The sequence below is a fragment of the Calonectris borealis genome, chromosome 5, assembly GCF_964195595.1.
Source record: "Calonectris borealis chromosome 5, bCalBor7.hap1.2, whole genome shotgun sequence".
NCBI classification, from domain to species: Eukaryota; Metazoa; Chordata; class Aves; order Procellariiformes; family Procellariidae; genus Calonectris; species Calonectris borealis.
Genome location: NC_134316.1, coordinates 50,326,940 through 50,431,569, shown reverse-complemented (window position 1 = coordinate 50,431,569; position 104,630 = coordinate 50,326,940). Strand labels below are relative to the sequence as shown.

General features: G+C 40.8%; 4 protein-coding genes across 18 annotated transcripts; 2 read left to right on the top strand and 2 right to left on the bottom strand.

Moving 5' to 3' along the window:
- Window positions 1-6,045: 6,045 nt before the first annotated feature.
- On the bottom strand, window positions 6,046-28,664 carry TRAF6 (TNF receptor associated factor 6). 2 transcript variants are annotated; one of them, XM_075152365.1, is made up of 7 exons: window positions 28,560-28,664; window positions 20,423-20,749; window positions 14,742-14,892; window positions 13,981-14,139; window positions 13,013-13,084; window positions 11,562-11,639; window positions 6,046-10,718 (listed from the first exon to the last, which is right to left on the bottom strand). In XM_075152365.1, exons 2-7 carry the CDS (start codon window positions 20,716-20,718, stop codon window positions 9,837-9,839), a joined length of 1,638 nt encoding a protein of 545 aa, XP_075008466.1. In that variant the 5' UTR covers window positions 20,719-20,749; window positions 28,560-28,664; the 3' UTR covers window positions 6,046-9,836. The 2 variants fall into 2 exon arrangements, with proteins under 2 accessions (XP_075008466.1, XP_075008467.1); XM_075152366.1 differs by lacking the exon at window positions 28,560-28,664 and adding an exon at window positions 27,858-28,243.
- A 7,166-nt stretch (window positions 28,665-35,830) lies between these two features.
- RAG1 (recombination activating 1) lies at window positions 35,831-39,023 on the top strand. The gene has a single exon (XM_075152536.1). The coding sequence runs from the start codon at window positions 35,913-35,915 to the stop codon at window positions 39,021-39,023; it is 3,111 nt and encodes a 1,036-aa protein (XP_075008637.1). The 5' UTR covers window positions 35,831-35,912.
- Window positions 39,024-47,180: 8,157 nt separating this feature from the next.
- On the bottom strand, window positions 47,181-48,788 carry RAG2 (recombination activating 2). The gene has a single exon (XM_075152535.1). The coding sequence runs from the start codon at window positions 48,786-48,788 to the stop codon at window positions 47,181-47,183; it is 1,608 nt and encodes a 535-aa protein (XP_075008636.1).
- Window positions 48,789-49,093: 305 nt separating this feature from the next.
- On the top strand, window positions 49,094-101,201 carry IFTAP (intraflagellar transport associated protein). 14 transcript variants are annotated; one of them, XM_075152379.1, is made up of 11 exons: window positions 49,134-49,250; window positions 49,819-49,897; window positions 51,694-51,801; window positions 53,649-53,719; window positions 58,775-58,865; window positions 62,161-62,313; window positions 75,693-75,850; window positions 77,298-77,369; window positions 77,795-77,849; window positions 85,070-85,200; window positions 94,973-101,201. In XM_075152379.1, the coding sequence occupies exons 6-11, from the start codon at window positions 62,211-62,213 to the stop codon at window positions 95,135-95,137; spliced, it is 684 nt and encodes a 227-aa protein (XP_075008480.1). In that variant the 5' UTR covers window positions 49,134-49,250; window positions 49,819-49,897; window positions 51,694-51,801; window positions 53,649-53,719; window positions 58,775-58,865; window positions 62,161-62,210; the 3' UTR covers window positions 95,138-101,201. The 14 variants fall into 14 exon arrangements, with proteins under 14 accessions (XP_075008485.1, XP_075008487.1, XP_075008480.1 ...); XM_075152378.1 differs by lacking the exon at window positions 51,694-51,801; XM_075152382.1 differs by lacking the exons at window positions 49,819-49,897; window positions 51,694-51,801 and having other exon boundaries at window positions 94,973-95,183; window positions 95,558-96,004.
- Window positions 101,202-104,630: the final 3,429 nt, after the last annotated feature.

The following is a 104,630-nucleotide window of genomic DNA, read 5'->3' as shown; positions in this document are numbered from 1 at the left end:
TTCCTGCATCCGTGTTGCCCTTCTGACGGATCAAAAGTGTCAGGAATGAAGCCTGAGTTCGTGCCTTTTCTTTTCCAGACCAAAACGACACCGCTTGTTGAAAGAGGTGGGGAGAAAATGTGTGGTTTTATCTGTGGAAAGCCTCGATTCAGTAAAGAAGTTCTGCCAAGACAAAAAAAAATGTCCCTGCTGGGTGCCAGCTCGCAGGAGCAGCAGCGGGTGACGGAGGCTGGCAGGGGCACTGCGGGCGCAGCAGGCGTGGAGCAGCGCCGCGAGCTGGGGCAGATGGGTGGGAGGGCTCAGCTGAAAATCGAGATTTGTTATGATGGGCCCCAAGCAGCAAAAGGCTGGGACCAAAATAAAAAACCCCACGTATCAGACCTTACATGGAGTTTGAGCCCTAAATGAAAAGGAAAATCATCTTTGGGGGCTATTAAGAGAACTTTCAACAAATTAAGCAAGGATCAAACCCTCTCAATTTTGGAAATGACTTGCAAGAAAATGATTTCTTAAGACAGGGAATTAGGTGTCCTTAAATTAGGCTTGCATAAATAGTCCTCCAAAGAGACAGATGTTCAGTATGAATTACAGTGGTCACACAGCACTGAGGGCAGGACACTTGACTGGTAATGTGCTTTGGAAGACCTCAGCCATAAATTTGTTTGAAAATAATGCTTCTCTGTCCCCCAGCAAAAAAAAATATATAAAAAAAAAAAGCACTGCTGGTTCAGGCAGAAGCAGCTGGAGAGGTCTGCCGCGCTTTCTGCCTGAGTAACTGAATGAATGTATGGGAGTTTGTGCTTGTCGTCTTGGGGGTTACGTCCTGCCTGATCCTGGAGAAAATCGTCCATGAGCTGGGTGTCCTTGCACTATTACAAATAACTGTATGTGGCAGGCGAACCCTAGGAGCTTGCTACGCCAACGTGCAGGCCTTCTTGCTGAAAAGACCTCATTGCTCTGACTTTTTTGTTATCGTTTGTTGACTTTCAGGAGTTTAATTTTGTGACAGGAACCCTAGACCAAAACGGCTGTAAAGGCAGTACCCTGGCAAACGCTTTTTGTTGAAGGAGGGGCTGAGCGGGGCAGAGAGGTCGGGCATCCCCTGCCGTGGGTATCTCTGAAGTCTTCCATTCCCTGCGGTGGCCTCTTCGAAGGGCATCACCCCCACATCGTGTGGTGCCCTGGTCAACTATACTTTCAAGGAGCAATAAGCCTTGTCCAGTGATTACGATTAAATTAAGAGAGAGTTTAGGCGCAGGACCTTTAAATGCATTTTGATGCTCGCCAGCTCTGTTACTGCAACAATGCAGGTTACTGCAGCTGTTAGAAATGAATCGACAGGGCTTACCCTTGCTTTCACCCATTCTGATTTTGGTAAGGACATGGGAAGGTGTTGGGTGCACAATTGTGGCTGAAAACCTGGGGACAGTTGCACTGGACTGAGACTATCTTTATTAGAGTTTATGATCTTTATTATTGTTATCCTTATATATATTTATATATTTTGTATCTTTATATATGACATTAATATTATACATTATATTGGTATATACTTAAAACACTGTATCAATATTATTATATTACATTACAGTTAATAATTTTTAAATATGTCTTTAATTTTTATATATTTATATTATATACTTTTATTTTTATTTTTGAGTTTCTTATCTTTATTATTACTTTATTATCTTTACGGTCCCAGAGTGCTTGTGGGTCTGTCTCAAATATTTGCTCCAGAAGGCCTCGAAGGCAACATGGTCCAGCAGGGCCTCCACCAGCCTCAACTCTCTCATGTAGCTGGGTCCATTCCTGCAGGAATTCAACCTCACCGTTGCTGTCTGCTCTCCCCTGAAAGCTCTGGAGTACCTCAGAGATGCACAGGAAGAACACTTTCACAATGAGGGTGGTGAAACCCTGGCACAGGTTGCCCAGAGAGGTGGTAGATGCCCCAGCCCTGGAAACATCCAAGGTCAGGTTGGACGGGGCTCTGAGCAACCTGATCTAGCTGAAGATGTCCCTGCCCACGGCAGGGGCAGGGGTTGGACTAGATGACCTTTAAAGGTCCCTTCCAACCCAAACCATTCTACGATTCTGTGATCTGAGACTATTACAGCTGGACTGAGAATATGTGAGAGTCAGAAATAGGCAGAGGTTAAAATACGGCTCCTTTGCGTTCACACACGCTCCATTGCTGTCTGAAAGCATGTGCGAGGAACCAGGGAATCCGCCGTGGGCATTCATCTCTGTCCTGCTATTTAATTGTTTGGTCACGGTGTTCGGTGGTCTGGCCGTCCCTTTCCCAATGGTACTGACTTGCCGTTCCAGATCGTTGTGGTTTTACCCTTATGAAGTCTAAACCCCTTCCATTTCCAGGGGATCCAAACCCACACTCTGTACCTACTTTGTTTTTTTTTTTTTTAAAGTCCAGGTACCGTAGCCGAAGCAAAACAAAAAAAAAAGCAGATCACTGAGTTGAATTTTAAATATCGATTCACTTTCTGAATTTTAACTAGAAGGATGAAGACAGGCACTTGCCCATATAAAGGACTTTGGCATGAAGAAAGTCAAGTCTTAGCCCAAGGAGCTGTTTCCAGGGGTGAACCACGCTGGAGGCTCTTGCTTAGGTAAGTCTAAACTCTACACGGTGTGAAGTTTATCAACCCGGCTGTGATACTGGAACTAGGAAAACTTACGTGTGTCACTTTTCCTTGGCAGTACCTTGGTTCTTTAACAAATACCCTATTAGCAAAGCCCAAGTTCATACCTGGCTGAAACTACCACTTTAATAAAGGCAGCAACAGAAGCAAAGTTAAATCTTAGAGAGGTCCATGCATGAATGAATACCGAAATAGAAATAAAAATGCTAAGCTCAAGCATACAGTTGCGGGACTTGACAAGCCAAACTCATGGACTTCACCTGACGACTTCACCTGAGCAGTCAGCGAGAGTATCTGCTGCTGAAGACAGAAGGGAGAACCCACCAGTAACCCATACGGGTCTGCAGCAGAGGAGCCAGGACTCTGCAGAAAACAATCTTCTCTGCAGATTAGGTAAGATAAGGTAAGCTTTGTCTTGTGGCTTTTTTCTTGTTTCTTTTTTTTTTTTTTTCAGCATGTCGATTATCAGCTGAGTTTAATGGAATCGGGTTCTGTCTGGGCGCAGTAAGCAACTGAAAACTCACATTTTTGGACAGGGTTTTTAGCAAGCTATTGCTTCTGCTTTTAATAAGCTGAGAGAAAGCAGGAGTTTAATTTTTTTTCCAAAATTGTCAGTACCCAACTGCTAGAACACTGCTCTGTTTACGCCTTGGCTCCATCCATTGTCGGGTGGGGTAAGTCTCCTGCACAAAAGCCACCAGAAAACGTGTGTGTGGCCTATGAATTCATTTTGCTACAGGCTGGCGCCTGGCAGGTCTGGCTGAGCCAAACCCACTGGTACCTCAGTGAGAAGCTGTCAGCTGGGGTCGTCAGGAGTGGGTAGGGCAGGGCTTTCCCCCAGCTTCGGCGCTGGCGGCTGGCTCCACGGGGGCTCTGCGCCGGCCGGAGGAGCCACCGCAGCCGCGCGGAGAGCGGCGGGCTCCAGGAGGCAACGAAGAGCTGACTGGGGCGAAGGAGCGGGGTGAAATCACTGAACTCGGGAACCTTCGTGGGCTGCGTCGCCTGAGATCAGTCAGAGCACAAACCAAAAGGAAAAGGAGACTCATCGGTCCGGGCTGGGACTGCAGCTACTGGGGAAATTATTTTCCTGTTTCACAGTCTCCTCCTCTCACACAGTTTCAGAAATTTTCCTATTCCATCTGAGAGGAAAAAAACCCACCCAAACCCAGCCTTGCAGAGCTGCAAAACCCGAGCGCTTCTTTCAGGGGAACGAACCGGTTCAAAGAACGTGGTCGCCAACAGTGAAGCAGGGCCCCAGGTTTCGAGCAGCAAGATTATCTATGATGCTGTATCTCAGTCTTTATCTGCTCCTCCTCCATCATAACATAGCAAGGTAAATTCATTTTTACAATATCACATATTCTTTTTAATAGCCTTTTAGAGGGGAAGAGAAGCGGTGATAATAACAGTTCTGCTTGGAATATAATACAAGTGATGACTACTACTACAGCATCTCTTTCTGCTTCCTTGCAGGCAAGAGGAAATGAAAAAAGAGAGAACAGGAGAAACAAGGACAGTTCTCTCTGTGGGTTGTTTTTTTTAATTGTTGTTTGCTAACTGGAAAAGACTGCAGAAGTAGCACGAACTCTTCACACGTTCTGAGCCCTGGCAAGCTTAAAGTAACTGTTGCTACATGCATTTTTATTAAGGAGGTTAGGTTTAATTGAAAAAAATTAAAACGAGTAAAGGAAAAAGACATGAAGGCCACAGATCCTGAAATTTTGTATTCCAGGTCACTAAGAGTCTCAGATCCTGTAAGGGTGGTGGTGGCAGCAGGGTCCGCTCCGCCCAGCCTGGTCAAGTCACCCCTTCCAGGCGGAGCGGGCAGAGGCTCAGCGGTGGGAAAATGATGAGAGTGAGACACCGGTGACAGTGAAGTGTGTTTCCTTTGGTCATTTTTCCTGCTAGCGTAACAACTTCCTCCTCGAGTGGCACGAGTGTGGCTTTGTTGGGTGGGGGGGGTGGGGTGGGGGTTTTTTTTTTGAAGCCAAAATGTGCAACAGGCAGAATTCATCAGCCACCTTACTCATTTCATTCACCATTTGTGGCCCATTAACCTCCCATTCTATCGCCCGGTATTCATTGCACATGTTAATAGCATACTCAACCCTCATCGGGGCTAGTTCAGTAAGTTTTGTTGACTTCTGTAAACGCTGTCTTGGACGAGGCTAACCAGTCACGGCATCTAAATGAGACGCAGCACAGAAGAGCTGAAGTCTAGCGCTGTGTGCACTCACCTGGGTGTTTTCTCTTTCCAGATGGAACAGCCTTAGTGCTGGGCTAGTGCTTTTTGGCGATGAGGAAGGCAGCAGAGCAACTGGTTTTGCACTAGTAAGGATTTTAGCTAAAACAAACACATTCTTCCTGCGAAGTCGCTGCAATGAACTGGTATCTGTCCAATAAAATATTTAGTCAGAACATCCTCGCCCACATCTAGTTTAGCAGTACAAAGCCAGGTTTTTTCACAAACGTACAGGTACATGCGACATTTGTATTTACATGGGTGTGAACATACTTTTATATTGCTGGCATCTTGACTTTCCATTCACAGGTACAGCTGCATATGCCTATTTTTCCTGTTTAAAAAAAGGTCATTATTACTTCATCTCATCAAAAGAAGATTTTCATGCACTTAAAAATACGGAGCATTAAAAATGGATTAACACAACAGATACTGGTATCTGAGCATGCTTTCCTATCCATTACTCATGGAAGCTATTAGGACCAGCTTAGATGAAAGTCATAATTAACTTGACATTAACTGCACTGCATTAGATATTATGTCTAGTAAATACCACTCAGTTTCCTCAGAAGAATTTGAAGGTCTTGAACATTATAGACACCACAGGGCACGGAGTCCGAGATCAAGATTTCACTTCCTCCAGATGCTGTTAAAAAACAGATCCAGAATGCCTCTGTGGTTGAGATAAATTAGCAGATTGCCATGAAGCAAACACTTATTTCTCTTATTGACAGAGGAACTCCCTTTGGTTTCTGATCTGAGTATCTTGCAACAAAGCTTCAACCCATAGTTGTTTTCGTGACAAATGTAACAAGCAAGCAGGATGTGGCCAGAGAGGCGATAGCGTGCAGCATTTTTCAGAGCTGCACCTTAAATTGCAGGATGATCATGAGAACACTTAGTTTATTATCAATTACACTAGCGCTGTCTTCTAGTAATGAATGAAACTATCCCTACCCTTTATAAATGACAGAAGTTTTTATCTTGAATACATTCTTTGCCTTCTTGGTGCTATACGATATAGGGTTTTCCTCATTAAAACCCAGCCAACTCTGAAACCCACAAGACAGAAACTACCCCAGAGGTCCTGTACCAGTTAATCTTTTTGAGTAGCTCTCCGTATGAATGAAGATGCAACATACAGTGCACAGTTTAATTAGTTTATTTTTTAAAATCCTGTCAGAAATATAGCTGTGCATTAATTACAAAATATATTAAACAATCTCTCAATACTTCCAGGGGCACAGGTGTACTTTCATTCTGTTCAAATGCAAACCAACACAAACCTTTAACACTGACCCCAGAATAATCTTTTGCATCCATCATCAATATATTTGATGTGAAAGCATCTCTAAATAAGAACAGAAAGGCCACCCTGATTTTATTTCATTAGCAAGTTTAATCCCTTGATAGCAAACATGACCAGGCATATCATGAGACCACTCGAAAAACAAGTCTGTACATCTCACATTATCTGAGCTCCCACATATACATCACATACCAACATTTTTAGTAAAATAATTTTCCCTGCCCTGCAGGGGAAGACATTCAGAGGCAAAAAGAAAACACATTTGCAATATATTATAATTGGGAAATTTGTGCCATAGCAGCTTTGCAAATACACATACTAAGAGTGGCCGACTTAAAACACGTTCAAGACAACAGAAACGTGGAAGATAAGAGAAGCTAAGCCCCTTTCTAAACCACCTTGAGATCCAGTAATGCTGCAAAGCATCAAGAGTTACAGAACTAAAGACCATTCTGAAGAAATTACACAGGAAACTGGTTAAATCCCTGTATTTCTCCGTATTTGTTTTAGAGACAACTCTCGACACTGCATACCTTTCTGCTTCCATTTAAGTAGTTCTAGCAATTATACCTCCATCCACCATGATAAAACGATTTCTCAAAAGAAAAGATCAGATCTGGAGGAAGGGGAGAAGAAAAGAGGCTATTTCAGTGAAAATATATTCTCACATAGAAACTGAATCTCTTTGTGCTAACCTTAGAGAAGTTTGAATAAAAGGTAATCATGAAGACTCTACATGGAGATGGTAACAATGTAGACTCGTAAGTTCTTCCATTAGCTGAAGATGATGTTCTTAGTTGTAAGAGAAAGCTCTGGAACTGCAGTTAAAATGAAGAGTAGCTTGGAAGGTAGGGAAGAAGGAAGAAAATGGAACAAGTAGATGAATAAACATTTCATTAACATTTATAATTTTTGACGACAGAAAGATTTAACTGATACTTAGCAAATTAGCTCTGAAAGTCTCTCATGTAAAACTCTGGCATTACAGTAATTTGGCATCACTCAGAGTTCTACTTGGTAATATTAAAATACAAAACCAGTAGAATAGCAGCAGTGAATAAAGCATTCATATTACTGTGGCCAATACAGTATTATACATGCAGTAGCTTTCTATTCCCTATTGGTTTGTGCTATGGTACAATATTAACCTGAATCATTTAAACTCCTGAACCTGCCACCAAACTGAGCTTCCTCCCAAGGCAGAAGTATATCAGATCTAGCAGATAAGGCTCAAAGCAAAAATTCAGTTCATAATGCAAAGCTTCAAAAGGAAAGAAAGTATTAATGCACTTGGTGGGTCTTGGGTATAAACTATTAGAACACAGATTAAGGACATTTTTGTTAATAACACTAGGGTTGAGAAAGGAACTGCGGCAGGAACAAGCTCTTGAATTACAAGTGTTTCTTCTGCCCTCCCCCCCCCTCCCAAAAAAAAAAAAAAGAGAGGAGAATGGTAGTCTTTGAGCATCTTGAAAAAACATGGATAACTAACATAGCTTGAAGATGATCGGAGAACTAGTGTACAGTGCCTTCTGTACATACGGGGTCTGGGCACTGTCAGGTACATTAAAAGCTCTTGGTTAAGAATGGTTTAACTACGAGGAATGCTCTAACTGAAGACACTCCGAACCAATTCAGCTAATAGGATGAGGCTATTCAGTATAAAAACTCCTTAAGAGGTTTAAAAAGACAGTTTTAAAGTACGGATCTTTTCCTATTTTGAGTAATACATGCTCACCTGTCCTCTAACCACACAGAACACACTAAGTCAGTCAACGACTGACTGCATTAGCCAGGAAGTTCACGTTTCAGTAGTGACAACATTCCATCGAACACAATCCCTCCTCAACTAATAGGCTCTATCTGCAAAATAAATTTTACTCATCTGGATATGATGAACAAAGTGGTAGGTTGGCTCCTGGAACTTTTAATCTCATGCAGGCAGGCAGAGTATCCTCCCAAATCAATAACCTTGTATATATTAAGCATATGCACTTTCCCCACTGATGATCCCCATGGGATTGCTTTGATGAGGCCAAATCGTTGGAATACTCTTCAGTATCTTTGAAGTTGCACTGTCTCAAGTCTTTAGGTGGTTTCACTAGCTTGGAGAAAGAATATACATATGCTTATGTATGGCTTAGTTCTTCCTTCGGTATCAGACTGTGCACTTAAGTTGTGGGGTGAACAAAACTTTTTTCTTCCCTCCTTTTAAAGACAAGATTCAGAACTTTATCAGCACCATGATAAGTTAAATTTTTTAGCACCAGTGAACTTGAACTACTCAGCTTTGACTGGTCGAAACTAACATTTATATGGCATACAAACAATCAGAACAGAAAACAATAATACACACAACATTAGGAAGCTCATGTATTCCTGACATAGAGAATCTAGTGTTTGGTAAATGAGTAACTATGGAAGCCAGATTTTTTCCCCAAGAGCAAACAGGATTGCAATTTTTCCTCACGCTGTCTAAATAACAGGCTTTTCTTCCCCTCCAAAGCGTTGAGGGTGGCCCAGCTCCTACTGCCTAACGGGACAGGGAATACCCACGACAGCTGGATGTCGATATGGCCAGCTGTCCACCGAGAGCTCACAGGAGACGCCATAGCTCATACGTCACGCAGAACACCAAGAGATCACTCGAACAGATGCAGGTCACAAGTTCAGCTTTGGTACAAATTCAGGTTTCAACAACGGTACAACAAATCTGCATCACCCTTTCCTCATGTATCCACCGACTATCTGGAAAATGTCCAGCCCGAGGAGGAGACCCCACCAGCACAAAGGTATCTCATTCAAATGCTACGCTTTTCTCTCTCTGGTGATGGCGACTGACATTCTGGGCCCGGAGCACACACTTACAAAAAGCTTTATCAAAATAAAGAGAATTAGGGGGGCACTTTCAGACCACGTTACAAATATTTCTTTAGTGAACTCGGCTGAGAGTCATTTAGCCTTCTCCACAGCACTGCCACGTCTTTGAGAAATACCAGTATCAACTCTGCATTGACATGCAACTTCCTGAAGCTAACTCCACAGAAGGGAAGGGTCAAAGCATACCTCACCCCTAGGGACGTGAGCAAAGGCTTAACCTGACTTCAGATTTCAAGAGAAGCATAGCCAATTCAAAATTCTAGACGAGTCAATACAGAAACTGTCTCAACTTTCCCAACCTCTGTGAAAAACAAACAAGCAAACAAACAAACCCTCATCTTTATTAATTTAGCCATTTCCCTGCTACCGTATCTATTCAAAGGCACTGAGGCGAAAAGATTTACAGGTCTTTTCTGATATGACTTAAGTTTTACCAAACTGAGATGTACAGGTACTTCAATAGGATTTTCCTGTAGACAATTAAGTTTTGATTAACAACACTTCATTTAGCTTGCTACAGAAGTAGCTTATTACTTTAATAGAGAACAATACCAAATATTTGAACACATGACCTCATACAGAAAAAAAAGTATACGAGCAACAATAAAGTTCTATTCAGGTGAAGATCAACTCCGTTGGCAACTATGATCTTTTACAAACGCAGCCTATGTGGATGACGAAGCACGCTTGTAATCTGTGGTGGAAGAACATGACTAGTGGCTCCATTCCGCTGGTGAAGACTTACAGGCTACATAGCTCCATCAGTACTGCGAGCTTGAAATCCTTCTCTGCGGAGACTGTTTAAATCTAGACGCGTTAGAACTTCGCAGCGCACCAGAAGGGTATCATCCTTTACAAAGGTTCTTTGTTTCAGGGTTTGCAGGTGCATGAAAGTCACATAACCAAAACCTTTTGGGTTGCGGTGAATTGTTGGTCTCTGGAAGGCTAGTAACTCTGGCTTGGCTTCCATTACTTCTTCATGATTCTGCCTTTCAGGGCCCTCCGATTGATCCAAAATAGAAAGTCGTATAGTGCCTTGGAAAGGCCAAGGCAGATGGCTGTCATATTCTCCTTGCATAGTGTGGACAAACAGAGAGATAAAATTAGCACAACGCTGAGCATTTGGTAATTGGATATGCAGGCGCAAGCACAGCTTGTAGCCAGGCTTTCCAGTATAGAAGCCAGGACTGTGCATCACAACAGGTCTCTCTTCTTCCTGGGCTTTCTGAAGTCCACTGAAGTTCTCAATCTTCCAGATATAAATGCCGTTACATTGCTGTGCCTCCATTTCAGTAATCTTTCCCTCCAAATTTCGGATAGTACGTTTAAGTTCTGCCATGTGAGTGTTCTGAGTCTCCATTTTAGCAATGAGTTCTCTGATTTGGTGATCTTGCCTTACCAGACGACCTTCCAACTGCTGAATGGTTTCTTTAAAGTTTTCAACTTCGGGATTACACTCATACGCGGCATGTGACACGTGCGAGAAGAGGGCAGGCTCAAAGGGTAGGCCATTGATGAAGGGTACGGGATTTGCAGCAGTAACACTAGTATTTTGAAAACTCTGAGCCATCATTCTCATGTGAACCTGAGTGAACTCCTGCATATGTCGCGCCAGTTCGTTCCTTTGCATCTAGAATTTGAGAGATGTGGCATTAGGAACATATCAAACATTATTTGCAATCACATCTTAAATGTAGCTCTGAAGAAAATCAAACTACTAGCTGCTTCTCTTATGTGAGAAAAACTGGAACGTGAATCAAGGACAGGTGATGTGACAAAGTAGCACTTTACCAATGGAGGGCTCCAAATTTAAGATCACTGTTATGACAAATGAAAAAAGAAGTTCAAATGCTAGTAAGCAAATATTGTTCAACTCAAAATAGCGACACGGTAAAAAGTGCTAGTGATAAACATACATTTAGCATCTGTGTTCTAAATCAGCATTGTATTCCCCTCATCGATTTGCTAAAATGCTCCACAGTACCAAATACAAAGGTGTATGAAAACTGGTGGGGAAATGATGAAGGGAAAAGATCCATTTTTACAAAGAGGTATTAAACCACTAGAAACAAGAGTATCCAGATTAAATAATTTTAGAATTTAATCAAATTTAAAGCACTGTCAGGTTTTCTTCACTGAACTCAAAGAGCCATAACTGTATTTGGTCACAACTCTGGAAGAAATGTTAGAAGCTATTTTATTGACATGAAAGCTGAGAAAACACTCCTGGATTAATAAAAGCAAGTTCATCAAGCAAATCATTCACAGAGTTTTTAAATCTGAAAAGGACTTTTGAAAGGCAATGTATCAACGTGTAGTGTTTTAGAATTAAGAGATCTCAAAACAAAAAAACCCACAAATCACTGAGGATTTGGGCTGGTGAGTGGTCGCATTCACAGAAAAACACATTAAAAAAACCCCCAGCAAAACCATGCAGAAGGTCTGCAAGTCATGATTCTGGTAAAAGGCTTACCTTTTCAGGACACCCAAAGGCACTGTAAAAACATGGCACTGGGGCAGTAGGACAATCGTTGTCATAATGGTTAGGCATCTAAAACAAATCACATTTGAAACAAATTTTTCCATCAAGAGTATTCTTTTATAACATCCTAAAAGAATACAGCTGGATGGACTCTGAATAGGTACCGGAAGCCAGATCAGTTTATGCTTATATCATTTCTCATAGAAATATGGAAGTTTTGAACAGAAATGTTAGCTGATGATAAAAAATTCTACATCCTCCTTGTATGTACTTTAAGAGTTCATTGCCTTTGTTCTTACATTAGGCATCAGAAAGCATCCAGTTTTCTTGCTAAAACAAATGCCTTTTGTTTCTAGCCTATCCTCAAGCTAGATCACAGTCCATTTCCTTCCCTTCTGAAGCGCTACTTGCATATACTTGTCGTGTCTCTCTTCATTATCCTCTTCCTCAAAAAGCTCAAGTTACTTCAATTTTTCTTACGGTCCATGTTTTCCAGACCCAATTATCTCACTGCTCCGGATCCTCCCCATCCATCTCCACCTCAAAAGCTGGACAGCTTCAGCTGAGGCCTTACGAGCCCTGAACAGAGCAAAAGATAATTCTGGGTTTCACAGGCAAAATACCTCTTTATATAACCCAGTATGTTTGCCTTGTTTAAATATCATGATGAAGTAGAACACAAGCTTAATATAGGTCAGCCATTAATTCTAAACCATTACCTAATTTAGTATTCTCTGTTCCCTAGTTTTGCAGTTCATTATTCTGCCTAACGACAGATTTTTGCCTTTGTCATTACTGAACTCAATCCTGTTTTTCAGAGTATTTCTCCAATTTGACAAGATTATTATTTTAACCCAGGTCATTAACATAGTTGCTATCCCATTCAAACAGGGATAGGCTGCAAATTAAATAACATTTATCATTTTCCTGTCAATGAAGTAAGTTATTATTGAATAGGAGAAATAATAATGGCTATTATAATAGTAATGGACAAGCAGAATTCCAACCAGCATCTACAGTTTGGTAGTGAATTATTTATAGCTACTTTCCAAGAGTGGCTTTCCAATTACAAATACTCTCCGACTCTGCCCAAATCAAAGCCTTCTCTTCTAATGTCAGCCATAACCACTGGCAGCTGCTTGGTATTCTTTAACCTCTATTCAAGATCAAAAACAGGCAGCATGGCCCCTGTCAAGAAGCAGTACAGCTAAACAATGTGATTTGCAGCCAAAAATCCTACGGAGGTTTACCAGACTGCAATTTCAAGCCGCATTTAAGAGAGTATTACACTTGCACTGGATGCCACATTTTCAGAGAGAGACAGGTAGAGATTTATTAGCTAGAAGACAAGCTGTTTCTTCAAGTTTAATTTCAGATTAAAGAAGCAACGTAAATACAAAACATCTGACCCAGATTAAACACAGAGAAAGGTAGTCTCTTACCTGCTCTCTGATGAGCACTGTGTTGCAATATTCACAAAATACATTGGCGAGTGGGCAGGTTTGGTCATGAAGCTTAGTTATCAAGCAGAGAAAAAGAGAGGAAAGAAAGAATCAATGAAGTTACACAAATTAAAAGAGTCCTAATTATCTCTGATAAGACGTTAAATTTTTATTTACATTTCAAATTTTACATTTAGCTCTATCCAACTGTGAAACAAAGAATCCCCTTTCCCTGAATAATATAATTACTGATTTTTCCTGGACTCATACAAGAGATTCATAAAGTTGCAGGTATTTTATTTCCTAAAGCTCTTATGCTCCAAAGGAGTCTGAATTCATCCAGAAGTTTCTGAAATTCATGTTCAACCGTAGTGGAACTATATAAAAGGTTTTTTTGTATTGTTGGACTATATGAGGTATTTTCGTTCGACAATTCACAATATGATATCATAAAATTAATAGCCCTTGAGATAAAACACATCCATATACAGACAAAGAAATGGAAGCTCAAAAAGGAAAGGACTATCCTCAGTATCACCCAAGTAAAAAAATGCAGAGCCAGGAGAAGAATTCAGAAATGATCTTGGTCTTGTGTGTTAGCAGATATCCCCAAAAGATGCATCGCCTGACGCATCCTTTCTGCCAAGCATAAAAACTGAAAATGTAAATATTGCTTTGTGTGTCACCTTGGCAGTAGATACCGGCCTCTCTGATGGTAAGGCCAAAAATCAATGGTTCTTACACAAGTCTTTTCACACCACAGGCTTCCCAAGAAGTTTGTATTTAAGCACAATCCTCTCCCCAGCTTTCGCCTCTTCTAGACTAATCTCCTGAGTTTGTAGCTCCTCTCCTGTGCACCACAAAGAGCTCTTCTAGATCAAAACTTTTTTTTTTTTTTAACCTGATGCGCCATTTACAAGCAAACCCATGTGAATGAAGGTTGAAAAACGGAGACTCCTGCTAAGTACCTCTTTATCTTCATAGGCCATACATGTGGCACAGTTTGGACAACAGACTTGACGCCTCGGACACTCCTGTGTCATGTGCTCTTTCAGATGGTTCTTCTGGAAGGCTCCTTGGCACTGTGGGCATTCCACAGTGGAAAAATCACACTGCAACTGGTGGTCCTGAACAAGGACAGAAGAGGGATTTGATACTACAGCTACTATCGTCTCATCTGTTTTCAAGTTAAAGCACAGTACAAGAGGAACAAATTGCAATCTTTCCTTCATACAAGCAAATCCTTAGACACTTACGCTGACTTTACCAACGGCCTGTTATTGACCCGTTACTAAGATCAGGACTTCATGTATTCAGAGCTTTAAGAATGCTCTCAGGTAAAAATTCAGCTTTATGTTTATCCTTTTAACTTTATAAATTATTTTCCAAAACAATTATTTCAACGAATACATCTAGCTGCCTTGAGGGAATATTTAACTTTAGGGAACTTGTGTGAAGTACAGATAGAGCGGATCAAAACGCAAACACGAATGATCCTAAAGAAAAAGCTGCATTAGTACAATTTTCATGCACTATGATGTTCACTTGAGAATCCCCTAACTACAATGAAAGACTCATCAAAACCCAAATGCGTGTAGCTACAGTCTTGAATGAACAATGCATTGAATCAGCATAAACAGGTATCAGGTATGACCATCTATGTTAAGTTATTTTGAATTTTTACTTGTCCATGAAAACAAGGTTCCATATTTTCAAAATGAATTCTCACCTCTAAATGCCTCAGCTCCATCTTCATACTGCAGCCCTTGTTGGGACACTTAACCGTTAATGAAAGGATTTCCCGTTTAGCGAAGTTGTCAGGAAAAAGTTGATTTTCGAGCAGAATTTCGTTGTCTACTGGACATTTGTGACCTGCATCTCTACAACGCAGAAAAGAAAGGAAGAAGAGATTCCAAGTTTCCTTTGCCCTTCATTTAAAATATTTTTACACTAGCAAGATATTAGTGGCCAAATTATAACACATTAAGAAAGTCTTTGAAAACGATGGCATTTATGTGGCAATTACCAGAAAGGATGCAACGTACACCAGAGGAATTGACAATACGTTTCACTAGAGGTGGCATGACTGGGATCGCAGCATTTTTCTAATTCAGTAGTTTTTATTTGGACAAATGCCATGATAGATACTCTGGAAATAAACTTGAGGAGGATGTAAAGAAACTAAGAACTTACGGTCCCGTTTCTTTAAGTACTTCACATAGCTCAAACATCAAAGAATATTTCACATACTATTTCAAAACAATCTTTTAAAGATTCTTGGACCTTCTCTCCTTTCTTTCTCACTTTATAAACAGCCAAGGTGATCATGGTTTAGAGAAAAAGCAAAAACGTCTTTTTTTTTTTCCAGATTCACTTCATCTATTTGGCATTACTTTTCATACAGCCCATTTTGCTGTTTTTGTTGTACACCCATTTGATCGGTTGGTCATCCTTCGATTTGTTTATTTATACAGCAAAAAAGGGTGAAAAAACTCCAGACACAAAAATTACTAATAACTATGAAAATTACACTGGATTTGGAACTGGGTGTTGTATCTGAAGCCATTTTAACTGCAAAAAACTGGAAGTCAGTGCTAACTGGAGGAAGTTTGGAGTCTGATGGTAGAACACGGGTGCATGCAACTTGCACAAGAGAACTAACAGCCTGTTCCACTTTGTCAGATTCTGTCTACCTGCATTTAAACACAAAAATCATTAGAAATGGAGTAAAAAACGCATCACCTCCACCAAATTTTCCTTTAAAAAAATATCCAGTTTCAGCTCATTTCTGAAAGCAGTAGGTCAACATATCTATTCACAATTAAGTAATACAGTTAAAGAGGCATGAGGGATCAAAGCTTCTGAGCTGAAGTGCTAATGGAAACAGCAATAAAATGGAAAAATACATGGGGCGGAAAAATGTCAGAGCGCACTTGTGGTGCAAAGATCAAAGGCCAGATCATTGTCACTGCTTGCAAGCATGAGGGGAAGTAGAACCTAGTGGGCTGTGGAGACCAGGAGGGAATTGGTGTTCTTTGTTGGAAAAGGAAACAATTGCTCAGCAACTCCTTCATCAGCAACGCTGCTAGAGGAAGCGGGGGTAAAGCTGAGACTTCAGAAAGAGACAATGAACTTCCTTTCCTAGGTTTTGCTTGCAAGAGCTAGCTTGCCGCAAGCCTGATAGTCATACTCCTAAACAAGTGGAAAAAAGAAAATACCTAGCATGCCGTTTTGTTTCATAGCTCCCTGAGCTACGATCAGCGTGCCGATCTTTGTCACAACCCAGAAATGTTCCCTCACTTTGCAGGCAACCTACAGGAAATCGGTTTTCGCAGGTATAACTTGGTTACAAATACCCTGTTTAGTGAAGTATAATGATAGTTCAGTAGGCCTGCTGATAAGAGAGCAGCCTTATTTCTACACAGAAAAGCTAATCATGTAGAATAACAGCCAACAACAGATTAATTTTAAATAATGATTACCACATCCCCAGTTTAAATAACTAGCAGACAAAGGGTAAAATAAGAATGAATGGCAATTTTCCAGTTATTATAGTAAGGAAAGAGCAATAACTTATTGTAGTATATTAAACAGACTTCAAACACCATTTTCAAGTATTGGGATTGCGTTTAAAAGGCTGCTTAGATCCACTACAGGCAAAGATGTTGCTATACATTTCCTATCACAGAATTGAGTTTATGCACCTCAGTTCTAATTTACATTACAGTGGAGGCTTTCCTATGCTGGAATTATTTATCACATTGGGCTGTGCCACCCACAACAGTACTTGTGAAACAATAATAATCTGCTACAAAGTACAATGAATATTCCTATAATTTCCCTTGAAATTAAAATACAGGTATGAGAAGTAAAGCCAGAATAATTTTGCTTGAAGAAAAAGCCTGCTCCGTGATTTTAGCAACTGAGCAGTTTAGCCTAGAAGCTGAAACAGCTGGCATACGCTTCAACTGCAGCCATGCCGTCTGTTTAACGAACGCTAACACCCAAAGCTTTCTTTGCTGCCCCTTGTCAGCTCATAATTCTGCTCTTCCGACAGAGGTTCTGATATTTGGCGAGCCCTACTACAAGCCCTAAGTCAGCTTTGACCTAAGATACAGGAGAAGAAAGACTGGAGTGAAATTTAATCAGCTACTGCATCTGAACTTAGTTCTTCTAAAATTTCTCATCCAGTACTTTGTAGACAGTAACATTTGTAAACTATTATTTGTAGTTACTTAGGTAGATAAGCTTCTTCACTACCATGACTCATAGCACTTCAAAGCACTTCAGACAGCTTTATTTAAGACGATGCCAAGATTTTCTGGGAGGCAAACATTTACTGTGATCAAATCCATCTGGTCTAGTCATGTCCCTCACATTGTAAGATCTAAGACTCCAGCCTTTAAAAGCTTTTTAAAAAATCCTTCTAGTTGCAGCCACAACTTCTTCAACATGGACAGTTACAATTGTTTGTGTAAGTCACAAGAAGCAATTACTCAAAAACTGCTTGTCCATCCTTTATCATTTAAAATCCTTAACCTCTGTGTTCACTTGAGCTAGACAGTGGGGAAATGAGGAATAAACAGAAGCAATTTTTTCCTGACCAAATAAAGGCTGTGACAATCACTTAATGAAAAAAACAGTACTTAGAGAATGTAAAAAATCACTTTCCATTTTCATTTTAGTTCGTAGAAGCTTCTCAGCAACATCAATCAATACGGTACTGTAGACATTACATACTGCAAATCAATATTGTACTGTAGACACTACATACTCCAAATCAATAGCTTGATCCATGGATCCCAATTAAGCACACAATTCAGCCTTCAGAGAGTCAGAGGGGTCTGGCACTTCAAGTTGTCTGCTCTGCTTTCACAAGCATTCACTTAAACTGCACTCCAAAGACAGATTTCAGCGGGGAATGAGGGAAAACATTTATTATCACTGAAACACCTGAAATATCACAGTGATGAGCTACAGTCTCCAAGATGAAAAATGCTTTCCACCTGTGTATAGCATTCACTGAAACAGTCAACACTATCTATAGAAATGAAGTAAATAGGGAAAGGGTGTAAAAGAAGCAAAAGCTTCTGGGCATTGAAACTGTTTGCAGACCTAAAACTCTGAGCAGAGCAAATGCTCTGTTAATTGAAAAAGGAAGAGAAACCATTTCCCATGCCTGGGGTTTAAGAAGGAAGCTTCTCTACCTGCTACGAAATGTTGTGTTCTGCGCATGGGTTCACTGCAGTTCCTCACTCAGTCCTGTGGTAAATTCTAACCAATGACCGTAACTGCGCAGCTCGTCAGCAGAAGCAGAGGGATTAGAAAACAACATCACCTTAGCTGTTAAGGATCTGAAAGACTGGAAATGAGACACCCACTTTTGGTAATTTTAAGTTTAGTCATTTTCCCCTCAGTTTTCAACCTAGGAATTCCATTGTCTTTGAAATGATCGGTGAGTAGACATTTCTAAGCTCAGTATACTTAAGTAGTGACTAATTTACCTTCAGGATTTATAGACATCATATTCCCATGAGAAGGTTTAAAGATTTCTTTTCTTTCTTCCAGAAGTACTCAAGTTAGAGAAGAGTATAAAAACTGCTACTGTCAACAAATAGAGCAAGCTCAGAGAGAGCAAGTAAGGAATTCCAAAATTTAATGGCCTTTATTAGTATAAGCATCAATTAAACGCTTACAAGTATGCATGAAATTATGTACATTAACCTCTTGAAAGAATTTAGGTTGGAATGTGCAAAGCAAAGGCCAGAAAGTGAAGCCAACTGCTTGTGCCTAGGGAACTGGATTACAGTCAAAGCCGACAGGTTCAGGTTTGGGTTTTTTGCCTTCTTCCACGCACCCGGCTGACGCGAATACCATTGAGTGATGCAGCTGGGTAAGGCCTGACGTACTTTTCTTGCAGAAGTAGGAACATAGTGAACAAGGCAAGGGACTAAGGGAGCGGGATGATCTTATGGTATGGTTAGTGGAGAACCGAGTATCTCTCAGCTTCCTCTGCAGAATCCACAGGCGAGTCACTTCTCATGGGTGAACACTGGTGGTATTCTGCATATTCTGGATAATGAATTTGCATCCTTTTCTCAGAAATATTGATGAAACTAATGTTAACAAGAACTGTGCTGCAAACACACACAATAAATTTCTGCGCTTGCTAGAAAGGAAAATAGCCTGCTCTTTTGCTATCGTAACTAGGGAATGCAAAATTAAGCTTGTCTTCATACTCAGCTCCAACATTTCCCTCCTTGATCTAAAAGGGATGCCATAAAGAAATACAGTAGCATCAGATACAACAGCAGCAGAAGCTACAGAGAAGCCCACAAACCCCACAAAATACTGTATTCAGAAAACATTGCTGCTGGCATACTATTGAGCTACAAATGGTGGACCATGGAGAAAAAGAAATGGAATAGAACTATGGATAAATGGTATGGAAAACCAATCAAGAAAGCACTGTCCATTTTGCATGCTAAAAATAAATGCCTGGGAAAAACAACGTTGTACAGTAACATTGAAGACAGTTTGATGATCTTTACACAAAGGTGTGCAAAGGGTGGAAGGCTGGAAATCAACCAATTCTATACGCGGGTCATTAAATATTTAGATTCCTACCAAAGTACTGTGACATTTGAGCTGAGTGAGCAATTGATAAGAAAAAATCTGGCTTATGCTGAGAAGGAAAAACCCTACAGCATAATATCTAGCCTTCTATCAATGTGTTCCAATACTCACCGACACGTGTGGGACACTGATGACTGTATTCCAGGTTTGAGGGAAGTACACTCTATCAGTGTACCTTCTGCCCTTCCTTGCTCTTTCAGTCATTCATTTTTATGAACCCAGCCTGTTCTTGCCTTTGTATCTCATTCCCACTCCCCCTAGTTTCCTCTCTCAACGCTTTGTTCGAGACTATTCCCTCATTACATTCTCTCTTTCAGCTCAACAAGGAAGCAGCTGCTTTCAAGTGAAGAACTGAAAGCATGAATTGCCGTATCTGCACCAAGAAACCATGTTTTCTGTAGCTGCCTGTAGTCATCAAGAGAAACAATCATAGGGAAGAGACAGGTTTTATAATCCTGGGCTGAAAATGGAATTTATTTGGAGGATTTGGCTACTTTTTTTTTTGATTATTATTTAATGTTTACTCAATCAAATTTTTAGATTCATAACCCGGGTAAATTTGTATAAATGGCAAAATATCTAAAGCTCATACAACCTCCAAACTCATCACATTTTGCCCATACATCTTTAATGAATTATAAATTCCTAGAGTTCTACCAGCACTCGCTGGTAATGCACCTTAAGCAGTTCTATTCAGTTTACGTTGCCCTTAAACTGCTCTTCTCTGGTAAGTGAATTTCTTCTCAAAAGCAACTTCAATAAATTTTCCTTTACCTTATTGATTTGACAATGCAGCCTTTGCAGAAACGGTGTCCACATGGTGTCTGCACTGCTTCCCGAAGAGCCATCAAACAGATTGGACATTCATATTTACTTTCCAAGGGTGGATCAAACTCCACATCATATCCTTGTGTTTCCTCTGTGAAAGAACTTGGAGGGTTTCCAGTCCCGCTGCTGACGCTTACGCTGTCTTCTTTCGCTCCAGCGCTGCAGGCGCTGGCCATGGCTGCACAGCAGCCACTTTCCACGTCTCGGGCTCCACAACTGTTATCACTATATAGCAAGCTCATAGTAGCTAATCGAGTGCTACGCAGAAACGCTCTGCAAGATGACAAAAAGATGTGTTAATTTAAAATATTCCAAGACCTTCCTTTCCAGTGAAGAGCAAATTTTATTTCTGACCAGAAACACTGGAACAGTGGTGCAGATTTGGTTCTACTCTAAATCACTGGTTTTGTTTTGTCCCAGTTTCTGTTATCGATCTTTTTTACTTATCTTGTGATATATAGGAAAGAGCACTGCATCCTGTCAGCCTAGTTCAAACACAAACACATGTACCTTTCTGTAATCTCTTTCATCTGACTACCTAATCTCTGTAAAAAGAGGAATACTCTTTCTCCTCGCTATGTTTACTGAAAATGCCTCTTAACCCCTTCGGTATTATTTACTTCTAAAGCATTCAAATATAATTTGTATGAAAAATGCTGTACAAAACCAAGTTTTATTAGATGACAGTAGCTCAATTCCGTATTTTCCTTGCAGTGAATAGATGTTATTTAACATTTTCTGTATACAGCAATTCACAGTATAGGTTTCAAATCAGTTTAAGGTGCATGTCCACAAATAAAATGCAAGTCCAAGTACCCAAACCCAGCAGATGCTGCGCTGCAAATGAAATTCAAATATACAGCACCGCTGATAACATTTTAAAACTGCCACTAGGACTTTAAATTGAGTAAGAAGCTACACGTGAGATAAGGCTAATACTTCCACAGCTCAAAAGCTATCTACAAACTACCAGTACTCAAACAGAGTTCTTGCTCTCCTTTCCCTCTTCCAGTCTAGCTGGCAGGGAGGACAAGGATCATGACTGTAAGAACAGAAGATAAAAGTCGCATTTCCCTGAAGAGCAGTGAATGGCATAGTAAAGCCTGCTTTTAAATTACTGCTCACAAAGCAGGTTGAACTAAAAAAATAGGTATGAAATAAAAAAAATGCTGGTTATCCCCAAACAGATTGCCAATGTTTCTATATTGAATGAGGGAACTTTAAAGAAATTTCTAAACAACAAATATAAATTCTAAAAGTCCAAGAAATTTTCCTCTCTCTTGATTTTTTAATGGTTACAACCATTTTCTTAGAATCCTATTGTGGTTAGTTTTCTATAAATGACATTTCTTTGAAACACAGAGGTTATCACCAGGTGCAAGGCAGTCTGAGTAGGCTGAGGGTTACAGAGCCAGGCATGCAAAACAAGCCCACTAAGCCCAGATTTGATCTTCTTTTGCGCAGCAGTATAGGCAAAGGTCTCTTGCAATGTTCACCTACTGCATCCACTGTAATACCATTACATCATCTAAAGCATTTTATGGAAGGAAATCTAAGGATTAATCAAGAGCTGAACTGTAAGGATTGTTGATCTGCATCACTACTGCAGACTCTGAGGGCAGCGAGGGATGCAGAACGAAGAGGGTTACCTTGACCACAAGCTCACAAAACTGAACTTTTTCCTGCCTTTATCAGAATTTGAACATCACAAGTCTTTTTAACAAAATGTTCATGGATAGGAGGAGGACATACGGGTAGTTTTATTTGGGTACTTACTATATGATACCTGAAGATTACATCAACAGAAATACTAATCACACAAAGCCTCAGCTAGCATTTACTGGAAATACATTTTGAACACATGCAACATTACAGAAATGTGCTTTAGGCCACCTCCATGATAAACAATTAGCAATACTGCCCATGCTTACAGTGTATGAGCTATTTTTTTTTCCAGTTATCCAGACTAAAAACAAAAAAAAGGCCGATCTACCACACAAAACCAAACAGGCAAAGTTACCATATTTAGGTCCGTTACAGTTAGAATCAAAACAGAACTTTTACTCTGTTGTGTAAATATGTGACTTTCCATTTTCTTGAGGTATGCAGAGGTATGAGAAGTATCTGAAGAGTAGCGTTCTTGACATTTCCAAAATACCGTTAAGGTACAGAGTCTCAAAGCAGAGTTTGTCAGTGTAGAGTTGTGATGAACTGGTCAGCAATGCTCACTTCATGCAGAAATAACTCTACAGCAGAGCTGTCTGGAACTGCATCCAGGGAGCGATGTTTACTTCTACTCCTGTTCTCTGCCCCCATGTATTATCCCTATACATTATCTACCACAACAGACTTTATAATCAAGGCTCCTAAACACAACAGCAATACAAACTAAACACCAAGTAAATTCTCAGCTTCAGGCACAGTCCAACAATGATCAGTTTAATCCCATGGAACTGAGCGGCTCCCCCAGTGACTCAGAATGGAAGCAGAAGAATCAGTGCTTAGAAAGATGCTCTGTGACAGAAAGATTTTTTAGACTGCCATTTGTAGGTTTCTTTTCTCTGGAGGAAAAAACCCAACTTGTTTCCCTTGTTAAACTAACATAACTTTTATTTAACAGCCGCTGCAGAGGATGATTCGTCCACAGGCCATATTTCACGAAAAATCACAGGAACTAAGTTGGGCCAGTGGAGTGGGAATGTTGGTTTGCAGGGTATCAGAATCCACAGGCTAGCGTAGGGCTGAAAAATTCACATTATTCTAAGCCATAAGGGTATATTTAGTTGAGACTAAGACATCCCTTTAGCAATGTCACAAAGGAATTCAGGAAGTCGCAAGGAGGAAAATACAATAGCTTTACCCAAATTCAGCTGTCACTGAATTGCAAAGAAGCGTGCGACTCTTCCCTTGGGCCGTTCCTAGGGCAAAACCATACTATTTGAAATATTGTTCTTATAAGGAAGAAAACGGGACCTGACTCAGTACAATCTCGATAGTTGAACACTTTGTAGATTTAAGTGCTGTGCAAGTGGTGCTCTCTTTGCCTGTTCAGATCATTTCTACAGACATAGCAGGTATGTACATTCAGTTTACAGACACAAAAATCCTACAGCAGAGTCATTTTAACGAATGAGTCACTGCAACCATTCAACATCCCAGTATCACACAAAAATCCCCTTACTCAGTGATATACTCCACTCCCACATGGAGCTTTCTGTCCGCATATGACCAAGGAGCTCATAAAAAAAGAAGTGCAAGTATCATTGACTCCTCTTTTTAAATAGGGAAATTCAGGCACAAAGAGGCAACTTAAACAAGGTGATTAAAAGCCAGATTTTTAATTTTGTTCGTGTTTTATGTAAGATAGGATTCCTCCTCCTACTCTTATCCATTTCATCTTATCTGTGAGGAAAATCCTCCCTCCTCCACACGTATTTATAGGTGTGGGGCAAGGTTTCCAAATCAAAATCTGCACTGCTGTTACTCAGACCATTAACGGAGGCCTGATTAATCCACCACAGTTTAAAACAATTCCTCTACAAGTTGTAACTACTGTAGTAGGAATTAATTCCATTTCTTGTGGCACTTATTTTACCCTCCAAGAGTAGGGACATAGGTTCAATCTTCTTGAACAGAGCAGTGCTAGCGCAAAACCAATTAGACAAGAGTAGACTTTGAATGTTGGTGACAGGTCTTTCCCCTGATGAACGTGGAGCAGACAATTTGTGAGCCTGCTGTTGCAGCTTTGCATGTTCCTCCCCTGGGGAACTTAAAAAATTTTCAGGCTAGAAGAGGATGGATTTTAAAGCCCAAACCAGTATATATCCCCAAATTCACATCAAATTGCTACCCTTTCTTTTTGATTACGAAATAGATTACCAGTGAAGTAAAACCTTACAGACAGCCCCCAAAACCACATCAGTTTTTCTTCCTATTGATAATAGTTGTTATTCTTCCTCAGTGCTGAACAAAATTCAGTCAAATACAAGTACAACAATATACAAATATTAATTTATAATACCTTGTCCACACCACAGCCTTTAGAATTTATCCTTTTTTTTGTCGTTGGTAGTTTAATACATTAAACACTTTGGTAGCCTGCTTATGACCTTTTTTGTTTGGACAACATCCGGCCTTTAATTTCAGTTGTTCCTCAGTCTAAACTGGATCACTATGTGGTAATTCTTGGTTTTGCTAGTGTGAAATTTCTCAGGCAGAGAAAGCCTTAAAGCCATGTTTGGTAACGCACCTGAAATGTCCTCTTCTAGTGCTAGGAAGTCCTATCAGGCTTGCTGAGTAGATAGGTAATGGGTTTTAGCTTGCACACACAAGGTACCCAAAGTCCTTGGGCCAGCAAAGGTTGCTTTCTCTCTCCAAGGCAACAGCCGTACTGTTTGGCAACAGAAAGGAAGGTGCTTTCCAGGCCAAATGGTAATGGACAGGATTTGTTTGATCGTTATTTGTGCTGCAGAAATCTGGAACGCCCTAAGGATCAAACCTTCACACCCCAGAAAAGACATAGTGAAGACCATAGGGAGTCCACAGGATTAATTCAGAAACTTCTCTAAATCAAAAAGTATTACTGGTACCAGAAGATATCTTCAGATTGCCTGGAAAATTACGCTATAATTAGAGTAATAGGGAGGAAATAAAAGTAGGCATTGTATCCTACTTACACTGAAATAGGAAACGATACCTTTGCGCATTTGGCAAAGGTGAAGGAACACTGTACAGAGGGTGTATCAGTTACCACAAAATAAAAAATTTTGAATATTAATCAGTAAGTATTGAATAGAATTAATTTCCACATGCCCTTTCCTAGAAAATTCACACTGAGTAGCCATATAAATATGGAAATCAATACAGACGACTATTCCAAATCCCTTTTCTCACTTGAAGTTCACAAACATAATTAATCTGCGGGCAGCCCGGCCAGCACACAGCCAGCGGGGGAAATGCCTGCAACGCCGCACGGACAGAAAAACTGAGAACAGTTCTGTATGTATAGATTTCTGGGTCATGAGACTGACAGACCAGTGGAGTGACTTTGGATAATTTGTTTATGAAGCAATACTTGCAACACTTATTCCCAGGCATATTAATCAATGGTCTACTGACAACTGATAAGCATTTGTGTTTGCATTATGAGGTTTGTAATTACCATCACTGTGGCCTCATCCAGGCAAAACGTACAAAATGATGCAAGCTCCTTTTAATTAATACCTATAAACCACTTTCATTTCAAAGCTATCAAATGGCTAGACAAGCCAAAGCAATAGGAGATTCAGGCAGAACTCGTAACCGCAAAAAACAAATTCTGGTTTCTTGTAAAAGCCTGCAAGCACGTTGCAAACATTTTGTTGAGATATCAACTTTTTTTCCTAATAATAGTAACTGTTAAGACTTCCAAGTCTTTTGGATAACCACTATACTCATCATTTTAACATGTGAATCTAAAGACTTAAAATAAGAATTTCTGTTTGAGGTAAATACAATCGAACAACAACATTAAAGGTCATTAGACACTATCAAGAGCTCCTGCTGCTGGAGCAGAACGGCATTTGCGGGTTTCTGAAGCTTTCCAGGCGATTTCTCTTTGCTTGGAGAGAATGCTGTCAGGCTCTAATCACATATGCATTTTTATGTTTAAGTGTTACTGAGGAGACTAGATGGCAGCATATTCCCAGTTATGTTCATATTTTATCCTATTTAAGTACGTCAAAACAAACTGAATTTTGGTGAGCAGTGGAAGTGCACTACACTGTACTTAACACCAAAATATTCCATGGGTTTTTCCATAATCAAAAAGCCAACCCAACCCAAAATCCCCCAAACCTTTCTTCAATTTATTAACTTCTAGAGACATTTCACTGAGAATTGTTCAGATTAGCAAATACAAGGAAAGCGCCGTTAGTGAGAAAAGCAATACTATTTAATTCTTTACTTTGGCAGAGACTCTGCTTTCTTTAGCCTCTGCTCTCCCTTTGCACACTGAGAACACTTTGAGATACGCATTCTGCCTTTCTATATCCCTCAGTAGATCTGCAGAGAATTTAATATGCTGCCATAATGGGGACAAAGTAAACATCAGGACAGAAAGTACTTCAAAAAGAGGCAGGGAATAGTACTGCTATGAACAAATGCCATTTCTCCAAGGCACAGTCTCCATGCTAGATTTAATTACCACCTACCTCAACAAGCACTAAGCTCGTATCTGGCATTAGCAAAACGATTTGAGACCCTGGGAAATGAAACGGTGAATTAACCACTCATTCTGGAACAACTAAAACATTTCTCCTTTTCACTCTACCTTACGTTTACTTTTATTTTCTTTTTGACATGCTTTATACCCAGTATCTTTTATCGTCAGTTTTCACAGTCCGGATCTAAAACTTTTTTATATTTGTTTAGCTAATTTGTGCTACTGAGATACAAAAGTTACTCTTCTTGACATATTAAACTCAGGAAAGTTCAACAAGCGAAGAAAAAGCATGTTCACCTCAGACATTTTTTCATTCTGAAGTTCTATCGGCATAAGCATCTATTGTGTGCATCGTCTTTTTAAATATAACAGCACATTTTTTAAATAGAAAGCAGTATTGCAGTGATGCAATACTACAGAACTTAAAAACCCATTTATGTTTTGACGACTCCTCATTCGGAAGAGCCCGACTGAGCTCCACAAATCTTTAGCTGCTGGGAAAAGCTGAAGGTAACGTGGAACATGCAGAAGAATTACGCCCAGAGTGATACCTGCCATGAAAATAATCCAAGTGCTTTTATCAGCATACTTCTGTGACCTTTTTTCCTTCTGATGCTAGGGGGACTACTTTTATTGCCCTTTCATACTATGGAAAGACAAAGCAGTTTGCTTGCAAGTGTTAACACAGTTGGCGAACACAGGGTAAAATGCACCAGAGATGTTAAACAAGCGGTTAGTGAGCCAGTAGCTTTGCCTCCCCCTGCTCCTTTTCCTACCTCTCCCTCACGGAAAGCTTCAAATCAGTACGTTCTTAATCATTCTGTCAATGGCATTAAGGCACAACAAAATCCACATAGCTCACAGGTAGCTCTGCAGCATGCAGAACTTACCAGAGGCAAACACAGAGAAATACTTTGGGCTAGTTTTAACTACCGGGTATAAGGGATATAATTAGAACATTTTCCTCCCACCTACAGCTGAGATTTCCATTTAAGTACGAAAAGACTCAATGTGACCTAGCTAAAACAGATGAGATTGATGGAAAGTACTATTAAAGTCATAATTTATTACTTGTGTCAATAAATTTACCATAAATATTAAGTCCTGCCAGTCTCTATGAGACAACAGAGCTATCGGTTTTAGAAACAGTACCCTCTCTTGCAAATTATCCTTACAGACCTTTAACATGTTCCCGAAGAATTTATGGAGCGTCTCCATTTCACAGTTGGAAAAACAGAGCCCGCTTTTAAGGTGGGGTACTCGAGGCCGCAGGGGAGCCCACACCTCAGGCTGCGCCGGGGAGCGGCCCCTTGCCAGCGCCGCTGCCCGAGGCACACGGCGGGCAGCGCATCCCCCAGCTCGGCCAGCGGAGCTCCGCGCCCTGCCGCCGGCAGCCTGGGCTCACAGCTGCCGAGCCGGCCGCGCAAACCGCGGCCCGGTTTCGATTTCGGAGCACCCCAGGCCGGCGTGCCTCAGCCCGGGTCACCGCCCTCCTCCAACGCGGGCCCTCCTCACCGGCAATCCCCGCACCGACGCAGGCTCAGCCGAGACGCCGAGCCCTGCTCTCGGGGGAGAGGCCGTAGGGCTGCGCGCCGCGGCCCGCCCGGGCTCGGCGGGAGGGTGGCTCCGCCCGGCGGCGAGGACCGCGCTCCGCTCCCGAGCCGGCGGCCCCGGCCCGGGGGGGGAGAACGCTCCGCGCCGAGCGCCGCGCCACACGCCTGCGGCGGCCCGCGCCGGCGGAGCCCCGGCCGGCCGCTCGCTTGCCAGAGTCCGCCCAGCCGAGCCCGCCGCAGGCCGCGGGCAGGCCCCGGCGGGCCGGCCGCCGCCCGGCAGCGCCCCTCCCGCCCGCCCCCCGCGGCCCGCCCGCCCGTCCGTACTCACCGCCGACCAGCAGCCCCGCCGGCCGCTCCCCGCCGGGCGCCACTTCCGCCTTCTCCTCGGCAGGCAGCGGGGCGGCGGTCGCCCGGACCAAGCGGGGCGCACCGAGGCGCCACGTCCGCTGCAGCGCGCCCTGCCGCCGCGGAGGGGAACGGCGGCAGGGCAGGGGCCGGGCGGGCGGCCCCGGCGGTGGGGCCCGGCCCAGGCCCCGGAGCTGCGGAGCCGGGGGGGGGTTTGTCCCTGTCGGGAGCCGGCCTCCGTCCCTGTATACCCCGGCGCGGGCAGGCGGCTGCTGAAATCTGAGTGAAGCTGTCATCGTTTTTATTTCATAAAAACTAAATAAAACCGACACCAGTTTTTGTGTCAGCAATGCGTTCCACTGCCGTGCCGGTTTGCGCTCCGTGCTGCTGATGCTTTTCCGAATAACCGTCAGGGTCCACCCAGCTCCCTGGTGCGTGCTGCGAAAAATGAGGCCTTGAAAGCTGGTTGGGGGGGCGGTTTGCGAATTGGCTTGGGATTCGCAAAAAAGCCATTTCTCAATGTAAAATTCTTAATAGTTTTCTGTCTCAACCTCAGCTGACCCTGCAGGAACTAAAGCAAGGTGCCCTACCTCCGCGGGGCAGGCGCTGAGGTTAACCCTTCCCGGGGGCTTGCCACAACGGGCAGTTGTAAGGAAGTGAAAAATTGGGACAGCGCGACCGCAAAGACAGCTTCGTTTCCTTCAAAACGAACAAGGGGAATTTGGTTGTTTGCATCAGTGAGTTTTCTTGGCAAGAACCACCGACTAACATACTTAAATCCAACACACGCTTCTGTTCCCAGCGCTTGGGGGGATATAAGCTGGGGGGGTTGTGGGGCCACAGTTTTCCAGGGATTTTCAGTGTCTGTGGCCGTGCGCCACGCTCCCAGGGAGCGGGAAACCAGGGGCTGGTGCCATCGCTCAACTGCCTGTCTCCCTCCGAGAGCTGAGCTCCAGGCGCAGGCAGGGAGCTGCTTCCACAGCCAAGGCGCCTGCCAGACCCTAATGCACCACTCCAAGCGCTGCTTTCATCCAAAACATACGGACGTTTTTTTGTTAGGACCTGCCAGGAAGCTAAGAGTTAGAGGAGAGAGATAGCTGGGTCAGCAGATAGGGCTCCGAAGTACCACAATAAAGAAATAGTTATATTAAGAATAAATAAAAAAATTAAAACTTTGCGGAGCCTTTCCTGGACAACTGGCTGAATTTCAGAGCGATACTTTTTCTCCTGCCAAGTCAACAAACAGTATGTTACTTTCATCAGCTGTCAAATGAGGAAATTTATCATTACATTGCTTTGTAAAACAGATATCCTTAGATGGAGAGTTTTCTATGGCTGAAAAATACTATTTTTAGTAAACTGTAAGGTACCCAGAGCGCTGATGTCCAGCCTATTTTAATTGAGAATTCAAGGAACTTGCCGGGAGTTTTTATTCCAAGTGTAAACGAAATGCCTTTATTCAGAGCAGTTTCCAAATCTGTATGGTTTATGGGAAGCTTAGGCCCATAGTCATGTATTAACGCCCATGAAACAGAAACCAGTGCAAAAATGCTTTTCTCCACTCGGTGGTGCCAGTTGCACAGGGAAAAACATTTTCCAGCACTGGATCTGTGCAGCTCAAACTGTTGAGCGCTTATGCTCATAGGAACGTAACACACACCCAAAGCTGTTGCAATTCGAGACCAACTAAAACCTTTCGTTGCCTGCCGTATCCCTACAAGACAATATTTTTTCAAGGTGATTTCCTCGGTACTTTGGAAGTAAAGCACTCGACTAGGCTCACCCATGCTCATGTGGCTCCTTTGATAACCAAGCTGCTTGCCCGTACAGCGCTGTTTACACGGGAACTCCAGCTCCCAGGGGAACGGAGCAGGTAGCCAGCTACCTGGGTGAATTTTTGAATAATTACCCTAGAGGGAGAGATTTGCTAAACTACTTTTCAAAGAGCCCCAAATCCCTCACTACTAACAATGCATATTGTCAGGGAGCTGCGTCTGCCGTTTCAAGATAAGGAAGGAAACCAGTATGTGACTGCAGAGAGTGATTTTGATTGATATCTGGTATTGCAGCCCCATCTGATATGTTTTAGAAAAGGTCTCTCCAAAGGCGAGGGAGGGAATAGTAAAAATAGGCAGGTTGTTAGGAAGTCCAGGCAAAACAGGGACAGCGGAAGAGCTGGGCTCAGGACCTAGCCAGCTCATGTTCTCAGAGGTCTATAAACGCCTCAGCCATGACATCCTTGTCCCACACTGCCTTGGCCTGGAATATCCTCTACGATTTCTGTTCCACCTTATCCTGACGCTCCCATTCAGTTGTTTCTGATTGGGATTTATTTCAAGTTAGGGTTTTGCATAAGTCAGAATATGAGCAAGGATACCAGGGTTTGGCCCCAAACCTTGTTTACTTTCTCCATGCATTACATACGCCATGCATACTTTGTTTACTTTCTCGATACATTACTTTGGCATGAATCACTACACTTGGTTACTGAGGAACTGTTGGCCTCTCATGTGGCACACCGTCTCAGGACTAACCACTTCTCCAAGACATCATCCTACAAGAATGGCTTGGGGGAAGAGTGGCTGGAAAGTTGCCTGGCGGAAAAGGACCTGGGGGTGCTGGTTGACAGCCGGCTGAACATGAGCCGGCAGTGTGCCCAGGTGGCCAAGAAGGCCAATGGCATCCTGGCCTGTATCAGAACTGGTGTGGCCAGCAGGAGCAGGGAGGTGATCGTGCCCCTGTACTCGGCACTGGTGAGGCCGCACCTCGAATCCTGTGTTCAGTTTTGGGCCCCTCACTACAGGAAGGACATGGAGGTGCTGGAGCGTGTCCAGAGGAGGGCAACGAAGCTGGTGAAGGGCCTGGAGCACAAGTCTGATGGGGAGCGGCTGAGGGAACTGGGGGTGTTCAGTCTGGAGAAGAGGAGGCTGAGGGGAGACCTCATCGCGCTCTACAACTACCTGAAAGGAGGTTGTAGCGAGGTGGGGGTTGGTCTCTTCTGCCAAGTAACAAGCGATAGGACGAGAGGAAATGGTCTCAAGTTGCGCCAAGGGAGGTTTAGATTGGACATTAGGAGAAATTTCTTTACTGAAAGAGTGGTCAGGCCTTGGAACAGGCTGCCCAGGGAAGTGGTGGAGTCACCATCCCTGGAGGTATTTAAAAGATGTGTAGACGTAGCTTTTAGGGACATGGTTTAGTGGTGGACTTGGCAGTGTTAGGTTTATGGTTGGACTCAATGATCTTATGGGTTTTTTCCAACCTAACCGATTCTATGATTCTAAGAATTGGAAGCATTGTAAGATCAGAGTGGATAATAGAGAGGGAATCCTCTCACCTCTTTTATCTATGGCAAATGCCAAATATTACAGGTTTTGCTGATTTTCCCTCTGGCTGCCATCAGTGTTGTGTAAGATGCTGTCAGGCAGGAGCCGCATTAACTGGGAGATCCTGAGCTGCAGGTGAAGGCCCAGTGGCCTCCCTCGTAGCCGCCTTGTCCCTCGTAGCCAAATCCAAGTCGGATTTGAGTCCTGTAGGATCACAAAGTCTCCTGAGAAAGAGAAATGCTTGGATAGGTGTTTATGCAGTTATGCTGCGATTGCAGATTCCTGCTTCTGGAGTGTGAACTTATGTTCACATTTGGAAGGACCTGATGGATCGCTAGAATTTTTGCAGAGTTATGTGTGGAGACTGAAAACTTTCAGGGTGCTGTTGTGTGACAGAATTTGGTTTCTTTCCACTTTGAGTTAGTTTTTGAGACAGTTGCTGTGTGGAAACTAAGCATGGGTGTTTGACTGGGCTTCTTCAGAAAAGAGACTCCACTGCCCACTGTTTATGGCCACCTGTGGCCTATACCTGGTGTAGTATCCACCAGTTACTCAGTATGTATATAGCTAGCTTTTAGATTGTTGATTTGTCCTACCTGTCCAGGGCCTTCAAGACCCTGGATATACATCACCAAAGAGATAATATCCTTGAAAATTAAATACTGGTACCAGAAGAAAGGACATTTTGTGATCCCCATTGTCAATTCACCCAGACCCCAGAAGCATGGCTGCTGTTGACTTGTGGAAGCGGTCATTGGCCTTCAATGAAATAGCTTTGATGTGGGACAGTGGTGTGACCAGACACCAGGTTCTCCTCTCTGAGAGTTAGCAGTGAAGAAACCAGCTCTGAAACTATAAAGAAGAAAGGCAAATGCAAAACTTTATGTTAAAAACCAGTGCAGGTGCTCCTCAGAGGGAGTCTGCATACTCATCTCAGAGCCCAGGAGTCTCACACAAGAAGACCTTGTTTATATGAATTTTGTGGTTAAGCCTCATAAATTGCCAGGTGCCACCTGGATTTGAGAGTTCTGTGTTGTGTTTAGTTGAAGTAACCTGTGGTTAGCACCAGGGTGGTACTGGGAGCTCGGAGGGACAGGGATAAGTGAGATAAACAGCACCGCAGTGTCGTTAAAAACAGAGGGGACACAGAAAGAGAGCGAGCACGCAGGGGAGAGAGCAAGCAAGCTTGACATTTGGAGCAAACTGGGCAGACATAGCAGCAGCTCTACAAACTGACAGCGAGCTAAAGGTAGGCTGGCAGTACTAATGACAGCATCCCAGATGCTTGTCCGAGTGTTGGTTCCTTTTCCTGGTTTAACGTGCAAGTCGATTTTATTTTATATGTGCTTCTTCACCTCAGAAGTTGTTCGGTGAGACTACCTATAAAGCAAGGTCTTCCTTGATGTGAGTAAAAGTGTTACAATCTTGCTTGTCTTTGGAAATATATGAAATATTGTGATCTGGGAAGAAAAGGGATTTCTTTTCCCTTTTCAAGATAAAAAGAGGCGATACTGAACACAGCTATCAGAGTCGATTAAATAACCGTGGCTGGGGGTTCATGCCTGGGGCTCATTCCATAAGGATCTGAGTGAGGTAGGCAGGGAGAAGAAAGATTGTTCAGTGTGACCCCCAACAAGAATAACAGAACACAGGCAAATTTAGCATGAGTAGCAGGAAATATTCCTAGCCCTGGGAATATTTCTAGCTCTCCCAAGAGAGCTACTGAAATCTCCACTGCCTGGGAGCTAGGCAATTCAGAGTGTTTGATGAGTAGCCTGTTGGCAACAATTATTTACTGCAGAAGGCAAAGGTCGGGTGACCTGAGAGGGCTTCTTTGTCATTCATTCTTCCAGGGCATGTTCAATGAAAAAGAAAAAAAGAAAAGAATGCTTGAACTTTTCTTTAGCAGGGGCAAACCCTGTCTGATTCATTGGTGTTGGCGATTAATAGCAAGAGTTAGGTCACGGGTTTCGAGATGAGTATGGCACTATGGTGGCTCTTAGTCAAAGGGTTAGAAGAGTAGAGAAAGTATTAAATATTTTGCTCTAAATGTACTTGGTGCTGGCTGTTTCTTTACAATGACTTAGATACTGCCCTGAGGAGGCGTTGCTCATGGTTTAAGAGATTCCGAAGGTGCTGCTGGAGATGGTGAAATTACACAAAATTGCATAAGGTGTTATGTTGAAGAAAAGGCTCTGTGGACAGTATAGGGCAACTAGCTATTGAATTAGTCCGGACTATTCAGGGGCAAACAGGTTATTGCTCAGTGGATGGATTTTACCAAGTCTGCCACAGGATGCAGCCAAGAAAGTGAGACAGTAGTAATGCTCTGAATACATCTGGGCACAGCTGCACGTCACAGATCTATGAACAGCAGGATACAAGCACGCATGTTGCCAGGCTGGATCGGTGACGGACAGCAGGGGACGGCAGTGCAGACAGATATTTAGCAGTATAGGCAGCTGGATGGAGCAATGCAGGCAGATGGGGACAGCATTATGGGCAGCTTGTTCTCAGTGGGACGAAATGAAGAGAAGCTGGGAAGAAAACAAACCTAAATTTTGGTTGTCAAGGCCTAATGAATGATTTTGAAGTTAAACACAGCTCTAAAGGAAAGAGCTGAGCAGACTGATACATCATTCTGGATCTGGAAGACTCTGAAAGACTGTACTGAAATGATGCTTTATTGAAAGGTTATAAATGAAATAATCTCAGAAACACCCTGGGCATCATCACTTTAGACCACGACTTGGGTGTATTTCGTATGAAGGACACCTTCCAAATAGACACTGAACTGAGATTTCTAGCAAGTTATGTGAATTGCTAAGTGGTGATATAATCAGTTCAAGAAACCACAACCTCACCCACGTCATTTCTAGTTCTAGTATATAGTCTTAATGTATAGTTTTCCTCATTTTTATTACTCACACCAACCAGATCAGTAAAAACAAAATAAATCAGAAAACATAATTGAGTCTTCTCTATAGTGTTTGTTTACTTTGTGCACTTCTCATAGCCAGGTAATGAAAAATAGGTTAGTCACTTTTGTTGTTGTTTGAGGTGAAAGTCTTGTATTTATTTTTATACAATACCATATTTCCATGGCAACCACATTGATATTACTTTTGGCATCTCTATGAAAGCTAAAATTGGGGTCAAATTTGAACAGACATTTTCAGCTTTCCAGTACCAGTAATCCTTACAGAGAGAGTTCTCAGCAGGGTACTTAAACAGACGACTAACTTACAATGTATAAATATTCTCTCTAGAGCAAATCTGCAGCCAGTATATATTGCCATATCTCCTTTAGAGTCCAGGGAACTATAGCGCTTTGCATCAATAGAGGATACACTACTTCTGCTTTCATGGAGCTACTCGCATTCATTAAGCACATGCTAAAGTACCTTACAGAACTGGGGCCTGAATAAAGTCTGCACTGGATCGAGTAGTATGTGCTGCTCTGCTCATGTAGAATAGCACTTATTAGACACTTCAGGTCAGATCAAGGACTAACAAGTGGTGTGAGAGCAGTGGTCTTGCTGATTTAGATAATACAGCATGAGGCAGACAAAATTCTATCTTTCAGGCACCAATTGAGTTTAGTTTCGTATAAAAAAGTCACCACGCTTTCAAAATGTAATTCTGTTGTCTAGAGTAGCTTTACTTATGATAAGCTCAGTCAGGTATAAGAAGGAAGGGGCAGATTTGGATATTCATACTGGATGACTAATGGCTTCATGTAAGGTGCATCGGTGATCTAATAGATATGTGGATGTCTTAGGATCAAAGTCAAAACACATTGGGGTACTTATCTGAGATACTGAGTGGACAGCCATGTCTGAGCCTCTCAATTCAGTAGGTGTCTTGGATGAGTAACTGGCTTTTAAAGCGTTTCTCAGTTAAAGTGATTAGAACCGTGCTATTAAAAACCATGGCGTTATTAATTTTGGAAGATAAGCTAACTCACAGCTTCTTTCTGTTTCTCAGGTGATCTGGTTTCTGCCAGACTGCAGATGTCAGTGGCATCACAAATGGACCTCCCTGAAGAAATTCAGCATCCATATACAAAATTTTCTGAATGGAAATTCAAGCTGTTTAAAGTGAGATCATTTGAAAAAACACCTTCTGATGACAGCCAGCACATAAACAAAGATCAGACAGAAGAGGTCACTTCTTCAAACAAAGAAATCATACTGCATAAAGATGAAGCAGTGCCAAGAGGAGAAAAGACGGACTTAATGGGCAATAGGCAGGCACTTGAGAAAGATACCAACGACATGAAAACACAAGACAATAAAGCTCATCAGAACAATTTGAAGCAACTTTGCCGCATCTGTGGAGTTTCATTTAAAACTGACTGTTACAGGAAAACTCATCCAGTGCATGGGCCGGTGGATGATGAAACTCTGTGGCTGCTGAGAAAGAAAGAGAAAAAAGCAACCTCTTGGCCAGATCTTATTGCTAAGGTTTTTAAGATTGATGTGCGAGGGGATGTTGATACTATCCATCCTACTCGATTTTGTCACAACTGCTGGAGTATTATCCACAGAAAATTCAGTAATACTCCCTGTGAAGTATATTTTCCTAGGAACAGCACGATGGAGTGGCAACCCCACTCCCCAAACTGTGATGTGTGCCACACTACCAGTCGGGGAGTCAAGAGAAAAAGCCAGCCACCCAATGTACAGCATGGCAAACGTGTGAAGACCATTGCAGAACGTGCTCGAATAAACAGAGGTGTAAAGAACCAAGCACAGATAAAGAACAAAAATTTGATGAAAGAGGTTGTCAATTGCAAGAATATACATCTCAGCACCAAGCTGCTTGCAGTTGATTACCCAGTAGATTTCATTAAATCCATCTCTTGCCAGATCTGTGAGCATATTTTGGCAGATCCAGTGGAAACAACATGTAGACACTTGTTTTGCAGAACTTGCATCCTCAAATGTATCAAGGTTATGGGCAGCTATTGCCCGTCCTGCTGGTACCCTTGCTTCCCTACTGATCTGGTAACCCCAGTGAAATCCTTCCTGAACATCCTTGATAGCCTGGGTATCAGATGCCCTGTAAAGGAATGTGATGAAGAGATCTCGCATGGAAAATATGGCCAACACCTCTCCAGCCACAAGAATATGAAAGATAGAGAGCTCTACAGCCACATAAATAAAGGTGGCCGACCGAGGCAGCATCTCCTGTCTTTGACCAGGAGAGCTCAGAAACATCGTCTGAGAGAACTGAAACGTCAAGTCAAGGCTTTTGCTGAGAAAGAAGAGGGCGGTGACATAAAGGCTGTATGCATGACACTGTTCCTGCTAGCTTTAAGAGCAAAAAATGAACACAGACAAGCAGATGAATTGGAGGCTATAATGCAAGGCAGGGGATCTGGACTTCACCCTGCTGTCTGCCTGGCAATCCGAGTCAACACGTTTCTCAGCTGTAGCCAATATCATAAAATGTATAGAACAGTAAAAGCTGTCACTGGGAGGCAGATCTTCCAGCCTTTGCATGCTCTTCGCACTGCTGAGAAAGCCCTCCTACCAGGTTATCATCCATTCGAGTGGAAACCTCCTTTGAAAAACGTATCCACTAACACAGAAGTGGGAATTATAGATGGACTATCAGGATTGCCACTCTCAATTGATGACTACCCCATAGACACAATTGCAAAGAGATTTCGATATGATGCAGCCTTGGTTTGTGCCTTAAAGGACATGGAGGAGGAGATCTTGGAAGGCATGAAAGCAAAAAACCTGGATGACTATTTGAACGGTCCCTTCACTGTGGTAGTAAAAGAGTCCTGTGATGGAATGGGAGATGTCAGCGAGAAGCATGGAAGTGGACCTGCCGTCCCAGAGAAGGCTGTTCGCTTTTCTTTCACGGTCATGAACATTGCTATAGCACATGGGAATGAAAGCAAGAGGATCTTTGAAGAAGTAAAGCCCAATTCAGAGTTGTGTTGTAAGCCCTTGTGCCTTATGCTGGCTGATGAATCGGATCATGAAACTCTGACGGCAATCCTGAGCCCCCTCATAGCAGAAAGAGAGGCTATGAAAAACAGTGAACTGCTACTTGAAATGGGAGGCATCCTGAGAACATTCAAATTCATCTTTAGGGGTACAGGATATGATGAGAAACTCGTGCGGGAAGTGGAAGGGCTGGAGGCCTCAGGTTCCACTTACATTTGTACCCTGTGTGATGCAACTCGCCTGGAGGCGTCCCAGAATTTGGTCTTCCACTCCATAACCAGGAGCCATGCTGAAAATCTGGAGCGATATGAAATATGGAGGTCCAACCCATATCACGAATCTGTTGATGAGCTTCGTGACAGAGTGAAGGGTGTTTCAGCCAAACCTTTTATTGAGACCGTTCCCTCCATAGATGCGTTGCACTGTGACATTGGCAACGCAGCAGAATTCTACAGGATTTTCCAGTTGGAGATCGGTGAAGTTTACAAGAATCCCGATGTGTCTAAAGAGGAGAGGAAGAGGTGGCAGTTGACTCTTGACAAACACCTCAGGAAGAAGATGCACTTGAAGCCTATGATGAGGATGAGTGGAAATTTTGCTAGAAAACTCATGTCCAAAGAGACAGTAGAGGCAGTATGTGAATTAATAAAGTGTGAGGAAAGGCATGAAGCCCTAAAAGAACTAATGGACCTTTATCTGAAGATGAAGCCAGTGTGGCGATCTTCATGCCCTGCCAAGGAGTGTCCAGAATTGCTGTGCCAGTACAGCTACAATTCACAGCGTTTTGCTGAGCTCCTATCTACAAAGTTCAAGTACAGATATGAAGGCAAGATTACAAATTATTTCCACAAAACCCTTGCTCATGTTCCCGAAATCATTGAAAGAGATGGGTCCATTGGGGCCTGGGCAAGTGAAGGAAATGAGTCTGGAAACAAACTGTTTAGGAGGTTCCGAAAAATGAATGCCAGGCAGTCCAAATGCTATGAGATGGAGGATGTCTTGAAGCATCACTGGCTATATACCTCTAAGTACCTCCAGAAGTTCATGAATGCTCATAAAACATTAAAAAGCCAGGGCTTCACCATTGATCCAGAGGATAGTTTAGGTGACTCCTTGCCACCGGAGGTCTTGGAAAGCAATGATTCAGCGGAACTCTAAATGTAAACCGCATTTGGTGTTGGGTTTGTGATAGTGTCTTCCTGCAAGGAGGCAGCTTCTTTTTCAGGCCTGTAGAGGTACAGGGAAGTCTGAAACGATCACTTTTACGCTCCCTGTTAAAGGTGCTGAGTGGAGTTTAATAAACGCCACGTCTGTTGGGAGTTTCCAAGAGGCAATGCAGTGGTGCCTTTACCAGTTGTTACGTGAGATGAAAGCAGAAGCAAATTGCAAAGAAGGGTCTTCAGTTTATTTTGGTCTCAGATTGTTGTTTATAAGTCAGAAAGCCAAAGTAATCATGGTTTTATATAAAGTAGCATTTTGGAATGAATACGATTCTGGAGAGTTATGAGAGTTGCTGAAAAAGGGAGCATGGCTATTTGTTCTGTTTCCATTTTTAGAACTATTTTGCTATTTACTTTTTAAGAGGGTTTGATTATTTTATTGACAGTCCTTCGGCTTTTATAAGTAAAGATTTGTCAGTGAGACACTTGTGTAACTGTTTTGGGATAAAGTTCAGTTATTTTTATATAAAATACTGACTAAAGATGCAAACTTTGATCTCACAAACTTTAAAAAATATTATAATTTAACATTTATATTGTAGTACTGCTTAGGAGCAGATGGTGGTATCACCATGCTAATTTACTATATGAAGATATAGGAAAGGTAGCTGGAATTTTTTGAAGGTATTTTTATCGTAATCTGTTTACTCTAAAATGCAAACTCGTACTTGTGCTCCTCAATCAGGATTTACAGTGCCTCGTGGTTATCTCACTACACAAAGTACGTTCAAGCTCTGCTGTGTAGCCTGTCGCTTCATGAGCATTTTAGATTTCTATGTACCTTCAATATATAGTATAATTTGTATTAGTAGAGTTTTACTGGGTGAATTCCTGGCCTCACTGAAGTCACCGGTAAATTGTCATTAATACCAGCAGGCCCACAGTTTCACCAGGTGACTTTAGTCACAGCAGACCCGTTTCTCAGGAGATGGATGTTGCCTTGATCAGGTACACGCCAGTGTTCTGATCTTCTCTATTAGGGTATTTCACTATCCGCTGCTGATGTGCTCCAGCTGTATCTGATACTGAGCTTTTTCACACCTGGGATACACCACACTCACAGTCTCATTTTCCAAATCTGTAAAAGAGGAATGATATTTATTAACCTCAAAGACAGTTAGCATACACGATCCGTTAAAAAGCAATGAATTGTCTTGAAATGACTTAGTTGGCATTCCTCCGTACTATGTTAGATGAACCATTTTGTTGGTTCAAAAGTACCTGAGATGCCCCGAAATCATCTAGCCTTTCAGATTTGCACCTGTAGCTAGCGCATTACTGGTTTTGGAGTAGTATTTCTGAAACAAGATTAAATGCAGAAACAATCAAAGCGTGGATCTAAAAGAATCCGCTTTTTGCTTTTATTTTGATGTGGCAGAAGTTGGTTTGTGAGTGTGAGCGAACAACAAACCTAAAGAATGAATGGTCTGAGGTTTGTTGAGCAGTATCTTGTTCACGTTATCCACTGTATCTTTGAGGGTCTGGTATTTGGGGGTTGGACTAGATGATCTTTAAAGGTCCCTTCCAACCCAACCCATTCTATGATTCTATGATTTACCATTTAAGGACAATGAAAAAATAGAGTGAAGCGTTAATAATTAGTACAAATATTAGTGTTATACTGATTATGTCTTTCTTTTGATTTTATTAATTAAAATACTATTTTTTAAAGTATTCTGTCATTTAGGATTTTGTTTTAATATTAAATATAGTTTAACATTATGTCAAAATTTGCAGTTGGAAATAATGCCTCTTACTTAAAACATTTACTTTTCTAAGCAGTCGTAAGGACCACAGCATCTTTTGTATGGTGTACCACATACATCTACACTTACTGAGAGTTTCTAGATTAATCTAATTTCTAGATTAATTTATTTTTTTCGATTCTTTAAATAAAACAAGTATTTCCCATAGACCATAAATACCAGGTTTACATAAGTATCATTCTTTCCCAATAAATGCAGACAAGTTTTCCAGGAAGCATAAATATCAGGTATAAAGAGCATCCTTTAGCAGTAAATGCAGATATACTTTGCATTTTTGGTTGGCATATATTTCATTATGCAAATAGTTGCACGCTTTTCTTTTTTCTCTGTACGTATATTTGGGACAAGTGTATTACCTTATGTTTTATCCTTGACTCTGCTTGAATAACCTAGGGCCCAGTTTAACAATCTTGACTCACCTCATGGTGATTTTCACTCCATTTAAATGGTATATACAGTTTTTGCTGCCTTTTGCACAGGAGTGTATTTCACTCCCACGTAATCCGGACCCGTTCGTTGCAATACGTATGTGCCCCTGGAGTGACAGACCAGACTTTGTTCATTTTGCACATGTAATTTCAGTGACTCCGCTGACATTTTCAAACTCCAAATTCACTTTAACAAGCTGCTGATGTAACAGCAAGTGATTCGTCTCACTGCCGTCAAAAGGGTTGAGTAAGTTTTATCCATATATGTATGATTTCTCAAGACGAGGCTTATAGCCTGGGGTAACTCGTCAGGCTGAACAGAACCTGGATGAGGACAGAGGAATGCAGTGGCACGTGAAAGTATTCTTTTGTGAAATATTACGAAGCCATCAAGACACATTTCACATTCTACCAGCTCTGGGCAGGATAGCTGACACAGAGAACTACTACTATTTTTTTTTTCTTTTCGTTTCTTTAGACTCGAATCTAGTTTAATCTTCTTCTTCCCATTGTTGACATCTTCTGTAAATCAAGAGACTCTCTTGGAGAGTTTTGAACTCATTAGAACAAAGAGCACTGAAAGGGTAGGTACCTGCAAGTGAAGCTTTTGTAGAGAGGGATAACGGTGCTGCACGCACACACGCATCGGAAGGCAAACAAATTCTGACTGCGGACAGGTGTGTCATTTGGTTACGCCGTCTGTTGTTAAGCTTTTTGATTTTGAAGAGGCTTTAGAAAAATGGAGACACTTTTATTCATGGCACTCTTTCAAACCTTCACATTTTCTTTTTTACGTTAATACTTGGTACAAATCCTTCAGTAATTCATGGTAAATAATTTTCTTGTTCTGAAATTGTATTGACTGGAATTTTTATACAATCATGTTATGTATCTTGTTTTGTTTGGTTTTATCTAAGGGCTTTGTATTGTGAATTGCCATGTTATGAAACGATACGAACTATGTCAGAAGCCATGATCCTGGTCTCAACATATTTTTTTCCTCACAGGAATAATTCTATTGACTTTAAGCAAATCAGCTTTGACCTTTCGTCAGGTAGTTCAGAAACAACTTCTAGATATTTACAGCGTCCTAATTTCTGACTACACTGAGTTCTGTGCTTTGTCTCACTGCACGACTTCATAATTTTACTTTTTCTTACTGTATTACAGTTTCTTAATTCATGAAACCTGTTTAAAATAAAGGTCTTATAAATCTTTAAGTTTCCAGCTTTGTATTTCTTACCAGTTTTTCAACTGTGCACATAACTTCATGGTAACAGTCTTACTTTTCATTCAAATTGTGGATGCTTTTCATATTTAGGCTGTTCTTCTGTGATTCCAGCCCTGCTCTGGAAGTCACTAAATTAACACAAATGAAGATTACTCGGTGAGTCTCAGCAGTCCTTTCAGCACCTTTTCTCACAGGCAACTGTTTGACAGAAAACTAAACTAATTTAAAAACAGTTTTATTTAGTCTGTAAATGGCTTTTGCTTCATTTCCAAATACCATCCCAGTGTTTGTTTAAAATCAGCCTTGCACTGCTATGTCCATGCTAATATGTTAAGCCTCTTTACTGGCTTCTGTGCATCCTTTGCATCAAATTTTGGCTCCTCGTCATAGACCGAGCTGCAAAGATTAGTTCCAATCTACCTTTCAGTTCATGATTTGTAGCTTCCCTTTATTCCACTTCAGAAAATCTTTCTTTCTTCCCTGCAATGATATCTCACGGTCAAAAGACTTATGTAAACCAACTGGTTTGGATGGAATTAATGATGAGCAAATTAAGCTACCTGATTTCCTTGTGCAATCATGTAATTAGACATCTAATTGCTGGACTTTATATCACCAACTTAGTTCTTTCAGCTGACCTTGAATAAAAGATGTTGGATGGAAAAACCAGAACCCATATGAAACAAAAAAAACAAGCCTCAGAGAGTTTCCTGGTAAATTAGGATGATTTAACTCCTTTATTCCTAAATCTGTAATAACTGACTGAATTTTACTTTCCATGTATTCCTATTAGAATTGGGATCAGATGAAGAATAATGAGGCCTGTCACCGCTCTTCTTCAGAGTACCGTTTTAGGAGACTGAATACGGCATAATTTTCAAACAGCTGACCAGGTGCAGCTCCTAAGTGCGGGAGCCTTCTGCATCAAGCTTAATATTGTCCGTAATACAAAAAGACACGTTAGAAAGGATTTAATTAGCACCTTTGCTAGCAGCATCGGGAAAGAGGTCAAGATCTGTATTTTCAATGCCCAGCTCTTCCTCTGAAGATGGGCATTCTGAGCCAGTGGGAATACACAATAACTACCACCTGAAGGAGGTCCTGCACACCTGTGGCAGTGGCCAGTGTTCTGTTCTTCCTGTGTAAGTGTATGTATTAAGAAATCGGAAGGTTTATAAGGTTATTTTCTTGCTTTTTTTAAAGAAAAAATGGGTTTCGGTGTCACAATTTTCAAAGTTCAAGTAGAGACACCAAATGGAAGTTTGGTTTTCAGAGGCTGTTGCTCAAGCCCTTCCCAGAAGTTAAGTCTTGTTTGAAATGGGATAGGGTAGGAGATCAAAAATGGAGGGAGCTATAGCCACCAACCATGAAAAAAAAGAAGCACGCCAGTCCTTCTGTCTTTAATACATTGAGTCTAGCAGTAAATAACTTTACAAATTCCTTTCCAGTCTGAATTCAATCTTTTCCTTTTGCTTTGGGCTCCCAGTTGCATTATGTGCACTCCTTTCAACGGTCTGTTGGTGCAATGAGTCACTCTGAACTACGACACATGCTTTACTGCTACCACTAAAGTTTGTGCTGTGCCTTTCCTGTAGATTAATCAGGTACTTCAGGGCCCAAGCACCTTTCAATAGCAGTAAAATCCATATATTATTCTCGTAAAAGCTGATAATAACAACATAGTGTTACTAAAATGTGGCTGGGAACCATGATGCTGCTTGTTGTGGTTACAAAACACATAGGTCAGTTGGATGCAGATACAATAGAGATTTACTTCTGCACTCAAATCTACTTCATTTTATCTTCTAATTCTAACCTGCCTGAGGAAGAAACATCTTGTATTGATTAGCTGGTTTTGAAGACAGTCAATGCTCTAACAAGTACATGACTCAAAAGTGTCATCAGAATTATCAGGGAATTAAGTACTTTCTGCAGCTGGAGTGCTATGTCAAGTGTCTTCTCTACAGGCTGATGTTCGTAAATCTCTTCATGTGGAAGTCCTTTGGAATATTATATTTTACTTTGACTTCCTCTTGCTGCAGTGACTACAGTCTCTGAGCTGTGATTTAATGCTGCTTGTACTGCCCTTCACTGTGAGGCTGGGACATGGTTTGACCAAGCAATTTCTCCCTCCTACTCAAATAAACCATACATTTAAAAAAAGCACAGCTCAAACATACAATACACTAACATTATGGGCCTGATGAGGAATATCGTAAAGTCTGACTGTGAATTGCTTTTCTCATAGCCACAGCCTTAAAGTAAAGAACAACAATTCAGGCAAGAATTGGAAAGGGCCGCAATGTGTGTTTGTGCTTGCCACCTGCCGAGCGTACCTGTTCTCGGGAGCTAGGGAGCTCAGGGAGTCAGTTCTGGAAACTCCAGAGATGCTCCCAGCATACTGCAACCGCACCACCAGTGCCTGAGCCACCAGCCTTTAGCTCAGGCTGAGCGTCACTTCTGCTAGGCCAGTGTCGAGCTCTCCCTTCGGAAAATGTTTCCATCCTTTTCTTTGTCTGCACTAGCAGACAAATTGGTCACACAATGTGGGGTCTGAGGAATTTGAGATAATGACAGTAATTGGGAGAGGTAACAGGCAAAAACTCAGACTGGACATTCCCAGGGAGGTTCAATAATTATGGGGAGTCTTTTGTGGTTGTAAAATGGTGAAGGGACGAGGCGTGGAGTTTTGTTATGTGAGTATATTGTCCCCCTTTGTTGGTGGTGTGATGATGTGGCTTTAATTTTGGTATGGATTTTTTTTGGTTGATGTAAATAAAGTCTCTGAAAAGTGCATGATGAATGCGTATTTTAATGACAATTCAGCTGAGTAAGACCTGACTAACCTACAAAAGAGGATGTTGACTATTGAATTTCACCAGTTTGAAGGGACTTTACATGGGCGTGATATTCATTTATTCCTTGGAAAAACATATAGCACTGTATACTCTGAGCTTAGGTAAAGTAGCATGACAAAGGAAATGGGAAGCTGGCATTGAAATCCATGAGCTGATACCAGTATCAAACTGGTGAGAGGGGACTCAGGGTGATATACTTCCCATTTACAAGCTCTACCCAAACTATAACGGCCCGCAGCACGTGAAAAGGTTGGGAGCAGAAACTTTGTACGGCTGCCCTTTACTTTCCTCTGCTGTTGACTTCAGTTGGGCAGGTTTGAAGGGGAGGACTGTGCATACACGTCCGTGCTGACAGGAATACGGGGCTACACGTGCTGCTTTGTAAAGGAGCGGCCGCCCAGGGTCTGCACACAGCGACCGAATGGCTGACAGCTGCTCCTGTTTTTCTTTTTTATTCAGGGGTTCAGCGTGAGAGCTGGACTGTGAGTACTGAGCTGCTATTATTGGCTCGCAAACGTTGAGCTGATGGTATTGATTTTTTTGAAAAGATGTTTGGAGCAGTAGTAAAAATAAAAAATAAAGTCAAGAATGATGAGGCTTTACAAATAGCCAATAAAAGAATCCACAAAAAAGTTAGTAAACTCTTGGGCTATTCAACCTTGACAACGTCCTTTTCAGTCTGAATCCAATCTTCTCCTCGTGCTTTGAGCAGCCAGCTGCATTTGTTTCCACCCTCACAATGCTCCACTGGCTCAGTGAGTCACTCTGAGCTACTCTTGCACTTTTAAGCTTTCAGACTCTACACAGTCACCCTGGGAGAGCAGAGAAAGAAGTGTGTAGTGGAGGACCTGGAGTAAATGATAAAAGTCCTGTTCATCAGAAGGAACTTCTGAAGTCAATGGGAGCTCACAGCACGGGGCGGCTGTGAAGCTAGACCCCTTATCAGACTTCAGATGGACCTCCCAAGCACTCACGCCGTCCTTTCGTAGACTCTGGGATTTACAATGTTTGATTTACTCCAGTCATTTTTATTATAAACTTTATTAGCTTACTAGATTTTTAAAAATACAAACACAAAGCGGTTGTTGAGCGGAGTGGTTTAAAAAAGCAATTTGATTTTTACTATGGGATGATATTCCACAACTGTAGCCAAAACTGACATATAATCATTCAGTACCTCTCAAAATCCAAAATTAATTATCCAGAATTAAATGCTCCATATGTAAGCTTTCCATAATGGAAGTCCCTGAAGAAAACTGACCTTCAGTGTCTTGAGTATTTCATTATTTCTGACACAGGGGACTTAAGCCACCACTTTAGTTTAAAACCAGAATAAGTATTCTAATTTTATTTCATTACACCAACATTACATTGGAGTAATGCAGTTATAAATTAGGCCAAATATTTCTAGAACCACTCACTAAGATAAAAAAAATTAAAATGGGTAATATGATGTTCTTTCTGGACAGATGCTAACACCACTGAGTACATGGGATAATGTCTTATACTACCGGCAGTTCCATTAAACTCACTGGGGATAACCGGGGAGTAAGTTATAGCATAAAATACAGCACAAAGTTACCTGTGTGTTTGCACAGTGCCCTCTGTGATGGCGTTCCTATCTGGATATTACAAAAATACACGTAAGAGACAAAATAAATTCATGACCTTTGAAATGTAACTGAAATATTGAGACAATTGAAATAAATTAAACAAAAAGATCTCTTCGAGCTCCAATAACCCATTCTGCTTCAATCAAAGATTGAAGTGATTTCACTTCCTCCCAGGTGAATACAAACCAGCAGTGTAAATCTATTCAAACAATCTCCGAAGAAAGGACTTTTTCGTGGGCGTTGTTAACTTCATGGCTGACTTTTTGCGCAATGGTTTCATGGGTTGCTTTTTCAGGTGCACCACCTTTTTGGGAGTTTGTAGCCCTTTATTAAGGTCAACATGCTCATTGCAGAAGTACTTGACATTTGCTTCTGAGAGACGTAGGAGCATGCTCTCTGAGAGATCCATACATTGCGCGTGGACCCAGTGGCCAGCCCCGCTGGAACACAGGATCATTGCAGGCTTGTTGAGTTCTGTCGAATAGAAAGGGACCCAGGTGTTAATGTCAATATTGCAGCTGGCACAGCAGGTGATCCAGTAGCCGGTTTCTGATTCATCTTCTTCATCATCTTCATTGTAAGTGTCAGTATCATCAACATCAAAGCTATTGGCTTCAGCACTAAAACAAAACTCTTCCGAATCTTCAAATGGAGTGGAGTCTCCAGGGTCATCGGTCGATGTCTGACTGCAAATTTGTGCTGTCAGTTCTTCCTCCTTGTCCTCTTCTGCTCCTTTGCATCTCAAAATGTAGAAGTAGTTTGCATCGGAGATTAACTGTTTGTTGGCCCCTGGAATGCCCAGCAATACAGACCCTTTGCCCATATCACAGCCAAACCACATCCTGCAGTGTTTAATATCTGGTGTCCAGTCCGGGCTCGCCCTTTCAACAATCTCTATCTTATTATCTTCCAGAACTATGGTGTTACACACTAACCGTTTCTGGTTGTCAGACTGGTAGCCCCCGACAAGGACAAATTCGGTATCACCGGTTTGAGTCACGATAGCACTTGACACAGATATCCCCCCTGGCAAGATGGTGCAGGTCACGGCTGGGCTGCCCAGTGGGAGATCAACTTTTAGCTTGTACAAGCTGGGGGACCTGGTGTTATTTTGAAGTGAATGGCCTCCCAAAATGTAGATAGTATCATTTCTGGCAACTGAAACGTGGAAAGAAAGTCCATCTTGAAGTTCTGGAAGTATGTATGATGTACAGCATCCAAACTCAAAATCAACGAGAAACACAGATGGCAAACAGTCAACTACGCTGTTCCATTTTTCAGTGGTTCTTTGTGCAAGAGGAGTATATGATCTCCCTCCAAATATAACGCTCATGCTTTTTCCCCGGCTATGAACTACGTTAATTGTATGCCCGTATCTAGCTTCAGGGACATCTCCACCCAGGTCTTTCTCAACGCATTGGAATGTGGTTTTCTTGCTATTTTTGCTCACCAGACTCATAATGTAAATCTTATCAGAAAGGTCATTGTTCGGTGTTTTCCCACCATGGATGATATACTGGTGCTCCTCAGACTCTGCATTGCCTCTGAGCGTGCAAAGAGCCGGGTAGCGGAGAGGGGGGAGGTAACAGGAGTCTTTAGAGAAGAAGGCAGGTTTCATTTTGAGCTCATTTTGCTTTACATCGAGAAGGAAAACACCCGTGGGACAGGATCGCTTTGGCCATCCTTTCTGCCCAAAAAAGAAAACGTGGCCATCAAAATTCAGGAGCGAGAAGCCTGGCTGAAGCAAGGACGAATTACTGACGGCTGATACCACCTGCAGCGCCATTTCGTCTGCTGACTGGGCCATACTGTGGTCAATATCTGAGAAAAAAACACAAAAGAAACACATGAAACATGTTTTAGACCCTATGAGAGTTGTTTAACGGTGCTTGAATAAATCGTATTAAAGTTGCATTTCAGTTCACGCTTCGAGACCCCAAAAGAGACCCTTTTCTGCAACTCAAGACATGAATCAAGCAAGAGCTGCGTGCCACTTCCGCGGCATTTTGGACAAACTATGGCCTGTTAGCACGAACAACCCCAATACTGGTGTGCGTGGCCCCGGCCCACCCCCGGCAGCCTGCGCTGGGCCGGCCTCCCCGTTCCGGGCCCGGCCGCTGCCATGGAAACGGCGGCCCCGCGGCCTGCTGGGGCCGGTAGTTCTCGCTTGGCGCCTCGGCCCGGCCCGGCCCGGCGCGGCGCGGGGCTGCCTCGGCTCGTCCCCGGCCGTGAGGAAGCGGGACTGGCGGGGTCAGCGGGCAGGCGGCGGGTGAGTGGGGCCACGGGGCCGGGGCCGCCAGCGGGCGGGTCTCCTGGCGCTAGGTTCGGCTCCGAGGCGCCCGGGGGCGGCGGGACCAGCACCGGGCGTGACCCAAGGCGGGCTGTTTCCTGCCCGTTCCTCGCCCCGGGGCGGTCGGGGGTGCCGAGCTGGTGCGCTGGAGCCGCCCGGGTGCCGCGGGCCGCCTCAGCAGGTAGCGCGGGAGCTGCAGAGACGGGGCGCGGGTCGGGGCTTGGGGGCCTGCCGGGGGGCGGTCGCCTGCCTGCGCCTCGCTGCGCCCCTGGGCCCGGTGCCTGAGGGGCTCGCCTGCTCCCCCAGACCGGCACCCCGCTTGTGGGAAGGGTGGGGAGCGCCCTCCCATCCAGGCCCCTGAGCCCGGCCTCTGGCCGGGAGCACGGCGTCGTGCTCCGTAGTCGGTGAGCTGAAGTGGGCGTATAGCGTTATACATATATATAACACAGACAGCCGAGTGCAAGCTTCAGCAGAACATTTTGCAGATTGACAACGAAAACATCAAGATTTGTTGCAGACATGTAGGAGCAGGCGATGCCAGCTGTAGGTGTCGCCGAAGCGGCGGAGGTCGAAGCTGTTCGTGCCGGGGTGAATCTCGCACACTGGTGCTGGGCAGCCTGCTCCGGGTAACTGTGTGGCTTGGGAGTCTCGCTGCCAGGTTTTCATAGCGTGATCAAATTCTTTGTCTTTGATGTTTGCTGTTTGCTCATGCTTTCGTGAGTAGGTTTCAAGGGATCTCTCTTTTTTTACCGGTTTGTTCAAAAATCTAAAAGAGTTTATGTAGTCAGCCAGGATAATAACACTGAGCGAGATTTGGAGAGCACACAGAGGGAAACGACTGCCCGGTGCATTGGCACTGTCCTTTGGTGACAGCAAAGTTGTGCTTTTTAGTAAATGTCCAAGTTCTCTGTCCCAGCCTTTGCCAAATCCCCAGAATTTAAAGGTGCGAACTAGCTTTCAAATACAATATTTGAAAAAAAAAAAACCCTCTACATTTTAAAATGTAATTCCTTGTTTTGAAGTCTTTAGGATGCATATTTTCCTTGCGCCTGCTTTTCATTTTGCTGTAACAACAAAAACACAGGGTTTCTTTTTTAAGGAAGGATCCGTATTTTCCAGTTATGTGACATCAAAACCTGGGGGCTCCGGGACAACATAGTGTACAGTGAGAGTCACTGTAAAATCATTGGAACTGATGACACTGGCTACATCAAATTGCCATCAGCGCATGTTCTCATGCACACTAGGGACAGTACCGCATCCCTGTACTGCCTGCTCGCTCCACTTTCTGGTACGCAAACCGCTGTGCTAAAATATGGATCTGCCATTAAATACTTTCAAAGGTAGGTGAGCCTGGTGAGATCTGCTTAGGCCAGAGCGCACGGACGGAGCAGGCATAGGCACTACTGAGTCTATTTTAAAAATAATCCATGGAATAGCTGTCTTTTTGCACGTTGTGGAATCATCCAAAGATCACGGTCAAGTTCTGTTCACTGTGTAGCCAGTACTAATACCTCTGCCCTGAAGGTGGTAGTTTTTTCTACATTTAGATTCCTTTTCAGAAGTACTACACTGTAGGTGAAGTTCAGTTACGAGTTAATTAATTAACCCTGTTCTGAGCATGTCAGTATACACAGCAGGTTTTGTTCTTATTATTTGCATGAAGAAAGATTTGCCAAATTATTTACCTTCAGGTGATATGCTAAACAGGAATCTCTGCTGCTTGTTTCTTATAGCCGTTCAAAAATGGTGTTGTTAGAGGAGCTTGCACTGAGTTGGGTTTACTGGGTTAGATTTCCTTTGTCTCTTCTTTCATATTGTGTGGTTACTTAGCTTCTTTGTTTTTACAGGATCTTTAGAAAAGTACTATGTCTTCCGTACTGAAGATGCCACGAGCACATCTGGAAGTTAGCGTTCTATATTTTGTAACACTAGTGTTCTACATTTGACTGCTGGTTTATATTTGAAGTCTAACAGGAGTATTAAAAATGGCAAACAATTTAATTGAAATGTTGGCATTCATCTTATATTCTTACATATGCTTCAAGAATCTCTAAATATGACAATTATTAGTGTCCACAATGTCACAAACTATTTCCCAAATATTGAGCAGTACTCGGTTCTGGAGAGTATACTATCTGAAGAGACTCTTGCAGCTATACAGTGGAGAAAAGACCAGTGAAAATGATTAAAAGTGAGATTGATAGACGCACAGAACTTACTGGTTAAATAAACACACTTAAACACACTTCCTCCTTGTCATCCGTTAATATTTCTTGAACTTTACATAAGCAAGCAGTTCAGTAAGTAAGGGAGAGAATATTTATCCTAGAATCTCTGACAGAAGTAGCTCCTTAGGCACTTGCTGGAATTGCTTTGGCTTTCCAGGTTGTTTCATGCTAATTATGGTGTGTTAATACAGTGTGGTTGATCTTTGGCTATGCTGACCTCCACCTCTAACCTTCCAACACCACTGATTCCTTTGGGCCAACGCTCATCTGACCCTAAGCAGCTTCAGGGAGCCCAAAAGGTAGAAATCTAACCTTATAACCAAAAAGTTTAAAGTTTTTTTGTGGCTTTATGCTCAAAGCTATGTCACTGTGGAGTCAGATTAGCATTAGTGCCAGTGAGGAGGGAAACAGAAATGCCTTTGTTGTGGTGCAGCGCAAGATAGAGGGGAAAAGGCACTACGAGAAGTAAAGATGGATAAATAGAGAAGGGTGGAGTTACATAAACCATTACCAGTTATGGTGACTTGAGTCATGCTTCAGCATATTTGGTATTTTTATAAAAGATCAAGCTCCAGGGATTATACAAATAAGTGAGCATCTCAGCATTACTTTTATAGCCCCTGTATTTGAGAAGTGAACTGTAGAGATCTGAGCTAGAAGCTAATCTAACAGAAAGAAGAAAGCTAATATTCTCCCCTATGTTATTTTAAAATCAAACTTATGATTTTGAGCAGGTTTTTTTCAGTTAATAGTTGTTTGTATGGCAAGAAGAGATTACAAGGAATTCAGATTTAGATAGGTTCATTGGGAGATTTATTTACAGAAGGATCAAATGGAGAGAGAAGGTGCTTTTTAAAAGCACTAGCTAATGTAATTTGAAATGTGCTTAGTATGGAGATAGGTGGACATAGTTAAAATTTTGTATGTGGGGTATTTCAGAAATTATATTAAGCATTCATTGAGAAGTATAGGATGAATGTGTTTTAGAAACAAGGGATAGGATTTAGGCACCTAAACATCAAGTGACATTTCGTATGCCTTTGGATATTCTTCTTGTCTTCTAGCTTCTGCTATGGAAGGCAGCAAGTCTTTCATAGGTCCTGTGTCCTAGGTCCTAGTGAATGTAGGGTTTATAAAATGTCACTAGATTACTATTGAGTAATAATAAATAAAAGTAATAATAAACACTAATTTAGGCACTGAGTCACTCCCCACCTGTGTTTACTACTTATTGTTCTCTTTGACCCTATGTAGAAATTGTTTGTTTAGCTATGTGCTGTGCCTGTTACCTGCTCAGGCAACAAAAACATTTTAAACAGGAGAACAATGAACAATCAATACTGTTGTTTAGTGTGGCGTTTCATATTAATATTTGTCAACATTAAAAAATACCATATTCATAATAATTTCACAGTAATTTGAACGCTACCAAATAATGAATGGTTTGATCTTATGAACTGTAGCAAACCCAAAACACCTTTCATTTACACAAACATAGGGTATCTGAACAGCAGTGATTGGACGCTGAGAAAATGGATTGCAGGATAGCATGGAGTCTTAGTTGGTAAATGCTCATTGCTGACCATTAAATTCTGCCATTAGTTTGCAGTTATTTTTAACTTGGCATGAACACAGATATCAACGGTAGAATTAAATTTATTTTGCAATATTGTATATTGTTTTTTTTTCTCTGACTGATCTGCAGGTCTCCCTTTGCAAAATGAAAAAGCATACCCCTGAAAAGCAAGTGCTGTTCCTAAATTCTTCACAATCAAAATCATATCCAGATACCCACAGAGCTTTGAAGTCCTCCATAAACAGGCTTAAGGAAGGAAATCTTTATATAGTATTTCTCAAAACATTCACTAAGTGTATCAACCAAGTTTGCTTTGGGCAAAACAATAAGTTAGACGTACCTGGCTGATAGGGTTTTTTTGCGTCCGCCGAAATCTTTCTATGTAATTGGGATTCAACTGTGAGCACTTTGAGGAATCTTCTCTGACAGCACAGGGGGCTTGTGGCATGGAGAGACAGCCTGATGGAGGGGAATCTATCTGCTTAATTTGCAGATGTGCTCCTGAGAACTCCATCTACTGTGGCTAACTGGCTGTGACTGTTTTTTTTTTCTTTCCTCTCTTGTCTTTAGATGGCACAACAAGAAACCCACCAGCCTCCAGAAGCTTTAACTCTTTGCAGTAGAACCAGACCAGAGTGACTGTGGGTGTCTGTTCGTTAGATTGTAAACGTCTGCAGCATACACTCCTTTATAGTTTAATTTTTTACACTGCTAAACCTGTCAAGCTCATGATCTTTTTGGGAATTTTTCAGTGCTATTGGAATATAAAAATGTAACCTAAAGTAATTTTTGAGTTCAAAGAAAAAATAATTTCAATAGCTAGTAAAAGAAAACAACTCCTGCTGATTGGCGTACTACTGCATTCCCCAGGAATGCTCCGCTGCAAGTAGGTAGTGACATTGAAACAGAGCAAAGGAAATGACAAATGCATGCAACCCAGTGAGTGAGGGCTGACTGAAAGTCCGATTCAAAGTCCACTGAAGTCATTAGGAATGTCTTTTTTCTACTTCAGTGGCCTTCTGATCAGGCCTTAAAAGACTAATAAAACTTTGCACCCTTCTGTGGCATTTTTCATCAGTTTCACAGCGCTCTTCTACAACAAAAAATAATTAGTCTCTGGGAAGTCCTCTGGGAACACATCCTTCCAACAGCTAGCAGTGCTGGGGCACAGAGGATAAGCCACTTGCATAACATAGCACACCAAATAAACAGAAAAACCTGGAAAACAATTCGCTCTTCATAGCTCCCTGCTTTTGTTTTCCTGGCCCTACTTTACCCACTCCTGAGTTACAACATCTGCTGCACGGTATTTTAGAAATATCTCATCTCCCATTTGAAACTGCTGTGAGAATAGAAGTAGAAAGAGCTTGAAATGGAATTTGGTTAGTACAGCAAAGCAAACATACCAAATGTTTGCGAAAATTGTCTTGAGACGTTGAATAATTGTAATGCAGATAGGATGTGGTGACGTTTCTCACCTGAAATACAGCAGCTCTAAGGCACTGTGCCCTGTAGCATCCTTATGGGCCTATAACTTCTGAAACAAAGATAAAAGTAGACTGTACTGCGGAGTTGAATGCTGAAGAACTTAACTTCCTCCAGATTTAAGGGCATGCAGATTACATTTATTACATTATTACATTCTATTTTCAGTAGTGCCTAGATGATATTTGACAGCTTCTTATCCAAGTGCTTGACATAGTCTGACCCTTGTTTGGGTCTGTGATCAAAGATCTACTGGCAAAAGAGATACAAATGTTTAAGCGAAAAATCCAACCCCCAATTGTGTCTCATTTAGTATTTTACATTCTTGTTCTCCTGCTGCCAGTTGACGTGCCTTATCTTTAGAAATTCTTTTTCCAATTACTGTGGCTGAGAAGACGGAGAAATTAAAGTTTGTTGGCAACAGCATGTCAGTTTTGGATGAGAACGTGGTCTGTCCAAGCCGGTCTGCTGTAACTGTCAGTGACAAACTGCTTTGGAGGAGCTGCAGCAAGTAGCTTCAGAATAATGTATCTACAAGGCAAGAAAATCATGTTCAGAACTGTCCAGGTCATAGCAAGAACATCTAGGATTTGCATCCTGAATTTATTTGGCAGAGAACCCATGCGAAAATGAATAAATAGACTTTTCCTTCACAATTTCTATTTTAATAACGTTGACATAGGTAGTATGTTTTCAGCAGATTGCTCACTGTTATGGAAATGCTTTGTTTCACTTGATTGTCTTCTTTACAATTAATTACTTAAAATAATACGTGGTTTACATCGTCTTCATCCCAAATCATTCCAAATTACATTGAGATATTTCCAGGCTTTTCAGCATATTTTCTGCCAGTAAAACACAGTCATCTCTGAGCTGGAACGTGGCTGGCTCCCTGTGGGTTGCAGTAATGCACTCCAGCTCAGCAGGGAAAGGGAGGGCCGCCTTACTCGTTTGCGTAGGGTTAGCCAGCCAGAATGCAAATATTCTGGATACTTGGCCAGGACCTAGGGGCTGAAACCTGTGAAAAAATGGCACAGGGAGTGCAGCGTCCTACAGTCTTCAATTTTCTGTCTCATCTAAAAACATCAGTAAACAGTATTTAACATGTGAGGGACAGGGCTTTATTCGGAGGCCTCATCTAAAATAGATGGTTGAATCCAGCTGTGTTTGACTGTCAAATCCACGACGATCGCACTCCAGGGGACAGTGGCTACCACGTTTTGAAGGAGCGCTTGGTATGCAGGAAATGTCCCCCTTGTCATAGGCCTCCAGGTGGTCTTTAAAGGGAGGAGCGCTCTTGAAACCATTGGGATTTCATTAAAAAAACCTGATCATGTACGGGATTGACGTAATAGCACTGAAATCAAACAGGATCAAGGTGCTTGCTTGCAGTTAAAGCCCTTAGATACGTAACTTAAAAGCTCATATAAGCTGGGCACGAGAGGCACATGTTTTTGACCCTTGCAAAGGTCGGCTCAGTAATGCACTAATGCAAGCAGATGCAGCTCCCACCCGCGCAAATTGCTGATGTGTGTGCTCTTACGGCCTCCCGCTGAAGGCAGTGGCAAACGTCCAGTTGATTTAAACAGGATTAGCTGTTGCAGATCTCATTGAATTGAGAGATGCTGCAAGGAGCCTCATCTGACAGTTTTCGTCCTTTGTAATTGAAACTTTTTCTTTTAGTTTGTTCCCATAGTTCGGTTGACCCGCACCTGCTGGTGGCCAGCGCTGGCTGCCGTCGGCTTGCTGCAGGAGCGCTGCCTCCCCGCAGGTGGTGGGTAGCGGGGAGGAGGAGGGAGAAAAGTAGGGCAGGACAGCAGAGCAGGGGGGGGTTTCTTTTGCAACTGTAGCTTTGCAGATGTTTAGACAAGGAGGAAACAGTTGACTGCCTTCTGGAAAGTGGGTAACCTTCCTGTGCTGCCCCACTGAAAACGATGTATGTCTTTCTCGGGGCAGGAATTCCCAGAATCACTCCTTTCACTTGGCCCACTTTCAAAGTGCCATCCTGGGATGTTTGTTAGGGTAGTGACCATGGTCCATAGCTAACAGCAAACATTTCTTAAGGACAGGCTTGAGTTCCAGCTTTGCATGGCTCTCTGTGCCACAGGGGCTGATGATCAGCACTCCAGGCTCCAGCTGTAGCGGTAGTGCGGGTGTGAGTACCCTGGCAACATCTGCTTTTGCTAGCGTGGAGGAAGCACAGCTTTCTGGGCCATTTATGAGTGGTGTTTCTGATGAGGCTGTGCTTTCACAGTTGCGTAAACAGCTATGACAGGCTGCCAAAAGGGGCAATCCTGCATCCTTCCCTTCCTCCCACTGCATGTTCCCACTGTCGCCTTGTGCAGGCACCCACGATCATACGGCTGTAAGGCAGATCAGAAAATGTGTATTTAATACAGGACATATGTATTTGCTCAGTTTAGTTTCAGGTTTTACATTGGTAGTTTATTTTGTCTGGCCAAGAGATGGGCTGGAACCAAAATCCGAGGGGTGAAGAGGGAAAGAGGGTACTGGTGATGTTTTTGGGAGCAGCCAGCACTTAGATAGGCTTAAATTGATTCTGACTGCAGTCCTTTAATACAGGCTTATTCCTTTTGCAAAGTGCTACCTCATTCTTTATTGCTGTAATAATATTGCAGCAAATCCATACTCCTCTAGAGTCTCCTTGACTCACTAATGTGGTGAACGGTAGTAAGACAGCAAGGAGTGGAAATCAGATACTTTTCCTCCGAAAGTACTAATCCCTGCTCTTCAGATTGAGTTTACTTTAGTTGGTAACAATATAGGACCTAGGTCACTCATTTTGTGTGTAATTAAACCAGCTTCCTCGAGCAAGCTTTACACATATATGTACCATATATGGGTACATATATTACATGGGGTGACTTCTACGCTACTGCTGTCTAGAGGGCAGATTGGGATGTTACGGTTTTTTGTAAGAGGCAGCACGCTGTTACGTAGCTCCTGGAACAGGTTGGAGTGGAGACTAATGTCCTGAATCACAGTGTGCTTTCTCGTCATCCTTAGGAGGCCGTAACCAGCTCTGGTTCTGTACTTGGTCCTTTGACAGCTTGCTGCACACTTAAGACTTGCCTATACGCCTGCAGTATTGCCTGACTATATGAGCGGTGAACCCGCAGAGATCATTTCTGCATTGCCTTTACCAGCTCACCCCATCACTAGTGACAGCTTTTATGTTGCTGAACTAGCCAGGCCAAGAGAGTCCCCAGAATCAAGGTGTTTAGTGCAGACTGACATGTAAAACCTTTATGGATGAGAGCTGTTCTAGAAATGCTTGTTGCTTAATTCTGTATTGTGGGTTGTAAGAGAGCAGGATTGCTTTTATGAGAGGTTAGTTAGATTTGAAGTATTAAAGACCCCTTTGAAAAAAGTTAGTTGTGACAGGTGTAGTTACTGTGCTAGCTTTATAGGGAAAAAAGATCAGGCATTGTCCAGTGGTAACAGAGTATAAGATGTAAAAATAATGTATTTGTGTTCAGTCTGAAAAATAAAATTATGTAAGGTTTTAGTGTGTTTGTACAGAGGATTAGCTTATTGCTCTTTCCATTTAAAAATTCAGAATCTTGATTTTTCTTTCATTGCCTATATTGTATTTAAAAGAAACGTAATAAAGCACTCAAAAATGCATCATAAAACAGTAAGCCTATATTCGACCACATTTTTTATTGTTTAATAGAACTAATAACTACATAATTGAAATCATGCTAATACTCACTTGACCTGCCTCTGTGATTCAATGCAGAGAGTTCTGGTTTGGTTTAAACTGCTGGGAAGAAGACTGCAATTTGAGAAATAAAATTGATTTTGCACAATCTGCTGATGATCAGCAAGGCTTAATGAATGGTCGCCTCAAGAAACCTCATTACAGTAATTTCGATGGATGAGCAGGAGTGAAATGCAAAAAGAAGTATAGTTGCTGCTTGAATGCATCACTTACTGATATTTGACTCTAAAACTATCCAGAGCCAGCACGGGAAAAGGATCAGATATCCTTGCCTTACTTTCCTTGAAATCTCCAAGTTAGTTTGATGCCTTTTGGGAAAAAGAAGATAAGTTTTTGATTTCAGTAGTAGATACTCTCAAGCAGAACAATGTAGTCATGTCATTCGTAGAGGTGTGATTATATCCAGTTCATAAATTCTGGGTGATTCCAATCCATTATTGAACATTTTTTTCTTTTTTCATGACAGTTCAAAGAAGTCATTGCCTTCAGGCTGTGAATTGGATGATTGCTGAAGCCTTTTACTTATGTAGAATCTACTGGTTAGCTCCTTAGCAAAGGTAAGAGTCCTCTGGTCAGCCTGGTTTCAGCTGTTCACATCACAAAACTGCAGCTGAGAGAGTGTGGTGTTCATTTAAGAGAGACTCAGGAATAAAGTAGGTGGGAAGCAGCAGAAAACCAAAGTGGAATGAAAATGAAAAATACAAAAACCTTGATAGGTTGAGATATGTTTCTGAACACCTCTATTGTACCATCCATCCTAACCATATGTTCAGTTTCAGGGATAGTAGATTTTCTCCAAATACCATCCTCTGTGCTTGCTTTCATTTAGGGTGATGCAATAGCACCTGCAGTTCTTCAAAATAATTGAAAACGGGGGGACAGGTAGTTCTAGCTGCCAGTCTCTCCTCTCTATTGTTTGCATGAATGGCTGTTCTTCTGACAGAACCTAGGCTTTTATTAGGAACTAGCTGGTTTTTCGTCTCCGTGAGGAGACGATTCTGTAGACATAAATAACAGCTGTGCAAGGGAAGATTAGGTCTGTGTTGGACTATCACCTCTGTAGTCCATTTTGCATTTTATTTCTTGCTTTAGATTTTTGAAGCAAAACTGTGAAGTTATAAAAAGCAATGGAGGATGGATGCCAAAATGACAAATAGGGTTTTCTCCCCTCTTTTCCAATTTAGGATTTATTAAAATATGAATAATTTAGTGAACTCAAGTTCCAAAATATATTCTTTGGGTTTTTTTCCACAAAAAAAAATAAGGAAATGTGGCCTATGAATTACAAGTTATTTTATTTTCTTAACCCAAGATGAATACTTTTATCATAGTTGATAGCAGATCTAATATACTAATGCCTCTAATAACTATATTGGCTATAGGAAAACTACTCTGGATTTACTGCTTTGACTTGGGTAAAAATTTGGTCCATTTTCTGGTAAAAAAAGTGTTAGTCTTGAGAAAGTAATCTTTTCCCATGCTTGGAATATCCAGGGAATTTTCTCCACTATTTTTTTTTAAAGTAATGCTGTTTTGATAATGCTTCTCCCAATGCATACATATTGAAGTGCGTGCTAGATGGAAATATATAGGTTCAGTGAAGTATATGTTTAAAACCTTTAGGGATAACTTCCTAATCTCCATATGTCAGGAGATTTCAGGTATTAAAAGTTAGATTATATTTGAACAGCATCCAGTGCTTGCTTTTTCATGAGGCTGATGTTCAGGATTTTGCAATCGTAGTTTGGCTAAAACTTTGTCAAGTTGAATTCAGCACTGCGTTTCCTAGCTAACTGTAATAGTCAAAACCTGGTGTTTATCCAAAGTCTTGTTGCACTGTTGCTCCTCTACAGCTTAACCAATAGAGGATGTTACATCTGAAGTGAAGTTTCCCAAGTTCTGTAGGAAGTAGAGGCTGGGCATCAGTGTAAGAATTGAGCTATAGCATTTTGCTAACACCTGGTCTCGATGCTTAATCTCAGGCTGATGACCGGTCGCTGTAGCACATGGCATTCACTGAGAAAACTGCCATTCAGCTTGGTTAAGGATACAACTGTTCCCCCAAATTGCTTATCAATTTTCTAGCTTCCTAGAGCATTTGAGAGTAAAGGAATCTAAGCTTTATTGCCAGCCCTCCTCTGATTTGTTTATAAATCATTTAAACTCTTGGTGACTCGGTTTTTTCATCTGTTATTTGGAATAATATTTGTTTGCTCTTCCTCATGGGACTATTGTGAAGTTTATTTCATTAGTGTTTATAAAGGACTTGGAGATCCTAGACGCCAGATGCCAAAGAAAAACAAAAGGTTGTTATTACCATTTTCTTGATTAAATAGATGTATATTTTTTTTCTTTGACACTAGCCTTACAAATCACTGCAGTCTTTCATATAATGAAATTTACCTCAAATAATGACTGCAATAACTGAACAATAATGAGGAATAGAAGGCATTGCTTCCCTCTGAAACCACTGCAATTTGCATAAACCACTCTGAGAGTCTGGTAAATTATATTCTGCTTGGTCAGTCCACGGAGAGATTAATACTGGTTTGTTTTTTGTAAAAACATTAGAAAACTTAAACTTTAGGTCATGTGGGTGTGCGTGTGTTTTTATATCTTCAGAACATTAGTCTTCTTTACAAGCTGGCAATCCAACAAAATTAGAGTTTGATATTAGAAATCATGCTTTGTTTTCCTGCTGGGCTCTGAACAATTCTTGTTTGATCTTATTTAACTTTAAAATCAGGTTGGCAGCCTTGCCTTAGTGTAGTTGATTTGACGTTTTGCTGAAGAATTAAGCTTTCGTTCCCAAAAGACACTTCTTAATACTGTGGTAAATCAAGAGAAGAAACATGGGAACACATGAAAATCAAGCACTTAGTGTATGATGCATTCTTGCATCTTTATCCCATTTATGTATGCAAACTGGTCATTTACATTTTTTAGTTAAGTTGCCACCGTGTGAGACAATGTGCCAGTTATGTATGTCCACGTCCTCACCTGTGTTTTTCTGCTTCTAGTAGTCTGGTCTTATGTGTATAAAAAATTAGTAATATTATTAACTATTTAGCATCACACAGCTGTTAAAATGCGTTTACACAGCTTTTATAAGTGAGGGGCAAGGTTAACTTCAGCGTACTTCACCGAGAGCTGTTTCAGGGCCATTATTTCCCTTAAAGTCTGGTAGAAGATGGGCTGGAAAGCTATTGCTGTGTGACTGAAGGGTGGAGCTTTCAAGTCCAGAAAAGCCTCTATGGGGTTCCTTCAGCTCTCAGCATTTGTTGCCTTCTCGAGAGTGGTCCTTGCCTTCCTACATGGTGCCCAGTTCCATCATGCCCTCCCCGTCCTGTGTGCAGCACACGCACACATCTCATCATGATTTAACATGCCCTCCAAAATCTGGGTTTAGTGGCTTTGATGGTGCAGCGAGCAGTGCACCTGCAGAATGATGAATTCACTCCAAGTTTTGAACGTACAGGTGTCCCAGTTGTTAAATCCAACACGCTAGCGACTGGTGTCACTGTTTCTGCAAAGGTGGCAGGGGTTGTAAGACTGAACTTAAAATGAGGGGGAATGAACACCACTGAGAGAGGCTGGCACTTCTGTAGCCCATATTACCTGAGAACATAAATTTCAGGCATGAATAATCACAGTCTCTCCCTTTGCACTTAAAATTACTATGTCCACTTGGATTTTGGGGGAAATGTTGTGTAAAGTGCCACTGACAAGATCAGAACTTCACAAAGAGAGAGGAAAAATTTGACATTCTGGTTCTCATCTATGTGAATTAGGGACTGCAGTTAATTTGTTTTCTGCCTACAGATACCTACGGCTCTTTTCTTTCTATTGCAGAAGCAGCCTACTAAAGCAGATATACCTGTTCGACTATCAAGGTGTGGATCATGGGAGAACAACTGTTAAACAGCAGCATCCTTGATCAATTTATTAATAGCCATGAACAGTCATATGAAGAGTTTCTAAAAACATTCGCTTATCTTTTCAAAGGTATGTAACTTCCCAAATCTCGCATTAGAAATCGCAGCCAGAAGGCAAGGTAAAAAGAGAAGCAGTAGTATTTAGTGTCGTTTGCTACTTACTTGCTTTGTGACCTTAGGCAAATCCTTGTGATGCTTTTGTTTCTTCTGTCAGCAGTGGGATCTAAGGTCAACTTTCCTTAGCTTGGTTCACAGACTGCTAAGGTAGGTCTCTACAGGTGTTTAACCATGTTTTGCTCGCTTTAGGGAGGTGGGGGAGCGTGCACTATTTGGAAGGATAGGCTTTTCCTAAGTACGTCCTGCATTGTTTTGCTAGAGAAGTTTCCATAAAAGAAGAAGAGCCTAAGGAAACTATTTAATAGTACGAGATCGCCTAAGATTAGGGGTGTGCAATTTGGATACTTTCACAGATTTACTAACACGGCTGTGCTGTGCTGTCGTGTGCGCCAAGCTAACAGATAACTTGGATGAAGGCACATTAGGACATCAGATTAGGATGATTAGGCTGAAAAGATCTCATGCTCTGCAGATGAAATAAAAGGTGAGGCTTAATCTTGATCTGAGCATTGCTGAATTACAGGCAGTTTAGATCTGGATCCAAATTCTGTAGCTCAGGTTCATTTCTTTTGGCCGTGTGAAGTCAGGTGCCATAAAAATAAATGTGAGCTACATATTACTCACTTACAATTCTCTTTACCACAGCTTTGCACTAAAAATTATGTCCTCATCTTATTGCAGAAGCACTGTATTTTTCAATTACAGCATGTGGCATGCTCCATTGATTGGCACTCAGAAGTCTGTCCTGTCCTTGTCCTTCAGGCAGAACTAAGTGTGAAGTCACAGGCACTGAGCAGAAAACCAGTGGGGGAGTCGAAGCTGCTATAGAAATAATCTGGTGGCAACCTTCTGTCTCCTCCCAATAAAATATAGAAGAGAAAGACACTGGGGGATAAGATAAGAGGATTGAAAATTAGGTTCTGCTCTTCTTTATGTATGATTGATACACTGGGTATAGCTCCTATCTTAGAAGCATGCTGCATATCGTGATGCTACTTCAAAAAACCTCAGCATGTATTTCAGTCACTTTCATTGTCACTATAGCATCTGCCACTAACACTGTATAAAAGGTAGAGCTTCAGCTGAAGCAAATGCTTAGAAATGCAGTTTCCTATGCTGGCGTAAACAAAACAACTCAGCTTGTTTTCGTCCCACGTTCATTTTCCTTTAAAAATACCCAGAGGTCTGGTTTGCATTATAACCTAATGACCTGCAAAAATTCCACTTAAAGCACAAGGCATTTTAGCATCAGAACAGTGCAAAAAACTTTATAAAATATCACGTTCTTAGTTTCTTAATTTTGCATTTGAAAAATAGTCATTTGGCTTTATTTTTTTTTTTTTAAAGCAACTGTGATAGCTTAGTAAGACTATCTGCTAATAGGCTCCAGAAATTTTCACTTTTATGTGTAAGTTCAGATATTTACTGTGGAGGTATATTTGTGTTACTGTCAAGTAAAATCTGACCATTTTCAGATTACTGTTCTGAATTTGGCCTGATAGTGGTGTTGATCCACGCACTAAATCTTTGTACGATGAGCATTAATGTCAGAATTTGCAGTCCTGCTTAATTAGATACGGAGATAGTTCTTTGTATACACAAATAACCAAGCCCATTCAGTTGTGTGTGTAAATATATAGGAGCTCTTTAAAAAAAATTCCTTGAAAAACATCACCATCTGGTAGATTTTTGACTGCCATAACATTGGAAACAGAAGACACATATAACTGATTGGATCCCACTGATTTCACAGGATACCATATTTATATAAGATGATTTTCACTTGTGCGTGAATTTGTACTAGCTCTCTAGTTGGGATTGCAAGGATATTTTCACCAGGAGTTTCTACATTATTCTTGAAAGCATCTCATAAGAATCTTTTTTCCTAACTGTTGTGGTTTAACCCGGCAGGCAGCCAAACACCACACATCTGCTCGCCGAAACCGTATCACTAACTAATGTTTAATTTTTCTTCATTAGTTGAATTTACACACAGTGAAATTGAAAAGAATATACCTTGAGTACAAAAACCCAAGCATCCTTGACTGTTCTGGCCTATCTAAAAAGAACCCTTTGAGGCTATAACTGTCGGCCTGGAGTAACGCCCTGTGAGTACATTAGGGTCTTCTGCTAACAGAATAGTTCCGTTCTTATAAATATGGGAAACAGTATTAATGCATTTTTGCATTCCTGACTTTCATTGGCTTTTTAAGGATTGCTAATATCCTAATCAAGAAAATCATGTTTTTAGAATGATGTCTTTTTATATCTGAATGTGTGATATTACATTTGGCTACTCTATAGAGTAAGAATCCTATTCTTCCTTGTGTTATTTGAAAAGATATTCTCTTAGCTTAAGTAGAACAAGATTTGGAGTGAAAATAAGGTCCTTCTAAATTCTGTGTAATTCATTTAGTGATATGTGTGTGGTTTAAATAGCACACAGATACGTTATAACTTAGTTGGACCATAAAATCTTTGATATAGGAATTTAATCTTCCTGATTTTAGTATTCCTAAAAAACCGATTCTGTTCTTTAAAGTGTGCTTGGTGCTTGTGCTTGGTGAATGACAGTTCATAGGCTAATTGACAAGTAAATCCTATAGTAAGGCTTTTACCTCACTTCTACCAGATCTGATGGAACATGGATAAACATACTTAAATGTCATTTTAAAACTCTGAGCTCAGCATTCAAAACATACATACTCCAACAGAACATGACCTATATATCTTAAATGCATAATATTTAAAAAGTATGGGAGCGCTCCCTCCATAATTGGAAAAATTTTTAACCCTTTTTATTGATTCTGTAATGGATGGACACTTGAGGGCTAGGTTAAGATTCTAGTAAGTCTCTTAGTTTTCCTACGTACAGCATCCAAGGCGTGTTTTCTGTCAAAAGGATAATACTAACCAAATGAATAGATAGGTGAAAGGGCTGGTGAACCCATGGGAATATAATTTAGTAATTAGAGCACAGGCCCAGAAAGGTGAAATTTTTCATGCTCGCTATAAAGCTTTGCAGAAGTTTTCAGCATCTGGAAAAAAATGACCACCTCTTGTGCAAATCCAAAGCAAAGATATTGGTAAGAGGAATCATTTTATTAGTCATTTATTTTAATACATTCATTTATGCTGCTCTTAGAATCACTGAATCCCCTTATGCTTAAACCAAGTTACGTATTTAGTTTTGTTAGTTTGTTCTTTTAGCTTTGAGTATAAAAACAATCTGATAATAAAACAGCTAACTGGCATTTGCTTTGAGGTTGTACAACGCCACTATGTTTTTTAAATGCAGAGAAAAATCTTAAAGAGTAATTTCTTGACTGTGCAGTTGAAGAAGCCTCAGAAGAGTTGGATTTACAAAGGAGTCGATGACAGATTTCCGTAGATGTGGTCAATGAATCATTTCTTCAGAACTAAACACTTCCTAGGACAACTTTGGACAAAATCTCATGGAAATAGACCTAGTCCCCGCATTTTAAAAGAAATACCACACAGGGCAAGAGGCTCGCTCAAATCTTAGGAAGAGTGTTCGAAATCTGGTGGAGAGAACTATGATGTGCAAAATTAGAAGGCAGCGTCTGCTCATTTTTCTAAACTCAGAGGAAGATTGGGAAATTCACTGGAGCATAAAATATCTCCTTTGACCTTCGGCAAAAAATACAGACAAAACAAAAAAATGGTCCAAGCTTTGAATTTTTCATCTAGATTTTGAATTACTCCTCTCCCACTTCTAAAAATATAGGATCAGTCAGCTGCATAGAAAAATGCTGCGATGAATAAAATTCTTATCCAAATCCAAGCTTAGATTCGTATTTTTTCCATGGTCCTGGGCATTTGACCACTGGGATTAAATTCAGTCCATTCCTGCTGTTAATTTTGCTCTATTTCATATACCTCACACTGGCTGGCAGTGCGTTGAAGTCTGAGGACTTTGATCAGACCCATCTCTAAGCAAACTGAATCTTCGATATAATCTTTGTAGCCTCAGTGCTGTTGTTTTGATGCTTCTCTGCTGAGCAAGCTGTCAAGCGGAGGAAGTTGGAAGGTGGCTGACCACTTCTCTGCTTCCAGGTGGCATGCAAGAGCCATATTCTGTGTTGTGATTAGATTAAGTTAATTCCCCAGTGAAAGCTGAGCGATTTAGTTCACAGTCCATTTGACGGTAGCTGTCTGCTTCCTTTTTTCGTTAACCACATTTAGGAAAAACAACTTTAAACTTCCTACATAAGTGTCAGTGGAGGCACTTTACAAATGTGAGCCTTAACAGCAGAAAGCATAGCAGAAAACTATATAAGAAATGACAGTAAATTCACTTTAATTTAAAAAATGGACCAGTAGGACAATGCTAACCCCAAGAGAAATTTGCAGCCTTCTTCCTATGAGTGAATTTGCCAATAAAAACAACTAGGCAGTTCAATAAAACTAATTAAATTAATCTCTCATCCCTGGGGAACTTAAACAGGGCATGAAATAGGGAAACAGCGTCAATTCAGAGCTTTTTATTGATGTGTTGTGCTGGATCATTGGGAAGAATTGGTTGGGAGAAAAAATTTGCAATTTTCTATTGATCATAAATTCGGTAGCTATCTCTATGTAACCTTCGTTCAATATAGTATACAGTCAAATATCATACAGAGCCCCTAAATGTAGAAAAAAACCCAGACATAGGGATGGAAACATAATAGATTATTTTTGAAATAATAATAGCTGATCTGTTTTACGGATATTTGTTGTCCTTAGATCTCAGTGGTATTTGCTATGCAAAGTACTTCATCTCCATTGTATAGACAGAAAAAAATTAGGCATAAAGAGGGGAAATGACTAGTGTTCGTTTGCACAGTAGCTCACTGGCAGCGCCAGATAAGGACAGAGGCACACGGCCTCCCAGAAGCTTCGACAGCCCTTGAACCACAGTGCTTCCCTAATAGCAATTCTTTGTTCTTTTCTGTGATGCCTTTATTACTAAACAATTTCTAAAGATTGTTTCAGATGGAAAAAAATGTATTTTCATTCTGTTGCATAACTCAGATTTTCTAGAACGTAGAAAAGGGAAATATTTAGTAATTTTGCTGTTGATACTTTGATACAGATTCTGTCCTATAGTGGCATATTGGCTCTGGTTGAGTTCTGTAGCGCTATAAAAAGCAGTAACACAGAATGAACTCTTGCTGTAGCTCATCACCTTGCCTTGAAAAGCATTGAAGTGTGCTATATGCAGCTGTTGGCTAAGTTTCATGTCATTACAGTGAGGTGAGGAAGCACTATTAGCCCTCTTTTCCAGATGTGGAAATGACACAAAGCAAATCATGTCAGAGATCAGAGCCATGTAGTGGCTCAACAGGACAATCAGAAACAGAAATCAAGTGACCTCACTTCCAATTTAGTGCTGAACTCTTTATAGAATTGTGTGCTTTTCTGTGTCCGGTATAAAATCACATAGAAACACCTAATTTCAAGAAAGTAGGTATTTGTCTTTAAAAAAAAAAATCAGACCTTTCTGAAGATGCCTTAAAGTCTTAATTATAATATCCAAAATCGAGCATTTTTGAAATTCTGAGGCTATCTGACATTTTATTAATTTATTCGTATCTGCTGTAATCATTTTATGATATTATTTGTTAAGAAAGGAATACTTTGTATGGAGATGTCAGATGCTTTTGATTATATACAATTCACTTGTTTCTTACAGTGGTTATCTACTTACCTGCTAATGCTGAATTCTTCTAGAATGCAAGTACACAGAAGGTTTTCAAAATCAATTCTGTCCTTTATTTATTAGTATATCACCTGCTCTTTTAAAGTGCTCCCAACATATGTATTTAATGTAGTTTCCTTGTGCTGAGGATGAATTTAAGCACATTTGTGGTTGCTTTGACTGTAAAAAAAAAAAAAGCAAGTGTAACAGCTTGAGTTTATTTAAGTAATAAACTCAAATACATTCTGTTTCTTTTAGCTAAGGTTCAAAGTATGGCTCAGTGTAGCCAAGACTCAGAAAGAAGTATGGAGTTGCTATCAACTGAACTAGTATTGTCCCATTAGTTACTGTCTAATTTAAAGCTCTTCCTAAACTATCCCTCAAACACAATTTCTGAAATGTAACACTATTTGCATTCTGCAAAGGATAGGGTAGATTTTCTGAAGGTGTCGGAAGCAGGCCCACCTTTATCAACTTCTGGAAAAAGTCTTCCAGCTTTTATGTCCTGATACACTGTCAAATTATAATTGCAAAATACTATCAGTTGTACAGCCTGTGCCTTTACAAAGCTGTTGTTTTCCCCCACCACGTAAACACTCTATTGTTAGAGCTAGACATCTGATCTAGTATGTTGGCATTGCTTGGTAGTGATAGATACCACTTGATCCCTGGTAGGTATTAAGAGGCATAGCTCCTTTAATAGGACTCTGCTGCTTAATATCAGCTGAGGATCTGCTCTAAGATTTCTGTCATGGTTTTCTGAATTTTTTAAAGTTTATTTTTCATCATCATCTGTTGGAAGAAGCAGGATTTTGCTCATGGTAGGCTGCTGAAATGGTCAAGTGCACATTTGCCGTGTTATTTAACTGACTGCGTTGTACTATTCAAATAGAGAAGGTATCCGGCAACAGCATTGTTGAACCGTGGAAGAATAGTACATATTTTTAAATGATCAGCTGGGGTGAATGTGCTATAAACAGGAAATATTGCCCCTTTTCTAACACTGACACTATCTAAAGCACAACAGAGACATATCAATACAGATAAACACTACATAAAAGCACAACATATAGGTTCCATTTAGGAAAAAGGGCGAGATACTGATACAGTAAAAGAACAGTTAAACTTTTGAAAATTAAGAGCTGAGTTAGTTTTGAAGAAGTATTACTGTACATTAAGCTAAAGCAGGTGTGTGAGAGTGGCTGAAATATGACAGTAACAGTCATTCGTCTTTCCGCTGAAGGAGCACGTACAAAAAAAAGTCCTTTCCTGTCTGATTTTTAAACATACTACAGTAAGGGAAGTATCCAAAAATGGCAGTCAAAAGTAATAATCGGGACTTAAAAGTTTACCCTTTTAAGTCAGAAATCGTCCCACTGAAGTTACTTGTCCCAGTCCATGGAATATATATTTATTCTAGCTGAGGACGTGGTGTAGTGAAATTCCCTTAGGAAATTGGCCTTACTGAGAAACGAATCAGCCCATATTACCGATTATAGTAAAAGCTGCCCTTTTTTGAAGGAAAAAAAAAAAAGCTAAACAATACTTTCTGCTGATTATTTGTCATTTAACCAACGTAAGATCAAAGACATTAGGGGAAAAGGCTGCACCAGCTGAATCTCTGTTCTGGTGTAAAGAGGAAAGAATTCCATAGGCATGAGTGACTTACACTGGGGAAATGCTGCAGTGAAGGAAAGGGGATTCAGCAGCAAAAATGCCTTGTTAATTGGAGGTGAAGTGTAGAAACGGAAGACCACGATGTTTGACATATTGGACTTTCAAGATGTGTTACAAACGTTAATTTGCACACTTAGGCAAGTAAGTTGTTATTTCCTCTGCTCTATAGATCAAGTTACTTTGACAGAAGATTTCTGCTTGCTCAGTGCTACTGCGAGATCACTGTCATGAAAATTAGTAACGGTTTTGGTTGAGTAAGATCGGAATGGGACTTTAGGAATTCAGATAGTTACGGGATAGACAATTCAGATGCTGAGGGTTGACATATATGATATAGTATCTATAGAACACCCACTGCCTTTTTGGGTGGCAGCAGGAGGCTAGGCAGCGTGCCCTAAGACTCTTAAAACAGCACTACATAACGAAGTTTACGTGCCTGGATTGCACCTGGATTGCTCTTACTTATGGACAGGCATATAGGACCTTAATACTGAAATCCTCTAGGTACTTACTGTATGGGATACTTGGGCTTTTTGTCATGATAAACTGCATGGATTTACAGAGATTTAAATACATGGAAACAGGAAGATAGCTCGAGAATGTAAATCAGAGCAGGTTTTCTAGGCTAGGTAACTTTAAAATAAAACACTACATTCTGTTCTCAGCTGGGCAATATACAAGCAGAAGGAGGCTGCAAGTTTTGATTGGGTTACTGCAGAAAATCTGGGAGCTGGTTTGATTGAATTATCAAAAAGAAATAGAAGGCTTTAAAAATTATCTTCCCAACAAATTGGATTTTCGGCCTTGAAATTTGTTTTTTCCTCTTACAGCTTGGCATTTAGGATAAAAGAACTCAGCACCTTCAACGGTTTACGTAGTTGCAAATACGTAAATAAAGGTAGTTCTCCTACAGTATGTTACGGTCTTTTGAATGTCTCAAAGTGATATTTTATGGAAATATTTCAGTGACAGGGTTTGTTCTTGTTTTAAAATGCGGCTGTTTGCTGATGATGTGTTTGAAGAATGGAGATAGTGAATGAACATGAAATCTGTACTCGTGGCCTCTGTGCAAGACAGTTATCATGCTACTGTGAGTAAAATTATTTTTTTGTTCAGGAGTCCTGCACAAAGTCACTGTATTATTTGAATCCCAGGTTTTCCATCAAAGCATAACTTGGAAGGGATTTAAGGGATTCACAGGCCTTCTGCTGGCCCTCAGTCCAGCATTTTGAGGACAAAGTAGTAAATTGGAACTTAGAATATTAGCTTTGTTGTATTTTTTTTTTAATAGTTAAAGGGGCCTGTTTCTCATTCTCACCCAATTTTTATTTTTGAAATGAATTCATTGAACTGAAAAAAGGTGGGAAATACCTGGTAGTTTGTGTTGTTTTGTCCAGTGTATTATCCCAAGCCAGGTTTTCTCCAGCATGTTGCTGATTGCTGCATCTGGTCTGGCTTTGAAATATTTCAAACGATGAGACTTTTATCACTCTTCTGGGGCTACTATTTCATCTAACAGATTTCACTGACAGGAAGTTTTTCCTGATGATCCTGGTAGCTCTCTTCTCTGGCTTTGTGATAAGTGATTCCATTATTCTTTGAAATATGTGAGTGATCAGTGGATATTTTCAAAAGATTCCCTTCCAAATTGGAAGACAAAGAGAATTTTAAACAATATAAAGGATAGATAGCGGGAGAAGAAAAAAATAATCAAGCTGGATATACTTTCTGATAGAAATATGTTTCTGAAGTCTGCAACATACTTTTCAGACACACACAATTGTGATGGATACTACTCTTGAGAGACTCAAATTTACTTTTCTAAGCTGGCTTATTATTTCATTGTTAAGGTACTGACAGTGGAATTTATAAAAAGTAAGACTGAAAAACTGTCTGCAGAGTGAATATGTGAATCTTTCCATCATTTCAGCCTCCTCCTTCTGCTACTTTTTGTTGTGTTTATATCCCTTATTTTGGACTTTTGTCACATGTTGTAAAGGCCAGTGTTGTACATCTGGGTCTTGGCAGGTTGAGAACTGTGACTGTGAATAATGAGTCAATTATCGCTTAGTTAGGGGGAAGGCAGAGTGATCCTCTGGCTGGCTTGAATGTGATCCTTCCTCCTTCCCCTTCTCTTTCAAAAGTAAGGACAGAAGTGATTGAAATACAGAACACTGTCAAAGGAATACAGCTGTGATATTTCTCTGCAGATTGTACTTTCTTTAAATTTAGAAAAATTTATGTGTGTTGTTTTTAATAATATTTTTTAAGATCATGGCTGTTACTGCTTCAAGAGAGCCAGTTATATGATGCATGCATTGAGAAACTATAGGTATCAGCAGCTACTTTTGGACGTCTGAAGGTGGATCTTACTGGCCCTGAGGGACTGTGCTTGAGGCTAGCAACGTAATGTTTGATTCATCTCCTCCCCTCCAATTTATGTGGCATAGCCTCATTATGCACGTGATTGCATAGCTGATATTCTGTCCGCAGCATGCATTTCACAACTGCTTTGGGTTGCTTAGACTTTTTTCTTTTCCTTCTAAATTTTTCTTCACTTGCAGTCATGAATCTAGTATGACATTGCAGTTGTGAATGTTTCATCAAATGTAATGTTTAATATTCTATAACCCAATAACTCTGCAATGGTCTTAACCAGAAAAAAGTTTCTGACAGCAGTTTATGACGGATCTCTTAGGAAAAGGCATAGTGCTTCTAGCTGTAGTCCGGGGTTGGTAAATGGCACATAAATACTATGAATGCACTTGATTTCTTACTAGCTCATTTAATCTATCTAGTTTTTTAACTGTGACAATAGCTCAGCCGTCCAGAAAATATATAACCTAATAAAATAATTTTGTCAGCTCATGTGTACTGTCTAATTATAACAGCCCAACTATGTGTCATAGGCCTTTTGATGCTAAAAGTGATATTAATTTATTTGGAGAATTCAGAACCTGTATTTTGGAGAAGGATGATCTGATTTATATCCCAGAAAAATGACCAAAGTGGTATCCGAGATAGGCATGGGCTTGTGCAGGAATATCATGTTTATTCAGAGCCTTTCAGCTGTATGAATTATGTGGCTGATCATTCCAGCTGATGATGCCTTTTGTCTCTCTGTTGATCTGGCTGAGAAAAGTGTATGGCTTCCAGAAGCTTCTTCTCACTTGTCATACATGAAGGCTCCTGATGTGCACGGGGAGGATACTGGGTCCTCAGTCCCTATTGTTACCCCATAAGCCTGCACATGTTTGGCTGCATAATTTGCTAATACACACGTACCCTAAAATACATTAATACTCTTTTGTGGCTTGTCGGTCTTTAATATCGAACTTGTCAGTTCTTAGTATAAACCAGGAAGTCCATCCTGTTTTACCACTACAATAACACAAGATTGAAGCTTTTTGAGCGAGTCATCTACTTCTTCCTATGAAGCAGGGTGACAGTAAAAATATCTTCAAATAGTGGGTGACCATTTTACCTGTCAGGAATTTAAAAGAGGGTTTCCTGTGTAATAGTGCTTCATTTCCATGGCTTCAAAAAGAGAGTGTGTAGGAAGATGCCCATTTGTACTGCTGTTTCCAAATATTGTTTAAGGAATGTACTTGCTAAAAAAGCAGGGAGAAGCCAGATGTCGTATCAAGAGACCTGAGATTTAGGAATTATTCAGAGGATCCATCTGTGGTCTGGGCATTAAAATCTGTTCGCTAGATTGCTCTGGTCTGGTGCAATTTACTTGCTATGAACCTTGACTCTTACGAGTGTGGACTTCAGGTTATGCCCAGACTGCCAGCCCTTTCTGTGTGTCATAGCAACTGCAGCACAGAGCTGTCCCTGGGGATTAATAACTCTTTGGTGGATGGCTCAATGTGGTAACCCCAAGGGCATCATTAAAGCTCTCCACAAGAATTACTTCAATGCCTGTAACATATAATTATGCTTTAGAAATGCACTGCAGTGTTTCTTATTGTTACAGAGTAGATTTTTTCAAACTAAACCCGAGAAACTCTGTTAAATGAGCATTTATTTTTCATTAAGAGCATGTGGTGTGAAGTTCATTTGAATTGATTGTCCTATAGCTGCTCCATATTTGATAATGGGACTTTTAAAATAAAAAGTCCTGCATTTTTATTTTGGCCATGATTAGTATATTTTTTGCCATGTTGTAGGAAAAAACCTACTCAGCATGAGTTTGGAAATCCACACTTCCATGCACATACGTATCCTGATCTGTCATCAGCTCCTAGATCCAGTCTGTACTGTTGAGATTTCATTTGATGATCACCTAGCTCTATCCTAATTCTGCTGGCTGCTCCGTGCCCCATGGCCCTGGCTGGCAGGACAGTCAGAAGCACTAATAGTTGTCTTAACTTTGCTCTTGTTGTCCAAGGAGTTGTTAAAGGTCGGAAAGATGTCACAAGCTATCATTGAAAGACTCAGTTCTGTTTCTGAATACTTCCCTATTTTCAGTGAGGGCCCAATTAGCCACTGTTGATGTATAAAATAAACACGAGAGAAGTTATTCCAATCTTCTGTCAATGCACTGGCAAAACATTTTTCCAGACTGTCTTTCAAGACCAGAGGAATCCCCTAAGGGAACAAACCCTGCTTAAACATCTGTATTTTATCTTTAATCTCAGGACATAAAACTTCTAGCAATTAAATATCACTGGCGTACTGCTGTTTGTTCGTCTGATCCCAATAAAAAAATACTCGCAAAATTTTCCCACCCAGTCAGATTGCTGATACAGGGAGGAAATCAAATGGGTAATAAGCTAAGTCAAGAGCATACTATAGTTGTTAAACACTGAAAGCAGCAGTGCCTAAAGAAATCAGCTCAGATGTGGTGTTTTACTAACTAAAGATACAGGGGCTAGGTTATAGGACCTGTCAGTGCATCTCATCACATGGTCCTGGACTGGTGGAGATTCTGGCAGTGGTGCCCATGGGCACCCGAGAGCTCTGTGGGTGCTGGCCCTGGGCGGACTCACGACCAGCATCAGTATCAGCCCTGACAAGAACTGCCGAGGCTCACTTCTGTACTAGACAGCGCGGGCGTTTGCTCTAATGGTTGTGAGGTTCACACACAGGGCACACGTTTGGGCTGATAGTCAGTATAAACAGGATGATACCAAGATACTGAGCTAGAAAATACAAGAACAACTCCATTTTTGGACCAGATCATCGCTGTACTATGATCAAAATCAGAGTCCTTTCTTGTGCTTGGTAAGAAGGTACACCATCAGTTAGGTATGTGAAGGAATACGTGCACTTGAACTTGAAGATATCAAGTGATTTTGTGAGCACAGATCTCACATAAGCGCAGTTGCTGGACCCTTAAAACTAGACATGTAAGTGTTGGGAGTGTGTGTTGGTGTTGTGGAATGAGGGGGGGTTTCTGGTTTTAATTCTAAAAATGTACATCTAAAATAGCTCTACTGAGAGCGTGCAGTTGCTATGGGGTTTATAGTGGTGTCGTAAAGAAGAGACTCTCTTCATATGTGCTGGTGTTTGCAGGGCCAGATGAAGGCATGGGCACAAATGTTATGTGCCATTTTGTGCAGCATTCAGAGAGCATTTAAATGAAGTTTTAAAATAAAAACTAAGGTGTAACCTTACTTACTGTCTTGCTTTTTTGCGTATTTTCAGCTCTTGGGTTATTTTATCAAGTTTCCTGTATATTGCATAAGCTTTTGAGACAATGAATTCTTCAGTATTGAGGAATAGTTGATACTCTGTGTATCGCCTGAACTCACTTGAAGTTCAAACTGCATATTCGATTTTATAATAAAGATTGCAAAACACATGTATATGATGCACATGGAAGCTCTGAGCATGAGAGGAAAAGTGAATGTGTAAAATAAGTCAATATTAGATCTAATGAAATTCACGTTTTTCTTTTTCTTGGATAGTGCATTATGTTATCTGATGTGGTGTGATTCTCCTTGCAGAGGAAGAGGGGAAGACAATTCAAGGAAGTAAAGTGGACTCCCTAAGAAAAACATTTTCTACTTCTGAATCATCAAACAGGAATAAACAGGATGGCTCACCTGGAAGAAACAAAGAAATGTGGGTGTCTCTTCCACCACAGATGCCAAATGAGAATGAGGTAATGAGTTAACATTTATCCATATGGACAAGCACCACATTCAAACAGATGAAAATACGGGGAGATATACTGTCCAAATGTTAGAGGCTAGTGGTATTTACCCCATCCGAGGCAAATATTTAAAATACTACCTAAGTGTGTAATGCTTACAGAGGCACCTGCAGGGATCACGTTTGGCAGTGGCATTTGCTCTACTGAAGAGCTGCCATAATCTGACTAATAAATAAGGCGCCCTGCAAGGACCTTTGTAATGCTTTCCTGAAGACTGCAGTTAAGAGGAGAGGTTGCCAAAAAGGAAAAAGTCTTGAGAGTATGGATGCCAGCATGCACAGATTTATTTTGTTTCTTGGGGATTTTAGCAAGTACTGAATTATGTGTTACTGAAGCTAGATTGCTTCAGCTACCTGAAGTAAACAGTAGGCAGGCCAGAGGCATTTTTAATCTTCTGAAACATATGAGATTAGGGATTTAATGTGTAGGGACAGGAAAACAACAGACATCATCTGGAGAGAGCGAGATGTAAATCTGAGTCCACTTGTTAAGAGCTTCTGCCCTCCTGCCTGAATAACAAATAACTGAGCTATGATCTAGCCTGTACTAAAAAATTCCCTTCATTGAACTTTTTATTAAAAAAGAAGTAGCGGGTCATTTTGTGCAACACACAGAGCAACAAACTTAAGTGCCTTCAAATGATGGGCCTGCCAGGCCTCAGTCAAAGAGCACGAGCTGTCATTTTTCTCCCTACTAGCACATGCCTTTGAGGTGGAACCAAGCAAGGCTTTTAAACCATCACATTCTGTCAGTTGATTGTATAATAATAATGACAAGAATCTTTTTACCATTTTTCTCATGAAGAGTATGGTTGCCTCAGTGGGATAGATTGCTTTTGGGTGTCTTACTTTAGCCACTTTGAATTAGCTTTCTGCCCCATAAAGCAATGTGCAACTTCCATTATCCTTTATTTAATGGAACATCTTAATACTTGTCTTTGTTGCTACAGAAAAAAAGTTTCAAGCATGGCTGCACATTTTTGTCATATTAGCAGTTTAAGAAACAAATACAGTAATAGTAGAATGCATCAGAAAAATTGCTAGTGTCATAGCAGGAGGAGGCTGTAATGCAGCAAGTTGGCCACTGTAACCTTTAAGCCTGCCCTGAGGAAAGGAAAGAGGGAAGAAACTGCTATTGAAAACAATGCTTCTGTTCTAAATGCTGCTTTTTAGGCGTGTTATGATTACTTGCACTGTTGTTCCAATTGATTCAGTCTGGTCTTGTGTAGGATTTCAGAGGATTACCTGCATACATTCTATTTTCAGGAGCATTGCATTCAATTTTTTAAAAATATTAAATACACCATAAAGGATCTGTATGTGTAAATCAGTAGGAGCTTTGACTGTGATTTTGGTTCTGCTTCATGCGTATAAGTATTTCTGCCTATTTATCACAGACGGTGATGAATGAGGGCTGGAAAGCTAGTGGCTCTAATGGAAATGATCTCAGTCTGTCTGAAAAAGTGAAGGTGAGGTTTTCTTTGATTTTCTTCAAAGTGGGGATTATGAGTAGAACATGACTGATTTTTGCCATATGCAGTGAGCTTGCAAAACTGCAGAGTAACTTAGCGTGTATCTTTTTCCTATGAAAATAATTTACTTCTCCATCTTCCCACTAAGTTCCTGAAAAAGTTGCTGTACAGCTTGAGCTTCTTTCCCATTACTGTAGTTGATATGCAGCAATTTTGGCAGCAATTCTTTGCCTATACTTAAAAGTATTTCCTTTGGGTTACACATTTTAAAGAAAACTCATATGCTTTCTTGGAAAAATGCAGGGGAGAATGGAGAAGATGAAGGAGACAATGTAATGCTTTTTTGCTTTGCTCTAGATTGTACTATAAGAAATGGTATTAATACTTTTTAATCTATTTTCCAATTTGGGTTTTTGTGGCAGGTGGAGAAGTACTTAGATTTGGAAGATACAGACACAGATGAAGAGACATGCAATGGTAGGTCCCGCCGCACCTTCATACTCACTATCATTGTCTGTCTTTGGATGACAAAACACGCAAGTGTATGGACATTGTTTAATGCACCATTTCTCCTCTAAAAAACATGTTCTTCCTCAGTTCTTCTATTGCTAGAAAATTCCCCCGATCGCTCAAATTCCCCAAATTAAAGTACTCATTTCCTCACTCTAAGAGGTAACGAGATAATAAATTATAAGGAATATTTATTATACTGTGTCCTAGTGAGCAGGTTTTTTTTTTCAAGATTTTTCTGAATTAGAGAACACTTCTTGTTGGCAATGTTTCTACATTGTTCTGCACTTCTATTTTGTATTGAAATTTTGATTACAAAAGTTTCTCCACAAAGTAAAGTGGGTGCTAAGAGAGAGTTCTATAAAGTGGAAATATTTAATGAAAATGTTGTCCCTACATATTAAAATTATTTCATCCTGGGCTTAAAATAGATGAGACTAATTTTGAATTCACAGTGAACTTCTTTAAGAATTCCAATCATGAGCATTTTGAATTGTGTTGAACTGTTCCATACATCTATAATAATTTTAACTCTCCCACCTCTAAAAAGTGAATAGAAACCTGGTGTCCATAATTATTTGTCTATCATAGGTGCTTGTGTGGTCTTTATGACCACCAGAATTGACGACCTTTTAGTGATTAAACACATTTTCCTCATCTATACCTGTGACTGCACAAGGAAACCAAGTCACACAGATTAAGGGATTTGCCTAAGGTCACTGAAAGAAGCTGTTACAGAGCAGGACTTTGGTCCTCAGTTCCTTGGTTATTGTCATTTGATTAGTCTGTCTAATCTGTTAAAGATGTGATTAGTCTTTTCTTTCTGTATGTGCAGAATTCCTATGAAGTCAGAAGGCTTAGAGGCTTCCAGTTGATGAATATTTGGAGCTTGGCTGTAACTCACAAGAAAATAATAAACTAACATAAGTCAGGTTTACAGCAAATATTCTTTCTCCAACCTGGGTGTTTCAGGAAGGAGGCAGTAAGATAGCAGTCCTGTATCATGAACAGGCATCAAAGATTTCTTTTGAGTGCAGTGTTTATATGTGCCCATTTTTCCCTTTGTAGGACATTGTTCTGTGTTTATGTCTTTAATTCTGGTAATATCTATTAAAAAAACCTGGGGCTCACTGGTGGAAGCCTAAATCCACATTTCACTTGTATCATAATGAAATGAGAACTGTCTATATCTAGTTCCTGGAAATATTGTTAGGTACCTCTAGTTCCAAACAGGCCACAAATTGGATGATGAGAAATAAGCCCGACACTAAAATACCAAGCAGGGCAGTGAGGAAAGAAGAGCTCTGCCAGAGCTTGGGGATAGCTCGCCACTTTCTGGACCATGCCAGACCTTGCCTCTCTCCAGGCTTTTCAGTCATTTCTGTGTATTTGTGTGTGTGCAAGAGTAAATGTTAATCACATACATTTAGAAACCCCTAGTAAAACAGACTGCATTTGAATAAGATGAGAATTACAAAAATGATCATCTGCTTGTACTGTCTGAATAGCACTTTATGCAAGCCACATTGGGAAAACCTTTCAATTAGTGCTTTTATTGGTGATTATAAAAACAATAAACATAACATTATACCACCACTATTCTAGATTATCAGCGTGCTAACTACTCGCTTTTTACGTGACATTTGGTTTGGCTTTCAATCTCTGCTCTCCTCAGCTCTTCCCATGAGACAGCACTCCCTGCACAGCTCCCTGCACAGGCTGCCTCAGTGCAGAAAGGAGCCCTATTAACCCCTAAGCAATCAACAGTGCTCACTAACAACATTAAGCATTTAGGTTGTATTTTATAACACTGAAACACTGCATAGCCAGAAGCTAATTATTCCTTCTAAACTCTGTAAGGAAAGTGATCAGCATTCAAATTTATATCTGGGAAACCCACAGCCTGGGTCTTGCCCAGGGCTTCTTCAGTGGAGATCGTTGTTAAGTCAAGGTGAAAAATTTCCCCTTGACTCTTAAGTGCAGAAAATAGGACTTACAGTTTGATAGTTTGTCTTACATGTTGTGCTCGTTTTGGCTGGGATAGAGTTAATTTTCTTCATAGTAGCTAGTATGAGGCTATGTTTTGGATTTCTGCTGAAAACCGCGTTGATAACACAGAGATGTTTTAGTTACTGCTGAGCAGTGCTTACACACAGTCAAGGCCTTTTCTGCTCCTCACCCCACCCCACCAGTGAGGAGGCTGGGGGTGCACAAGAGGTTGGGAGGGGACACAGCTGGGACAGCTGACCCCAACTGACCAAAGGGATATTCTGTATCATATGATGTCATGCTCAGCATATAAAGCTGGGGGAAGAAGAAGGAAGGGGGGGACGTTCGGAGTGATGGCATTTGTTTTCCCAAGTCACCGTTACTCGTGATGGAGCCCTGCTTTCCTGGAGATGGCTGAACACCTGCCTGCCGATGGGAAGTGGTGAATGAATTCCTTGTTTTGCTTTGCTTGTGCGCGCGGCTTTTGCTTTCCCTATTAATCTGTCTTTATCTCAACCCACGAGTTTTCTCACTTTTACGCTTTCGATTCTCTCCCTCATCCCACCGGGCGGGGAGTGAGTGAGCGGCTGGGTGGGGCTCAGTTGCCGATTGGGGTTAAACCATGACACATGTCAAAATCCACTTGATAAGTTTCATAATAAGAGAGGTATAATCTTACTTCTGTAGAAACCGTAGCAACAAAATGCAAATTCAAATATAAAATGATGTTTCTTCTATTGTTCGTAATAATGAAGTAATATAAAATAATATCCCTATTGACAACCTTAAACAAGGATTAATTCTGAGTAATTCCAGTTAGTTTATAAGTGAGGCAAAGTGTGACACAAATTTGAAAGACATTCTGTTGCTGGCATTTTTAAATGCTGCCACTGGCATGTCAGAACAAATGATAAATTTAAGACTTCGTATTGGCAAAACCAGCTAGGACACCTAGTGAAAAATGTCATACCTTGCTAGTGTAATTACAACAAGCTTTTATCTCTACTTGTTATTGGCAACAGTTCGGTATCTGTACTTTATTTAGCTTTAAAGGGCTGATCAGTTAGCTGAGTTAGCAACTGTACATTAATATAATAAATATTCACACTTAAGGGGAAGTGGGTCAAAGTTGACAGTGTGAAAAGCATGATAGAAAATAGGTGTTAAAACATCCCAATCAAACCAATGCTTTTTGGGAGATTGTCCTGGAAAAACCATTCTAGTGGGTTTTTTTCTCTTTTTTTTTACCCCCCCAACTTATTTTCCTAAGTCCAATGTCTTTTCAGGTGTGAATGAGTACAGTTGCTTCTTATAAAAAAGAAGCAGCCCATAGATTTGGCCAGTATGCAAATTCATTGTAGCCGTTTTCATTAGACAGCACTGGGCTGAAAGCCTGAAACCAGGGCAATGCTTTGCATTGTGGGACTTTGGCACAGTAAACCACGATTGGCAAAGTAAAATTGCTGCCCTAAACCATAGCTTTAATGCATCGTGTAGAGACGCCATGTGTATGGCGGAGTGCTTAATCGCTCTTTCTCACTGAATTTATTCTGTAACTGTAAGTAGCTTAAGGCAACATTAGAGATGATCAGGCTTTCTCCAGGGATGGATGGAGAATGCCTATTCTGTGTTTTGGCAACAGGATTCCTTTCCAAGACTGGTGACAAATCACTTGCTGCAGGGCTCGAAGAATAGTTAGGTAATAATACTATGGGAATATTTGTATAAAGTACAAAATATGTAAAAAGCATGTCTAGAGACCTTGAGTGTGCTCTTTTTTAAATACAAGATAAATTTAAAATAGGACTAATTAAATGTATGGGTGAGGCTGCATAGGTGAGGATATCAGAGACCTAATTCGGCTTGGAGCCCTGAGGTACTGTAAACGTGTCTTTTTAAAGTCCCGGTTCTCTGTAACCCTGCAGAGGTTGAGGAGAGCCCAAGTGACTCAGTTACTTTGAAGCTGAGGCCAAGCATAACTATTTGATTATTTAAATAATTCTTTAGGCAAATTATATCAATATCTCTTATTTTCCATAATCTATGCCTTTCCCTTTACATTTTGAGCCTATATTTATGTGCAGAAAAATCAGGTTGAGGAAAAGGATTCAGAGTTAAATGATGTGTATTTTTTCAAGTATGGGGCTCCCCCCGGCTGGTGAATCTCTTTCTTTTTTTCTCCTCCAGTCTCTGCAATGCATTTAACACTGCCTCGAGAGATTTCACGCCAGGCAGCTCTTCGGGGCTAACAGCCTGAAGCCTGAGAAGCAGAGGAGACAGCAAAATTTAACTTTTAAGCTTTTTTCGTTATCACTACCTCCCTCCTCAGCTCCCCATCAACAGCATTTTTGTGAAATGTAGTGTCTGAAAGTGGTAAAACCTGTGTTAGTCTATCTATAGCTGGGCATCATTTGGCTACAGTAAAGCTAAAGATTTAGACAGGACTTTGAACTTCTTCACTCTTGAAAGTTCAAGTCAGGGTTGTGCCAATAGGTTCTTTTTTTCTATACTTATAATTAATGTTAATGGTACATGATGAGCAAAAAACGTGAACTCAGCAGTGTTCACAGATTTAGTAATCATCACTTTCCGTGGGTCTATCATGTGTGTGGCGGGGGAAGGGACTAAGGAGAAGAGAATTGATCGGTTTCCACATACGCCCTCGTTAAAGTATGCTGGACTTGAGTAAAATCATCGGAGTTCACTGCCATGCCATCCGGGAAGTTGATTCTTCATGGTATGAGGAGAGGTGCCTTTCAAAACGTCTTCTCAGATTTTTGATATCGCTGCCTGCTCAGTTATCTCTATATATGGTGCCATTGGCAGTATCCAAGGCTTTCCTGTTGCTAATTAATCACCTCTACAGAGAACATAATTAGCAGCTTAATTAGGATCATCATCCGCTAGTGCTGTAGCATCAGCCTAAACCAGCTGTGAGGCTAGAACTTACAATAGCCTACAGTTCCTTAGGGAGCTCCCACTGAGAAGGAAGACTGTCAAAACTCCCTAATTTTTCTCTCTGAAGGAGTTTCTTGATTAAACGTTATCAGGGAAAGCAGCATTTACCGATTAGAGTTTCATATGCTGTCGCACAGCCAGGATAGAGAGACAAAGCTCATTTCTGGCATGTCTACTGCCAAACAGAGGTTGATTACCACATTCTTATGGGGTGATTGAAGGGAATTGGAAACATTGTTTGCATTACTAACGAGCCTTAAAATAGTGGAATTGACATTCTAAGTATGACAAGCACTTCTTGCTAAAAGCAAAAATAAATTTCCTTCTGTTGTCCTAATTTTTAAGAGTTGTCTTTCTGAGCCATTGCCAGACTGTTGCATAACGGTGCTTCCTCCTCATCTTCTCTCCGCAGATTGGTCTGTGGGGGGAAGCTCTTAGTACAGAAATAATCAGTGTTTATATCAGGAGGTGATACAAACCGCCTGATGTCCAGGCTTTCCTTCTTTCCTGAGGGTATATATTTAGGGCGCAAGTTTGAAACAATAGCGGAAGATGCCATTGCCTTTAAATAAGCATTCACACCTTCCTTCTGTCCTACAAATAGTTTTGACCCAAGTTATGAAAGATCGAAAAAAGCAGTTGCAGAGCATATATAGACATAGCATATATACCTGTGGACCGCACTGTTCTTTTCAGAAAACTTTCACATATAACTGATGCAGAATAAGATCAGATGCTATGCTGAGAACAAGTACTGAAAGCACATAAATGACTGGAGATAGATATAAGCAACCAAGAGAATAGGGATGAAAACTGGAAACCACTTATACGTGAATCATGAACCAAAAGACAAAAATCCAGGAATGAGATACCCAAGGGAATGAATTCAGCTCTTTTTTCAACAACATTCTACTTTACAAGCCCAAAGCCCTGCTGGCTCTGAAATAGTACACAATTCCCAGAAGAAAACTAAATGAAGAATTCGATCATGGATTTTTTACGAAGGCCTAGCTAGGAAATCATTATTTTCAAATGCAGATTTACAGGAGAATGAGAGGTCCGTAACTCCACTACTGTGGTAAAAGTGTGCAGGTAGAGATAAATCGCCACTTCTTCCTTTTCACCCTGGATCTATGTACCCACTTGTTGGTTCCATTAACTAACATTGAAGCAACACTTTGCAAATTTATTCTGAGATTTCAAGAGGAAATCAAGCTACTAAAATGTAGTATAAAGCTGTAAAGAAACTTCTGTATCAGCCAGAAAAAATAGTAGGTAGATTTACATAATCTTTTGACTAAATTGCAAGACATATGGTCCCCTTAAGTTCCTTCATAAAAACATTGCTGAGACAAGATGGTCATCTGTGCTGTAGCAGAGCTGAGATTGATTCATGTTAAAAGATATTTCTAAACCTAAGGCATATCCTTCTGAGCCGTCACAGAAAGCAAACCCACTGTTCCCAGTATGAATGTTTTGCTTGAGTATGTAAAGGAAAAGCGATTCAGAAAATCTATGCGTTTGTGAACTGTGGACCAAATCCTGCCCGTGTGGAAAGGTTACTTTACACCGTTCCTGTGTCCCACATATGGGGAAGTCCTCTAAAGTACCTCTTTTTGGAAAGCTCAGGGAGGAACAAACATCCATGACATATCCTTGGACAAGACAGTCATCTGGCACACTGTAGTGGGGAATATTGGTACTTCTACCAGGTATTTTTACTTAATGTTTCGGGAGAGTCATGTTAAGATGCTTTGCAAAGATTCTTTATGTCCAACGTACAGGTGGTGAAATTCTAGCAAAAGAGAATTGAATGAGGCTGCCCAGCTAATCAATGGCGAGACCAGGATTCAGTCTGGTATTTTGTAACTCCTACTGCAGACATCTCTGCTCAGGACCTACCTTCTTTGTTATGAAAGAGGTGTTCTCTGAGTTTAGGAGTGTCTACATCCAGAATTTTAATTCAGTGTCCTCAAGAAAGAAGAGCTACCTGGCTATTTTCAACCAGGTTTGATTCTTCCTTAGTATAGTATATTTTATTATCTATTTATTTTTAGCTCAGGACTGCGTGGATCTGTTTTAAAGATAGCTGCCTATATTATATATTATGCAACAATAAGTACAGCACACTGACTAACAAGCTTCTGGCTCTGTCTGAGCACTACAGGATTTTACACAGGATTTTGCTAATTTATACTATATATTGAATGGAAGGGTAAAGTTGACTATTTTTTGTTCAGCAGGGTCATTAGTTCTCCCAGGAGAGGTGGAACAGACAGAGACTTACTGTACACCCTTTTTTGATAAGCCTATTAAACTGAATTTCAGAACCTTGTCGGTTCCACAGCCATCGGACAGCAAAACCCAAGAGGTATGAGGTCGGATTTATTTATTTAAACATTGGGGATTTGAGGTGTTTTTTTTTACCTATTGGCTTCTAATGTTATTTCCACAAGAACAGAGGGATATAGATGGAGTGTGTGGAACTGCTATGAGTTAACAAATCACATTATTAATTTTTAAATTATTAATGAATTCTTAAATACATTAAAAATTGACATAAACACTCTAATAGAAAGGTACTATTTTATCTGCACACTGCTACTATATAATCCTACATTTTCAAAATGTGTACTTCAATACTTCAAACTGTATGTGGGCTTTTGAATATTTAATTGGTGTAACTCACAGAATATTCAAGTCAACTCTTGCACTTCCTGACCTTTTAACAAATTGTTACTTATGTAGAATGATGGGCCAGTTAATTTTCCAGTGATCTCAGCGTCTTACAACATCCTGCAGTTCTCATTGGGCTGAATACAGGAACCATCTTCTGCAACAAGGAGGTGGTGAATGATCCCTTTAACGTGACATTTAAAAGAAAAAAAGGTTTTAGAATATATTGTGATCAGAATTGGGATTTTTCCTCTTGGAAATGAGTAGTAGCAAGATGCTGCTGAGGATCTGCATTGTCTAGGTCTGGTGTGGAAAGGTTTGCATTATGGAGTCTGAGTCTTTTAATCAGACACAATCAATACAAGCTTTAATTTAGAATTGCCATTTTCCCTCAGAATTTCAGTTCTTTTCAAACTGGAACAGAAGGTGTGGATTGCTCACAGGCTTATTTTAAGTCATTAAGCTTCCTATAGTCAGTGTGAGCATTAACTCTTGGGGATGTTTCTATTGCAGAGAATTCTTCACCACTCTTTTCCCCTGCCTGATCGTTGTAATAGAAGCTGAAGTTAGCTTCCGGCTAAAATGGGCCAGTTTTGATAGTTTCATATGCTTATTGATGTCCCATGAGGCTTAAATCAAGTTTATAAATGATGTGTGACCAGTGAAGGATTGATGTTATAGCAGTGCATATGGTGCCTCCTTTCCTGAGCTCAATTGTGTTTAGTTCTTTGCAATAAACTCTTTACTATAAGGAACAAGTCTGCTTTGGGAAAAAGTAAATGTTCTAAAATGACCTTTCAAGCTTTAATACCCACCATTCTGTGAATAAAAATACTCACTCTTTTCCCTAAGGATTGACATAATTCAAGGTTTTTGCCTTGAGAAATATCCAGTGGCACACAAAAAAAACCCGGAATGAGGTTTTATAGTTTTCTCATTTGATAACTTCTGTATAAAACCAAAGAAGACGGTTGTAGCAGCCTGCAGTGTTCATAAAGGATTGCATATGACTCTAAACTATAATTCATGAAAAATAGATGAAGATCCCACTGCATGCAAAATTCATTTCCATTTGAGGAAAAGTTGGGTTATGAAAAAGAAACTGAGTATTATTACATTGGTTAAGGGTTGCTGCATTTTTCAAGGAGAAAGACATGATTTTCACAACCGTTTGGTTGGTGCCAGGCTACTCGAGATGAAGGCAGTCTTTCACCTAAATTATACACATATTTGTGCCTTCATTTAGATAATATAACTGATTTTTAGAACTGTCAAAACTGAATAGGTCCATTTTAAAATCCCTCAGTGCTTCAAATTGTCATTGCCTTGAAAATTAAGTCTTGCATTGCTTATGGCAGGACTCATTTAGAAAGAGAAAAAGATTTTGCCTGGAATAGAATCATAGAATCATTTAGGTTGGAAAAGACCCTTAAGATCATTGAGTCCAACCATAAACCTAACACTGCCAAGTCCACCACTAAACCATGTCCCTAAGCGCCACATCTACAGTCTTTTAAATACCTCCAGGGACGGTGACTTAACCACTTCCCTGGGCAGCCTGTTCCAATGCTGGATAATCTTTTCGGTGAAGAAATTTTCCTAATATCCAATCTAAACCTCCGCTGGCGCAACTTGAGGCCATTTCCTCTTGTCCTATCACTTGTTACTTGGGAGAAGAGACCAACCCCCACCTCGCTACAACCTCCTTTCAGGTAGTTGTAGAGCGCGATGAGGTCTCCTCAGCCTCCTCTTCTCCAGTTTAAACAACCCCAGTTCCCTCAGCCGCTCCTCATAAGACTTGTGCTCCAGGCCCTTCACCAGCTTCGTTGCCCTCCTCTGGACACGCTCCAGCACCTCCATGTCCTTCTTGTAGTGAGGGGCCCAAAACTGAACACAGGATTCGAGGTGCGGCCTCACCAGTGCCCAGTACAGGGGCACGATCACCTCCCTGCTCCTGCTGGCCACACTATTTCTGATACAGGCCAGGATGCCGTTGGTCTTCTTGGCCACCTGGGCACACTGCTGGCTCATGTTCAGCCGGCTGTCAACCAGGACCCCCAGGTCCTTTTCCTCTGGGCAGCTTTCCAGCCACTCTTCCCCAAGCCTGTAGCCTTGCCTGGGGTTGTTGTGACCCAAGTGCAGGACCCGGCTCTTGGCCTTGTTGAACCTCATACATTGGCCTCAATCCATCGATCCAGCCTGTCCAGGTCCCTCTGCAGAGCCTTCCTGCCCTCCAGCAGATCAACACTCCCGCCCAACTTGGTGTCATCTGCAAACTTACTGAGGGAGCACTCGATCCCCTCGTCCAGATCGTTGATAAAGATATTGAACAGGACCGGCCCCAGTACTGAGCCCTGGGGAACACCGCTCGTGACTGGCCGCCAACTGGATTTAACTCCGTTCACCACAACTCTCTGGGCCCGGCCGTCCAGCCAGTTTTTTACTCAGCGAAGAGTACGCCTGTCCAAGCCATGAGCAGCCAGCTTCTGCAGGAGAATGCTGTGGGAGACAGTGTCAAAGGCCTTACTGAAGTCCAGGCAGACCACATCCACAGCCTTTCCCTCATCCACTAGGCGGGTCACCTGGTCATAGAAGGAGATCAGGTTGGTCAAGCAGGACCTGCCTTTCATAAACCCATGCTGGCTGGGCCTGATCACCCTGTTGTCCTGTACGTACCACGTGATGGCACTCAGGATGATCTGCTCCATAATCTTCCCCGGCACTGAGGTCAGACTGACAGGCCTGTAGTTCCCTGGAACCTCCTTCCAGCCCTTTTTGTAGATGGACGTCACATTTGGTAACCTCCAGTCAACTGGGAGCTCTCCGATTAGCCAGGACTGCTGATAAATGATTGTAAGTGGCTTGGTGAGCACTTCCACCAGCTCCCTCAGTACCCTTGGCCCCATAGACTTGTGTGTGTCTAAGTGGTGTAGCAGGTCACTAACTGTGGAGAAGAATTAAGAGGTAGTCTAATGAGTACCAGCTGATTCAAGAACAGAAACAGGTGAAGGGAATTGTGAGCAGACATGTGATCATTGCCAGAAGGAAGATATAAGAGAGGCAAAGGAGAGAGACAGAGGTGCAATGAATGGAGAGAGATGGTAGGGCTGCCCTGTTATGATAAAGGCTGTATCTGCATGCTGCAACAATTGGCGCCCGAACAGGGACTGAAAGAAGAAAACTTGAAGAAAGAAGGTCTTGAAGAAAGGAAATAGAAATATCCGGTGGCGAGCCCCGCTGAACTGCAAAAGCTGTTGAAAAGAAACAGGAAAAAAGCCGTTGAAAGGAAATGGGATAGAAGCTGTTGAAAGGAAACAGAAAAAAAAGCCGTTGAAAGGAAACGGGATAAAAGAAAAAAGCCGTTGAAAGGAAACGGATACAGAGGTGAGCAGCTGCGGGGAAGTTATATGAACTTCATACATTAGTTATGGGGCAGTCGGCATCTCAGTAGAAGAACTGCAGACGAGGAAAACTTTGCAACTAGAAGTTCTAGAAGGAATATTGTGTGTATGCAGCTCTGCAGAAGTTGCATCCTGCAGAGCAGGTGTTGCAAAACGTGACTGATTCAGCAATTCTGGAGGGAAAATCAAAAGATAAGAAAGATTCATTTGAACTTGCGCCAACGGCGGATGAACCTTTACAGAAACAGAGGCTAAAGATGAACTTGTTCTAGTGAATGTAATGGCAGCAATTCTGGAGGGAAAATCAAAAGATAAGAAAGGTTCATTTGAACTTGCGCCAATGGCGGATGAAGTTTTACAGCGATAGAGGCTAAAGCACCATTTGTTCCCGCCCTCCCACCCCAAGAAGATCTGCTGCAGGGATTCATACCCACACACACATGTATCAGTGATGTTCTAGAGGAAAGTGAACTGTGTGATGGAGAATAGGAAAAAGAATTTAGAAATGTTAATAGGAAAAAGAATTAGAAATGTTAAGTTTGTGTAAGGAGGTATGCAAATCAATAAAAGAATATGGGTTATGGAGAATAGGAAAAAGAATTAGATTAAGGAGGTATGCAAATCAATAAAAGAATATGGGTTATGGAGAATAGGGAAAAGAATTAGAAATGTTAAGTTTGTCCACCATATGAGGTGATTAAGGAGGTACGCAAATCAATAAAAGAATATGGGTCACAGGTTTCACTTGAATATGAAGTTGTTCTAGTGAACATAATGAACAATTTGGCAATTGAGAACAAAAAAGGGGGTGATGTGGAGAAGAATTCTGGAATTGGGAGTTTCGGATAGGACTTTGGCAATGCTACAAAACCATAAACAAAAAGGGGGAGATGTGGAGAAGAATTAAGAGGTGGCCTAATGAGTACCAGCTGATTCAAGAACAGAAACAGGTGAAGGGAATTGTGAGTAGATGTGTGATCATTGCCAGAAGGAAGATAAGAGAGGCAAAGGAGAGAGACAGAGGGAGAGAGGTGCAATGAATGGAGAGAGATGGTAGGGCTGCCCTGTTATGATAAAGGCTGTGCATGTATGCTGCAACAACTAACCATTTCCCCTTGGATTATGGGGGCTTCATTCTGCTTCCCGTCCCAGCTCAGGGGGCTGGGTACCCCGAGAACAACTGGTCTTACTATTGAAGACTGAGGCAAAGAAGGCATTAAGTACCTCAGCCTTTTCCTCATCCTTTGTCACGATGTTTCCCCCTGAATCCAATAAAGGATGGAGATTCTCTTTAGCCCGCCTTTTGCTGTTAATGTACTTATAGAAACATTTTTTATTGTCTTTTACCGCAGTAGCCAGATTAAGTTCTACTTGGGCTTTGGCACTTCTAATTTTCTCCCTGCATAACCTCACGACACCTTTGTAGTCCTCCTGAGTTGCCTGCCCCTTCTTCCAAAGGTCATAAACTCTCCTTTTTTTCCTGAGTTCCAGCCAAAGCTCTCTGTTCAGCCAGGCTGGTCGTCTTCCCCATCGGCTCGTGTTTCGGCACATGGGGATGGCCTGCTCCTGCACCTTTAAGATTTCCTTCTTGAAGAATGTCCAGCCTTCCCGGACTCCTTTGCCCTTCAGGACTGCCTCCTAAGGGACTCTGTCAACCAGGCTCCTAAACAGGCCGAAGTCGGCCCTCCTGGAGACATCCCTGCTTTGAAATGAGACTGTTTTCTGTCCGTCAGAACAAATCTGTTAGGGAAGGGCAACAGAATGTGGGTGCTTACTCGGTTTCCATAGAGAACGGAAAACCATTCCCTATGAAAAATAAACAAGCTTAATAGTGCAACGTAGGGTGTCGAATGTCTATGCTATGCACATATTTGTGAAGGACTTTAGGGGAAAGTGTATATCTCTGAACATATTGCTAGGGAAAGTTTAAAAAAAGAAGCTCTGCTAAGACCCAGTGTATAACTTGGCTAAATGTTAAAGAACAACTTGTCTCCCTGAAAATGTTTTTCTGTCAAAAACTGTTGGGAAGAGGCTTAGTGAATAACACAGCAAATTATTTGTGTTGTCCACCAATGTTGCTTCATCTTTCTTCCCGGGTTTTAGACATAAATATATTCCTGCATTCCAGTATCGACAGTGCAGCATACGTGACCTCCCACAGGCCACTGCAAGTTGAAACAGCATTCACTCCATGGTTGAAGTACGTCATCATAGAACATTTACCTTCCCTACCCAGATATTTCTTCTCTCCTTTATTTCTACTTAATATTTCCTTTCATAAAAGACATCATAGTTTTGTTAATTAACAGTATGTCTTAATGTCTGCTTCCTAAGGTCTTTATTTGTTCTTATTTCCCCCTTGCATACGTGTGAGTGCAGGTGAATGCATATTTTCCATCACTATAAACATGCGTTCGAAGTGGGGTTCATCTCACCTAACTTCAGCTTTAAATTTAGTCTAATTTAGTCCTTCTGTCATCAAGAGGGGGAGATAAGCACCTCCAGAAAGTAATTCATCCCACGTGCTGTAGACGTTTGTCCTAAGATGTTATTACAAATACTTCTCTCTGTCCACAGGCTGACTCTCAGGCTGGTCTTTTTTGGCTAATTGACTACCTTAATCTAAAAGCCTAATTTTTATATGGCCGGGATTAGGAAAGATGAATTCTACCCTTCTATTCTCCATTGTTTATCTTTAGTTTGAGCATTCAAAAAAGTATTTACCGTGCCTATCTTTTTATCTTTATCTGTGGAATGGCAGCATCTATAACCTAAAATACAGCTTCCATTGAGTTCCTTTGGTTTAAGGTTTTACTGATAGGCCTCACCTGAGGTTTTTTTCTGCTAAGTGCTATGTATAAATGCAACAAGAACAAGGAAGAGCTTAAAGACAGGATTGACTAAGTGAAAGAAGATGGAAGCGTTGCATCTTCTCAGAGGCCAGTAAAGACACAGAGGTTGAGTGACTTGTCCAGAATGATGAAGCAGAAGTGGAAAATTGGTCAAGATTTATTGACTCCCAATCCAAGCTCAAGACAAACTTTTTTTTTCTCCCAAGTACCCCAGTATTTATTAAGCTTATATGAAATAATAGCATACATGCCTCTGCCCCCGCTTTTTTACTTCTTGGTATTGAACTAGGAAGTTTTCCCTTGCTTATACAATTAAATCATTGGTGAGTGTATGTGCATCCTTTACATAATTTGAACAAGTGAATCATAGAGTGCCATAATTACACAGAAATAAAGATTTTAGAAGGACAGAGACAAGCTGTTCGGTTAACTGTAACTCCACACAGATTAATAAAAAGAACTGAGTTGCCAAGTATTAATAGACTTTTGAAAGTCTCAACTTTAAGGTATTTTATTTACAACATTACTTTGTAAAACAGCCTGTAGCAAAATACTTCAGTTATTAATATGAACATTACATTCCTTTCCCCTTTAATTTGGACATGCAGGAACTGTAAATGAAAATGATTTTTTCTTCAGAGAGTAAATCACAGGAGCAATCTTAAGCAAACTGGCAGTTTTCTAATAGAGCAAAATTCTATTCCCAGAGAGCTCTCAAAAAGATTTCAATTAGATGTTAAATTAGACACCTGAAATTCACATATTTCTCTTGGCTCCTTAGGCAAAAATAACAAGATAATAACTTGATCAGCTCAGAGGATTCGGTGTTCTATTGCAAAATGTCTTCCTTTTGAAATAGATCAAAATTGCAGTTTGCAGTATAAAAAATTTAGATTGCTTGTCTGCATGGAAGGTTGAAGTGAATGGCTTCTTGGGAGAAGAAGCAAAAATAGAATCCCTAGTGCTTTGAGTCCTCATTTGAGAGATGAAGCACGCTGATAAATATGCAATGTGAATAAACTTTTTAAATGTGCAATGAGTGGGTTACAGAAAACTTGCTAAGAGTGAAGTTGGGTGTGTTCTACTTTGGCATCTAATTTCAGTTAGCATGTTGGGGTCGAGTTTTTTAAACAAAAGTTTTTCCAATCTTTCTCTGCACATGCATAACATGTTCCTGGAATGACATGGAGGTCAACACAAGGGCATAGTGAATGTGTGTATATTTTCCATAACTATGTTGGCAGAGGAAGAATAGATTGGTTTTTGTAGAATCCCTATGAAGGCTTACTGTAATTTAAACTCTTCTTAGCTTAGTTACCTATGGATGTGGTAACAAATATTGTTACAACTAAGCTAAATGAAAAATGGTAACAAATATTGTTACAACTAAGCTAAATGAAAAATATTTGCACCTTGCATCATATTTTAGAAGAGTGTTTTGTATTTCTGCAAATGAAAGACAGGTAGTAATGAACCCTGGTTGCTGGTATCCGTTGTTACCCAGTTGCTGGTACCCTTACTGGCATGGAATTTTAGGAGGCTTTGCCTGTGGAAAAGATGAAACTGGACATTAATATGGTGAGGAGGTCAGGGAGTTGACCTTAGCCTTAATGGGAAAGAGAGCTTGTGTGCAAGCTGTGTCTCATGTAAACATTTCTTGAATGTGCTATTTATAAAAGTTAATGATGGTTTACCTGGGATAGTCTATGGACATAAGCAAGATAATCTTTGCATGCAGAATGAATACTGTTTTCTAGACCAACTCTATCTACAAAGTTTGTTTTTCTCATTTGTAAATGCCCATGGTCTACAGGTCTGCATCTAGGATGATTTATATGCTCCAGCATCTATTGAAGCCAATGTAAGCCAGGTCCCTAGAACATTAAGCAATACAGATGATTAATAAAACTATACAAACACAGAAAAAGGATTTCCTGATCAATCAGGCAATATTACAGTTTATTAATAAAGGATGTAGATACTTGCAAGATACTCGCTGCCACGTCTGTCAGGTGCCCGGCCACCTGCGGGGAATCCAGCTACCACTTCTCTGACTTACTGGATGGCATTAACTGTGTCAATACAGCTTCTTACAAAATGGTACCAGAAATGGTGTGGGATACTGTGCCTTCTGAACTGAGCAGTGACCATAAGATGCTGAGTGTTCTTCCTCCCTTTCAGCAAAGCAAATAAGTGTATTTTTAACTTCAGATACGTCAGTAGTCATTGGCTTCATGAGGATTCATCAGAAGTTTGAAAAAATAAGCATGGGTTTAAATGTTTTGCTGATTTGGTACTGAAGTACTTAAATCTTTGAAACACAGAGCCCTTGAACAGTTGCGCTATTTATCATGGTTGAAATTTCTAGACATTTTATATTAACATCTCAAAGGACAGGGAGCATTCCTGTACAGTTTGGGCAGTGAGGATGTGTCTCCTGTGTAGCTCTGGAATTAATTTTATGTAACTGCTTAACATAAACCTTTTGTGTCATGGTCCCCTGCAGTTCCTTATCAGCATGCAGCCTGCCATAGTTATTTGTTTTCATTATTTTATGTTATAGGCAGAGCATTTATTCTAAGATATTTCAACGAGAAGCAATACAGAAATGCTATACACTCTGTCAACAAAGCAAATATTGGCAAATGCAGTAAGACTATGTTCATCGTGCAAGAAATCCAAACTAGCCAACTGCATATCTCTGAGATGGTGAAAAGAAATTATTAAAGTCTGAAAATTGATTATGTGTCATTTTGCTCATTTCAGGCATTTCCTTTACTGAAACTGTGTTCTGGGAAGCATGTGCACGGAAGCTTTATGTGATACTAGCCCAAATTTTAAGGATACGGAATCTGTCTTTGAAATTTAACATAACTACATAACTTGTCCATATCCCCACAGCCCTGCCACTGCAAGTGGCAGGAACGTAATAAATGTGTGCAAGGGAGATTTTTAGATTCCTTGCCTTGAGCAAAATTAGCTAATGATATTCATTCAGATACAGTGCAGTACAAATGGGGCACATTAAATGGCTTAAATTAGGTCAAATTGAATAATTGAATTTATTCTTTTACTTAAAAAGAGCTTAATCAGCTGAGAGTGCTAGAGTCAGAAAAAATAGTTTAATTAAATATTAATTAGAAGTTTATATTTTGAGCTTCCTTATCATCACTTGCAGCAATATTATTTATGTGTCTGTTTTTCCTCATTACAGCTACTAGGGGATGATGTTCAACCATTCTCACTTGATGAAGAATTTGATTATGACAATGTGGCACTGACCCCCAAGTTCTCTGAAGCTGAGCTGAAGGCCATTATGGAATTGTCTGAAGAGAAGAAAACTGGCACAGATGTCAAATCAGCAGGAGCTGAAGACTGAGTCAAAGGCATTCTGTGCAGTGCTGTTGAAATAACATTTTTAGGGGGTAAATCTAGCTCTTCATTGTACCCTTATTTAGTGTTTTTATTTATGTGGCCATTAAATGACATCCTCGAGATTTTTTTGTTTGTTCTACCAAGGTGCCTTGGAGCCTGGGCTTGCCTTTCCCTGTACCTCCTCCTAGTCCTAATGAGAACACAGAATAGGAAGATGGTGCTTGCCCAGAGTTGCTTGTATGGTAGCCCTTCAGCCAGAGGGGAAGTATTTCCATCCTTTTTATGTCTGTACACTGATTTGCTTAGGCATTCAGGTTGGCTAAGGAGGTCTGTATTTGTCCCTAAACCCAATGGGATTTTTGTACGGATCAGTGACCTTTAATATTTTTAGGCCCCAGTGCTCAGCTACTTTGTTGTTTTCCAGGTGTACAAGGCAGTCGGAAGGATGTCTCGAATGGCAGCCGTAAATTCCCTTTTGTAGAAAAATCCTTGAGCGGGGCGAATCCTGTATTGGCTGAGGCGAGGTATGCTGGCGTAATTGCTCCGTAGGACTAAAACAAGCTGGTGGAATTCAGAATAGCGCTATGGCTACTCTGGCTTATATTTGGTACTGATTCAGTTCCTGACTAGCGCAAAGCTAGTCTTAAAGATGCCTTTTACCTGGTTCTTTCAGTAATGCAAATAAGAGCTTTTTGCAGCTGACAAATCAGTCTATAAACTCTTTCCCTATCGTTATAAGACTTAAATACACAGAGTTATATGAGTGAATAAATCCGGGAATGTTGTTTTTTTTTCTCGTGTGTTTTGGGTTACTTCAGTTCTGCAGAGAAATAAATATTCCTGTTTCCAATAAACTTTTTGAATTAATCAAAATTGAATTAAATCATGAACTGCTACAGAAAGCCTTCTTCACAGAGGAAAAAATAGTGATCTCATCCATTAAAGGAATTGGCATTGAAGGGCTATCAGATTTTACATTTTTTTACAGGAGATGTTTCCAAATACAACTTACGGCTTACACTCAGCATCACTGAAATACAGCAAACTCTGGAGTTGAGTAAAGGCAGGTAGTACGGGTGGGAAAGAGGAGTGTGCATCTCTGACACAAGGTACTATGTACTCTTGCTATGAGGTGTTCAGAATTCATTTTTTTCAGCTTATTGTAGAAGCTTTGCTCTTAAGGCTCGGTTTAACATCACAACACTGAATTGTATTATTGGTCTTTTTCTGGTATAACTGCATTAGCTAAAGTTTATTGACCAACATTTTGTCCTTGGCTTATCTCCATTGCTTCTCAGTGGGTGATTAACATGATGAATATGGGAAGAGTGCCCGAGCAGACAGACCAGGGACCAAACCACAGGTTGTTTAAAGGCTCTGGATGGTTGGCTGCTCCATTGTCAGCAATTTATAAAAGCAAAGAAAGCTGCTTTGATGCTCCAAAGGAAATTTTCTGGATCAGTAATTTTGTAGACTATAATCATGCACCACTGAAATCTGAATAGCATTTGTTTTGAGGAATGGTATTTACCTTGATTAGGGGGATATAATTTAAGAGTGAGATTAACAAAAAACCGAAAAGAAAGTGGTCTCAGACAAGATGTTTAAGGAGAGTGATATAAAACTACAAGTATGTTGTATAGAAAAACTGGTCTGTGTAGGACCTTGCTGGTAGAAGGTAATGAGAAATTTATTTATAATATCTACACTCAAGAGGATGCCTGTGCTGTAGTTAAAACAGTTTTTGGTGCAATTGGCTGTATAGCAGATTCTGCTGTATTTGGGAAATATTTTTTTTTTTAAAAATGTGAATTCATTTGAATTCAATGAAGTGTTTTGTTGAACCCAAGATATTTTGAATTAAGTGCTTCAGATCCAACTGGAATTTTCCAGTGAAACATTCAGCTAAAAATTCCTGAGCAGATCTATTTATTAATTCATCTTCTGGAAGACACAGATAATGTGTATAAATGGGAAGGATAAGAAGTAAGTTCTGGAAGAGCTCCATGAGCAAAGCTGGGCGGAAGAAATTGAGAACTGTTGTACAAAGATAGCAAGGTCAGCCTTTAAAAGCCTCAACAGAAAAATAAGGGAGACAACCTCATTAACGTATGTGTGTACAGCAAAGATAAAGTAAGGAACCTTCAGTCTAAGAGATCTCTGTGTACAGAGTTTGCTATCCTGCAGACAAAGAATCAACCATAAATAAAGGTGGACTTTTGTGGGTTTGTGGAATGATGAATTTGGCACTTTTTTTTGTGTTTTTTTTTAAGAAAGATATGAGAGAGAGAAACTGTAGCTCAGTCCTGTTGGAATCCTATTGCTGGTAGAGTCAATGAGAAAACTTGTCTAGGGGTTCATAATGATCTTCAGGCCAAATCAGCTCTGGAAGCTGTAAGTACATTTCTGTTCATTTCATTATCAATATTTCCCTGTACATTAGGGATACATCCAGCCGTTCAGTTCCTTCTCTCGTAGGCAGATGATTCTCTTACCAAATGTTCGGAGTACCTATTATGCTCCATAAGTGTCATTCAGTATAGTCATTATATGGTTCCGTTTGATATAAAGAAACACTTTGCTGCAGAATACCCAACAAAATTGGAACTCTTCAGCGACATCCATCTTACGCAGAGAAATGGGGATAATCCACTTACATTTACACCACTCATGAGTTAGATTTTTGCTTTGTTAACAGAGATGAATATCACAGTGGAGATCAGGCAATGTAGGCTACATTTTCTGAACATGACATTTTATTGGCCTGCCCCTGTGGTTGTTTTTGGCTCGTACCTTTCATTTGATTATTCTTCACAGAGGAGGCATATTTTCCTCTTCTCCATGACCAGGTTGTCATTTTTAAGAACATACTTTATGTGCATGTTGAATTTTATACATGTACATGGTGTTAGTTACCTGGAATTGTTTCAGTGTTTGTGAGGTGGTTTGGAGTCTGAATAATATATCTCTTTTCCTCTTGTAGCTTGTATTCTCTTTAATATTTAATATTTTCAGCAGGGGTTAGTGAGGGACATTATCCTTTTCTATTTATGGTCTTTTCTAAATATTTTTCCTGTTTTCCAAAAGAATTAAAGGCAAAACCCACGCATGGAACAGGAAACTTCGAGTGCTAGTTGGAATCGACTTAGGGGCTGCTGCAGTAGGGAATAGGATTTTCTCCCTACCACACTGACGAGGATTTTGAACTGCAAAATCTCTGATGTTGGGTGAACCTGTTGGAAGTGAAGGCTGTGTGATGCATCTCTCTAATTCCTTTGTATTCATGACCTCATTGATGTCTGAAGTGCAATAGAGAGATGCATCGGTATCAGTCAGTGAGCTTCTCTCTATTAAACTTGCTGCTTACTTGGGTGTTACCAGAAGGATACTATTTCTTTCCACACTGTTGATGGATCCTGGGTTATAGGGAGGAACTCCTTGAGTTTTATGGGAAGTGTAGTAGTCCTTCCACTGGGGCAGGAATCTGAAGGGTTGTTTCCTTGGCTGGCTGTGGTGCAAGCTCGGATATTATTAATGCTCAGAGTTATTCCTTGTGGGTGTAAAAGGAAGAGTAATTTGCTTAGGTAATGGTTGTGAAAGAGTAAGATAAAAATTGAAGAAATTAAAAGAGATACAGACAAATCTGTCTGACTCAGACATTATTACGGTTCTAAATATATTTCTCTTAATGCACAAAGGTACCATTATATACACTTGTATATACACAGTGCCACGGAAAGAAAATAATTTTAGTATGGAGAGTACTCACCAGATAATTCAGAACCTTTTGAAGAAGATGGCATGGAAACAAATCTCTGCTCTTATGGAAAAGACCCTTTGATCCTCTGGCCTTGATTTTCTGCTGCTATAAACTGACAGAACTCCGCTGAGGCCATTTATATTCATACAAAGCAGACAGGACCCTGAAAGAATAGAGAGCCAAATCAATTCCCGATGTAACTTTACTGAATATAAAACTATGTATATGACCCATTATTGTTATGGGAAAATATTTAAATGCAGAGCCAATGCAAATGAAATGTAAAAAACGTATCTTTAACTGTTCAGTTGCTAATTTTACATAGGTCATTAAGGAGGTTCTGTAGTGGTGTGTGCTTAGAACATTGCTTTTTGCTTTAACAAAAATAACATATACATTTTCAAGTCCTGTTCAAATCATGAAACTTGATTACATACACAACTACTAAAGATTCCCACCTCCTTTAAAGTGGTTTTTTCTCTCTGCATCTTGGCAAGGATTGGAAATGGACTTTGCTTTATCTTGGAATTGTTTTAAAAAGATCTGACGTCCTTTGTAAAAACATACACTTTCTTATAAAGGCAGACTCTCTGTTAGTGATGCAACACTAAGTGCAGAAATAAAAATAAGGACCAAATTCCTAGTTATTCAGCAACTTCATGTACGTCTAAACAGCCACTTGGTATCAAAGTGTCTGCTTGGATAGCAGGCTGATGTGTATCCTGTTGTCCTCTACCTTCAGTTTTACTCAGGAGTCTAAGCAGTAGCTTGGTCCTACCTAGGTACCAGTTCTTACAGCCCTGCAAAGAGGCTGCGAGACGGTTCAGTTGGTTGCGCTGACCAGAGAAGCTGAACCAGCGGTCTGGTACCGGGGCTCCACGCACACTCCAACCTGCTGAGTAATTCAGAGTGCGGCTGTTCACCTCTGTTCAGCAGAGGTTTGTGTGACACCCGTCGTGAATGTGGTACTCCTGAGGACGTGCAATGGAGAAGTGATGACTGACAAGGGTCGGGGCAGAGATTCACTAGACCCGGTTCACTTACTGGGGCCGTGCTGGACGGGCGGCTTGCTGCCCTCCTGCACGGGCTCTCGTTCGGCCTCGGCGTGTTCAAGCCACCCAGTAAAGTGAGGAAACCTGTGATGAGGTTTCCTGCTCCTGCACCGCAGAACCGAGCGCTTGTGATAGCGAAGGGCATTCCCACCGCGGCGTGCTTTCTTGTGGCGAGGTGTCAGTTAGCGCAGGTGGGGGTGAGGTGCCACACGTGTCCTGGGCTCCTCTCGGAGGGGTGCACCCTCTCACTTTGCTGGTCTTGGGCACATGCAGTTCTCCCAGGTGCTAAATGTCTGCCCATCCCTTGGGAAAACAAGACAGACAGTTTTCTCTGAAATGGTATTAAGCTGTAGAACATCTCAAAAGATGACGAGTTTGGTAAATTTGTGATTGCTGGCTGTTGGAGGTGACACCTTGTGTTTTGCTGGCAAGGTACTGTGAGCCAACGCTGCAGGTGTATGAGCTGTGAAATGCCACGGAGTTAGACTGGAGATAGTTTTAGTGCTTGTTTATGACAAGTTTGCAGGAAGAAAAGCAAGTGTTAAAAGGTACTGTCATTTTTATAGACAGGCTACTTTATTTGCAATTGCAGTGCCCCACAGTTAAAATGGAAATCAATTTTAATACCTTATGAAAATGCGGAAATATTTGTCTCGTTTACAGCACTTCCAAAAAGGACAGATAATAAAACTCCTCTGATTAACGATCTATAATTTTATGTGCTCTGTGGTGTCTTGTTCAGTACATCTATCTGCATAAACGTTTCAAAATAATAAGCAAAGATAGATCTGAACAAAATCCCTAAATCTAACTTCACACTGAATTTCAGGTTGTAGAAACTCTCTCTATATATTCAAAGCCCTCTTTGATCTGAATATTCCCAAACTTCGGGGAAGTAGATACTCTACTTTAAAAATCTGTAACCAAACATTTCTCAAGCAACCGCTTAGTACCTGTCAGGACTACAAAAAACAAAGCAGTCAGGGATCTGCCTGTATAAAAAGAACCTGTAGAACGTAACAATTGGAATAACTGCACTCTATAGGAAGATAATGGTATTCTATAAAAGGACTCTAAAGATAGTTGAATTAAATGGAAAAGATATTTTTCTAGAGAGTGAGCCACACTAATATATTTTGTTGACTTGATACAATTCTTGAGAACCTTTGAATGAAAAATTAGTGTAATCATTTTGTAATTCATGTGGATTTACAACACAGTTATCTCTTGAGCCATTAAAATGAGATTAAAAATTGTGTGGGATTCTTCAGTGTATTTTGTGGCAGTGCTAACACCATAAATTAAGGCTTTAGCCTCATTCTATCATATGAACAGGACAAACAGAGTTTATTCTTTTGTGGCTGTTGCGGTTGAGGATTCTGGTGGCACTGTTTCTGCAGTGCAGGTGTGTACTTGTAGCAAGTAAGCCTTAAGTTTAATAAGTTTTCTTGAATCCATCTGCTTTTCTGTCCATATGTATAAAGCCTTGTAATATGCAATATTACATGCATAATTCTTAGAAAGAAGCAAGTGTCATTTATTATGTTGCTTATGCTCCTCAGAATAACTTAGCTAGAGGACAAATTCTACCAATTACTTGGAAGTGTTGACTCTGCCATTTAGATTTGCTGCAGATTGCACATTTGTTCTTTGAGAAATGTGGAAATGCATTTTTCCATCCTCTTTTCCTTATTTTTGTTTTTGTCTTTCCGACATCGGATTTGCAACTAGCTTTCCTAAACTTGACAAGACACTGTATTAATCCGATGAGGTGCTTTCCTGCTGGATAAAATTTTTAAGTAGAAAAGATGGAAGGCTGGTGTCTGGGCCAGGAAACATCAAAGCACCGTTAGCATTTCATGCACAAGCTTAGCATTTGCAAAGCTTTTAAAAACAAACAATCGGGAAAATACAAATAATGGTCAGCCTGCTTACGGAATGAAAATTTAATTCCGAATTGCCTTTGTTTAAGTCAGCTGCTTACACTTCGGCTCCTCTGCCCACCAAGGATTCTGTTACCTAACGTATTTCGAAATCCAGACTGTCAGAAATACTGACAGCTCGCACTAGCTGAATAGCATTTCCCGCAACAAAATTGTGATCCATTTAGGGCTCTTTGTTTCGGGTTGTGAAACACTTCCTGAATTCCACAGATTTATTTGCCATTCATGAACATTAATAAAGTAAACTGTACAAAAAATAATGGGCCAGTGGATACCTTTCTGCTGAGAGCAGGAAAAAGGAAGCTAGTGGGAAGAGAAGTTGGCTGAGCAGCAAAATATTGTCTGTGCTCTGAATGTGATGTCTCGCTTCTGATTCCTTTGCAATATTTCTACAAGAATCTTGGTTGCCAAAAAAGCTGGCTGAATAACACCCCTCCCCAGCCCACCCCCAAACCCACGGGTATGTATGTGCTGGAAACCAGCTATCCCAATTCAATTGGCTACTCTTCCAAGGGTAATATTATTCATTACGGGGTGTGTTTTACAAGGGGCTTGCAACTGAGAGCATTTACTAATTGACAGGATTAGGCTCTGATCACAAATGTTCAAAGAGTGTTTACCTGGTACTGCTTGTAATTCTGTACTTCCCAGAATTTAATTTTTGAAATGTATATTCTTTTGATACTTTTCACTCGCTGCCCCAGAACCAATAGATCAAAGTCATCCTTCAAAGACAATACTGAAAAAACATAACTTGGAGTGGTCTGAACAGAAGTGATGAAATTCAGAATGAAATAAAATTAAGTAATGTTAAACTTCGGAAAAACAACTTGCTGAAATTCAGATATACGAGACTCTGCAAGTACCACAAGGGAAGTTGGTGACGCTGGTTTGCTAAGGTCAGTTAAAAGAAATCTGAAAAAAATACTGGAGAATGTGCTATAGGAACAAAATAGTGCATCAGCCAGGAGTTGGATTTGATTAATATTTTCCCTCTAAGACTAAGGTCCATGAGAATGAATGGTTGAAGTCTGAAGGATTTTACTTGTTAAGATTGTTATTGTCTTGGGATTCCAATTCTGATAATGGAAAAAAGGATGGTTCAGTTTAGTGATGCAGGTTCAGTCTGACTGTTTTAGTTCCAGAGCATCTCTACAAGCTCTTGATTTGTACACAGGCTTGGTGACCCATATATGAAGCATCACTGCCAGCCTTTGCAAAAATGAGAAATGATGTATTATTTAAATATTCTGCTTTTCTGAACAGTCTGGTTGCATTACAATTGCACAGTAAGATAGGAGAGATGGCTTTTTTTTTCCTACTCTTAAAAAAGCAGCTTAATTTAGAGGTGAGAATTTTGAAGTGGGTCAGAACCACACTAGGGCTTTGAGAAAACCTGTGTCTGCATGTAGATCTGTGGCTCCTGACTTCATGGCTCAGCCTTGATCTCTTTGCCTAAGTAAATGACATCACATTTGATCTTACTTTGGAATATGTGAATGTAATTTTTTTCCAGAATCTGAAACCACTGTCAAATTTATATTTGCAGGACATGCTTCTTTTACTGTTTTTTTCTCCTTGCCTTTATTGCTCTTAACTGCCACGCTCTACAGCAATCAATATAATATAATGTAATATACAGAGAACAGGGTATGGCATTGCTACATTTTTCAACAGGAAAAGGAACCTTCTCCTTACTGAGAGCTGAAGAGGCCATTGAAACCCTTTGGTTGTCCACTTGTCAATTTGAATAGATGTGCATTGAGGTAAGCCCGTATTTTCATGAAGCATTTGTATTACCCAAATCAGGGAGGTGCTGCTGGTTTAAATAATTCGGAACAAAATTCAGTTCAATCAACTTCAAAATAATGTGTCTTTTGGTCACTATAAATTCCTCTTGATGCTCCCATCCCACTCTAGCTCTATCAGAATCAACACCGCAAAGGCACGGACTCTCACTGCCGTAGCTGGGCTCTTGTATAATGCTGCGGGTTCTCCGGGACCCTTCCAGGGAGCTGCAGCTTACCAAGAGGCTCCCCGGAGGAGAATGTAATTTTTACTTACTTTCTGTTCCAAAACATGCCTCCACGTAACCCTGCCTCGCCCTGTCCTCCCCAAAGGGATGGCTAGGGGAGAATACCAGCGCCTAGACCGATTACCACTTGTTGGTTTAACTGATGTTCCATTTTGCTTTTCAGTTCACCTTCCCTAACCTTTCTTTTCCAGATGGAATTTTACTTCTGGTGCCAAGCACTGAGGAAACGCAAATGTGTGTTTCTTCAAACCACCCCCATCGTATTAACATTCAGAAGGGGGTTTGCTGATGTATTCAGTAGGAGAGGGAACCGATTGCTACCTCACAGGAAAGTTTCTCTGTTTTAAATGTTAATTGTTCTAAGCACTCTGGAGTTTTCTGTGACCTCTAGGTCTTTTTTTTAGAATGATGGTTGATACAATCTCTCAGAAGAAGGGGAGAAAAAAAAAGTACTTTGCTGGCCTATTTTGAGGTAAACTCTAAAAGTTCAAGTGGACCAATTACACGTAAAAGAACAACAACTTTTGTAAAGCTTCATTTGAATCCCAGAGGGGAAAAATGATAGAAAATCAATTAACTTTCCACATGAAAAAATAGCTCATATTGCTAAGCTTTCCTTGCATAGTTTCTTGATTATGTTTGGAAGCAAATTGCCTTGATTATACCTTTGACGGGAAAGAAAGCCTTTTAATTAATTTAATACATGC

What these genes read in the sequence shown, in the direction of transcription:
- TRAF6 (XM_075152365.1), bottom strand. Translation starts at nt 20,718, where the DNA reads ATGAGCTTGCTATATAGTGATAACAGTTGTGGAGCCCGAGACGTGGAA. An exon ending in TGCATTGTCAAATCAATAAG is followed by an intron (nt 14,893 to 20,422) that starts GTAAAGGAAAAT and finishes TCTGCGTTGTAG; the next exon opens with AGATGCAGGTCACAAATGTC. An exon ending in TGGAGCTGAGGCATTTAGAG is followed by an intron (nt 14,140 to 14,741) that starts GTGAGAATTCAT and finishes GTCCTTGTTCAG; the next exon opens with GACCACCAGTTGCAGTGTGA.
- RAG1 (XM_075152536.1), top strand. Translation starts at nt 35,913, where the DNA reads ATGTCAGTGGCATCACAAATGGACCTCCCTGAAGAAATTCAGCATCCA.
- RAG2 (XM_075152535.1), bottom strand. Translation starts at nt 48,788, where the DNA reads ATGGCCCAGTCAGCAGACGAAATGGCGCTGCAGGTGGTATCAGCCGTC.
- IFTAP (XM_075152383.1), top strand. Translation starts at nt 62,211, where the DNA reads ATGGGAGAACAACTGTTAAACAGCAGCATCCTTGATCAATTTATTAAT. An exon ending in AGATGCCAAATGAGAATGAG is followed by an intron (nt 75,851 to 77,297) that starts GTAATGAGTTAA and finishes TATTTATCACAG; the next exon opens with ACGGTGATGAATGAGGGCTG. An exon ending in AGATGAAGAGACATGCAATG is followed by an intron (nt 77,850 to 85,069) that starts GTAGGTCCCGCC and finishes TTTTTTGTTCAG; the next exon opens with CAGGGTCATTAGTTCTCCCA.